Source organism: Cupressus sempervirens, chromosome 10, assembly GCF_028749045.1.
Source record: "Cupressus sempervirens isolate cs-2001-9-10 chromosome 10, ASM2874904v1, whole genome shotgun sequence".
In the NCBI taxonomy this organism is placed as follows: Eukaryota; Viridiplantae; Streptophyta; class Pinopsida; order Cupressales; family Cupressaceae; genus Cupressus; species Cupressus sempervirens.
The window spans coordinates 598,723,544-598,867,722 of record NC_143127.1 but is presented as its reverse complement, the minus strand read 5'-3'; the positions used below and the strand labels follow the sequence as shown (position 1 = coordinate 598,867,722).

General features: G+C 33.2%; 1 pseudogene; it reads left to right on the top strand.

The window, feature by feature from the left end:
* Positions 1 to 33,712: 33,712 nt before the first annotated feature.
* LOC149535284 (25S rRNA (cytosine-C(5))-methyltransferase NOP2A-like) lies at positions 33,713 to 106,702 on the top strand (annotated as a pseudogene).
* Positions 106,703 to 144,179: the final 37,477 nt, after the last annotated feature.

Genomic DNA, 144,179 nt, shown 5'->3' with positions numbered 1-144,179 from the left:
TATATGCTTTGTAGGAAATAACCAAGGGGCTTGATTAATCACCCTCCCAATTGTGTAATAATGTAGCAAATACAATGATAAAATCCTTTTAGAAAAAGTAAATTAGAATAAAGTAGAGAAGTATTTATTGAAATTGCTAGACTCCACACCTAGTAGTAGAATCAATATGTAGTTGTTTATCAATTGAATGTTTCTTAGAGATGTTTATAACTCAAAACACAAGGGGAAATTTAGAACCATACCTTCAACATAAGTGATCTAGATAAGTGCAAAGAAGAAATCCATAGACAAAGTCATAGAGCTCGAGTAGGTTTTGTGTCCCCTAGGATAGTAAGAAAGGACCTTTATGAGTGACTTTTTTTAATGATAAATAAGAAGACCCCATGTTAGAAGCTTGTGAGTAATATAAAATTAAAATAAAGCCAAATAATGCAACAATAAATTTATCTTTGGTGGGAACCAATATATCATGTACTCGAAAGAATTAGTTGTTTGTAAAACAATGTTCAAAATGGCAGTTTGAATGCACAAGCCAAGGTACAAATATTTTATTTACAACTATTACTCCATGTCTTTTTGAGATAAATATTGACTAGTTCCAAACTTTTTAAATTGTTGTCTAGCATCCACTATATAATCTACACAAAATTTAATTTATAACATAAAAGACCCTGCTTTTAAAAAATCTTATGAGAAGAACCAAATGTATGAGATATAATGGATATGCACATTTATAGTGAAAAAATTAAACTACATGTACTCATTGGATGTGGCCAACAAGTCTTGAGTTGTATAATGTCAAGATGGAAAAGGATAGAATCAAATTGAAATAATATGAGCAATATTTGACATGTGAAACTTTTTGAATTATTAGAGTTGAATTGTAATTTATCAAGGAATTTGGGTTTCAATCCATAGGTTAACCTACTCTATAATCTTGGGTAAAAGGGTGCATAAGCTAGTGTGCAAATCAAAATAACATACAAACATAAGCATGAATTCGGAAGTTGATTGATAAGAGTTGTATAAAATCAAGCTAGCAAAAAAAAGAATAGTTGATGTTCTTTATAACATCACCAAATTTATAGTCAATTTTTTCTTTAAAAAATGAAGGAAAGTGTTCTATTAAGAGCTAAGGTGCCCATATGAGTCAAGGAAGCATGTATAGACAAATACAAAGAATATATTATGGGGATATATTGATTTATGTATAATATATAAACTTCATGATATTGTTTTGAGGTCATAGATGAATAAAGAACCCCCAATTCAAAATCACAAACCCTATCTAATTGACTCTTGTGACTTTATGTGTTTGGTAGGCTTTTTCTAAGCAATTCTGAAAACTATACAAACCATCCACACCATAAACCCTCTTGATGGTTTGTTTGATCACGATAGGATTTCAATCCATATATGCTTCATTACACCATTATATTTGTTAGGTGTCTATCAAGAGACAAACACAAAAATGTTTAAATCAATTTTAATTATTTTAATTAATTCTAAATTATGATTTGCTAGAACATTGTAATTTTTTCTTGCTTTACCAACTTTAGGAAAACGTTTAGTATTACTTTTATTAAGCCACATCATTAGAATAACTTCTTTAATACTTTTAGGTAATAAAAATCTTAGAAGACGTGTGAACAAAAATCAGCTACCCAGTTGAAAATTGAAAAAAATATCAGCAAAATCTCATGAAATACAAACAGATTTGACAAGTTCAATTTAACAAAACAAATAAAAGATATTTTTCTCAATTAAATTCACCAACTATTAATTACTTTAATTAACCTAGACATCTCATTACTTTAATAAAAAAAATAAAGTTATGTTGGTTGGGAAAGGCAAGAAGAAGGATGCCAGTTAGTGGCCTTTTTTTGGTGCTCTATCAATTGTTTCTTTCTGACCAATTTAGATGGTTTTGGTTTTTTTGTGGAACTTGGGTTTGGGTTGTGGGTGGTACGATGCGCTGACCACCTACATGTCTTTTGTCAATTCGTTAAACTATTTTAGTTTTAAGAGCATGAACTCTAGTACTTTTATTTACTGTTATGATGCTACTTTTGTTTTTGTATGCAAATCGTTAAGAGGTCTGTTTGGTTGTCGTTGGTAGTTTCACCACTGTTGTATAGGACCAACCCCTTGTTTTTGCTACTTTTATATAAAAAAACATCTCATTACATTGATATTTCAAATTCAAAAATAAAAAATAAAATCTTCTAACATAAGTATTTAGGGGAATAAAGTTCCCCTTGATAATACTAGGGATGGATGGATGGATTTGGGAGAGAATATATTTGGCTTTAAATGGGCATAGGGGATAGCTAAGGGATAATTGATGCTCCCTAGTTATTAAATTACAATAGCTTTTCCCCCGTCTCATCCAATAGTAAAAGGTATTCGAAAAGATGCTGAATACATCAACCGCATGAGTAACTCCATTATACCGTGGGGTCATCATTGCGTATATGTCATTTTAATAATGTATATCAAGGTAGTCGCAAATTAATAATGCCCGTGTTTGTAAAATATATCTTTTCGATTACATGTAATAATTCTAGGAAATATGTTGTGTCCTTTATGCCTTATCATAATTATCTCACCTTACTTTCCTCAAAGGTGATTGATAGATCCTCCTTACATGCAAATCTGAAGTGTACACCTCAATGAAGCTTCTATTCACCTTTATGTCTTCCTTTTTTTCTTTTAATGTGCTAGGCTCATCCATACTTCACCTCCAAATATTCTCTCTTGCCTAATAAAAAAGATATAGGGACCAAATATTCCTTTTAAGGGAATAAAACTTCTACATACATAAAGTTGATTTAAATCAATTAAAATAGCAAATAAAGAGCCTTGTAATTAATGTGTGATTGGATTTTAAAATAGAAGAAAATAACAATAAATAATTGTACATTTTGGAAGTAGTTAAATACTAAATTTATTTTAGTGTATTTAACACAAGTTAATTAACGTGATCGAGGGCTAAACTTTTTGAAATTACGTAAACATACAAGTCTATTGTATCTATATAGAATCAACCTTTGTACTTGTGAGTTTGAACCTAACCTATACAAGTGAACTTTTACATGCAAAAATGAACTTGTCATTAGTATAACTTTTATACTTGCAAATAAAGACTCTCACTAAAGATTAGGGGTTACGCTAAATAGCTTTGATAACTTGTCAAATAAGATTCTTCATCTATGACAATCTCATTGACACAATGCAATGGATACTTGAAATAAATGTGACTAGTGCAAATAAATATTGAGAAACTTGTCTTTCAATACTTATCAACAAAGACTTAATGTAGCTACATTATTTAGATATTGTGTAACAATATGGTAGGAGCAAGAGTGAATTTGAGAGCAACTTAATTTGATGATGGTCCTTTGATGAGCTTGGATGATAGATTCTCAAAGGAAATACTCTAAAATGTTATTTTCTTTAATTAGACATATGATTTGAAATTTTAAGCATGTTTAGTCAACACATAATGAATACTTAACAGGAGGCAATGCATACTCACTAAACATTTGAATTTAAAAAATTGAGGATTGAATATAAGGGTATGAAAATGAATTGGAAAAAAAAAACTATATCCATAAAATTGAACTCGATAGAGCAATAAATAATAAATTATCTAGAAATAGTGTAAGTGGGGGCTATCAACAATAATGAATTTTCATGATCCATGACAATTGTAAATGTTTCTTCTAGCTTCAATTGTGTGAGATTTTTCAGCATCAACATTTTGAATCATACTTTGTGATCCATCATCAAGATGAATAAGAGACCATAAGGAAAAGAGTGAAAGATCGCAGATCACAAGTAAAATATAAAGAAGGGAGAAAGTTGCACAAAAAATAACATGAAAAGAACTCTCTCTCTCTCTCTCTCTCCACACACACACACACACACACACACACACACTCATTTTTATATTTAATTATTTATTGAGGGATTTTATTTATTTTTCTTATTATTACTTTATTTTTCTGGTTTAATTATTTTTTAGCTTTAGTTTTTATCCTTTATCTATTTTAAATTTGTTTTTCTTCTTATCACATCACACTTCTTTTGGTGTTATTTTCAATGCAACTTTCTCCCTTCCATATTTCTTTATATATTGTTGCTTGTTTGCAATCTTTCATTCTTTTCCTTATGTTCTCTTATTCATCCTAATGATGGATCTAAGAGTGTGATTCAAAATGTTGATGCTAAAAAATCTCAGACGATTGAAGCTAGAAGTAGCATTTAAAAGTGCAGATTATGTTATGTTTGTGGTGGTCAACATAAATATTATGGTAAGGGGGAACTCAAACCAATCAAAATAATTTGCAAAGATCAAGTATTTAGAAGAGTTCAATAAAGTGGCATAACATAATTGACAAAAGCATAAGTTCTCACTTTTTTTCCTTACGTTTTTTCCACAATGTAGTGTGCATTTAAATCTACATGGGCAAGAATAGAAAAGTACAAAAAGATAAAAAAATAAACACAACTCAAAGAAAGAAATCTAAAGTGAACCTTTCCTCCATTACGCTTAATGGTGGCTAATTTTGACTCCAACTAATATCTAAGGAATTTACGAAATATAATTTAATTAAGACATTATCTTCTTCTTTAATATTTTTTAGCCGATAGGCTATTTGTGGGAACTTTGTTATTAGAAATTAAAGTTTTGACGGAAATTTTGCAAGTTCGCTGGGAAAGTTGTCAATTTGGTCGAAAAATTAAAAATATTTCCCGTTAATTATTTACCAGCCATTTAAAAAAAAATCTCCCTCCACTTTTAACTCTTGTTTTGATATTTATTAGTTGTTATCTCCACTTTTAACTATTGTTTTTTTTTTCTATTTATTAGTTGTGATCTCCACATTAGCTCATATTGTGATCTATTCATTTAACTTTTGGTTTTTAAAATTAATTTAAATTTTATTTTTTTTTAATATTAGTTTAATTTTTTTCTTTAAATATCATTTTTTGTTAGAGATATTATATTTTTGTATTTTTCTTATTCATTTTTCATAATAGATTTTTTGATGGATTTTTTTAAATGATTATTTTTTTCATATTTGATGGATTTAATTTGAATAAATAATATTTACTAATCTATTTAAAATATTTTAGTAAATATATGTTATTTAAATTAAAAATTATTAATAATCTAATTTGTTCACATAAGATTATATTTTAAATATTTACTTTTAACTATTATTTTTCTTTTCTTGTTTATTTAAAAAGTAGTTACTTGTGATCTCCACATTAGATTATGTTGTGATCTATATTTATTAACCTTTTGATTTTTTAAATTGATTTAGACTTTAACTTTTAAATTACTTTAAATTATTATTTTTATATTAGTTTAGTTTTTTCTTTAAATATTATTTTTTATGTTTCTATCATTTATTTTGTCAATATAATATTTGTTAAAGATGTCGCTATTTTTCATATATTTTTTTGTATTTCTTCATAATAATTTTTTTGATGGTTTTATTTTATTTTTTCTTAAGGAATATTCAAATTTCCTAAATATTGTAAATTTTATATCTATGTTTTAATCTTCAACTTTTTTATTTTTGTATTTTCATTTTAAAAAAACTTATATTTACATTATTTAATGTTCATTCTACATTTTTCTCTTAAGTCCTATCTCCTATTGGCGCACTCGTTGCATGTACAAAAGCATGCGACTACTAGTTAATTAACATTTATTGCAAAATCATAGATGAATTGGAGAATGAATACCCCAAATTTTATAACATTTTGTATTGGTATGTGCATTTATATGCTACCCTCTTAACATATCATGAGAAAACTTGTAATAAAAATATAATTATCGCTTAACATTATTTTCTATTATAATATAGTAAAATAGGTTATTCAAATGATTATGAACTTGACTATTCTTTATAGTGAATTAATTAATTTTTATTCAATATTAAATTTTCAACATACAATTGAAGCCATGTCACAAATAATTTTAAGATATAAAAATAATAAACAATGAATATTAACAAACAAACATATTCATTCATTTGGTAAAACAAGTTAGAATAAAATAGTAGTCATGTTAAACTTCCCTTATACTTCACAATTTGTATGTCATAGTATAGATGATATGATTTTCAAGTAAGAGTGGACTATTTGATAATTCTTATCCAATTAATGAAACTAGCTATTCATGAAATCTTATCCTGTTAATGGATTAATCTTTTAGAACTCATAATTTAAAAATTTGTGCCCAAAACATCAAATCACTTTAAAACTTAACATCATAACTTGAATCATCATTTAAAGCATGAAGCCTTTTTGTTGATTAAACATAAAATAATATAATATTATTATTATTATCTAGAATTTTAAATATTCTTTACATTCTTTTTTAAAATGTAAAATCAATTTTATCAAAATCACATATTTATATAAAAATATTTAATTTGTAATTTTTCTTAAAAAATAATAATTTATTTAAAAATCTTGTTTAAATATTATTTGTTATAATGTAATATGTTTATACTATTTGTTGATGAGGGTGACTTTATATTGTTTTTAAATATGATTTTCATTAACTTTGTTTAAAAATTTCAATTGTGGAGCTATGTTCATGGTGATGTGTGTGTGGAGGGATGCAAGAAAATAAAATAGGTGATGTCAGACTCACTAAAATGGATGAACAAATTAGAAAATTCACCCTTATATTCTCTCATATATTGAAAGGAAGAGGACCTACAAGGCTCAAGGAGACTCATGCACTGTGTGGATGTAAGCAACCCTTCACTATAATGGAAGATGACCAAGAGGGTTAGGGGAAAATATGAGGTTATGAGTGAGTTAAATCACCCTAGACAGAACAAAATTTGATCAAAATATTGTTAACCTATAGCTCCCTATCAAAAATTCACATGGCCTCTTCTGTAGTTGTGTCACCTATCACCTACACACATGAAAATGGGAGAAGTGTTGTGAAAATGAGTTTTCCTAAGTCAAAACCTTATATTTTAATTAATCATGAAACTGAATTGAAAATTACTTGAAATTAAAGAGCGTTGATATAAAGAAGAGGCTAGATCTAAGAACAAGATGTAGTACGTGCCCCTAGTTCACATTTCTGTTATCATCGCCGAACTCTTTTAGGCCAGTTTTATGCTTAATTATTAGTAGTATTGTTTTGAGATTATCAGATATTGTTTTACATTTATTTTATTATATGATAAGATTACTTGGTACTCTATATTTCATGTATGCATGATGATTTTTTAATGATTTCAGTTATTGATGATGATTAGTTAGATGGATTATTATGTGTTTTCATATGGATACTTACCCCATAGTCCATGTGTATGGTGTGCGTGTTTTTTTTTTTTTTATGTATGGCATTTCTGATGTGGTTAAGGAAGGTAGTCGTAGTCACCTGCTAGTTAGGATCTACATTATGCACCACTTCCTACCATTGCCTATTTAGCTTAGAATATTGTGTTTGTACATGCATGAATTTTATACAGGTTGCAAGTACTAGGTATCAACTTCCCTGAATTGTCAGGATAAGCATACCCTATCGCATTATCTCAATGGTAAGAGAGGGGAGATAAATTCTTAAGTCCAAATCCTAAACCTTTAAGCCATTTTTCCTAATTGAAAATTAGGACAAGTATCTGAGTTGAGTACCCTACGAATGCGTCGAATAACGTTGATTCGTGATTATAACCCTTTAATTTGATTTTGTATGTGTTTTCCTATGATGGGTTTTTGTATTGTGTTTTATGAGTCTTTGGTGAATTTTCTATTAACTAAGTCTAATTAAAAGATTAAATTAATGATTTAATTTAATAGAAAATAATTGTAATATTTTAATATTTAATTATATTTAGGGTAAAAGCACAAACCTGTGTCACCTTTTATAAAGAAACGTGATATCAGAAGGTGATAGTTCAACATTGGTGACAAAAAAAATGGTATGTGTTTAAAATATGAAGATGATGTAAACTGATGAAATGTGTAGAATTGGATGAATTTTATGCCTATAGTTTTTATAATTTTTTTGAATAAGAATTTATTCATTTTATTTTATTTTGAAGTCCCTTTTTTAATTGTAAAAAAAAAAGGGTGTAGGTCCCGTCAAACAAGTATATGCAAATCATCTTTTTTTGTTCTAATTTGAAAATATCTTATAGATGACATGTATAGCTAGTGCACAAAAAAAGAAATAATTATTTTTGATGTATATTTTCTTTGTTATAAGTACTCAAGTTTGACTTTATCAGAATCCAATAGTTTTTTCCTCCCGTCAAAACTTTCCTATCAAATCTATACCTTCTTGAAAAAAAATTACATATTCCTGAAGAGGATTCTCTTCTCTAGAGACAAATTTAATTTTTTAATTTTTTTGATATGATTTACTATTTTTTTTCCTTTTTTGAGGGAGAATCTTCTGAAATGTTGAAATATCGACTTATAATACTTTGAGATTATAACATATTATAACTAATAAAAACACTCAAAAATTTATATAATGATGATATTGAATCTGAGATCTATAAAAGGGTATTTTTAGTTTTTGAAAAAAAGAGAGTTTTGATAGAGAAATGAGATTTGACCAAAATAGGTTTTGGTATCACAAACGATGACACAGATATGTGCTTTTACCCTTTAGCATTTAATTATATTTAATTAATTGGAAAATTAATTAAATAAAATGAATTAAATTTGAAGATAAAAGTTATAAGAATAAATTAGAACGTGATCATATTTATTTAATTTAATAATAATGTATTTAGAGTTCATTTTTTTTAAAAATTAAAAAATCAAACATCCAAAAAGAAATGAGTACAAAATCAGAGCAGGGGAGGCAAGCCTCAACCACTAAGCTCAACCATCTAGTTCAACTGAGATCCAAAAAATAGCTAACTCGCACAATATGAATCAATTTTTTCGAGAATACATAAGTTTCGAACATAAATTAAAAAATGAAAAGATAATAATTTATGAAAAAGTTATAAGTTCGCATGATGCGTGCATGAGATTAAAATATAAGAGATTAACTAAAAAGATAAAACAAGTGAATTTAAAAAAGATATTTTTAATTGCATAAAGTGTGCATGAGATTAAAAATTAATAAATTAATTAAAAGCGAAGTCAAGTAAAAAGTAAATAAAGTAATTTAACTAATTAATGGATGTGCATAGAAAAGATAAAAGAAAGATAAATAAAAGTTAATAGGAGTTGAAGTCTGGTGAGCAGAGAGTTCTCCCAGGTGAACGCACAATTAGTGCCCCGATTTAAGGAGAGAACTCTTTATCGCATTTGGAGGGTTCATTTTTGGGGGACATGAATTTTGGGAGTGAATTTTGGAGAAGGGAAAAAAAATTAGAAAGAAGGAGGTTTTGAGAGGAGGAGCGTCTAGACAATTTTCTTGGATGTAGCGATTAGCATCAGTGTCCAAGTAGACGCTTGTGATTATTCGCTCAATTTGATACATTTTTTCTTTCCTGTCTTCATCATGTGTATTGAATGATTTCAGTATAATTCTTGTGACGAATGTTGCATATTATGAGTTTTCAGTACATTTGTTAAATCTGTTGTACATGGAAAGGTTTAAATGATCAATATAATACTTCTTTTAATAAATTTAAAAAGTGAAAATTAAAAAGGGAAAGTTGTTATATTGAAATTAAAAATTTAAATTAGAAAATTCAATTGGTTGGCCATATTTTCCCTATTAGAGTAGTGTTGGAATTCTTATTTAAAAAAAAATACATTCAAAAATTTTTATTGGGACACGGGCGGGGGGTGGGGTGGGTTTGTTGTTTTATTTTATAACAAATTAAAATTTAAAAAATATATTTGGGAGGGGTGGGTTTTACCCACCCCCTACCCCCTTCCCTTAATAACCGGCGACCTTAGCCGCTACCGCAACAGTAACTACTATGGCAATAGTCTGCTACGGGAGAGCTACCACATGCTTTACAGGTCGTGGCTTTTCTTATAAAATGGGCGGTGATATTTTTTTTTTAAATTAAAGTTTTTATTATTATTATTTTATTATGTATTAATAATATTTTATTAATAAGTTTTATGATATAAAATTTATTATTATTTAATATTTTTATTAATAAAATTTCAATATTAATTTATTATTATTTAATTATTTTTATTAATAAATTTTAATATTAATTTCATTAGTATTTAATAATTCTATTATTAAGTGCTAATATTAATTTAAGTATTATTTAATAATTTTTATTAAATAAGTTTTAATTATTAAATAGATTGTTATTAAATATTAATACTTAATAATTAATAAGATGTTAGGGAAGAATTAGATTTATTTAATTATTATTAATAAATCTGATTTAAATGAAATTGTTAATTATTTTATTTAAAGTTAATGGGGATTATTTTTAATATTTTAAATAAACAACTATCCTTAGATCAATTAGATCAATGGATTTAAGATCGAAATAGGGTAATTGTACCATTATTTAAATTAAAGAACAAGATAATTTGTAAGGGTAAGTATGGATTTTATCTGTTTAAAACATACATTCAACTGGAAATGGAACCCTCACATTAACTCAACAATATATTATCAATCAAACTAAACTATGAGACTATTATGATTTCTATGTAGTATTGTCTATGTTTTGGGTTACAGGGTTGTCCTAGCATTGACCAATCCTAGGATGTTACCAAAGGCTTGGGAGTTATGTGACTGTGATGCTATGATGTTTTGATCTCGATCTTGTTAACCCAACCATGATAATGTGATGGTATGCTCTATGATATGTTGTATTTACTGTTCGTTATTGCTTTCTAGTGTTTTTGTGTGACACTTAGGTGAATGTATAACTTACTTGACTTAACCATTTTTTATTCATCGATTAGCTATAATTGAATTGCTTTCCAATCACTTTGATAGGACTGAGGTGTTTTTTTTGTTGTTCTTGGAGATGTCATGTTGTGACATGTTTGACTTAACCATTCTGAGTCATTGATTAGTATTATTGGGATACTTTTTGGTTGCTCGTTGAGAACCGATGGATATTGTGATTTGTCTTTGATGCTTTCCAGTTGCTTGTACAAAACTGATGTGATTATTGTGGATTATCTTTTGATACTTTTCAATCACATGTATATGACTGAGGTGATTTTTTATATGATTATTGATTTGTACTTTTATGAGCTTAAGGTCGGTTATCTACTTGTAGTGTCAGGAAGTGGCTTGCAATGGGGGTTGGGGCCCTAAGTGGCTGCTAGGGTAACTCACTGTAAGTTGTTTAATAAGTGAAAACATTACACTAAATGAGAGTAAAATGAACCTAATAAGAGTCTTTGTATATTCTCACCCATGCCTCAAGTGCTAGTACAAACTAGGATGGGAGTAGAGAGAACACTTGGTTGTGACCTTGCATCTGTAGTATGCCTTGTCAATATGAGAGGATACTAGTGGACGCATGGGGATCATTAGGGGGCTAGGGTGCTAAGAGACTACCAAGGTAACTCTAGCGTGATTCGTGTGATGACACTTGCCTACTTACATAGTAAGTTTCCTACATGTCTTGTGTGCCTCTAGGAATTAGATGTCTATCTATCTTAGAACCTTTGAGTTAGATTTCTTTTAGGATTTCCTAGACTTAGAGAGTATTTTGATAGTTGGTTTGACATTTTGTTTGGGACTTGAGACTATCTCTTCAACACGGTGGGAGTGGGCCATTTAGGTTTCACGCGGTTAGGTAGTAGTACTTTTTTTACTCTTACCATTGAGATCCGTCTGTGGTCACCGTGGCTAAAGCTTCCATGTTTGCATTTCCTTTTATTATATCTTTGTATCTTATGATGGATGGTTGAATTTTATGATGGATGGGTATATCATGTACGGTGGATGGTTTCCTTTATTTTATTATTCTCTATATCATGGATCCGAGGAGGATGATGTATTTCTATTTCTACATATGTATATATTCTTTTAGCCTTTCATACCCTATGACATGTATAGTGGATGATTGAGCATTCTGAATTTCATTTGCCAAGTGGCATTCAGAACAAATGTATATTATTTAAATGGACATTGGACTTTATAATTATTCTTTCATCTGGTTGTGGTAGTTGTTAGACTTAGTATTAATTAAATTTAAATGTGATTCAACGTCATGGGATCCTTAAGGAATGTAACCTATTATGTATGCTTTTAGTTGATTATATGTTATTGCTTCCGCTACTATGTGTCTGATGTGTATTTTTTATCTTTCTTGTTCAAAAAAAAAATGTTTGACAAACTTAGTAAAACTTTAAGTTATTTATTTCGGATCCCTTGGCAAGGCATTACATCTGGTATCAAAGCTCGAGTTTCTACATTGAGAGCTTTGCGTATATTGGAATACCACTAGTTGTTAACTAGTTGACCAAAAATAAAAACTTAAAACTGTTATATGTATCTATACCAAACTGAAACTTGAACTAGTTGAACTAAAACATAAATTAAAATTAATAATATCAAGTTTTCACAATCCATTGTTAATGATGATGTTGCTTCTGGATTCGATTGTGTAAGTTTTTTCGTTGATGATTAAAAACTTACACAATCGAATCCAGAAGCAACATCATCATAAATTAAAATTTTCGTTGTATATTTTTCATACTTCAACACTTAGTTTTCAAAACTAAAACTATACATAAACCTAAATATAGGCAAAATTGAAAATTGAAACCTATTCTATTTGCAAAACATGTGTCTTCTATTTATGCTTTATAGTAGGATGTTTTATGGTTATTATAGCACCTTGTTACCACAGATATTTTTGTTGTAGTATTCTCCGTAGAGTCAAAGGGTTCAATGGGGCCCACACAGTGATTTCTTTAGTATTACCATTCTTGCAAGCTTTTAGGAGTAAGCCTAAGTCTTGGGGGGTGGATGTAGTGCCTACCCCTAGTTCGCATTTATGTTATCATTGCCGAACTCTTTTAGGCTAGTTTTATGCTTGATTATTAGTAGTATTGTATTGAGATTATTAGATATTATTTTACATTCAGTTTATTATATGATGAGATTACTTGGTACTCTATATTTCATGTATGCATGATGATTATTCAATGATTTCAGTTATTGATGATGATGAGTTAGATGGATTATTATGTGTTTTCTTATGGATACTTATCCCATACTACATGTGTATGGTCTACGTATTTTTTTTTTCTTTATGTATGGTGTTTCTGATGTGGTTAAGGGAGTCATAGTCATCTGCTAGTCAAGATCTACATGATGCACCATTTCCTGCCATTGCATGTTTAGCTTAGAATATTGTGTTTGTACATGCGTAAATTTTATGCAAGTTGCAGGTACTAGGTATCGACTTTCTTGAATTCTAGGATAATCGTACCCTATTGCATTATCTCAATGGTAAGAGAGGGAAAATAAATTCTTAAGTCCAAATCCTAAACCTTTAAGCCATTTATCCTAATTGAAAATTGGAACAAGTATCCGAGTTGAGTACCCTCCAAATGCATCGAATGACGTTAATTCATGATTATAACACTTTAGTTTGATTTTGTATGTGTTTTCCTATTATGGGTTTTTGTATTGTGTTTTATGAGTCTTTGGTGAATTTTCTATTAATTAAATCTAATTAAAAGATTAAATTAATGATTTAATTTAATAGAAAATAATTATGATATTTTAATATTTAATTATATTTAGTATTTAATTATATTTAATTAATTAGAAAAATTAATTAAATAAAATGAATTAAATTTGAAGATAAAAGTTATAAGAATAAATTAGAATGTGATAATATTAATTTAATTTAATAATAATGTATTTAGAGTTCATTTTTAAATAACTACTAAATAACATTATTATTTAAGTTAATAAATATTTTATCAATTAACTTTTGAAAATAAATTAAAAAATAAAAAGATATTAATTTATGAAAAAGTTTTAAGTTCGCATGATGCATGCATGAGATTAAAATATAAGAGATTAATTAAAAAGATAAAACAATTGAATTTAATAAAGATATTTTTAATTGCATAAAGTGTGCATGAGATTAAAAATTAATAAATTAATTAAAAGTGAAGTCAAGTAACAAGTAAATAAAGTAATTTAATTAATTAATAGATGTGCATGGAAATGATAAATAAAAGTTAATAGGAGTTGAAGTCTGGTGAGCAGAGAGTTCTCTTGGTGAACGCACAATTAGTGCCCCAATTTAAGGAGAGAACTCTTTATCACAATTGGAGGGTTCATTTTTGGGGGACACGAATTTTGGGAGCGAATTTCGGAGAAGGAAGGAATTTTCAGAAAGAAGTAGGTTCTGAGAGGAGGAACTTCTAGACAATTTTCTTGGGTATAGTGAGTAGCATCAATGTCTTGGTAGACGCTTGTGATTATTCATTCAATTTAATACTTTTTTTCTTTCCTGTCTTCATCGTGTCTATTGAATGATTTCAGTATAACTCTTGTGAGGAATTTTGCATATTATGAGTTTCCAGTACGTTTGTTCAATCTGTTGTACATGGAAAGGTTTACATGGTCAATATAATCCTTGTTTCAACAGGTTTAAAAAGTGAAAATTAAATAGGGAAAGGTGTTATATTGAAATTGAAAATTTAAATTAGAAAATTCGATTGGCTGGTTGTATTTTCCTATCAGAGTAGCATTGGAATTTTTATTATAAAAAATACATTCAAAACTTCTTCTTCTTCTTTTTTTGGGGGGGGGGGGGGGTGTTCGTTGTTTTATTTTATAACAAAATAAAATTTAAAAAAAAAAAAAAAAAAAATTTGGGAGGGGTGGGTTTTACCCACACCCTACCCCCTTACCTTCATAATTGGTAGACTTAGCCACTACCGTAGTAGTCTGCTATGGCAGAGCTACCGCAGGCTTTAAAGGTTGTGACCTTTCCTATAAAATGGGCAGCGATATCAATGTTTTTTAATTAAAGTTTGTTTTATTATTATTTTATTATGTATTAATAATATTTTATTAATAAGTTTTATGATATAAAATTTATTATTATTTAATAATTTTATTAATAGATTTTCATATTAATTTATTATTATTTAATATTTTAATGAATAAATTTTAATATTAATTTCATTAGTATTTAATAATTCTATTATTAAGTGTTAATATTAATTTAAGTATTATTTAATAATGCTTATTAAATAGATTGTTATTAAATATTAATACTTAATAATTAATAAGATGTTAGGGAAGAATTAAATTTATTTAATTATTATTAATAAATCTAATTTAAATGAAATTGTTAATTATTTTATTTAAAGTTAATGGGGATTATTTTTAATATTTTAAATAAACAACTATCCTTAGATCAATTAGATCAATGGATTTAAGATCGAAATAGGGTACTTGTACCATTATTTAAATTAAAGAACAAGATAATTTGTAAAGGTAATCATGGATTTTATCTGTTTGAAACATACGTTCAACTGGAAATGGAACCCTCACATTGACTCAACAATATATTATCAATCAAACTTAACTGTGAAACTATTATGATTTCTATGTACTGTCTATGTTTTGGGTTTTGGGGTTGTCCCAATGTTGACCAGTCCTAGGATGTTACCAGAGGCTTGGGAGTTATGTGATTGTGATGCTATGATGTTTTGATCTTGATCTTTTTAACCCAACTATGGTAATGTGATGGTATGCTCTATGATATGTTGTATTTATTGTTTGTTATTTCTTTCTAGTGCTTTTGTGTGACACTGAGGTGAATGTATAACCTACTTGACTTAACCATTTTTGAGTCATCGATCAGTTATAATTGAATTTCTTTCCAGTCGCTTTGATTGGACTGAGATGTTTGTTTTCTTATTCTTGGAGATGTCATATTGTGACATGTTTGACTTAACCATTTTGAGTCATTGATCAATATTATTGGGATACTTTTTGGTTGCTCGTTGAGAACCGATGGATATTGTGGTCTATCTTTGATGCTTTCCTATTGTTCATAGAGAATTGATGTGATTATTGTGGATTATCTTTTGATGCTTTCCAGTCACGTGTATATGACTAAGGTGATTTTTTATATGATTATTGATTTGTACTTTTATGAGCCTAGGGTAGGTTATCTACTTGTAATGTCGAGAAGTGGCTTGCAATGGGGGCCGGGGCCCTAAGTGGTTGCTAGGATAACTCATTGTAAGTTGTTTAATAAGTGAAAACATTACACTAAATGAGAGTAAAATGAACCTAATAAGAGTATTTGTATGTTCTTGCCCATGCCTCGAGTGCTAGTACAGACTAGGATAGGATTAGAGAGAACACTTGGTTGCGACCTTGCATCCGTAGTATGCCTTGTTAGTATGAGAGGTTACTAGTGGCCGCATAGGTATCATCAGGGGGCTGTGGTATTAAGAGACTATTAGGGTAACTCTAACATGATTCATGTGATGACACTTGTCCACTTACATAGTAGGTTTCCTACGTGTCTTGTGTGCCTCTAGGAATTAGATGTCTATCTATCTTAGAACCTTTGAGTTAGATTGCTTTTAGGATTTCCTAGACTTAGAGAGTATTTTGATATTTGGTTTGATATCATATTTGGGACTTGAGGCTATCTCCTCAACGTGGTGGGAGTGGGCCATTTAGGTTCCACGCAGTTAGGTGGTAGTGCATTTTTTACTCTTATCATTGAGATCTATCCATGGTCATCGTGGCTGGAGCTTCCTTGTCTGTATTTCCTTTCATTCTATCTTTGTATCTTATGATGGATGGTTGTATTTTATGATGGATGGGTATATCATGTATGGTGGATGGTTTCCTTTATTTTATTGTTCTCTGTATCATGGATCCGAGGAGGATGATGTATTTCTATTTCTACATATGTATATATTCTTTTAGCTTTTCATACCCTATGACATGTACAATGGATGATTGAGCATTTTGAATTTCATTTGCCAAGTGGCATTCAGAATAAATGCATATTATTTAAATGGACATTGGACTTTATAATTATTCTTTCATATGGTAGTGGTAGTTGTTAGACTTAGTATTAATTAAATTTAAATGTGATTCAACGTCATGGTATCCTTAAGGAATGTAACCTATTATGTATGATTTTAGTTGATTCTATGTATTGCTTCCGCTACCATGTGTCTGATGTGTATGTTTTATCTTTCTTGTTCAAATTTTTTTTTTTTGGCAAACTTAGTAAAACATTAGGTTATTTCTTTTGGATCCCTTGGTGCGGCATTACACAAGATGTCTTGTACCTTGATGATAAAAATGCTTCTTAAAATGATAATACAATTGCTAGTTCAATAGCATGTATACATAAAGACCTAAAAGGAAATCAAAAAATATATGCTTGCATAATGGTTGTTGATGCTTTCCATCATGAAGGGCATGGTAGGACGAGATGCCTTGATTGCTTGATTATTTGAATACTTGTTTGATTAAGATCATGAATTCTTGGAGTTGAATAGGTATGATAAGATGGATCCAAAAATGAGGGAGGTCATCTTGCTTGTGTACCTCACTTAGCCATTTTAGACTCAAATTGAAAGAGGCTAACATGGATTTTGAGGTTCTACTAAAGCCAAAAATACCTTTGTCCAATTCAAATTTATGATCAATTTATGGGGTATGGGGTGATTCCCAAATCAAGAGAAATGGACTCACCCCATTCCTATCCAATCACTCTATAATAGCCAATCTAAGCTCATATTTGATTTGGGAGTTTGATTGGATATGTTGATGTCCAAAATTTTCTCAAAATTGAGGTATAATATCAAGTTAAATGCAAAAGGCCACCCATGGAAAAATAGGATTAATTCTTGCAAGAGGTGAGTAAATAAATGAAATAATTAAAGGGGTGCACTCTAATTAAGAGCCCTTTTAGAAATTAAACTAAAAGAAGACTTACAGCAAAAATCTTATTAATTAAATTTATAGAAGAGTCCTATGATGCATTCAAGAATAAATCTGCACTAGAATGACTAAGTAATTATGGATTTGGACATCTTAATGATGATGCTCAATTTATGATGACTCATATAGCCCCTACTTTAGTAGGATATTTTCATACATGCATACTTATGGTAAAGTAAAAGAAACTTATATAATAGAGAGAGATAGTCATGGGAAATATTTGAAGAGATGATTGTGGGTTTGAGTCCTACTAGGTGCTCAATAAACTACTACCTTTGAGGCTTTCACCCTAGCTAAGCCTAGACTTAGCCAACCCATTTTTCATAGGTAGTGTGTGAAGATTATTAATAAAGTTTCTAGAAAGCTTGGTGGAACAATAATGACGATTTTCATAATTCACTAAGAGTTTTAATTTTATCCTTAGTGCAATAATATTTTAGAGCCAATTTTCCAAAGTGTTGGTAAGTTTCAAAGAAAATCTAGTTTTATTAATTTTTTATATGAATAAATATGTATGTGTTTATTGAATACATGTCTTATTACCCTCCACATCATGATGATTCCACTCATGTATCTTGTTATTTTACATATCAAGATAAAATAAAGTTGTCCATAGCCAAATTAATCCCAAGAGAAAATTACCAACACTCTTATGAAGCAAACCACCCACCATCCTTGCAGCAACCTACTAGAATACAACATATTAAAAAAGAAGCCCTTGATAAATTATTTTTATTCCAAAGAAACATGATAGTTATCAAACTTAACCTCATAATACTAAAATGTGGAGCTTAGAAACATTAAAAACTTGGTCAATGATTCTATGGTAGACTTCACCAAGAAAATCAATGATATCAAGAGGCATCAAGAATTACATTTCCACCAAGAAATTGAATTGGAATATAGGAGGAATGAAGAAAATCTTACAAAAGAGTTGGAAGCACAAAAAAGGCACTATGAAAAAGAGTTGGAGGCACACACAGAGTTAATAAATATTTGTCTTACAACAATTATAAAGCTAGACAAGACACAATCAAGTCATTTCATTTTAGATTATCTTGAAAAATAGAAGAAAATTATCATCCGTCATGAGAAAGAATCCTAAGAACATTCTTCTTCTCTTGAGAAAGTGTTCAAAGATACCAATTTCTACCATTTGAACCATCTTGTCCTAACACAATTTCATTGTTTTAGGAGGACCCATTATTGGAAAAAGAGTTGGTTAAATAATCCAAATATTTTGAAGGAAAATATTGAAAGAAAATATGAATCTTTCTATTTAGACACATACATTCATGATGATCAAGAGGAAAAATCTAGACTTTTACACCATAATGATGAACATAATTAGCACGAGTGTTGAAGTTAGGGTAAGGAAGCAAGTGAAAAATGTGAATTTATCACTACTATGTTTAATGGACTACCTTATTTTATTGATGGTAGTGCTATATTTATTTAATAAGGTTCATTTGCATATCATTGATGATGACTATGACATGCCTATAATAACAAGTTCAAAGAGGCAATGACATATAGAAGGACTTGGTGAGTTCTTCTCTAATGAAGGGGAAACTGTTGTGCTCATGTGAAAGAGGATTTTCTTCAAGTAGATTTTATTCAAACTCCACCAATATTTAAAAGAGCTGCAAAAAAGTTATATTATGAAAAATACTTAGAGTCAGTAATATTATGCAAAAAAGTTAGACTTAGTACTATTATGTGAAAAAGTCAAGAGAACTTGGACGAAGATTATTTTTGGGATTATTTAGAAGAATTTTGTTCAGGATTGAACATCTAACCATCATCTAAAAAAGAGTAAAATTGAGATAAAAATCAAGACGAAGTGCAAGAGATCATATTTTCAAAAGAGACATTAGAGAAATCATATAAAGTAATGAAGAAAATGAATGATGGAGACTAAGGATAAGATAAACATATGTTCCTTGAACTTTATCATCAAAAGGATGTCCTAAAAGGAATCTACCTATAATAGAGATCAGCGAAACATCAACTATTAAGCTTTCACCCAATCATGAATTTTGAACAAGAAGACAATAATCTTGGATTGCATATGTTCTCCCAAATAACAGGTATGAGAAAAATGGTAATGTAGGAAATCTTGTATTTTCTCTTCAATAAACATCGCAATAACAGTTTAGTGAAGCATCAACTATCAATTTTAAACAAGAAAACAATAATATTGGCTTGCATATGTACTCCCAAATAACATGTGTGATACAAATGGTGATGTAGGTGATCTTGTATTTTCTCTTCAATAAACATCAAAATAGTAGTTTTTAAAGTGCTTTTTAATTCTTCATCCATTTTTAAGTTGGGAAGAAAAGAGATTTATTTTTAAAAAACCAAACAATGGTTTTGTTTGAGTCACCATCATGTCAATAAGTTTAGGATTGGGTTTAGTTAATTTTTTTAGTAAAATATGTTGGTCTTTATTGGAAAAATTGCTAGTTGTATTATAACATATGAGAACACTATTGCAATAATTATAGTAATACTTAAGAAGGTGTGAATGTCATAGTGAGGTCCTATGTAATCATTTTATATTGGGAAATCCTTAATAGGATGACCTAATTAGTTATTAAGAGAATGTATGAAGGCAAAAAATTTTTTTTTTGTTCAGTGTAAGTATGATATTATAATTTCATATAGTGGCTATTGTGTGATAGCTGTATATTGAGGATGAGAATTGGATCAGAGAAGAACAATGATAGAGATTGGATGTTGGTTGAAACTATAAAGGAACTATATTGGAAATTGAGTTGCAGTATTGGTCAGTTCAACTATTGGATTTGATATTGAGAAGATTTACTCTTCATTGTTGACTAAAGAAATTTGTACAGTGGCTCAAATTTTCTTTCTATTACCCTTTAATATAAATGTATCATCCCTACTGGCATTTTTCCTCTGATCAAGGGTTTCCCTAGATAAAAAAAATTGTATCACTGTGTATGGCTTACTTCTTGTTATGGTTAATTGTTCTGGTATTGAAGCTAGATTTAATAAGTTGGATATAAGTTTAGTTTTCTCACAATTGATTCATACACACCCTGTCTCAATTGTGTGGGTGGACTTTACTTTCTAATAGGGGTATCACTTTCCCAGGAACCTATGCAAGTTCAAATGTGAAGCAATCATAAAAGGGGTTAACCACTCCACATTTCAATTAACTTTGTACCTCAAAGGGAAGTTAAGGAGATTGATCCTTTCAATTCCAACTCTAAGGTAATAAGATTTAGGAAAATTAGTGAAATCTAAGCAATGAAGGAACACTGATGTAAACATAGATCTAATTGTTATAGAAATAGAGAAAGAATTCAAGACCCTTTAAATCATTATGTAGAAATAAATATGAAGTGCAATTATAATTATGTATATAGAAAGTAAATGTGTCAAAATAAAAGCAGACATTAATGAATTACCTTAAAAATGAAGAGGAATATTCAATCTAATTTTTTGATGTTTACACAACTCCCTTCAGTGATGAAATCTAGTTCCAAACCTAAAACAATGAAATCTCTAAAACCTAAAAACATTTTGGTTATTTGGTAGAGTCAACCTAAGGCAATAGGGTTAACTTAAGGTAGCAAGGTTGACTTGGCAAGTTTTTATTGTGTCCCTTCTCAACTATGTCTGATCATGAAATAGTTTTGATATCTTTGAAGTCATGTGAAAAGGGTATTCAAATCTATGCTCTATTTTTTCTTCTAAGACTTATAATCTGCAAGAAAAATGGTTTTATTTTGTTGATGGTGGGTTTTCCTTGGTCAAATCATAGTTTAAGAATTAACCTTAAAATCAAAATAATTAAAATGTTGGAAATGTAAAGTAAATGCATGAATTCACCTTACAATAATAGGATTCCTCAAATTGAATGCAATTAGATCACTTGATCAATTGAATAGATCAAGTAGAAGAAGGATGAACATAGAACAGATGATTAGGCCCCCAAATGGACTCCTTGAGGATCCTTGAAAGAACTTTGAAAACAAGAGTTCTCCTCTCCAATGGATTGCAAATGGATCTCCTTGCATGTGTTTGAAAATGGCTTGAATGCTTGAAGACTTAAATGATTAAGTGCTTGAATAGATTCTTTCTTGTGTGTGTAAGAGATATATAAAAAATGAGGCAAATGGATGGGACTATATAGGAACTAGAATAAACTTTCTTCCATTGGCCAATTGAGCATCAAAATTAACACCTTTGATCAACTCCAAAATAAAGCCCAAGAAGAGGACCCAAGTAAGGTTACACTCCATCCCTGATTGGTCAAGGAGGGATGCACTACATCCCTACAAACTAGGCCCAAGTCTTTGGGAATCCCTTGAGGTCCCAAAATAGGTCCCAAATTCTAGAAATCAAATGCAAATTCTAAGAAATCCCACCTTTGATGTACAAAAGATATTTCTAGTGATAAGAAAGAGGAAAGGGAAGACCCAAATGTATAGATCCTATGTTGAGTTTTTCATCATGAAATATGAATACCAAGAAAGATCATTAAATCCTACCTTGATTCCATCTAGGAAGAATAGAGAGTGATAAGAAGAAAGAGGGAAGTACAAATTAATGCAAGCCTCTCACTAAATAAGTGCTAGTAAATTATCATTAAATTAAAGTGCTTCTAATTTTATATGATACATTTAGCCCCTACTTTAATGAGAGTATGGACTCAATCCAAACTCTTAGTAAAGTAGAGAACAAGGAATGAGATAATCCTATCATAATCAAGGGAACAAAGAACCCATCAAGCCCCCGAGGGATTTTAATCTTTTCTAACTCCAAGATCATAATAAGAGATAAATCATTGACTGAGATAAGAAAAGAAAAAAGGGTGTGATTAATTTGTCAATGTGAAATGTACATCTCATTGTGAATCACATTAAAAAATAATAATAATATGTGTTACCCATTTATGGGACTTAGAATATGTGTTTGAATAAATTGCCCATGTATGGGATTTAGCATATTTAATGGAATGTGCTAGCCATATATGAGATTTAGATTTTTTTTTATGTATGACCCATATATGAGATTTATCATACATTGAAAGATTAAAATAAAGAGAGAGCCCAATCCTAAGGATGCTCACTTCCTAAATTGAAGGTGTACATGGAGAATTTATTCTTTAGGATTGTGCATAATCCATAAAGGGATTCACAAGATGTATGCAAAAAGTGATGAAGAAATAATGCATATATTTGAGGATAAGCAAGAAAGAATACCAAGCCCACAAGGATAAAGAACTTTAATCCATACTTAGAATTTGTATTTTTTACAGGAAAAAAGTGAGTAGCGTGTAACCCCCCGTGGTAAAGTCATTGCTGACACTTTAACAAGAGAAAAGGTTTTAATAGAGTACATGTACCTCCACTTAGATATGTTACCACTATGAATTTTCCCCAAGAGAAGACAAATAAAGGGAAATGATCTCATAACATATAGAGAGCACAAACAGATCTACTAACTTTGGGGTTAGTATGATCATGAGATAATATATGTGAATTATTGAAAATGAAATTTCTTCACTCCCAAAGGAAGTATAACTATTGTAACAACCCATTTGAAAACGCAAGAGAAATCAACCTAAAATGTTACTATGTTTATTGAACCATTTTTTGATTAAAATTTCATACAACATCAAAGTAACAATGCAAAAGTAATATAAAAAACAAAAATCAAATACACATAAGTGATATAAATACAGTTTACACTTCTCAAATGCTCCTTCACATTGAGTTACATTTAAGAAAGTTTTACTAACAATTTTAAGTCTTAAGTACAATGTACATAGCCATGAAAAAAATAGATACAAAATCTCATAAGAAAATACATAATACAATTGATACAATGAAGCATAGGATGTGTAATAATAAATACAAGTACCTCAAATACAATACCTCATGCCATAACATCTCAAAATACAAGATATATGAAAACATATATACACTAACTGAAAAGGAAATCTCCAAGATAAGAATAAGAATGATAATGGTACAACTATAACAATGAGCATCCAATATATGTAAATTTGAGGGGGACCCAAATGGTAAGAAGTCACTACCCTCGACCTTGTGGTAACCTAACAAAGCCCCCACTCCCACTGTATAGGAGGGTTAATGTACTATAGACACACATACAATCAAATCATAAAATCAATCCTAGAAAAGGAATCCTGATATCTCAATCTACCTCAAGGGTAACACAAGCTACTCATAAAACATAAGATAACCAAAGTCAAAATGACAATCATCCAATGCCAAACCACCACATACCAAAGTCAATAATAGGATACCAAATCCAAAGAATTTTTTCTTTTAAAAAGATAAAACACCAAAAGAAAATTAACTTCCAAAATAATGTCAAGTTTCAAAAGAACAATAACCAATCAATAGGTGATAATCATAAAAAAAATTCAACCACCAATAAATTCAAGCATAAGTATCAACTCGAAATATATACACCATCCAAAAGTAACATCCCATAATAGGTACACCACTAGAGGAAAATATTTTTAAAAAATAAACACAAAGGAGACTCGAGCCACATACTAAGGAGTGTCATCACATGAGCCAACTTTGAGATTACCTTGGCAATTTCTCTAGACCCCATCCACTAGTGACTCTATGAAGCATCAGTAATCCTTCTATACAAACAAGGAAGATAACTATTTAAGATCACAATAAAGCATCTTATCCCACTCCCATCCTAGCCTTATTCGATTATTTACGAAATGTAGGATGCTAAGAGGGGGAGTGAATTGATATCCTTATAAACTTTAGCCTTTAAATGAAATCAAATTTTTTATTGTTCTTCCCATAGCTCCATAAGCATATATTGCCAACCATAATACTTGTAAATGAAAATAACTTCATCTATACTAGCTTGCATGAATCATGAAAACATAAACAATACAATCGTGATACATAACATGGGTATTTGGTCATGTAGAAACCCTTGGTTAAAAGGAAAACTATGGTGGGTATGGTACCCACAAATTGTTCACAAATACAGTAAGAGATTTCCTTATTAGGGCTATAATAAAATGTCACTTCTTGTGACTTACTCTACTAGGAGTAATAAAATTAGATCTATAAGGGTCTACCTTTTGCAAGGATTTTACAACACCATCCTAAATGTGTACTCAATTAAGAAATTTTACAAAAAGACTATTATTTCTAACTTGTGAAAAAATTTAATCTACTACAATGGTTAAATGATAGTAGTAAATGATCTATACAATGCAACTTATTGTGCCAATCAGATCTCTATTCTTTCCCAAAGCATTATGACCTCTTGTGACTAATATCTTTGATTTGGTTTCTTCACTATCAATGACACTACAATAGCTTATTCTCTTCTCCCCTCTAACCTATCCTCTTCAATAGATTTTCACACCAACAACATCAACAATAACTCTTCAAACTATCAACAACTTTGATATGTCCCTTGGTAGGTCTTTTATATTAATATTTTGCCTCTTTGATATTTGACCAAATTAGGGTTTTGGAATTCTATAAAATATGTAATAGATGAAGATCAATGATCTAGAATAATGTTTGTTTCATACGTTCCTTTTTTGTTATTTAGTTAGCCGTTATTTTTCCTTGGAATCAAAGATATTCAATTCACATCTCCCAATAAATATTTACCTTAATATGTTCATCATGTTTCAAACTCGGTGTGGTTGTTACACATCAAATTTTTGTGTTAGTTAAAACTTTTATAAGCTTCCTATATAACTCGATGTATATTGTGTTCCTGCTAGATAATAATGTTGTCACTTGGTATCCTTATGACTCAACTAAGCTTCCAATTCTTGGTGATGTTTGCACTCGGTTAAGCTATGTATAGTTGGTAACAATTGTGCCTACTAAATATAGAATTCATGATGAGTACCGAGCTTAGTTATGACTAGTCAAACTTAGACTTCTTCCTTCCTCTTTTCTTGGGAACTATAGTATGGGTCATTGACTATGTCTACCAACCGATATCTACTTCACTTATCAACTTCCTTTTGACACTAATTGACAACATGAATGTACATAGGAGAAACATTCTCTCCCTTTGGCATTAGTGACAAAACTAACATGCATAGTAGCTCAAAATTTTGTTTCTGTGAAAACTTGTAGAACTCCCTTATATATGTATTGTTTGTGACTAGGTATAACTGTATTTTGCAAAATCTATTTCAAAAATATTTTTGTATGCATAGTTTCAATCCTTTTGAAATCCTTATATCTCTTGAAAAAGGATTGAAATCCTTATATCTCCTGAAATCCTTATAACTCCATAATATATGTTCATAATATATAACTCCTTATAAGAGCTCCACCTATCAATATACTTACCCCACTTTTTTGACACTTGTGCCAAAAAAAATTCAACAAATAGATTTTTGACTCTTCTTATTTTTGTATAACTTTTAAGGTCCTGAATAGAATTAAGTTCAAGAAATGCTTGATGATCATTTTTGTATAAGTTCATTCTAAGATGATCAAGAAATGATTGATGATTCTTCAACATTATGGCCATGGTGTAGTGCCTACCCCTAGTTTACTTTTCATGTTATATTGTCGAATTATTTTAGGTTAGCCTTTATGATTATGTGATATGATTTAGTGGTACTTGGTTACTTGATTTGATTGATGTTATTTCATAATTATTTTATATATTTGATGAGCTACTTGATACTTGGTTATTTCATGTGTTCATGTTTATTCTTTTGATGATGATGCTTTGTATGTTAATATAACAATTTTAATTGTTTCATGATGATAGTTAGATGGATGATATTTATATATATGATTTTAATGGTTACTTACCCCATACTTGAATGTGTATGGTGTATATGTACATTTTACTTTATGTTTGACGTTTCTGATGTGATTGAGGGAGGGAGTCGTAGTCACCTTCTAATCAGGATCTACATAATGTACCACTCCCCACCATTTCCTGTTTAGTTCACACACACACAAATGCACACACTTACGTGCACACACACACACACATGTACATGTTTGACTTTTTTGCAGATTGCAGATACATGGCATCAACTTCTCTAAAATGCTAGGATGTGTGTGCTCTATCATAGTATCTCAAGGGTATACAAGAGGATCCAAATCCTAACCTTGCGTCAACTATCCTAGCATATAGGACAAGTATCTAAGTTAATTACCTTTTGAATTCATCAAGTGACGTTGATTCAAGATTTTGACCCTTGAGTTTGAATTCGTACTTTATCTTTTAGATAAGTTTTCTTATTAAGTTTGTGGGTCAGTTGTGATTTTTTGTTATAATTAAATAAAATAAAGATATTATTAAATGATTTAATTTAACAATATAATTATAAAGAAAAATCAAATTTTAATTATATTTAATTAATTGAGAAATTAACTAAATAGAGGAAATAAATTTAAAGATTAAATTAAAAGTCCAACTTTGGCATAATTATAATTATTTACTTTAATAATAATTAATTTAGAATTTTCATTTTATTAATGAACTCTAAATATTATTATTAGTTAAATTAATAAATATAATTTCTAATGATGTCTTATTATTTAATAAATGCAAGTGAGAATAATTTAAATCAACTTTGAAAGTTGTAGTAATAAGTGATAATATTTCATTAAATGGGTTTAAATAAATTAACAAGAGTTAGTGTTTTACCTTTCCCATGCCTTGAGTGCTAGTATTGGCTAGGATGGGAGTGGAGAAGATTCTTAGTTGCGACCATGCCACATTAGTATGCCTTGTCTGTAAGAAAGGATACGGAGGCCAGGTAGAGTCACTAGGGGGCCAGAGTTCAGAGAGGTTAAAATTTTAACCATATTGTTGGCTCATGTGATGACACTTTCCCACATGCATATTAGGTTTCCTATGTGTCTTTTTTGCCTCTGGGATTAGGTTTTACTTGTGTACTTGGTACCTTTGAGATAGGTTGCTATCAGGATTCCTTGACCTAGATTCTTGTTATGACTTCTAGATTGTTATCCATTTGGGACTTGAGATTATCTCCTTAGCATGGTGGGAGTGGGCCATTTAGGTTCCATGAGGTTGGGTGGTAGCGTTTCTTATACCATTGAGATCCGGCAGTTGGATGTTGTCACTGGATGTACTTGTGAATTTGTTCTATTCTTTTGATCTTGTGATTATGTTCTATGGTCATATTCTGATTTATTGTACTTTGATTATTTGGAATGCTCTAAGATGTTGAATGTTATCATGATGTATAATCTTTTAGCATTTCATACCATGTGACTTGTACAAAGGATGATTATGCATTTTGATAATGCCATGTGACATCTTATGTACTTGTATATTATTTCATTTGATTTTGTACTTATGGTTATCCTATGACATGGAATTTTTTTACTTATTAGATTTAATCTTAATAAAACTTATGTATGTGATTTAATGTCATGGAACCCTTAAGAGATGTAACTATTAATGTATTGCTTTGTATGAATGTGAGTTATTGCTTCCACTATGTTATCTCTTGGTGTTTTAATCTTTCAACAAATTTTTTTTAGAAAACTTAGTGACTTAATAGGTTAATTTCTTTTGGGTTCCCTAGTAGCGCATTACATCTAGTATTAGATCCTGAGTTTCAATATTGAGAACTTTGGGCATATTGTGCACCATCAGTTAACAAATAGTTAAACTTGTAACAAGATTAAACAATAACACTTATCAACCAAAAATATGAAGGAAAAAAGTGGAAACAATAGAACTATGAAAATAAAAGTTGGATTCATAATTATTGGTGTTTCAAACATTATTTTGTGTCTATTTATTTCATCTTTTTTATATTAGTAGCAATAGTAGGCTTAGGAGTAAGCCTAAGTCTAGGGGGGGTGGATGTAGTGCCTACCCCTAGTTTACTTTTCATGTTGTACTGTTGAATTCTTTTAGGCTAGCTTTTATGATTATGTGATATGATTTAGTGGTACTTGGTTACCTAATTTGATTGATGTTATTTCATACTTAGTTTATATATTTGATGAGCTACTTGATATTCGGTTATTCATGTGTTCATGTTTTTTTTTTGGTGATGATGCTTTGTATGTTTATATAGTGATTTCAGTTGTTTCATGATGATAGTTAGATGGATGATGTATATATAATTTTTTTGGTTACCCCATACTTGCATGTTTATGGTGTACATGTACATTTTACTTTATGTTTGATGTTTCTGATGTGGTTAAGGGAGGGAGTCATAGTCACTTGCTAGTTGGGATCTACATGATGTACCACTCCTCGCCATTGCCTATTTTGTTTAGTTATATTTGCATATGTACATGTTTGGATTTTATGTATATTGCAAGTACTAGACATTGAATTCCCTGAATTACCAAGATGAACGTGCCTTACTGCAGTATCTTAATGATAAAAGAGGGGAGATAGTTCCCAAGACCAAATCCTAACCCTAAGCCAATTATCCTAGAATATAAGACAAGTATCTGAGTTAATTACCTTCATAAATTTGTCAAGTGGCGTGAATTTAAGATTTTGACCCTTGAATTTCAATTCATACACTGTCTTTTAGATGAGTTTTCTTATTAAGTTTGTGGGTCTATTGTGATTTTTAGTTATAATTAAATCAAATAAAGACATTATTAAATGATTTAATTTCACGAAGATTTTACAAAGGAAAATAAAATTTTAATTATATTTAATTAATTGAGAAATTAATCAAATTGAGGAAATAAATTTAAAGATTAAATTAAAAGTTTAAATTATTGATTTAATTTAATAATAATTAATTTCAAAGTTAGGCAAGAGCCTACAATGTAATGGTAAGTTGTGAGCCTCTTATTCGGGAGGTCAGGGGGGGTTTGAAAACCCATTGTAGAATTTTATTGAAAGATCTGTCTAATTCATGTCTTCATGGTGCTTGCAAAATGCTTATTAACTTATTATATTAATCTTTGGATAAAGAATCATGTTGTAGAATTTAAAAAGGAAAACTTATTAATCAAGAAAATGTGACTGAGGAAAAATAGTAGAAAATTTTAGAAAATTATTATGACCGTATTGTTTTAAAACCCTTTAAATTTTATTATAGAAAATTGGAAGAAAACAAAAAATTGAACAGTTAGGATTTGAACTTTAAATTTGTCATGTATTTATCATGAGTTTTATAAATAAAGATAAATATTCTTCTTATATCTAAAATAATTTAATTGTAAAATTTATTGGAAAAGCAAAAGATTAATTGAGAGAATATCATGTTGTAGCTAAACTTATACATGCATGTGAAAACAATTTACTAAATATAAAAAACTAAGTATATAATGGTTGCATGATTTGAGAGATCAAAGGCATGCGAAAATACTAATTGAATGTTTATTTTTATTTTTTTAAAATTATAATTTGATTTTTGAATTAATTTATTTAAAAAATAAAATAAAAATACTTTTTTTATGATTAATTATTAATTTAAGAATTTTTTAAAAATAATTATAAATTAAAAATAAATTATTTATTTATTTTGAAAAATATTTATTTTAAAAATTAAATGAATAAATACGACTTATTATCTTATAAGTGAGATTTTTATATTAATTCTTTAAAAAAAACTCTGAGTGAGTTATAACTTGTTATATATTTATTAATGCAAGTGAGATGATAAGTTAATGCATATTTATTTGTGACGTAGCTATATTTTAAGAAGAGTTATAGTTGAGTTAACTTTATAATCATCTAGTTATGAATATTTAAATATTATGAGGGAAATTCTAAATAGTTTAATTATAAATATAATTTTAAGTTTATGTTATCTCAAGTTGCAATATGAATTAAAGGAAAAGTAAATATTAATATAAGGCTTAAATAGAAGTCAAATTAATATTCTAAAAATGAAATTGATATTAAGATTTAATCTAATAATATACATTTATGTTATTATAAATCATTCATGATTTAAGATTATTTAAATTAATAACACGGTAATATTGCATGATTGATAACCTTTATACAACTGTGATACAATTATAAAATGTAAACATGATTTTGATACAAATCATTTTTATGGAATTATATTTAAAATAAAAATAAATAAATAAAACTAAAAAATGACTAAATAACTGAAATTGTTTTAAATGCATGTCAAGATGTAATGTTTTATTTTGTGGTGGGTTTGGGGGAAACATAGTAGTTTGACTAGATAGGCATGTTTACTAGAGGCGTGTGAAGTGGTTGTTTTTGTGACGCTTTTATGTGATGTTATTTTGTCACGATTATTTTATTCCCAACCAATGTGCTATATCCATGTGTTTGTGTGATGAGATCGAGTTCTTTTTTGTAAGCTCATGTATTGTGTTTTTCTCGGTTTAACCTATGAGATTTTTTGTAGTGCCTGCCCTCATTTACATTTTTCTAGATACATTGTTGCTATCATGGTTGAACTCTATTAGACTAGTTTTATGTTGATGGTTAGTAGCATTGTTTTGAGACTATCATATATTGTATTACAGATTCAGTTGATATATGATTATTACATTACTTTCAGTTATTGATGATGATTAGTTAGATGGTTTATTATCACATGTGTTTTCTTATGGATACTTACCCCATACTTGCATGTGTATGGTGTGCATGTTTGTTCTCTTTATGTATGGTGTTTCTAATGTGGTTAAGGAAGGGAGTCATAGTCACCTGCTAGTCGAAATCTACACAATGCACCACTTCCTGCCATTGCCTATTTAGCTTAGCATATATATATATATATATATATATATATATATATATATATATATATATATATATATATATATATATATATATATATATATATATATATATATAGTATGTACATGCATGGATTTTATGCAGGTTGCAGGTATTGAGTATCGACTTCTCTAAATTGCCAGGATGAGCGTACCCTATCACACTATCTCAATGGTAAGAGAGGGGAGATAAATTCTCAAGTCCAAATCCTAAACCCTTAAACCATTTGTCCTAGAAAGGTAGGACAAGTATATGAGATGTTTTACCTTCTAAATGCATCAGATGACGTAATTCATGATTTTAATCCCTTAGATTGATTTTGCATGGATTGTTCTATGATGGGTTTTCAGATTTAATTCAGGAAGTCTATGGTGAATTCTCTATTAATTAAGTCTTAAATTAAAAAGATTTAATTAATAATTTAATTATTTTGGGGAAAATTAATATAATATCATGATCTTTAGATATATATATTTTAATTAATTAAATGAGAAATTAATTGAGTAGAGGATTAAATAAAAGAAATTAAAATTAATAATAATAAAATAAATAATAATAATAATAATGATGATAAAAGAATTGAAATAAAAGTTATAAGTTTACCTAGGAGTTAGCGCACAAATTAAGCACATGGTGTCTACAACCTTGTGACTCATTTAGAAGGTTGGAAAAAAATCGTGCTTAGTTGTCAAAACTTATCTCATCTTCTAGTTGTTTCTAGAGACATTCTAGGTGCTTCCTGAGAGTCCTTTATATTCAGGCACTCCTAGAAGCTCGGAGAGCGTGTTTGGAGGACCAAGAACATTGGAGAAAGAAGGAGCTTGCTCTGCAGATTCTAAGGAGAAGTGATTTAGCATCAGTGTCCAGGTAGACACTCATAATTTTTGCATATGATATTTCACTTCATGCACTTCTTGTCTTCTGAATGCTTTTTGAAGATTTCATGTGTTGAATATCTTGGTTGTATGCATTCTTGTCATGGATATTTAAATTTCTATATGAGGAAATCCCACATGTGTAGATCTGAGGAATATATGGGACTAGGGTTTTCAGATGCTTATGGACAAACCAATTAGAAGGATTAATAGGTAAATTTAGAGAACGATCATTTTAGGAAAAAATTCTTAACTTATAAAATTGGAAAGCCCTTTTTGTTTAAAAATTATGTATAAGCTCATAAGCATTATTGTAAATGTTTTCTTTTAAAAATATACAAATATGTTTACAAACTTGCATATATATATATATATATATATATATATATATATGTGTATGTATATATATATATATATATATATATATATATATATATATATATATATATATATATATATATATATATATACATATATATATATATATATATATATATATACATACACATATATATATATATATATATATATATACATACACATATATATATACATACACATATATATATATATACACATATATATGTATGTACATATATATATATATATATACATATATATATATATGTACATATATATGTACATATATATATATGTACATATATATGTACATATATATATATGTACATATATATGTACATATATATATATGTACATATATATGTACATATATATATATGTACATATATATATATATATATATGTACATATATATACATATATATATATATATGTATATATATATGTATATGTATATCTATATATATGTATATATACATATATATATACATACATATATATACATATATATATGTATGTATATATATATGTATATATACATATATATAGATATACATATACATATATATATACATATATATATATGTATATATATGTATATATATATGTGTATATATATATCTATACGTATATAGATATAGATATACATATACATATATACACATACACATACACATATATATGTTTATTTAAAAATATTGTTTTTGTTTTAAAAACGTCACAAAGAAAATGATTAAAATGAAATCATTTTAAAAAAAGGAAAATTTTGATGCGCATTCCGAAAAAATGTTTTAGAAAACATTATAAATTTTTTTTTATTGAAATGAGAGGGGGACGAATTGTACCCCCCCATACCCCTGGGGGTGGCAGAGACCTGCCGTCACAGGGACTGCGACGACAGGGGTACTCTATACCCATTGTCGGCGCAGTAACTACGACCGCAGGTATTGTGTACCGCGACAGAGGGTTATTATTATGTTTTGTTTTTATTTAAAATTTATGAATTTGTATATTAATGAATTTCAATTTTAATATTACATTGTTATTAAAATTATTAAATGTTAATAACTTTTAAAAATGAATTATTATATATTATTAAATATTAATTATTATATAATATTAATATTAATTAATATATTTATTATAAATAAAATTTTATTAATAGATTATTTCTTTAATCATTTTATAATATTTTAGTTTAATAATATAAATCTAATTTAATCGAATTTAAATGAAGGATAGATAAATGAGGATGTATTGTATTTGTTTGCATTGAATTTTTCTATGTGTCCTATTGGAACATGATGGGGGTCTTTTTCAAATATTGTATATATAATATACTCTTAGAAACATCTTAAAATATTGATTTAATGGGTTATGGGGAAAATATTGTTATCTATCAAACAAATACATGGGTTAGGTAAAATGTACAAATTTCTCCACTCAATATCTAAATTTGAAAAAAATGAAAACTGAAATCCCCACACTTAATTCAACTATGTGATTGTTACGAACCAAAACATGTGCTTGCATTTTGTGCTTTCTCTATGCTTCTTGTTTTGGGTTTGGGTTGACTAGTTGGTTGACCAGTTATAGGACGTCTACCAGGGGCTCGAGGGTTATGATTTGTGATGTCATGATGATGTCTTTTGTTCTCGATCTTTTTAAAACACAACCATGGTTATGAGATGACATGTTGATTGATATTGTTTCTAGTTTTCTTGTGTAAGCTGTGATATATGTAACCATTTATGAGTATCGATTAGTTGTATTTGGATTATTTTCTAGTCACCTTGAAGGGATTGAATTGTTTATTTGATTTTGATGATGTCATGTTGTGACATATTTTGACTCGACCATTTTGGAGTCATGATTATCAATAGATGCTTTTTAGTTGCTCATGGAGATTTGATGCTCTTATTGTGGATTATCTTTTGATATTTTTCCAGTTGCTTGTATAGGACTGTGGTGATTCTATGATTTATGATTCCATGAGCCTAGGGTAGGTTATCTACTTGTAGTGTTGGGAAGTGGCTTGCAATGGGGGTCAGGGCCCTAAGAGGCTGCCAGGGTAACTCATTGTAAGTTGTTTAATAAGTGAAAACATCACACCTAATACTGACTTAAATGAACCTAATAAGATAATTGTTTGTTCTCGCCCATGCCTCGAGTGCTAGTATAGACTAGGATGGGAGTAGAGAGAACGCTTGGTTGTGACCTTGTATTCTGTAGTATGCCTCGTCAATATGAGGGGATACTAGTGGCTGCATAGGGATCACTAGGGGGCCGAGGTCTATTGAGAGACTACCAGGGTAACTCTAGTGTGATCCATGTGATGACACTTTCCCGCTTACATAGTAGGTTTCCTACATGTCTTTGTGTGCCTCTAGAATTAGATGTTGGTTTATGTTGGAACCTTTGAGTTAGTCTACTTTTAGGATTCTTGGACTTAGAGAGTATTTGTGCTATGTGATTGATAGCCTATTTGGGACTTGAGATTATCTCCTCAGCACGGTGGGAGTGGACCATTTAGGTTCCATGTGGTCAGGTGGTAGTGCTTTTCCACTCTTACCATTTGAGATCTGTCTAAAACATCACAGCTGATGCATTCTTTGTTGGCATCTATCTTCATTCTATTCATAGATTATGATGGTGGACACGTATCCTTATATTGATGATTAGCATATGTTAGATGCTGCTATTTACTTGTCTTATGCTTTACTTTTCATGATTAGATTACCTATGCACATGTCGTAGTATGTTAGATTTCTTTCTACGTATAATGTAGTATGTTTTAGGAGTGACATTCCTACTATGATAATACCGATGATCTCTTCCATAACTTGGGATGTTACGCACGGAGGGATGGCTAGGACCCATGATGGTATAATGATGCTATTTATGGTTGGGAGGAACCGTGCACTTAAATAATTATGTGTTATGATTTATGGTTATCTCTTACAATGGATGTTTATATCTTCTATGATGATGTATCATGTATGACATGTGGTTTAATTTACTTTATTGCACTTGCATCATGGATTAAAATAGGATGATGTACTTTATTTAGCGCATGTATATTCTTGTTAGCCTTTCATACCCTATGGCATGTACAATGGATGATTGAGCATTCTGAAATGTAATTTATTAATGGACATTTGGAACCAAAGTATATTGTTTAAGAACATTGGACTTTTCATTATTATTTCATGTGGATGTGGTATTAGATGGAATCAATATTAGTTAATTTAAATGTGCTTCAACGTTAAGGGATCCTTAAGGAATGTAACCTAGTTTTTTATTGCTTCTGTTACTATGTGTATGTTGTGAATGGTTTTACTTTCATATTTCAAAAAAAAAAAAAAAAGCCACCAAACTTAGTGAAACTTTAGGTTAATTCTTTGGATCCCTTGGCAGGGCATTACATTTTTGGCCAGTTATCTATTGGTGTTTTCTAGTTGCTTATATAGGACTAAGGTGACTAGTGTGATTTATCTATTAATGCTTTATAGTTTCTTCTAGAGGACTGAGTTGAATGATATGATTTTTCTATTGGTGCTTTCTAGTTGCTTGTATAGGACTGAGGTGAATATTGTGATTTATCTATTGGTGCTTTCCAGTTGCTTGTATAGGATTGAGGTGAATATTGTGGTTTTACGAGATATACTTTTTATGAGCTTAGGGTAGGTTATCTTTGTGTATGCTGGGAAGTGGTTTGCAATGGAGACTAGAGCCCTAAAGAGGCTGCCTGGGTAACCCATTGTAAGTTGTATTAATAAGTGATAACATTTCATTAAATGGGTTAAAATGAATTTAAAAAAGTAAGTGTTTTACCTCGCCCGTGCCTCAAGTTCTAATACAGGCTATGATGGGAGTAGAGAGGATGCTTGGTTGTGACCTTGCCTAATTAGTATGCCTTGTCTATAAGAAAGGATACTAATCCCACATAGAGTAACTAGGGGGGCAGAGTCTAGAGAGGCTGCTAGGGTAACCTTTGAGTTGGCTCATGTGATGACATTTTCCCACGTGCATATTAGGTTTCTTACATGTCTTTTTTGTCTCTAGGATTAGGTGTTACTTGTGTACTTGGTACCTTTGAGATAGATTGCTATCATGATTCATTGACCTAGATTCTTGTTATGAATTTTGGATTGTTATCCATTTAGGACTTGAGATTATCTCCTCAGCATGGTGGGAGTGGGCCATTTAGGTTCAACAAGGTTGGGTGGTAGTTTTTCTTATACCATTGAGATCCAACAATTGGATGCCATTCTTGGATGTACTTGTGCAATTATTTTATTCTTCTACTCTTGTGATTATGTTCTATGGCCATATTTTGATTTATTGTACTTCAATTATTTGGGATCCTATGAGATGTTGTCTCTTATCATGATGTATATTCTTTTAGCATTTCATACCATGTGACTTGTACAAAGGATGATTATACATTTTGGTTATGCCACATGACGTCTTATATGCTTGTATATTATTTCATTTGATTTTGTACTTATGGTTATCTTATGACATGGACTTTGTTTACTCATTAGATTTAATCTTAATAAAAAGTATGTATGTTATTCAACATCATGGAACCCTTAAGAGATGTAACTGTTAATGTATTGCTTTGTATGTATGTGAGTTATTGCTTCCACTATGTTATCTCTTATTGTTTTAATCTTTAAAAAAAAAGTTTAGCAAACTTAGTGACTCAATAGGTTAATTTCTTTTGGGTTCACTAGCAGGGTGTTACACATGGTGCTATCCCAATTTGACTTCAATATTTTTAAATTTCTATCTCAAACTTTAATTTGGTTGTTAGATCACCCATGTGACCTACATTAGTTAAGCTCGATGTAGCAATAAGATTTTTGACCTCTTTTACATTCCTTTCGATTACCTCAAGATGAGGTATAGCCAATGATTGCATTTCATTTAACTCTTATCTAGTTTTTGCTTCTTCATTTAATAAATCATGTTGAATTCTACTGAGAATTTTTATCTTTGAATAATTTAGTAAGTGCATATGTACTTGTCCTCATGTCTTCACCATCATTATTCAATTTCACCTTAGTGTCACGAGTGATTTGGGGAATATCATTCAACTTTTTAAACAATGAAAGAATATTTTGGACAATAGTGTCCAATTCAATAACCAAAGAGATCATCTCTACTTGTTGTGCAGAAATGGTTTGTGAAATAGTCTCTAACACTTTATCTAGAAATTTATTCTCAAATATCTCGATCAGTTTAGCCTGTGCATCTATATCTAGCTCTTTTGAAACTTTTTAACTATATAAATAATTTGATCTAATATGGGGTCTTCTCATTCAAGGTAACCTCAGGAGCACCATCAAGTAAGATATCTTTAATATCATGCAGAACTTTTTTTTTTTTTAATGTTCCTTCCTCATTCTATCTTGATCTTCTTTTCTGGAGTCTATCTCTCCATAAATTGCAAGTATATTATAGTATAAAGTGTTAAGAATAAATCAGGTATAATGATTACCTGTCAAGAGCAACTAGCTTGTTCTTCACTGAGCTAGCTCCTCCTCCTCCTCCTCCTTCTGCTTCTCCTCCTCCTCATCCTTCTACTTCTTCTTGGGCTCAATAATGGCATTTGTGGCACTAGAGCTTGGGTCTCTTGATCTATCAGTTTAGGTTCATATTCCTTCTTGGTCTCATCTTCCTTATCTCCTTGATCAATTGTAGTAACTACCAAAGTTTGTATTTGTGTCCCTTGAGGCATTTCCTTAGTTTGTTTTATTGTAGCACTATTTAATTCACCTTTCTTCATCTCTTCTTCCTTGTCCTCAAATACTATTGATATACTATAGAGTCACTCCAAATTATTTTAAATCATATTTCTTATTTTCACTATAAGAAATTGGTTTTCCTTTCCCAATATTTCCCTCACTCAAAGGTCCTTGGGATGATGGTTTTTTTCCTAAATGAGAATCTTTTTCTTTATTCTCAATTATTTCTCCTTGAGTTTGAGTGTTTCCAACATCCACACTATCATTCTTTTTCTTGATATCTATATGATCTCCTTGAGTATCTTAATCCCAATGCTTGGTTTGAATTTCATTTGTGTCCCTTTAATCTCCATCTATATCTATAGGAATAATATATGCTAAATAATGTAAAGAACTAGTAAGAATATCATTTACATTTTGTGGTTTTTTATGTACTTTAGAATTTGGATATTCTTTAACTTGTTCAAAAACAAGTGCAAAGCCAAGTATATGAGAATAAACTGACTCAGTTAATACTAGACCTTCTTCATTATGCTTTGGGTCAACCATGACAATTTCATCTTTCCTTATTCCTTCAGCCAAATCTTCACCTATTAAATATTCAATAATTACATTTTCTTCATTCCCAATTATATTCTTGAGCATTTGATGTACAGTGTCAACCACATCTTGTAGTAAAATATTTCCATATTCATCTTCATTCTCAAGTTCTTTGTGCTCGATGTCTGCTCCTTTTTACAATTTTTCCTTTGCATCTTTGATTTGGTAAACTTGTTTCCAAATCATTTGTGCATCTTCATCAACATATTACAATTTTCTTGGTAAAACATATAAAGATCTCCTTTTTTTTATAATTTATTTTATGCTTCTTCACAGCTTCACTTATCTCTTCTATAGTGTTCTTTGGAATTAGTATTTCTAATGACCTTTCTCTCATTTACTTTTTAGTTTTCAAGGCATATTTCCATCCATTATCAATCTTCTATTATAGCTCATCAGGGATTCTATCTCCTTTTTTTATGGGCACAAGTTTGAAATTTGTCATCATCATTCATAGTATCATACTTAAGAAATTTAAAAGTGGAAAAACCTGCACATTTTTCTAGAGAATCTTTCATCTCATCAACTATTATAGGCCTCTTATGTACAACAAATCTACATTGGTTAATATCATCTAATTCTATCATTTCACTATCTTCCTCTTCATTATTGATAATCAATTTTCTTCTCCTTCTCTAGTTTGGTTTGTTGGAAGATTCAAAAAAAATCTCTCTTTTGATATATCTTTGGTTAAGATTATGTAGGTTTAATAATTTTAGCATATCCTCTCTTTGTTGGTGGCTCAATAGTAGTAACACCACATGTCCTTGATCTTGAATTCTTCAAGATGGTAAGTGTAGCCAATGTTTTTCTCTTCTTTGTCTTCTTTTCATGTTCAGTCGTAACAATTTATTTTCTTTTACCTTCATCCTCCTCAACATCTTCACCCTTTCCCTCGATAATCATTAGGGTTGTATCCTTCTTACCTTCACCAAATTCACCTTCAAGATTGCTAATCATCTTCTAAATGTTCTTCTCTATCCTTGGAGATGTGTTGTTTATTTTGATTCTTTCTTTAGCAACTTCATATGTACCAAAAGGTGTAGCAATCTTATCAATGGGCTCTTTCAATAGTTCATCGATAGCCTCAGTTCCATGATCAATGTTAACTTCATATCCCAAGGGTTTCAACCATGTATTTCTAGGCTCATTAGCTTGGATTAATATATCATCAATATCAAAAAGAAAAAAAATGCCATCCTTATATTTGTCTACAAGTGCAAGTGGAATTATATACCTTTGATGCATCCTTGTTTTAAATTCTTTGAAATAAGCATGTATAACACTCTCAAAATTATCACCAAGCCTCTTAATATACTCATTAATCTTGTAGATGAAAAGTGTATATGCTTTCTAATTCACTCAACCAATTATAGAGAAAAAAATTGTATGTAAAAGAACATACATAACAACAATAATCCAAATTTCTAAGTATTTGACTTTTCCACTAAGTTTTCATGTTCTCAACTAGTTGCTATAGTTGTAGCTTAATAAGGTCGAGTTTTAATCCTTTCTTCACAATTTTAGAAGCCAAATCTATTGCTCCACAAGGTACACTATTAGTCTACTTGATTTCTAGATCTTGTAGGCAACTATATAAGTAGAAAATCTAGTTTCAAGGTATTCAATTAATACCCCTTTCAGACCTCTACCATCCCATATGGCTCTCATATTATTTTCAATTTCATTCTTTGATGATTGCTTGATGGATTTGGCTTTATCTATGATTAGGTAACCCATAACCATGTGAATAACACCTTGAGTGATATTTACTAGCTCATCAAGCCACACAATCATATTGTTTTTGAATTATAAAGTAGCCAAAACAAGGGGGTTGGCCCATACAAAAGACAAACTAGACTACAACTAGAAGATTACCAACAAAATAGAATTACCCCCTACTACTACTTCAAAAAAAAAACATAATATGAAGGAGCGTAATAATAGAGCCCACGTGCATCCTACTAAGATTGCTTGGAATAGTAGCATAAGTGACATAATTTTTAAACAAAGGCATAACAACCTTAAAAACTACTAAGTCCAATAACTAGCAAACCATTAAACAAAAAATAGGAAGTAGCAATGTAGTGCCTACCCCTAGTTCGCATTTTTGTTATCATTTCCAAACTCTTTCAGGCCAGATTTATGCTTGATGATTAGTAGCATTGTTTTGAAATTATCATATATTGTTTCATATTCAGTTAATTTATGATGAGATTACTTTGGTACTCTATACCTCAGGTATGTATGATGATTATTACAGTATTTTTAGTTATTGATTATGATTAGTTAGACATATTATCATATGTGTTTTCTTATGGATAGTTACCCCATACTGCATGTATATGGTGTGCATGTAGGTTTTCTTTATGTATGGCATTTCTGATGTGGCTAAGGAAGGGAGTCATAGTCACCTACTAGTTGGGATCTACACGATGCACCATTTCCTACCATTACCTATTTAGCTTAGAATATTGTGTTTTTACATGCGTGGATTTTATGCAGGTTGCAGGTTACCAGATACCAACTTTCCTGAATTGCCAAGATGAGTGTACCCTATCGCATTATCTTAATGGTAAGAGAGGGGAGATAAATTCTTAAGTCCAAGTCCTAAAACTTTAAGCCATTTGACCTAGAAAATTAGGACAAGTATCTAAGTTGATTACCTTCTGAATGCGTCGAATGAAATTAATTTGTGATTATAACCCTTTAGTTTGATCTTGTATGTGTTTTTCTATGATGCATTTTTCATATTTTGTTTTATGAGTCTTTGGTGATGTTTCTATTAACTAAGCCAATTTAAATTATTAAATTAATGATTTAATTTTAATTGAAATTTATTATGGTAATTTAATATTTAATTTATTGAGAAATTAATTAAATAAAAAGAATTAAATTTAAAGATGAAAGTTATAAGTATAATTTTAGAACATGATAATATTTATTTAATTTAATAATAATATATTTAGAGTTCATTTTAAAATAAATATTAAATATTATTATTTAAGTTAATAAATATTTTATCAATTAACATTTTGAAAATAAGTTAAAGCATAAAAAGATATTAATTTATTAAAAGTTTTAAAATTTCATGAAGTATGCATGAGATTAAAATATATCAAATTAATTTAAAAATGAAAAATAATATTAATTTATTAAAAGTTTAAAGATTGCATTAAGTGTGCATGAGTTTAAAATTTAATGAATTAATTAAATAAAGTTATTTTATAATTCATAAATGTGAATGAAAAAGATAAAGAAAGATAATAAAGAGTTAAAGTTTGGTGAGCTCAGAGTCCTCTCGGGTGATTGCACAATTAGTGCCCCGATTTGAGGAGAGAGCTCCTTATCATCAATTGAGGGTTCATTTTCAAAGGACCATGAATTCTGGAAGAAGAAAGAATTTTGGAAGAGAAAAGGTTTGGAGAGGGGGAATTTCTCTCACAATCTTCTTGGGTGTAGTGATTAGCATCAGAGTCCAAGTAGACGCTTGTGATTATTTGCTTAATTTATTATGATCTTTCTCTCCTTTCTTCATCATGTCTGTTGAATGGTTATCTGAAGAATCCATGTGACGAATGTTTTAGTATTGTGAATTTCTAGAATGTTTGTTAAATTCTCTAAACACGAAAAAAATTAAAAGATCAATATAATCTTTCTTCAATAGATTTTAAAAAAATGAGAATCTGAACAGGGAAGGGTATTGTATTAAATTCAAAAATTTCAATTGAAAATTTGACCGGTTGGTAATATTTTCTCTATCAGTTTAAGGTTGGAACTTTTTATTAAAAAAATATTTTAATGCAAAAGGAAAAATTTTTAATTAAATTTTATATTAATAAAATCTTATAAAATAAATTTATTTTAAAAAATGAATTATAAAAAAATTATATATAAATTTTAAAAAATTAATATGGAAAGGGTGGGGAGGAGACCCCACACCCCACCCCCTCCTCTTTATTTTTCTTCCCCGCATGTGTACACAGTGGACTCTGATGTTAATGTAGTAAGTACTACTACTGATGCAATGTACTATGTTGCGGCAGCAACATAGTTGTGTTATAAGCATCATGTGGGTGGGTACTTTTTTAAAAAAATTATTAAAATTTAAATTGCATGTTATAAAATTTGCTTATTAATATATTTATTAATTAATATTAATTTTATTGAATGTTATTTAATATATTAAATTTTATTTAATAGATATTAAATATTAATAAATTTTAATAAATATAAAATGTTAATAAATTATTATTAGTTATTCTTTTTATTAATAAACTAATAATTGTTTAGTTATAATTTAATATAAATTATATTTAAATAAATAATTATTTTAATAACTCAATGAATAAGTGATTTAAATTTTAAAAATATTTGATTATTATTTTTAATTAAGTTATTATCAAAATGATTTAGAATCATGAATTATGAATTTATATGAATATTTTATATAATTATTAATTAATTTAATTAAATATAATTTAATTAGGATTAATTAATAATGGAAGTTGTTCAATTAAGTTATAAATTTATTTAATTAGTACAATGTTGATTTTAATAAAATCGTAGATTATTTTATTGAAAATCTATTATTATTATTTTAATAATTTAAATAAATAAACTACCCTTAGATTATTTTTAGGAAATTGACTTAAAATATAATAGGGGTAATTGGGTGAATTATTGAAAAATAAGAATGGGTTAATTGTAAGGGTGAACTGTAAGACTTATTTACTTAATTGAAATGTACATTGAAATGAAAATTTAAACCTTACATTTAACTCAACCATATGTTTCAAATCAAACCAAACTGTGAGACTATTATGTTTTCTATGTGCTATCTATGCTTTGGGCTTTTGGGGTTGACCTAGCTTTGACCAGTCTTAGGATGTAACTAGAGGCTCAGAAGTTCTATGTTTGTGATGTCATGATGATGTTTTGATCTCAATTCTTTAAAACCAACCATGGTAATGTGTCTAGTATGCTCTATGATATTTATTGATCTATTGATTGTTATTGTTTTCCAGTGTTCTTGTGTGATGCTGAGGTGAATTTATGACATATTTGACTTAACCATTTTGAGTCTTCGATTAATTATTTTTGAGATGCTTTCTAGTTGCTTGTAGAGAACTGATGTGTTATTGTGAATTATCTTTTGATGCTTTCTAGTCACTTGTATAGTGAGGTGATTTTACTATGATTTTTTGATTTGTGATTTTATGAGCTTAGGGTAGGTTATCTATATGTAATGTTGGGAAGTGGCTTGCAATGGGGGTTGGGGCCCTAAGTGGCTACCGGGGTAACCCATTGTAAGTTGTTTAATAAGTGAAAACACTACACTAAATGGGAATAAAATGAACCTAATAAGAGTCTTTGTATGTTCTTGCCCATGCTTGGAGTGCTAGTATTGACTAGGATGGGAGTAGAGAGAACTCTTGGTTGTGACCTTGCATTCGTAGTATTCCTTGTTAGTATGAGAGGATACTAGTGACCTCATAGGAATCACTAGGGGGTCAGGGTCCTAAGAGACTACCATGGTAACTCTAACATGATTTGTGTGATGACACTTGCCCACTTACATAGTAGGTTTCCTATGTGTCTTTGTGTGCCTCTAAGATTAGATGTCAATTTATCTTGGAACCTTTGAGTTAGACTACTTTTAGGACTTCTTGGAATTAGAGAGTACTTTTGATATTTAGTTTGTTATCCTGTTTGGGACTTGAGACTATCTCCTCAACACGGTGGGAGTGGGCTATTTAGGTTCCATGCGGTCAGGTGGTAGTGCTTTTACTCTTACCATTGAGATTTGTCCATTGCTACCATGGCTAGAGTTTCCTTGTTTGCATTTCCTTTCATTCTATCTTTGTATCACTATGTTGGATGGTTATATCTTATGGTAGATGTTTATATCTTTTATGATGGATGGTTTCATTTAGTATATTGTACTCTATATCATGGATCTGAGAAGGATAGTGCAATTCTATTTTTATAAATGTATATTATTTTAGCCTTTCATACCCTGTGACATGTACAGTGGATGATTGAGCATTCTAAATTTTATTACCAAGTGGCATTTGAAAAAAATGTATATTATTTAAATGAACATTGGAATTTTAATTATTCTTTCATATAGATGTGGTATTTGTTAGACTTAGTATTAATTAAATTTAAATGTGATTCAACATCTTGGGATCCTTAAGGAATATAACCTGTTATGTATGCTTATAGTTGATTATATATTTTTTCTTCCACTACTTTATATAACAATATTTTGGAGTCCTCATGGGACAGGTCCTACTCCTAGTTATCCTTTAGCAAGTGCACTCTACTTTAAACAATTTGAGTCCATTCTATCTTAAATACCTTAAAAAATGTAGTGCATGCACGAGTCCCTTAGTCTCTAATGTTTGTGTTCATTCTTTAATAGATCATTCATGTGTAGCATTTTGTAGGTTTCTTTTAGCTCACGATCTTCCACTTTACTAGTCTTACAATGATAAAATGCTCAAATATCACATATCGATAAAACCCTAGGTTAAATTATGGATAGTGCATCAAATTTATCAATCTTTATAGCCACTTCAAGGTGTCATTTCTATTGGAAATCTTAATGGAAAAAAAAAGATACTGAGGGGGTGAGGGGAGAGTTAGGATCTTCACTTCTTGAAACAAATAAAATGTATTCACCTCTAATCCATGTCATATCTAGATCATAAACTATAAACTTTAATACTGAAATAGATCTAAATGTGCATCACATCCATAAATATAACAATAAATGAAAACACATAATACACGAGATTTGGTTACCCAAAAGCCCTATAATAGCCCCTATTTTCACTAAGCTTAAATTTGTAAAGTTTGATGTTTTGAAAATGCTTTAAAAAGAGTGTTGTAATGTTAGGGTTTATATGTTATCAGTTTCCATCTTTAAAAAATGGTCCTAACAAACTATTTTTCCCTAATCTAGTTATTTTTCCTTGCCCTAGTATGAAAAGTGATTCCATAAAGTTTACTTCTCATCTTATCTTACAAGAGATTTAATAAAAGGTAGAGTCTAGCCCTTACCCTAGGTTTTGAGTGGGAACTTATTTTTCTTTTACGTAGTCCCTTATAATGCTATGACATAAGGGTTAGCAAGAGATCATAGCATAATGTTTTTAGTTCTCTGATCTAAAGATATGCAGTACATCGTAGCATCAAAGATAAGAAGGTTAAAATGCCTAATATTATATTTCCTTTGTGTCGTATGATTGTATATCATGTCAAAGAGGTTCCACATCCAGAATGTGATGTTATGACAAGGAGGTGATCTAGACATCAGAGGTCTTTTGAAAAGTTGTAAGATGTTACGATAAAGTCTTGGCTGTAAGATTGAAGAGTGGGATCGAGAATGCTAGGATGCTTTGGGGTACTTATGATCGTAGGATCATAAGGTTCCAAGTGATAGGGCTTAGTGGTAGTACAGTGTTAGGCAAGTGATAGGTGTCCGATCTTGATTTGTTAATTGTAAAACATACACCACATGATGGCTTAGTTGGATCGGTGAGGCCAGAAAATTATTTTATAAATGCAACATAGTGTCATCTCTGATCTTACAATAAATAATGTATCGTAAGATCTCAAGCCAATGGATGAATTGCTATGAAGCTATGAAGAGATATGTGGCATGAGATCATAAAAGTAAAAATATAAAGCCTATGATGCTACAATACAAAGAGGTAACAATGTCTCATAGTATTGTAGGGGTTTGGAGGGAAACATGAGATGTTGCACCGTGTAGTATAAACCACATGTCATGAGATTGTAAAGATTTTTCCAAGCCTTACAATAGTGTGACAAGGTTTTTTGACTTCATGAGATCATAAGATCAAACAAAATCTCTTCCCCACTTGAGATATTATGAGGGTTTTTGACCATGGGGTTGATCGTAGGATCGTAAACCCTAAGTGACATTTTATTTTTCATCTTTTGAGATAGAAATGACAAGGTGTTCTCGACTAATGAGATTTAAGCAATGAATAGAAAGTGAACCATTTGATAATAATGACGATGACCCCTTGAGGTGACAAAATAAGTTGATTTTATGGCTTGAGAATGTTGAAAATCAATGTAAAGGTTAACATTGATAATGTACATCAAGCTATAAAGACGTTCTATTAATCAGTTACAGTTTACCATTTGTTGAGAAAGGATTTTGAGCAAGTGCAGAGTTTTGGGCATACAGATAATTCTTTTCAGTACCAGAGAGAGAAATCCATATAGTGTTTTAAAATATACTTCCAAGATGTCTGATAAGGAGCTAGAAGAAATTCAAGCATTAGACATGGAAGTGGTAGAAACTTCAACTTCTAAGAGAGGGAAAACATAACAAAGAAAACCTAATAGGTTTGGCAAAGAGTGGATTAAGATTTTTCTTGGTTGCTCAAATACTAATGCTATAGATGACCATGTTTTCATTGACCCATATGCTCTATACAGAGATGATACATTCCCAAGGGCCATAGGTTCTAAGCTATTTGAATATTTTTATTATAATAGGGAGAAGAAGATCTTGGTGTGTAATCCATGGAAGAAGAATCTAACGAAGTTAATATTTCTAGAGGTCTTCATGGATGTAGACTTTATAAAGGCCCTAGTTTGATCATACAATCTGACCACCAAATCCTTCCATAGGAGAGATGGAACTATTCTCTGTACACTTGATTGTACTTCATTCATTGATCTTTTGGATTGGATGGAGCCATGGGACAACCTGTAGATTTGGAGGATTTGCAGAAGAAGCTCGAGAGAAATACTAAGTCCTACACTAGGAAGTCTACACTATAGCATATCCCTATGGATTTAAAGAGTGTGGGTGATTACCCTGAAAAGGTGGAAAAAATGATTCCTTTGGACAAGTTTAAGAATTACTTTGTAAAAAGTATATGGTGTTCATAAGGTAGTTGGACAAGATGGAACTAATATGGTGTATAGTGTTGAATCTATCATTGCTAGAGACATGCAAGACTCCTACCATGGGGGGAGTATGATTATGTTGAATAAATTTTAGAGGTAGTGAAGGAAAACATTACCTTGGCTCAGAGTGGAGAGTTAAAATATTTCAAATTCCATAATTATTCACTGCTGATGCACTTAATCCTCTACAAGAATGTGGGTATGTGAGCTCTAATTTCATTGATCATAACCACTGATGCAAATGGAGAGCTGCTAGTTTAGTTGTGGACATGGGTATGGGATAGTAATTATCAATTTTCTAATTTTGTTTCATTCTTTAATAATTTTAGTACTGTAATCATGAGAATGTTAGATCTAGGTTATTTTAGGGGACCTAAGATTTTGAAAAGTTTGTTGAGTCCAACCCTACTTTCTGAGGGCAAAATATTAGACCATAATTTGGGGGACATTTTCATATTACCAACTTCTTCCTTAACGAGACTCTACGATTGTCCCCATCCACCCCACATAATACCAAAGTTTATTCCCCCTCGGTTGGGTAAAATGGAATTCAAATGACAATTGTTTATGGTCAATAGAGAGTATCTAGGCCCTAAAGTACATTAAGGAAATTTCTTGTGTACATGTTTTAGGGTGGGGGGATTTTTAATTAGAAAAGGGGCTCTTGATCAAATCCATTCTTTCCTCCACCACTACAACCTATCAACTGGTCCCTACATGATGTATGATCCGAACAGTTGGATGAAGGGAACCCTTAAGTAAATAAGGAACTATGTATTCCTTGACACCAAGGAGCTACCACATGAGGATATTATTCCAAATATAGTTGTAGAGGGTGAGGCAGCTAATAAGCTGGTAAAGTTTGATGATGTTTTGAGGGTGGAGAAGGAATTGAAGACAGTAGATCTCAATTTCATGGGATTCTATATGGATATCCCCTATCCTCATGAGATTAGGAAGATGGTCACTGACCATGCTAAGATCATGACCAAAATTCTAGAGGGATCTATGGTAGAAGAAGAGAGAGTGTGCACAAACAACCCTAAACCTAATGTGACTCTAGAAATAGAAGAAGATGATGCTCCTATGATGTCATGGGTCACAAAAGGAAATAAAAGATAGAAAGTGGTCCATATCCATGCAAAGGTGAAATAGAGGACCCTACAAATTTTACTTGACAATAGTCAGTATTTTATTGACTTAAGGCAAGGTTATCTTCAAGATAGAATTAATATAGTTGAGAGCACATTCACAATCTTGGAACTAGTAACAACAAGGACAGATGATAGGATCATCCAAGCTTAACAATGTGATGATGAATTCATCAAATTGACTAAGTTCAAGAGATTTTTGTATAAAGTAAAACAAAGTTAGTTGGTGCTAATGATCAAACCAAGAGAATTAGATGAGTAGAAGCTAGAACTAGTTGAGAAGCTACATGTCTAAGATCTTGAGAGTGAAATCATGACTCTAGAGGAGACAAGGGACCTTGTGCAGAGAAGTGGCATGTTATTAGTACCTAGTGTTGAAAATATTCTAGACTATGCTAAGTTACTAAGAGAGGAGAGGTAAATCAATAATTTCTAAAAAAATTACAATTTCAACTCTTAATCCAACAATCCAATTAGCATTTATTCCATCACATATATTATGATCTATTTGCATGCATAAGAAACTAAAAACATGAAAGCATTCATAACACCGTGACACAAAGATTTGGTGACCCAGAAACCTTCCAAATAGAAAGTAAAACTAGGATGGGGATGATACCCACAAGATTTAGTACTACAATATAAATTTGGCCTGTTAAGGCTTACATTGATCGCTTCTGATGATCTTCCCTATTAGGAGAAATGAGGACTACTGGTTCACCTTGTGAAAGGATGTACAAACATACAATAAAGTATGCACTCAGTAAAGAGATTTACAAAAGATTGTTATGTCTACCTTGTTAAAGAATTTGACTAATCCACCTTTTAGGATGAAATGGTACCTAATCTTTGATCTGTAAGTTGGTTTGTTGAATGAGATTCCTTATACTAATCACCTTGCTATGATAGATATGACTTTACTACTCCTTATATTGTTGTAGCCTTTATAATTTTCTCTTTCTGCCCTTCTCTGATTATATTTTATTATATTACATTCATATTCACACTTTTTTCATACTTGGATATGATAAAATACATTATATATATACCAATCCAATTATAAAAATTACAAAGTCGTCCACAATACAAGTTTACACAAATATTACAAAGTCAGTCCAAATTAAGACACCCAGGTTCTGAAGACTAACTCGGTGAAGTTCTAATACTTGGCATCCACTGTCAATGCTTGACATCATCATGCACTCAGTAGATGTAGAAGTTCAGTCCATATCGATCACTTCCAAGTAGTCTTAAACTCGGTCTACACTAGTAACTCGGTAGATACTATGAAACTCATCATATAAATTGAATCACTTCTTTACCTCTTCATAACTCAGTAAACATTATCAACTTGAACTTGGTATAAAATGAGTCACTTGGTTAACACTGAGAATCTCATTTACCACTGGACTCACATCACATAAACTGCAAACTTGGTGAACATTGCACAGCTTAGTTTGTACTAGTAAACTCGGCATACATTGAGATGTAAAATTTACACTGCTGATCTTCATTATAACTACAACAATCAATAATGACTGGGAATTTTCCAAAGGACTCGGTAGCAACTATAAAACTCAACAACAACTAAAATGCTTGGCAAACACTAATAACTATACAATGAGCTCGGTAGCTATTTACAATTTGCATAAGCGTATGTCACTTATAAAAAAATTGACTGATATGTAAATAATCTCCCCCTTTGGCATTAGTGACAAAAACATTTATCAACCAAAATTGAATTCAAAAAGTTTCTTGAATACCTTTTATTCATCTCCTTGTGATACTAGCTCGGTATAGTATACTATTTTTGAGATTTTTCAAAATTGATTTCGTAAGGTATATATATGTACATGGTAAGGTTCTTTCATACAATATACTATACATCTTTCTATATACAACATATCTTTCTTTACATATCTTTCTCCATTTATTTTACAACTTATTACATTTTCTCCCCCATAACTAATGTCTTTCACCCCCTTTTGACATTAATGCCAAACATTTACTCTATTTACATAGTAACACCAAAATTGATGGGGACACAACCCAAGCACAAAATGGACACAACAAGAAAGGGAAAATTTTATTAACTATGAAAATATGCTAGTACACTTAGTGCAAAGAAAATAGACTCCAAAACATGCGCTATGGGCTTACAATAGCATAAATCTGGAGATAATTTCTTCTCCCAGTACCTTCTCTCAAACTCCACTCCGAACTGCCTTTTATAATGCTAGAAATGTCCTTAAATAGACCCCAAAGGGTTAAGGATTAGGAATAGATTCTAGAAAGTGCTAGTTGGCATCCATCACCAAAATGGAAGGCTCTAGAAGTCACTTTAGAAGTCGATACAAAATTAGAAGAATCCAGAAATGGTAGTTGAACTTTCGAGAGGCATAACTTTTGAACCGTAGCTCCAATCAATGAACCATTTACATTTTTAGAAAGCTCTTAGAGTGCTATATAGCCCTATGGAGCAGCTTTTCTCATCCCCCATTTTTTAGCCCTATACAAGGTCATTTAATGCCTCAAACCTAACTTTGAAGCATTCTTAGGAGGTCTCTAGAAATCAAAAAATTGCAATAACTTTCAAACCGTGCAGCCTTTTGACCTGATTCTTTTTGTGGAATGTTCTAAATTATAATTTTAATCCTCCCTCCAATTTAAACCTTTTGATTCACCATAATTATGGCTCAATTACATATTCCTATTTTTTTGACATTTACACATATCCCAAGGTGCTTAAATACTCTAACCTAGAACACTGATAGTGGAACTGTGAGAGTTGGAAACTTTATTTGACCCAAATGGGTATCCAAAAATGAAAACACATGAAACAAAAACTATATCTAGGTACATTTTTTTTGGTGACATAGGATTGCCCTTATACCTTTGGATGCTCCTGCATTAGACACCTAGGGTAGATTGAAAAGTGACCCTATCACTGTATGGATGGTAGAGGAAATCCCAAATGGGGAACCTCAGCTACTGATATCCAAGTTGAGTCCTCGATCGGTCGACCTTTCCACTTAACCAGATACTCTTCATACTGCCTATTTCTGGTACTCCTGCCCACACAATGATCCAAAATCTCTTCTATCTCCTCCTTCTTAGAAGTAGGAATTGAACATGGCTCTAACATTAGCTCCTCATCTGCACCATCATCATGATACTTTGTTAAGTCTGCAATGTTGAAGATAGAATAAATGTGAATTCCATCTAGCAACTCCACCTCATATGCATTTCCTAAGTCATGTTTCTTCAAAATTTTGTAGAGGCCAAATTTCTTCATCTTCATCTTGTTGTAAGTACCTACTAGATATCTTTCCTTTCTTAAGTGTACCATGACTAGATTCCCTACTTGGAACTCCTTATGTCTTCTCCTTTGATTAGCCCTAGCTTTATACTATTGATTCATCTCGATAATGTGTGCTTAAACCTCCTCATATAGGCACTTGATATGTTCAAAAACTCTTTTGCTTCAGCACTTGTCCTCTCCCTTTGCTCCATCTTCCTCAATTCTGGTGCAGTCCTTGGTCTACTTCCATATACAATTTGGAATGGTGATTTACCAATACTCCTATTTATAGATTTATTGTAAGAAAATTCTACTTGTGGTAGAATCAAATCCCATCCCTTGGGCTTATCCCCAACTACACATCTCAACAAATTGCTCAGACTTTTGTTTACCACTTCTATCTGGCCGTCAGTCTGCGGATTATGTGTGGAACTGAATTTCAAGTCCATTCTCAACTTCTTCCACAATTTTCTTTAGAAATACCCCACAAATTTAGTGTCTCTATTAGAAACTATACTCTTTGGGAGGCCATGTAGTCTTACCACCTCTCTGAAAAACAATTTTGCAATATTGACAACATCATGAGTTTTATGGCATGGAATAAAATGTGCCATTTTGAAGAACTTATCAACCACCACAAATACTAACTCATTACCCCTTTGCATCCTCAACAATCCAAGAACAAAATCCATACTTATGTCCTCCCATGGCTTTGATGGAACAGGCAATGGCTGATAAAGTCTAGTATTGTGACTAAATCCCTTGGCTGCTTGACAAACCTGACAACTCTGTACAAACTTCTTCATATCCTATGAAATCTAAGGCCAAAAATGATGTTCTCTAAGAATGGAAATGGTCTTATCTCAACCAAAATGTCCTACCATCACTCCACTATGTTTCTCCTTAATCAGATTTTCCCTCATGGAACTCCTTGGAATGCACAATTGACTGCCCTTGAACAACATACCATCCTAAATCAGATAGTCTAACCACTTAGTTCTATCTACAGCAATAGGTTCTTTACAAGCTTTCCATGCTTCAGCAAAATGAGGATCTTCAGGGTACAAATTCTTGATTTCATCAAACCCAGCTACTTCAACCTGCATTACTGTAAGCAACAACTACCTCCTACTTAATGCATCTGCAACCCTGTTAGATTTTCCACTTCTATGCTTTAACACAAATGTATACCTCTGCAAGAACTCTACCCACTTCATATGCCTCTGGTTCAATTTACCTTGGCTATTCAGATATTGTAATGCCTGGTGATCATTATATAAAACAAATTATTTTGGCAATAAATAATGCCTCCATTTGTTTAAGGCCTAAACTATTGCATAGAACTCTTGATCATAAATAGAATACTTCTTTTTTGCATCATTCAATTTTTCACTAAAATATGCAATAGACTTACCTTCTTGGCTTAATACAGGCCCAATAGTACTGCCACTAGCATCATAATCCACCTGGAACACCTTACTAAAATTAGGAAGTGCCAACACAGGTTGTTCTGTCACCCTCTTCTTCAACAATTCAAAACTTCTCGTAGCTGCCACAGTCTGTTTGAACTCTTTTCTATCCCCTCTTATTGTGTCAGTTAGGGGTGCACATATGCCATTGAAATTCTTATTGGACTTCCTGTAGATACTAACTAGACCATGAAATGATCTCACCTCAATAGAAAAACTTGGAGTAGGCCATTCCAAGATGGATTTTACCTTCTCTGGATCTATTTTGAGACCTTCAAGTGATACAACAAACCCGAGGTAGACTAACTTCTTCAGATTAATTAATAGTTTCTCTTCCCTTAACCTTTCAAGGACACTATGAATATGCAATAAATGTTCTTCCAAAGTTTTTCTAAAAATTAAAATATCATCCAAATAGACAATAACAAATTTTCCCAAGAACTTCTTAAGTACCTCATTCATAAGCTACATGAAGGTGCTTGGGGCATTCATCAATCCAAAGGGCATGACTAGTCACTCATGAAGACCCTCCTTGGTCTTGAAGGTAGTTTTCCACTCATCTCCTTCTCGTATCAATATCTGGTGATAGCCATTCTTGAGATCTATCTTTGTGAAGTACTGAGCTCCACTCAAGCAGTCCATAAGATCATCCATTCTTGGCAAAGAAAATTGATACTTGATGGTTATCCTATTTATAGCTCGAGAGTCCATACACATTCTCCACTCTCCATCCTTCTTTGGTGCCAGTACTATAGATACTGCACATAGACTCAGGCTCTGTTGAATCAAACCCTTCTTCAATAGCTCCTGAACCTGTCTATTTAGCTCCTCAGTTTCAGTAGGATTCATCCTATGAGTAGCCTTGTTAGGAAAACTAGCTCTAGGGATTAAATCTATCTGATGACTGATTTGCCTTACTGGTGGGAATCCTTCTGGAAAATTATCATAAATGATATCTCTAAACTCACTTAATAAATCTAAAACTTCAAGTGGTATTTCACTACTACCTTCCTTATCTTTTCTAGGAATCAAAGCATAGCACATACGCTAATGTTTCATGCCATCTAAAAACTTTCTTCCATCAACAAGACAGATCCTAGCACTGTTGCATACCTTTTCACCTTCCTTTACCATGGGCTTCAGTTTGTGGCGAACTCCATCCTTTGTCAGAGAGTATGTGTTTGCATGACCATTATGTACTGCATGCCTATCAAACTACCACGATCTTCCAAACAATAGATGGCAGACATCTATTGGAATAATATCACAAAGAACTTCATCATGGTAACTCCCAATTTTGAACTTCACTAAACATTATTCACTTACCAGGACCTCATGATCATCATTCACCCAAGCGATCCGATAGGGCTGGGGGTGTTTCTCCCTCTTGAGCTTCGGCTTAGAGACCATCTCTTCTGACACCAAGTTGTCAATGCTACCACCATCAATGATCACATCACAACATTTATTCTCACATTTGCACCTGGTACGAAATAAACTCATCCTGCAATGCTTGAACCTACCTTTGGAGGGCTCTAACCTCCTCAGGATTAATAGCTCTGACCCTTCCACCATGCTCTCTTTGTGGAGGCATCTTCATAACTCAAACCCACAACCACACAGTCCTGGTGGAAACTGCCTCATAGTCGGCTCTCTATCTACACACTCAGGAAAACCCGCTCTGATACCACTTGATAGGGACACAACCCAAGCACAGAATGGACACAACAGGAAAGGAAAATTTTTATTAACTATGAAAATATGCTAGTACACTTAGTGCAGAGAAAACAGACTCCAAAACATGCCCTATGGGCTTACAATAGCATAAATCTGGAGATAATTTCTTCTCCCAGTACCTTCTCTCAAACTCCACTTAGAACCGCCTTTTATAATGCCAAAAATGTCCTTAAATAAACCCCAAGGGATTAAAGATTAGGAATACATTCTTGAAAGTTCTAGTTGGCATCCACCGCCAAAATGGAAGGCTCTAGAAGTCATTTTAGAAGTCGGTACAAAATTAGAAAAATCCAAAAACAGTAGCTGAACTTCTAAGAGGCATAACTTTTGAACCGTAGCTCCGATTGATGAACCGTTTACATTTTCGAGAAGCTCTTAGAGTGCTCTACAACCCTATGGGCCAGCTTTGCTCATCCCCCGTTTTTCAGCCCTGTACAAAGTCATTTAATGCTTCGAACCTGACTTTGAAGCATTCTTAGGAGGTCTTTAAAAATTGAAAAATTGCAATAACTTTCAAATTGTGAAGCCTTTTGACCTGATTCTTTTTCTGGAATGTTCTAAATTACAATTTTAATCCTCCCTCCAATTTACACCTTCTAATTCACTACAATTATGGCTCAATTACATAGTCCTATTTTTTTTTGCATTTACACGTATCCCAAGGTGCTTAAATACTCTAACCCAGAACATTGATAGTGGAACTGTGAGAGTTGGAACCTTTATTTGACCCAAATGGGTATCCAGAAATGAAAACACATGAAATAGAAACTATATCTAGGTACATTTTTTTTGGGTGACACAGGATTGCTCTTATACCTCTAGATGCTCCTGTAGACACCTAAAAATCCTTTAGAAAATAAAATATTTTTATTTTCTGAAAAAAGTCTTTGATGACATCATCATTAATTAATTAACTAATTAATTTTGTATGCCATTAAATCCCTTTATCTTAATTAAAAATATTGAATTAAGGAATCCCTCCCAAAAATGTTTAAATCTTATTTAAACATTATTTCCTTATTTATTAATTATTTAATTAATAAATTGACCAAAAATCCCAAAATAAATAAATAATTTTTTTTTGCCCAAAACTTGGCCAAATTCCTTAAGACCACTAACCTCGTCTAAAATCTTCTAATCCTTCTTTAATTTCGATTAAAGGCTAATCCCATCATTTCCTATCCCTAATCCCAACTCAAAATATTTAATTAAGATTAAATATTAATCCTCATGTTTGTTAAAAATATTTTAATAAATATCTCCTCAACCCAAAACCTTGAAATAAATAAAACTTTATTTATTTTCTAAAAAACCTTTTTATCCTCATCCTAAGAAGTTCTAGACTCTTCTAGAAAGTCTTCATCCTCATCCAAAGTCTAGACTCTTCTAGAAGATGTCAATTTTTATCTTTAATCATAATCCTAATCCCCTCCTAACCTTGTCACATTCCCTAAACATGGGTTAAGACTTGCTAACCCAAGCCAAAGTTAACAAATATCTCCTCCTTCACCCACCCTCATTTATTGCCATCCACTTGCCTATCCCTAAGCTAATCCTAAACCATCCTAATCTATCCTCTAATCATTTGTACAATCCTAAGTAAGATTAAAACCTTCCTAATCCAACCTAGGTTGAAATTCCTCACCCTCCAACATAAATGACCCTCAAATATCTCTTACACTCTCCTTCAATGCTCTTACAAAGCACTTATGAAGGGTCTTTATGAAGATATTATCCCTTGAGCCTCCTTTCTTGACTCATCCTTGCCCTTTCCTCCATCCTCTCACCTTGTGACATGTGTCACTCCCTGATTGGTTGTAAGGAAGCACAATCCATGTGCTCTCCTTTCATTTAATTTGAGCCCTCCATAAGCTTTCTCCTTTCCTTCCATCTTAGCCCTCCATCCCTCAAGCCTCTTGCCTATAAATTGGATCCTTCCCCTTTGCAAAAACAACACAACCACCCATAGTAACAAAGTAATGCCATTTTGATCATGAAGTAAAGCCATAATGCCATTTTTGAGAAGCCATTTTACATCAAATCCATTCACCATTCACTAAAATCCATCAAAAATCCTCCATTGAAGCCCATTTGAGCATTTGAGTATACATACATAATCAAGCCATCTTAGCTATTAGACACACCTCTACATCAAGTGATCATCCTCATTGAGAGAGCCTAACCATGGCTCGTATTCTCATTTGAGGACTTCACTTTGTCTCTCATGAAGTTATGTTAAATTAGTATGCAAATGCTTTTTGATTGTTTTAATTTAGTGTTTCTAACATACTAAAGTAGCATATACATTTTGGCATGTTCGATGGGACCCTGCATGGGTCATCTTCATTAGCTTTTTTAGTCAAATTTTGTATGTCATTTGCTAATTTTGGCTAATTTTTCTTGTTTTTGTGATTGGTAGGATTGTATAAATTGGTTTTGCTGGTCCACATGAGCATGAAGAAGACAAAAGAACTCATAGTCTATCTCATAGTGTTTGCAGATTTTTTAAGCTTATAGGTGGACGGAGCACTTGGAATTCTTCTTCCTCTTCTTGTCTATATTCTTCTTCTACTTGAGGGATCTTGGCCTTTTTTTTTAAGGAAGAAAAATTATACACACTTTTTTTTAAGTTCTTAAAATGAACCCCCAAATCATACTTAAATCCATTAAAAACTAAAAATTTGCAAAAAAAAAAAAATCTTTTAACAAGTGAAACTAAACCTATCCAATCATTTGCATCCTTGCAACATCAAGGTTTTAGATGCATTCATGAAAAGTTAGGAACACTTCATTTTAGGAAATTTAAAAAGAAATTCAAGTTTCCATTTCAAAAGGTTCAAAATCAACACTAAGTGCACATTAAAATCTAAATCCAACTCAAAGCATCAATGAAGGATAAAATGAACCTCATTTGCAAATATTTTAAAGTTATTTTAAAAATCTCATGAAACTAAGAGTCCTAAATGGTTGCCAAATTTGTCCTAAAAGCTTTGTTATTTGTTCCAAACAAGTGTCTTGTTGCAAAATCTTGAATGTTTCCTAGGTTTTTCATGCATCAAAACAATCTAGGAATATCATTTTTTTTTTAGGCTTAAAACATGCAAACTAGAATACAAAATCTTGAATGAAAACCAAAGTCCAAAGAGTCATTTTCACTTTTGAGTCCAAAACAATCTTGAATGATCTAAGGTTAAAACAAAGCACTTCAAAGTTCTTAAAACAACACGCAAAATCTCAATCTTGAATACTCAAAGGAAAAAACTTGAATGTTTAATCACTTGTCTTTGAATGCATGTTGCTAAAATCACTCTTGAGTGTCATGGATTAAAATCAATTTTTTTTTTTTTTTTTTTTTATGAATGCATGATTAAAACAAAAAATCCAATCTTGAATGCCATAGATCAAATAATTATCTTTTGGGGCATAAAAAGAATCCACATTTTAGAAACTTTCTAAGTTATAAAAACAAATAAAGACACTTTGAGTGAATTTGTTGTTGGACTCACTCTCTTTAATCACCCATCATTCTAACCATTGGTTGCAATATCAATGCCATATATGGGGATGGGTCTACCTAAGAAGGTGTTAAGTGCTCCACAGAAATCAAATTCCACTCACTTGAGTTTTTATTGGTTTTTATAAGATAGAAATTTTCTTGAATGCACATTAGTCTCACTAACACTTCATTTGGGCATAAAAATTGAACAAATCTTGATGTGGAGGGCCTCCAGGTGCGCGCTTGAAATCAAGCTTTACACATATTTTTGTTTTGGGCTTAAAACAAACTCACACTCAATCTTGAATGCCTTAAAGAAAATCAATCGATACTTGATCACTTCTCTTTTGTTGGTGCATTTAAAATTGGAATTGAACCTTTGCATCTTAAATTACGTGTGTTTTCAAAAGGTCTAGATCAGAAAAATTAAAGTGTCAGTTGGAAAAGAACTCTACCTTTTAGCCCAAGATCATCCAAGTCTTCTCTCCCCTTGTCATCTTTCGAGGCAATCTTGGGTGCATAAGATTAGGATCCAAAATCTTGTCTTAGCTTTTAGGAGGCCTGCTTGGGGATTTCATCACCCCTTGGGACGACCTCAACTCCAGCATTCTGGCGGAGCATAAAGATCGGGAGGTGAATCCAAAGACACCTCTCTTGGGATCAAAATTCTGTCACTCGAGCTAAGCCTCAAGGAACTTTATACCCTTGAGAAGTGAAAGAAGAGAAGTGTGTTACCACTCCTCTCGGCTGTGTGACATTGTTTTGGTTTCATCTACAGATTTGGGCCTCACGTACCTTGGGTATATCAAGGACTCCCTAGCTAAACCAACTGTCAACCTTGTAGACAACCATCTAGGATGTTAATGTGTTTGAAGTGACTGATCGAAACATTTGGAGAATATACACACTCCACAGCGCAGTTACTGTCTTCTAAGAATCAAAACTTCTATCTGGTTGTTCCTATCTATTGCTTGATCTTTTACTTGTTGAATGAATGTTTGCCAAACTCGATCAATCCTAGCTTAGGGCACACTTAGCGTAGTCACTGCCTATTTCAGAAGTTGAACAAAGTTGAAGCAAAACAACCATGATCTCTCAAAGCCAAATAGATTGAGAAATTTATGTCAGAACAACCCAAACCCAAACAGAAGTTTGACAAAGCCAAACTCAAGCCATCTCAGGTATACCAAGAAATTTCAGCCAAGAGAAAGGAAGTAACACCAAGCCCTCGAATTACCAAACTCCTCAAAGCAGAAGACAAAGCTGTCGACAAAGCCCTTCAAGATGCTTGGTTAGATCGCACTATCAGATTTAGCAAACATCCAGGAGTTAACCCTGCTTATGTCTTACCAACTAGGCATGATTTCTATGATTGGGCCCCATTGTTTGTCCACATCTTCTTGCATAAGTTTCACTTTAGAGTCATCTTTGTAGGAAAGCTAGCCATTCTAGGCTATCCCTTTAAGCATTTTAGCTCATCCATCTCATCTAGTTCCTTGCCTTAGAACCAAACCATCTAGCTAGCAATCAAAAAGTTCACATCCAAGCCTTCAAAATTGTTGTCACATTGCTAGAACTTTCTTTTCCTATCATCTTGCAAATCCACTGGTCTCACCAAGGTTATCCCTCTGATAGAGATTTGTCTAGGGTAATCTAGCCTTGTCACTTGTCATCCCTCATCACCTTGAGCTAAAGGTTGGGATCCACAAGTGGTCAATCTCGTATTTTTCCTAAGGGAATATCAGTCTATCCTTAAGTTGACACAATCACCACCAAGCTCACACATAGGAAAGAAAACCTTTTGTGCTCTGGCAACATATTTTTGAAGTTAGAATCCCCAACCTAGTCTTCCTTAGGTTTGTCATATAGCTTTGCCTCAACCTAGGAAATCAAATGCATAGAAAAGCCTCCCCCCTTTGCATCCATCAACATTGTTGCACCTCATCCCTAGGAACATTTTCATGCCACCCATCACTCACTTAGCCAAGAAGAAGAAGGAAAAAATGGAGCCCTATCATTTAGATCAGACAACATTTCTCCCCTTGAGCACCCAACCATCCTTCAGCCCAGAGAACACTATACCATCACCTATTGACATTGAAGCTTTAATGAACCAACTAGGAAATGCAGTATTGGTGAATGCCATTATAGACAAGAACAAAGAAAAAATCATGGAAAACTTTCAGAGGGACAATGTAGGAGCCTTCAATTTTGGAAGACCTCCTCCCTTATTATATCCTTCTCACCCTCTATTTGGGTATTTGCCTCCACCCATAGGCTCTTACGATCCAAATCATCCTTTGTATATACCAAAAGAAGAGCCTCAACCCACCTCATATGATCCAATAGACCCAAACATACCAGCCTCCACTCAAGTTGAAATCTCCATTCCGCAAGCCAATCTAGCTACCACTACTCCACCATTGGTCCATACCACTCCATCCCAAACCCCCTTCACCCAAAACACCTCATCATTCACTCCCTTCACTATTGCTTCTGCTGCTCTCCAACCCAGCCTTCCAAATCCACCCATCTCCCAAATCAGTGCTAGCATCTTTGGCCAACCTTAGCAATATACAACTGGGATGCCACCCATGGGGCCAAGTAATCAACCTTTCATCACCCCCAGCTTGTTTACCTTAGCTCAGAGCACAATTCCATCATTTCCACTAGGTCCTTGGAGCTCACTGCCATCAGCCACAAATCCACAAGCTACTGCCCTCACTCCACAAAGCTATCAAACCCCACAAGCTACTACCTATATGCACCCAAAAATGGTCGCCTAGACTATGGGCCCCCATTATTCAATTTATCAATTTATCAAATTTTCTGAATCAATGGTTTGTAATATTTTATTAAATCAATTCAAATCAATTTCCTTGATCAAATTCGATTTATTTCATTTCTAAGATTGATCATCTTATTCCAAGTCTTATTTAATTAAAAGAACATCTTCTCTTTTAATTAAATAAAATAAAATCCCCATTTAATTAAAATAAAACCTCTCTTTTAATTAAACAGTTCATCCACATTTAATTAATTAAGAGAAAAACCTCTCTTTTAATTTAATTAAATATCTTCTATTTAATTAAAAAGAACTTGCTTCCTTTTAATTAAATAAAAATCCCACTTAAATATCTCTTTTGATGAAAAAAGGAAATAAAATAAATTCTTTTTATTTAATTTCTCTACACTTAAAAAAAGTGATCTAAGTGGGATTTATCTTTCCACTTTCTCCTCAACCACTCCTCTTTTCTCATTGGTGGAATTTTGTCTCACATGGATCAAGCTCTATTATCCCATATTGGTTGTGAGAAGCCTCTCACCTCCATAATTTCCTTTATAAGGGAGAGCCCTCTCCTCATGTTAGACACCCATGATTATGCTATCGTTATGCTGCAGGTTTGAAGACCAATTTTTGAAGGAGTTTGAATACAAAAGCTTTTTGTGGAGAACTTCTATTTTCTTGTCTCTTTCTCTCTTGCACCCATCATGGGCTTTTAGCTTAGATCTTGCATTTACAGATTAGATTTTGCTTTCATAGATTAGATCTTATTTTCATGCATATTTGAAAATCATGGAGACTAGCATTCTTGCTTTTCCTCTTTGAATCTCTCATCTCATGGTGTACTTGCATGGGCACAAAAATAGGTCAAACTGAGGGCCTCCATTGCAAACCCTTGCACTCTATGAGTAGAGAGCTATGGATCAATTTGTGAGGGCTCATTCTTGAGTTTTCTTACATGTAATGATTCATAGAAGTGTGACAACATTTTAGCACACATTTTTGGCGCCCACCGTGGGGCTTGAATCAAGTTTCTAGCTCCATTTAATTTTATTTTTTATCTCTGATTTTTTACAGCATCATATTGGATCTAATCAAGTGCTCTTGTAAATTTTTCACTTTGGTTTTAAGGCCAACCCATACATAGATTGGTTTGCAGGCAAAAAATCTAGTTGGTTTAAAGATTCAATCATATCTTTTAAACCACTTAGAGTTTAGTTCTGAAATTTTTTTTGTGAGTTACTTATGTGTCCAACATGTCCCAGTTCGATTTTTAGATCATTTTGACATGATTTGAGTGAGTTATGAATTTTTCTCTATTTTTCATAAAAAGTCGTTTCTGATCGCAAATCAGCGTATTTTTTGAAAAAATTTACATTTTCAGAAATATTTTTGAATTCTAATGGGGGTTCTTTCTTTGTGTTTTGAATTTTGAGGCCGTATTAAAGATCAAAAACTCGATTTAATGAATCTGGCCTATTTTGAAAAATTGGGTCCCTAGGGCACAAATGAAGAAATTTTTTTGAATTTCTTATATTTTTGGAAAGCTCTTTAGTTTTTACTAGGGGTCTCTTCTTTTCATTTCTATTTTTGGGTTCAAAATCATAGCAAAAAAAAAGGTCTAATCATGTTGACTAGGTTATTCGTATTTTTTTTTTTTTTTTGCAGGGATTTTCGTGTTTTTCTGATTTTTTTCTGTTAACTGCTCACTGTTTGGGTTTTTCTATGTTTTCTGATTTTTTTGGAACAACATAGCAGCAAGTTATGATTTCATTGGAAAAAAGTGCTAAATTTGTTAAAAATAGGTAAGATCTACTAAGCGCGTTGCGAGGACTTCAAGTATTCTTCTTTGGCTGATAACACTTTGATTTGGAACTTTAAAATGAACCTCTCATGTGTCTAGCTTGTGTGTTTTGCTTATGCTTTTATTTTTCAAACACATGCATAATTGATACTAGGTTGTAATCTCCATTGATTTTTATTTAGCAAGCTTGATTATTAGTGATAGATTTAGATAGCTATATTGGGTTATTGGACTCGCTGAATCCGCCGACCCCTCATTCCACCCCGTGGTTGCAAGATCAGCGCCACATTAAAGGGGATGGGTCTACAGGATAGAAGCGTTAAGTGCTCCACTTGGCAACCCTCTTGTGCTTTCTAGAACTCACTAATCTTTAAGTTGTGGACTCGTTTTGGCTTGTGTGAGGGGTTAAGTGTTCCACATCTTTGGACTCACCTTACATTAGTTAAAGCGTTAAGTGTACCACCTTATGCTTTTTGATTATTCTTGGATAGATTTGCTTTTGGGGAATGAACATCTATACACACATAGTAATTAGGCCCCATGAATACTATTCGTGGATCTTGAGGGAGTGAGTTCCTAGTGAAACTCCTCTCAAAGACGGATTCCTTGTAGGTGGGGAGGATACTTTGAGAATCTCTTAGATAGATGGATCTTCAACTTGGTGATTGAGGCATCCTTTCTCCGGAGAGGTTGATAGATCACTAGGGGTTGATTTCATAGATCTTGAGATAATCTTAGTTAGCGTGTCGGATTAATCTGGTTGCTTTGATTGGGCTAAAAGTGAAAAGGTGTCAAAACCTTGGATCTAAAAGCTAAGTCCCCTTGTGGTCCACTATTGTGAGTCGGTCACCTTTAGAGAGGGTTAACCATAGCAGACAATCCCTATATAGGGTAAACTGCAGACGGAACCTCAAGCGGTAATAGCCACTTCTGCCATGGTTGCAACAATCGCTATATAAATGTCCTCGTGGAAGAAATATCCATGGGGTATGGTTCATTGTGGGTTGTCAGATCTCCCTAGCAGCTCTTCAAGATTAAGTTCTCAGACTGTGTCAAAACCTCAGTGCGCCGAGATTGGAGGTCACCCCTGTGAATCATAAAAGTTGCAGAGTCAAACCATTACTAAAAACCTTAGAGAGGCCAACTTTTATTTTCTAGGGATCTATGCAATGATTGTGAAACTTTTTGAGAACATACACAATTAGCTCTCCTAGGGATTAGCATAAACTAAGTCACTTGATTGCTCATGTGCAAGGTTGCTTTGCCCCTTGTTCATTGTTTGAAGACTGTTTGCTTGAAATCCCTATTTTCTATCTTGCGTGCTTGGTTTATGATAAAGAATCTATTGATACATCTAGTTGGATATTTAAAATGAACAAAATCTGAGTTCTTGAGTTGAGACTTTACGATCGAATAACTTTGTTATCCCATTATTCCTAGTCTTCCTAGGTTGGTCCTATTTGGATTAGGCTACTTTTCTCATTGTTAAAAGCCTTTTTGCACCATGGGTTATTATGCTTTAACCTCTTGAATTAGTAGTCATTGATTTCACAAGAGACCTTGTTTGGAGTTGGTAAGATAGAAATTGTCCTTATTGAGAAAGATATACACTTGGATCCTTTGATATTACACTTGGAGAGTCTTAGTAATCTCTTGTCCATTCACTTTCATCAAACTTCAATTTTAATTATTTATAATTTGGGTCAATTATCCTCCTGGTCCATATGTGCTAGGGTATTCACCCAAAGTTGTGGGCACCTCTGTGGCAGTGTTGGTTTACACCTATTGCAAAATTCTATCTTATCACATCTCTTTTGGACAAGTGAGAGCTTTTACTATCCTAGTTTGGTACCAACGTTTCTTAGGGTTATCCTATCAACTAGTGCCTTTTCTTTCATGTTGATTACAAGTGCTATTACACGTTGCTCAGCATTCAAATGATCTCAAATGGTATCAAATTTCCCAAAATGACTCTTGGTCTTCTTTCTTCTTCATCTTCCATGTCTTTCTAGTCTCTCATTTCCATTATTCCTCTTCTTCATGTCTTCTTGATTATTTTCCTCTATTATCATATAGTCTACCTTCTTCTATTCATTCTTTCTCTTCTTCCATACTTGATTCTTCTTCTTCTAGAACCATGGATCTTGGATATCTTTTTAGGGATCCTCATTTGAGCTTAGATGAAATCCACCTCCTTCTTGAATTTGAAAAGTGTTGTCACTCCAATAGATGCATGGATGCTAAAGTTGCAACAAAAATGACTAAAAAAATGGATAAATCAGACACCTTTGCTAGGATCATGTGCAAGATCAAATCACAATATCCTTCTTCCAAATATTTCCCATCTTCCAAGTCTTATCATGATTCTTCTAAATATCATACAGATTTTCCATCTTCCAAGTCTTATCATGATTCTTCTAAATATCATATAGATTTTCCATCTTCCAAGTCTTATCATGATTCTTCTAAATATCATACATATTCTTCATCCTCCAAGTCTTATCATGATTCTTCTAAATATCGTTCAAATTCCTTATCTTCCAAGTCTTATCATGATTCTTCTAAATATCCTTCATATTCTTCATCTTCTAAGTCTTACGATAATTCTTCTAAATATCATTCACATTCTTCATATTCTAAATCTTACCATGACTCTTCTAGATATCATCCATCTAGATCTTCACCTACCTCTTTTTCACGATATCATTCTTCTTCTACTTCTACCAAGAGTCTTATTCCTCTTATTAAGACATATGATAATGAACAACATGAAAAGTCTTGTGATATGCCTATCTATAATTCTTCTAGTGACAATGATTATGATGGTGATGATTATTACATTCCAACAGTTCCTAAAAGTCCTCCTAGTCCTATGCTTGTGCTTAAAGGGGATGAGTCACGAAAATATATTGATGGTAATTCACATGAATCAAATCTTGAAAACAACATTGATAAATTTTGTGAACAATACCTAAATGATAAATCTGCATTTTTTGATGAAGAGAAAGCATTTTTTTGTGCTGAAATACAACATCAGTGGGATAAGAGTTCCTCTTCTAAGAACCCTCATGCTGAAAATAAAGATTACACTCTTGAGCAAGATCATGTTAATGTTGAACCTTTGTCTTCTGATTCTCCCCTTCCATCTTCTACTTCCTCCACTATCCATACATTCCCTAAAGATTCTAAGACTCTCAAATCTTCTACCAATCATTCATCCAACAAAGATCCTTATGATTTTCATGCAGTTCCCTATAGTTATCCTCAAGGGCTACCTCTTAAAGAAACTCAAGCTAACCTTCACTTGGCTACAAATACCTTTGACAATGCTAAACCTAAGGAGCCTAAGCCTTCATGCACTATAATGCCTACTTTAGCTAGTCTTTCATCATCTATTCCAAAGTCTTCCATACAATTCCAACATGCTTCCTTCTCCTTAGCACTAGCTTCATGTCAAGAGGACTCTAAAAATGATAAAGAAAAGAATATAAAGAAATATCAAGATCAAGAACCTTCCATGTCATCCAATTATTTTCACAATGTCTCTGGTCCATTTCATGGTTCTTTTGATCCCTTACACCCTTCCTCATTCATTCCACCATGTCTTAAGTCTTCTCCTAAGAAAGATCAAGATACTACTTACACTACTGAGCTTATTGACAATCAAAATGACCTTAATATAGTTGCACCTTCCAAAGATTATACTTCCATTAAGGTTATTAAAAATAGTGTTGCTACTTCCATTGTTGAGCCTATTGAAAATCAAGAGAGAAACTCTACACTTATGCTATCCAAAGATTCTTGTCAAGATCAAAGTATTCCATCTTCTTGTTCTACCACTCCATGTTCCCTTCCACTTTCTACTCTTCCTAAGTCTTCTCAAGCTATAAGTTCTCCTATTAAAAAAGTTGCTCCTATTCAAGATGTTCATGATATTATTGAAAATCCTAATGTTCACTCTAAAGATGCTGATGTCCTTGACTGTCATATAGATATTGATGAACTTATTGATTACCCTTTTGCATCTTCCACATCCATCCTTGGACCTCCCCCACCAATACTAAATCCTTCACATTTTCCTTCCATTTTGGGTCCTTATGTCCCTCCCTCTCCTATCTTTCCTCAAGATCAACGTAGATGCATATCCTTGAATCCTTTTCATCCACCCACTCACCTAAACCAGTCATATCATCCTTCTTCTTCCACAAGTCCCAAGTCTTTTGGAAGTAACTTGAATGTTCAATACAAGAAAAAGAAGCAATTCAAGAATCCATATAAAAAAGAAGACCACCATGTCTCTTCTAATCAACATGGGGGCATAAAGTCAAAAGAGATATCTAAGAAAAAAATTATAAGACAAGTATGGGTTCCAAAATCCATCATTGAAGATATTATCTCTAAATCATCAAAAAGAAATGAAAAGAAGCCTAAGGCTATATGGATTCCAAAATCTCTCTTGAGAGAGTCTAATGTTGAACAACAATTAAATGTGACATTCAAGCTTCCAAAGAATTCCGCTTCATCTTCTTCCAAAAGCATTCTTCCATTCCATGTGCCTAAACTGCAACCTTTTCTATCCACTCACCATATTCCTTCACTTATTCCTTCATTCACTTTTTCTCCATCCTCTCGCCATCCTTCAAGGTGTGTGTTGACATTGATCTTGCCTTCATTTCCATCTTCCAATCTCACTCACTTTGCATAAAGCCATATCCTCCATTTTTTTGTCTTCCATCTTCCTTTCCCTATCGACATCTTTGAGCATATCATTTCAACTCCTTTGCATGTCATGGTTTAAAATTTCAAGGAGCATTATCTATAAAGCTTGACTTCTTCCAAAAAAAAATGAAAAAGATTGAAAAAAAAAAAAGAAAGAAAAAAAATGAAAAATTTGAAAATGTGCCTTGGTGAAAACCTGGTAATCAGGCACCTTGGTAGCAAAAGTAAAGAGACATAAATTCATCCTATGGTGAAAACCACTCCCTTGTGGTGTCTTGGATAAGTACCATGATGAAAACCTAACAAATAGGCATTATGCGTAGTTCTTCTACATCTTTCATTCATTTCGTCTTCTCTCTTTGATCTTGACAATGTTGACCTATAGACAAATCATTTGGCTATCTTGTGAGCTATCTTATGATGATCTTGTTTTCATTCCTTTCATGTTTAGCCTTCATATCTATTTTCCTCCATTCATTCTAGTCTTTCGCTATCCTTTTCCCATTTACCCCTTTGGTCTTGATCTAATAAATTAAAAAAAAAGTAAACTATGATGCTATGAAGCCTCTTGACATGTCTACTCTTTTGGATTGCATCTTTCCCACTTTTACATTATGCTTTCATGAATTATCCTATGTTGGCCTTTCATTTCTTGTCCAATTGTGTTCTACATGACAATTTTTTTTCTCTAGCTTGGGTACTCTTGAGGAGTCAGCCTTTGAAGATCACTTTCACTTGCTTCATACACTCCTTGCTTATCCATAATATCCATTAGCTTATTGCTTCATCACGTCCTCCACCTTGTTAGACATTGGGACTGCACGATGTGATCTTGCTTAAGAGTTTAATGCCCATTCTATCTAGGGGTATCTTTGTACATATTTATTGATCCTGAAAAAATCCAAAAAAATTGATATATTTTAAAAAATCCAAAAAAATGATATATTGTCAAAATTCTAAAAATTGAAAAATGTCCTGAAAAAATTATCATCTTAGTGACAACCTAGCAAAAGGCACTTTGATGTATCTTCAAAAAAATATTATATTCCAAAAATACAAAAAAAAATAAAAAATTCAAAAATTCAAAAAAATAGAAAAAGTGCCTTGGTGAAAACCTGGAAACAGGCGCCTTGGTAGCAAAAATACAAAAAAAAAAAAAAAAAATTATAAAAATAAAAAAAATAAAAAAAATCCAAGTGGTGAAAACTTGGAAACGGGCACTACTTGAGGCCTTTGCACCCCTATTTCTTGGCACATGTCCTCGACACTTAGCCTTTCTCCACCATGCCTTGTCCTTGTTACCTTGGTTTGGAATTGGTCTTTGTCTAGGGGGCATAACTATGTTAGCTTTGGTTTCTTAGATGTGTGAGTCTTTAGGACACCTCGCAAATGGTGTTTTTCAACACCCATTGACATCAAGTGTTTTTCAACACTTATTGGTTTGGTCTTACCCAGTATCATCATGTGATCTTAGCTTCCTGCAAGCATTTGATCCTTGTCCTCAGAACTCAGTATCAATTAACACACTTAAATTTTTAAATGCAACACTTAATGCTTGACTTATGTCATGATTTTTTTTCTCTGTGTACTAACATTTTTGTTGAGTGTCTTTGTCTGATAAGTCTCTCCATGATGCATTTCTAGAAGACTTGGCGCATGGGACATGTTTTTATTTGTTGTTTGCTTGTGCGTGTGGTCTTGAAACTCTAGAGTGTCTCTTGTTGTCCCCTTGAAACACTTAGGATATTTGAGGTATCATCCTTGATTGTTTTTGCACAACCATTCTTATGGTCATCTTGGCATCTATGCCTTGATGTGAGCATGGTTTTGCTACATTAAATTGGGTAAGCTAATATCGAAGTCATCTTGATCTTTATGTCTTTGATGCTTATGTTAGAATCTTTCCACATTCCAATCCGATATTAATTACATTCATATCTTCATAGTTGCGCTTGTGACTAGTGACGATTGTGTGATTTTTCGATGTCTGTTAATAATTGCCCAATGATGAAAATAAGTTCTTTTACATTCTCTAATGAATGATGAACACAAAATCCTATGTTACAATTGCTCTTTTGCAAGTACACCATTGCATTTCATGTAGCTTGCATTATTAGACTTCATGTTAGTTTGCATTTTTAGGCTGCATTATGAGTTTGAGAGGGTTCTCCTTTCATGTTTATTGTGGACATTTAATCAATTGTGGTCACATTTTGATCTTCATTTCCTTATTTTCTTTCGTGATCTCAATTGAAATTTCTATCTTAAACAGTTGATTGATTTTTGGAGCATTTTCTTTTCTTATTTCTATTTCTTTCCATATCTTTCAAACTTCTATCTTCCATTTTCTTTTTCCCCACTTCTTTTCTTCTAAATCACCTTTGGGGCATAATATTTCATGCTTGATGATCTACCTTGGTTCTATGATTCTTATATCTTTCATCTTACATCAAGAACCTTATCTTTTGTTCGATTTGATCAAATTTATCAATTTGTTGTTTCTCCTCTATCTCATTTCAATTTCGATCACGAGGGGGCAGTAATTATCAATTTCAATCCTTGATTCAGTTTTATCAATTTTATCCTCGACTTTTTCAAGTTAAAATTTATTTGTATTCTTTGTCCTGATGTGTTCCCGAGTCGACCACACATCTGGGTTGTTTTGTGATCCCAAATTGACCTCACACTTCAATTTCTTTCTTTGACTACATGTGTTCCCGAATCGATCACACATTAGTCAAAGAGGGGCAAATGTATGCACCCAAAAATGGTCACCTAGACTATGGGCCCCCATTATTCAATTTATCAATTTATCAAATTTTCTGAATCAATGGTTTGTAATATTTTATTAAATCAATTCAAATCAATTTCCTTGATCAAATTCGATTTATTTCATTTCTAAGATTGATCATCTTATTCCAAGTCTTATTTAATTAAAAGAACATCTTCTCTTTTAATTAAATAAAATAAAATCCCCATTTAATTAAAATAAAACCTCTCTTTTAATTAAACAGTTCATCCACATTTAATTAATTAAGAGAAAAACCTCTCTTTTAATTTAATTAAATATCTTCTATTTAATTAAAAAGAACTTGCTTCCTTTTAATTAAATAAAAATCCCACTTAAATATCTCTTTTGATGAAAAAAAGAAATAAAATAAATTCTTTTTATTTAATTTCTCTACACTTAAAAAAAGTGATCTAAGTGGGATTTATCTTTCCACTTTCTCCTCAACCACTCCTCTTTTCTCATTGGTGGAATTTTGTCTCACATGGATCAAGCTCTATTATCCCATATTGGTTGTGAGAAGCCTCTCACCTCCATAATTTCCTTTATAAGGGAGAGCCCTCTCCTCATGTTAGACACCCATGATTATGCTATCGTTATGCTGCAGGTTTGAAGACCAATTTTTGAAGGAGTTTGAATACAAAAGCTTTTTGTGGAGAACTTCTATTTTCTTGTCTCTTTCTCTCTTGCACCCATCATGGGCTTTTAGCTTAGATCTTGCATTTACAGATTAGATTTTGCTTTCATAGATTAGATCTTATTTTCATGCATATTTGAAAATCATGGAGACTAGCATTCTTGCTTTTCCTCTTTGAATCTCTCATCTCATGGTGTACTTGCATGGGCACAAAAATAGGTCAAACTGAGGGCCTCCATTGCAAACCCTTGCACTCTATGAGTAGAGAGCTATGGATCGATTTGTGAGGGCTCATTCTTGAGTTTTCTTACATGTAATGATTCATAGAAGTGTGACAACATTTTAGCACACACTACCAATGTTCTATCAAGCTCTCAAGTGACCCAAGCTCCTATCACCACTCGACCAAGCTTTCAAATCTAGCCACCAAGCTATCAAACCCCATTAGTTCCATTTCCAAGCTTTCAATTCCCACCACCTCCACCACCAACTAATCCATTACCTCCTATTACTAACTATTTTTCTATGCCACTTCTAGGAGGAAATCCACCACCACCAACCACAAATTACTTGGCCTCTTTTGCCATGTAGATACTCTCCCAAATAGGGGGACAGCCCACATATATTGGTCAAACTCCTCAAATCCAAAGTCAAGTTCCACAAGCTCACCGATCCTTTCCCCAAGCTTCACAACCATCTTATACCTTACCTCCACAAAGCAATCCATTTATCCCACAACCAGCTTATGTTACTCAATCCAAACCTCAAATCCAATATCAATAGCAAGCCTCACAACACATGTAGCAATATGTGCCACCTCCACCTCAGCAACCCATCATCCACCATTTAGTTGCCCAAGCCATGTACAATCCCTACCAGCCCATACCTCAAAGCCATCCATATTCAATTGCACCATTCAACGCATATCTCCCTCAGAGTGCTCCTACACTGGAGGCACCACAACCATCACCCATTAATTTAGAATGGGAAGCCATGAAGACAGCTTTGAAGAACATCTAGAGTGAAGAACATCTAGAGGGAAATGACCCAAAAACCTTCAAGTTTGAGAATGTGTGTCCTTACCCATTTGACAGAGCCATTACCATGACACCATTTACCAAACACTTTGAGATACCCAAGTTTGACAAATTTAGAGGAAAAGGAGACCCTGTCACACATATCAAAGAATTTTACATGCACTAGCAAGAAGTGGCATACAGTGACACCTTCCTTTTGTGCCTCTTCCCCAAAATTTTGGCCAGACTAGCTCTTGAATGGTTTTATAGAATCCCATATGGCACAATCAAAAACTTTGCTGAATTGTCTAAGGCATTTGTAGCCCAATATGCCCATCTTGTTGAGACAAAATTATCAATGGTTGATCTTTTCCACACCAAGAAAAAAGGTGGAGAAAGTCTTGGTGAATATCTGCAAAGATGGCAAACCCTTACCACCCGCATATCTTGCACCCTGCCAGAGCACCATTTGGTGTAAATGTTTATTCATAATGTTGATCCCAGCTTAGCTCACCACATGACCATGAACTGTTTGCAGACCTACAAAGATATCAAAGAAAAAGGAATGATCCTTAAGCAAGGACTCATTAAAGATGGTGTGGTCAAGATTTACAAGGAAGCCAACCAAAATCAAACACATTCAAATGACAAGTCTAGGTATTGGAACAAAAACAAGCACGTTGCAATAGATAGGGTCACTAACACCAGACATGTGAATATTGTTGGTCCTTCCCAAAATCAGTCCAACCCACCTTATCAACCAAACAATCAACAAGCTATTAACAACCAACAGCAAAATCAACAAATCTTTCAAAGCCACAATCCAAAGCCCAACTTTCAAGGGTCTAACAATCAAGCTAATGCCATCAATATAGCTATAGGACCAAAGCCCAAGTTCCAACCTGCACCTCAAAACTATACACCCCTTGGTGATCCATTGAATGCCATTTTTGAGAAATTAGTCAAGGAAAACCTCATCAAATTTCCTCCTACCTAGAAAATTGACCCAGGCCAATCCAAAGCTGCATGGTATAGAGACAATGAGTATTGCAAGTTTCATAGGGTGAAAGGGCACACCACCCTCAAATGCATGAAGCTGAAAGATTATGTGCAGGACCTCATTGATTGGAAAGAAATCACAGTTGAGCACAAACCTCTCCCAATGTAGAATTGCAGATCTATCAAAATGCTTTTCCTCCTCACAACAACCAAAATCCTAGAAAAGCACCCATCCAAACCAACAACAACAACACCAACAACCGCCAGCCAAACCAATAGCATGGGAAGAACAATGACCACACTTCATCCTACATAGACTATGGTAGCCTCATAGGTTGTATATCTGAGAAAGAGCCTTCTGTCAATGTTATCAATATCCAAGGCCCAAACAATGAGTGTGCAGTCACCACTTGAAGAGCACGATTGAACATCGCAACCCCATCAGTCCCATCAACACTATCAACCCCAACAACATCATCAGCTCCATCAAAAAGCCAGTACAATATGTTGGAACACCTTGGGAACATGCCAGCCCAAATCTCCATTTTAGACCTTCTTCGCACTAGTCCTGTGTACAAAGACATCCTTGATAGTGCTCTCATAGAATCCCATGTCCCTTCGGATATCAATGCGACTAATTTTTGTAATCTTGTTGGACACCTTTCATCCTCATGTGCCTTATCATTCAAGCCCACTGACATACCCGTAGTCGAGCTAGATCACACCCTTCCACTTTGCATAGCCATTATGGTATCCAATTTCACCGTAAAAAGAGTAATGATAGATAATGGATCAGCCTTGAATATTTGCACCCTAAAATTCATAAAACAAGCTAGGTATACTGAGGCAGATATCATCAATGAGGTTATCACCATTAAAGCTTATGATAATCTAGAGAGAACCACAAAGGGAACATTTTTGCTACCCATCAAGGTTGGGCCGGTCATCCAGGAAACAATTTGCAATGTTGTTGATCTAAACCTACCATTTAACATCCTCCTTGGATGCCCATGGATCCATGCCATGAAGGTCGTTCCATCCACATATCATCAGTGCCTCTAATTTCTACATCAGGGCACTAAAGTGACCATCCATGCCAATCTAAAACCCTTTGCTTATTGCAATGCAGTTGAAGCCTCATATACAAACCATTTCCCTGGCATCAAAATTGGCCAATCCATCACCAGTTCATCCAACACCTGTAATGACCCAAAAACCATCCTCGCCTCCACCCTATCTACCCAAAAGATCAACAACAAAGGTTGTGGAGAGTATAGCCTATCTGATGCATTTGCAGTTGGTGCATTGCCACTTGATCCACACACCCATGGATGACCCACATATCATAGAGCCAAGGAGACTCCACCTCCTTGATACACACAACTTGGCCCAACAACCTTTGTATCCTCGAGAATCCCTCTTCATGAGGAGCTCACTTTGGATATCAACAATTGGTTACGTAAGGATGCACCTCCAAGAAATCAAGCACACCTTGATCACTTTGGCCAGAAGTATCCCTAAGCACATAAGCTCATCTCTAAAAAATGGAACTATCAAGGTGGTGGTCTAGGACTAGAGGAAAGAGGCATGCAGTGTCCCGTCGAAGCACACAAATGGGAAAAGAAGTTAGGTCTAGGCTTTGGCATACCCACAACTGGGGGCACTAATACGGATGGTCATGCTTTTTTGAACATCCACCATGACCTTGTAGAAATTGAAGACATTCTAGAGGAATTTGAAAAGAGAGCCTATGATGATATCCCAGACCAAATCTCCCTGGGGGACTCTGTTCTCCAAGAACTATCCATCCATTTCATTGACCTACCACTCGCTCACCCTGAACTCATAGATTGGGACCAACCAAGCATCATACACATTGATGAGTTCACATCAGAGGAAGCCCTTCTAAGATTCATGGGAGCTAAAAATCCTCACAAACAAACAAAGCCAGATTCTGCCTATATCTATAAGCTAGATCTCAAGGGGTATTTTGGAGAAAATCCCCAACCTAGTTCCGATACACCCAAAACTGGAACTAAGGTGAATTTGAGACTAGCTCAGGCACCAAAGAGAGCCCCTTAGCAAGAAAATCTAGAGTCACAAGAAAATCATGAGGATTTACCATTGCCTCCTCAAGATAATTTACCAAAGGTGTCTTCTATTCTAATTGAGGAGACTAGAGAAGTCAACATCGGTTCTTTACAAATCCCCAGAATTGTTCACATTGTTGCATCCCTATCACAAGACCAAGCTGATCTCCTCTTTGAGGTCTTAAGAGAGAACATTGGCTGATTTACATGGTCATAACAGGACATGCCAGGACTTGATCCAAAGCTTGTAGCTCATCATCTTGCAGTCAATCCAAAGATCAAGCTCGTCAAAAAAAAGCTTAGAAAAATGCACCCTAAGGTGGCATTACTAGTCAAAGTTGAATTAGAAAGAATGTTAGCTACTAAGGTTATCTAACCTATCGACTAATCAGAGTGGATCTCCAACATGGTCCTCATCACTAAGCCTTCTGGTGACATCAGAATCTGCACTAATTTCAGAGATCTTAACAAAGCTTGTCCAAAAGATAATGTTCCCTTACCCAACATAGATATGATTGTAGACCTTACAGTTGGACATGAAATTCTGTCCCTCATGGATGGATTTTTTGGGTATAATCAAATCAAGATTTCAGAAGAGGATCAGCATAAGACAACATTCACTACCCCTTGGGGAACCTTTTTCTACAACATGATGCCTTTTGGCCTAAAGAATGCTAGGGCTACCTATCAAAGAGCTATGATAGCCATTTTTCATGATCTTATCCATAGCATTTTGGAGGATTATGTGGATGATATCTTGGTTAAATCTCACACCTTCATGGATCATCTTGCTGACCTGGAGAAAGTCTTTGATAGGTTAGCCAAATATCATCTCATGCTGAATCCCAAGAAATGTGTCTTTGGAGTCACATCTGGCAAGCGTCTAGGCTTTATAGTTTCTAAAAGAGGTATAGAGACCGACCCCAAGAAGGTCAAGGCTATCTTAGACATGCCTCCTCCGCAGACACTGTGACAGCTTTGTATTCTTCAGGGAAAGCTTTAATCTATCTGGCGCTTCATCTCCTAGCTTGCAGATAAGTGTATGCCATTTTCACATCTACTAAAGAAAGATGAGAACTTCAAGTGGGATTCTTTATGTCAACGCAGCTTCGATAAGCTCAAGTAGTATCTCACCAATCCCCCTATCTTGGTTCCACTAGTTCTTGGTCGTCCCTTCATCTTGTACATATTAGCAACACCTATTGCTCTAGGGGCACTTCTAGCACAGCACGATGACTACGGTAGAGAAAGAGCCATCTACTATATCAGTAGAACCCTAGTTGGTTATGAAATCAATTACACTCCTATGTAAAAAGCTTATTTGGTAGTTGTTTTCTCAACTCAAAAGCTTCGCCACTACATGCTAAGTCATATCATCCATCTAGCATCCAAAATTGATCCTCTCAAGTATATGCTCTCTAGAACAGCACTTACAGGCCGTTTGGCCAAATGGGTTATGCTCGTTAGCGAATTTGACATCCAATATGTGGACAAAAAGGAAATCAAAGGGTAAGCTATAGTAGATCACCTAGCTGATGCACCTCTAGTAGATACATATCCTTTGATCACCAAATTTCCAGATGAACATATATGTCTAATTCAAGAACAGCCCCCATGGAAACTTTATTTTGATGGCTCATACACATCTCATGGATCAGGGGTAGGAATATTGTTGGTCATACCTCAAGGAGATTAGATTCCAAAAGCTTTTAAGGTACAATTCCCTAGCACCAACTATATAACTGAATATGAGGCTCTCATAGCAAGATTAAAGATAGCCACAGAATGGAACATCACTAAGTTACAAATCTTTGGCAATTCTTAGCTCATCATCAAGCAAGTCCTAAATGAATACCAAACCAAAGATGAAAAGCTATTAGCCTACAAAGAGCTAGTTGATTAGCTAATCCAAAATTTGACAAAGCTTCTATTTATACAAGTGCCTTGAATGCAGAACAAAGCAATGGACACTATGGCTACTATCGGCTTGATCTTGGAAATTCCCCAAGTGGCTACGCAATATGAGTTTTTAGTCAAGCAACACCTCACACCCGCCTATGCGAATGAGGATTCAAATCATGTTTGCATCTTAGTTGGTCCTCAATCCCCTTGGTACCATGAAATCCACACTTACCTTAAAGATGGCATCATATCCCCTCACCTCACATGAACCCAACGACAAAACCTCATCCAAAAATCATCCCGCTATGTCATCATAGCCAATACCCTATATTGTTGGGGTTATCACAATACTCTCTCTAGGTGTTTAGACCAAAATGAGGCCACGATGGCGTTAAAAGAAGTACACTCTTAACTTTGTGATGCCCACACGAGTGGTATTTTCCTAGCATGACAAATCCTTTGAGCAGGCTACTATTGGCCTACCGCCGAAGAAGACTCCTATGACTTTGTCAGAAAATGTCTCCCATGTCAGTAGCATGCCATTCTTTTGCATGCTCCAGCACAAGATCTACAACCTATTGCACCACCTTGGCCCTTTGCATGTTGGGGCCTTGATCTAATTGGAACTATCACACCTCTCTCATCTGATGGACATAAATGGAGAATTATAGCTACAGACTATTTCACTAAATGGGTGGAAGAAGTCCCCCTAGTCTCAGGTACAGGAGTTTAGGTCTCCAAGTTCATTTTGTACCACATTGTTTGCCACTTCGGCATCCCATCCACCATCTTCACTGACCACGGAGGTAATTTTGAAAATCTCAACATGGAAGAATTATGCACTTCTCATAACGAACTTCAATAAGAAGGTGCTTCCCTGACACTTTCAGTTGGGTGACATGGTCCTCAAAGAAAATATGAAAATCCAAGCCGGCCGAGAAAAGAAATGCAAGTTTGAACCTACATGGCTTGGTCCTTATGTTGTCACTGCCTCCTTTAGCTCTGGAGCCTATCAACTATCTACATCGGAAGGAGAACTCTTGAATGATCCTACTAACATCATTCATCTCAAGAAGTTCTATGCTTGAAGATCCTTGGTATACCCAACTTTTGAAAAATACAAAATAAAATAGTAAAGAGAAATAAGCATCCAATGGTGAAAACTTGGCAATTCAAGAACCTTGGATAGGTACCTTGGTGAAAACCTAGTAATTCAGGTGCCTTGTGTACTAAGACTAATCCATTATCTATCACTATCCTATCCCTCATCCATCCACTCACCATCCCATAAAACACCTGCTTGTTCCCTTGGTGTTCCAACCAAATATCCATCATCTAATGAAGCTTGTAAACACCTCTTGTACAACTTGTAAATCTTGTACCTCAGCTTGTAAATCTTGTACCAAGTCTTGTGTCATACCTTGTAAATCTTGTATCATCCCTTGTATCATAGCTTGTATATCCAAATCTTGTCCAAAACTTGTACCATATTCCAGCTTGTAAATAATCTTGTATCCTAGTTTATATCCTATCACATGCACAAAAAGAATCACATTTTCCTTAAGCTTTTCACAAAACCATCAAATTATCCAACTATCCATCCAACACACTCTAAAACATTTCCATCTCACAAAACCCAAACATGAACAACCTTGTACATTTGTAACATATCTTGGTCTGTCAACTTGTACATCCTCTTTAGCTTAGTACCATTGTATCTATCCAGCTTTTGTGTTAGTTCATCCCTTATTAGCATCTTGCACACATCGCACAACCCTTGGTTAGCTATTCTAATGCATCCTTTAGCTAGATCTCTTGTCACTAAAGTGTTATCCTTCTTAGTTCAGCTTGCCAGACACATCACTCATCTAGATCCATCAACTTAGGTGCTCTCCGATAGATCCTTGTAGGATATAGCTTTCCTCATGTCTAATCTTGGTCCATTAGTACCTCATCCTACCCATCTCATTGGCAAACAGTTCTCTTTTGGATTTTCACTTTCTTTTGATTTGGAATCTTCCCTTTGGGTCTTGAAGTATCTTTTCCAAGCAATCTTTTTGTTCCCTCCTCATAGTTGCCATGATCTTCCATATCATGGTATACTGCGAATGGGGCAATCTAAGTCTAAGGTTTTGATCATGTCTTTTGTTTGTTTTTCTTTTCTGCTTGTGGGTTACCCAGTGCCAGTTCCACGCTGCTTCCTCTGGGATTCATGTGTGCTACTAGGGAAATCCTTGCATGTTTGTTTTGAGTCAAGTTCGTCAGTCCTCTGGACAGTTGGTGAAAAGGCCTTGATGTTCTTGGTAACCTTGGCAATTAACCAACAGTCCTATAGGAAATCTAGTGCTCAACTACATGGTGGTACTTCTCTTTGAAGTATCCCCCCGCTCAAAAAGCTTGAATGGAATCCCTTCATCTCCATTATTCCCCATCCATATCCAGCATATGTCTCTCCTACCCTAGCTTATGTATTAGTATCTCTTTGAATCAATAATCACTCTTAACTTTAGGGATCCACAATCCTAGTCTTAGGATCCACCAATCAAATCAATCCACCAAGCCTCATCTTTCGAGATCCACAATCCTAATCCTAGGGATCTTCGAAACCCATCTCTTGCCAATCTAGCTCTTTGAAATCCCATTGCATTAGCTTTATCATCCCATCATCCATCTCCCTACTCTGGATTCCTTTTTATAGCACTCTGCTCTTTCATCCTCCCCCCAATCCTGAAAGTCTTAAGCTTATTTACTCTTGTGCTGCTGATTTTCCCCTTTATCATTCTCCCATAGTGAGAGTTTGAGCTAACTAAACCTCTTCTCTTAAGCCACTCTTTGTCCTCCCACCCACCAAGATTTTTGTACTTTTTAAGAAGCCGTCAAGCCTCGCTTTCTCTCCCTACCACCTTCTTGAGGGGGCATCTCGCATTCCATTCTCTCCTCTTCTACTCTAGCCTTGGGCATCTTATTATCTTATCTTTGATGCCATGCCATTTGCGGCATCACATCAAAGAAGGGCAAAATTTAGACACCTAAAAATCCTTTAGAAAATAAAATATTTTTATTTTTTGAAAAAAGTCCCTGATGACATCATCATTAATTAATTAATTAATTAATTTTGTATGCCATTAAATCCCTTTATCTTAATTAAAAATATTTAATTAAGGAATCCCTCCCAAAAATGTTTAAATCTTATTTAAACATTATTTCCTTATTTATTAATTATTTAATTAATAAATTGACCAAAAATCCTAAAATAAATAAATAATTTATTTTTTGCCCAAAACTTGGCCAAATTCCTTAAGACCACTAACCTCTTCCAAAATCTTCTAATCCTTCTTTAATTTCGATTAAAGGCAAATCCTATCATTTCCTATCCCTAATCCCAACTCAAAATATTTAATTAAGATTAAATATTAATCCTCATGTTTATTAAAAATGTTTTAATAAATATCTCCTCAACCCAAACCCTTGAAATAAATAAAACTTTATTTATTTTCTAAAAAACCTTTTTTATCCTCATCCTAGGAAGTTCTAGACTCTTCTAGAAAGTCTTCATCTTCATCCAAAGCCTAGACTCTTCTAGAAGATGTCAATCCTTATCTTTAATCCTAATCCTAATCCCCTCCTAACCTTGTCACATTCCCTAAACATGGGTTAAGACTTGCTAACCCAAGCCAAAGTAAACAAATATCTCCTCCTTCACCCACCCTCATTTATTTCCATCCACTTGCCTATCCCTAAGCTAATCCTAAACCATCCTAATCCATCCTCTAATCATTTGCACAATCCTAAGCAAGCTTAAAACCTTCCTAATCCAACCCAAGTTGAAATTGCTCACCCTCCAACATAAATGACCCTCAAATATCTCTTACACTCTCCTTCAATGCTCTTACAAAGCACTTATGAAGGGTCTTTATGAAGATATTATCCCTTGAGCCTCCTTTCTTGAATCATCCTTGCCCTTTCCTCCATCCTCTCACCCTGTGACATGTGTCACTCCCTGATTGGTTGTAAGGAAGCACAATCCATGTGCTCTCCTCTCATTCAATCTGAGCCCTCCAAAAGCTTTCTCCTTTCCTTCCATCTTAGCCCTCCATCCCTCAAGCCTCTTGCCTATAAATTGGATCCTTCCCCTTTGCAAAAACAACACAATCACCCATAGTAACAAAGTAATGCCATTTTGATCATGAAGTAAAGCCATAATGCCATTTTTGAGAATCCATTTTACATCAAATCCATTCACCCAAGCCAAAATCCATCAAGAACACCATTGAAGCCTTTGGATAATCGAGCATACATCCTATCTAATTAGACAAAGCTACTCAACAAGGGAGCTTCTCATTGAGAGAGCCCATTAATGGCTCATATTCTTAATTGAGAGCTCATCTTAGTCTATCTTGAAGTTACGTTTATTTAGTTTTGTGAATACTTTTTGATTTGATATTTAGTGTTCTTTGCATTACTAATCCTCGTATACAACTCCTGCATCAAAAATAAGATTAAAAAAATTGAATGTACCTTGAGAATGATTGCCAAAGTTTTATCCCAATTGTCTTGCAAGACCTTAATGTGTGAAGTGCAATTTGAACTTCTGCTGAAAATTCTATAATATGGTCCACTATGGAGAAGTTATTGTCATGGACAAGAGTTTTTGAATGTGCAATTTGTTTCTACAATGCATCCATGTTAGGAAGAATCATGCTCTGTATATCTACCAATATAGATATGATCCTTGCTTCTTCTCTAAGCAATTCTGCTTGCATATCTGTCAAAAATCTTATCTTCTCAAAGTGTGCAGAGCTTTAATAGGGTCAACTTGCAACTGTTGAGTGCTTGACTGAATATCTTCATCTATTTTGTACCATTTGTCCTTTATTTCCTTGGTAAACTTAGAAAAATTACATAGCTTTCCAAAAAGTGATGATACATTTGTACAAGATGCTTCCAAAGAACCCAAAATTGTAGAAAGTTCTACTTAATAAATAGCTATTTGCTGAGCAATGTGCTCCAACACTTTATTATCAAATTTCTTTTCTACCTTCTACACTAGCTTATCATGTCCATCAGTATCTTCATTAAAATTCTAAACTGCCTTTGCTAGCTGATACAAAATTGGTTTTGAAGAATCAACCTCGGTGCCTATGGCCTCTACCAAAATGTTCTTTGCATCCTCAATAATCTTGAATTCCTTATCTGTTTCCTCTCTTAATCTTTTTTGTTTAGGCTTCTTCTAAAGGAGTTCACAAATGATTGCATTTGGTCTTGAGTGACCTTGGAAATGTCCCAATTTTGGATTACAATTTCCTCACCTAAATCTATTTCTTCCTCCATATTGTTTCCTTTACCCAAAAATTATATGCTCAATTGAACCTTGGGCTCAACTATCCTTACACTTATTGCTTGTGTGCCTAGAATAGAAATTATTGTAGACATACTAGGACTGGCTATAAAAATTGATACTACACTTATTGAAGGAATATTAACATAAATGCCCAAAGAATCCAAAATTGATGTAGTCAAAACTATTGTGCTCAAAACTGAAGTAGCCAACTTGATTGAAGAGGGAAGAGTATGTAACTCAGTAGATGAAGTGGAGGTCACTTCAGTTAATGATATGCTAAGCTAAGTAGGAGCAAGGAGTGATTGGATGTTTGTATTCACATTGGTAGTCACAATTAAACTTGTTGGGGCTATCTTCATGCTTGATGTTGTCACTTGTTTTCTTGGAGAGTGAGGAAGTGAGGTAATGACTACTATAGCTATGTTAATTGGATCAGTTTCCTCATCATCTTGCTTTGCTTCCTTGCTAGCCTCTTTCCTTTATTCCTCTTCATCATCAATGTTGTTAAAATGAGTTGCTTCTTCAATATTTTCCCCTTCAACTTTCTCCTTATCCTCTTCATCTTCATCATCATCTTTTACATCAACTAGAAAATCACTTGGTTTATGTAGAAGATAGATATTTTTCCAAGTGTTTGTTGCATTCCTTACAACATGTTCAATATCTTTCATCAAAATTAGGCAAGTGTTAAACTTCATAGTCAATTTTTCTTTAGTGACTCTTTTATGTATATATCTGATATACTCGATATAAGCTACCTCGAAGTTTGCCCATACTTGGCTTGATTTTCTTCAATAAATCATTAAGAATTTAAGAATCAAGCTAGTCTAGTAAGTATTTCCATTTTCCTGTCTTGTCCATTTCTAGATCTTCAATCTACTTCTGCTCCTCAATTGTCATAATTACATACTTTAATGATTTAAAGTTTGTTATACTGGCTCCTACTTCCAGATCTTTCAATCTATCTTGGAAGGTGGGCGGAGTTTTTCTAAATATAATGTCTCCTCCTTCTTTGTTAGATTTCTTCCAAGAGGATCTTCTTGTGAATGTTGTAGTGGATGGCTTTGCTAGCTTGGTGATAATTACCTTGCCTTTCTTCCTTAATGGTTCTTCTTCATCTAATTTTGCCTCATCATCTACTTCCACATCCTCTGCTTTCTCATCCTCACCTTTTTCCCTTGGTCAACAAAAGGGTTGAACTAGTTTTTAGTTTAGCAACCCTTTTCTTTCCTTTGTTAACCATTGGAGAGAGCTTTATTTCTAGTTAAATCCTAGCTTTTGCTTTATCATAGGTGCCAAAATATGTAGCCTTAGGATCAAGTGGCTCATTAACAAGTGCTTTAATGACATCTTTTGTTTCATCAATATTAATCTCATATCCAAGAGGCTTCACCCATGCAATTCTAGGCTTAACTATCTGAATGTATACTTTGTCACTATCCATCATGAAACATACATCATCCTTATAATATTCAACAAGTTTCTTGGGGATTTAGTATCTATTGTTCATTTTCTCCTTGTATGCATCAAAATAATTATCCATAATACTATTATAGTTTTCACCCATTTCAGCAATATACTCATTTATCTGATATAGCACAGGCACATATTTTCTCCAAACAACAATGCCTTTTGAAGGGAAGAATTTTTGAACATAAAAGAATAGACAAGTTAACAGGGAACCAAACTTACACGGGTTATTCTTTGATGTCCTTATGCTTTCCATATTCTTGTTGAACTGTCTCAACGTTAGCTCGGCAAGGTCAAAAGATAAATTATTCTTTACTACTTTGTATGCCAAGTCCACAACTTCACATGACACACTATTCAACCTACTAGAGTTGTATATCTTGTGTGCAATAATATGAATACTGAATTTCAACTCCATGTTCATGACACTGCTAATCTTCATTCCTCTGTCATCCCATTCTACTAGGGTTTTCTTTTCAAGTTTAGCCAACCTAGGGTTTTGGTCCTCTTAGCTTTGGCTAGCATTGGGAGACTAGTGATTCGATGAATCATCTTCTTTGTGATCAATATTGGTTTTCCAACCACAACTGTACATTATGCACCCGACTAAGGATAAACCTAATCCATTTAACTTGAAATTCACAAGACATGTGAGGAATGTGAGTTCAACCTTTAGTTTCTAGGTGTTGGTGCTTGAGTTTCAAAACTCCATTCACACATAGTTTATCTAGGGCATCATCCATTTCCAAAGTACTAATCTCTTGAATAAACCATTAAAAATGAGTGCAAATATCATTGATCAATGGTACCTTTGGAAGGCTTTGAGTTTATACTCCACTCGGGTCTACGATTTTGGTGACTGTAAGGGTGAGCTTGAAATCCTATGCCTTCCATTCAACTCCATGAACCAACATGTTAGATCCTCACTTTACCTTGCTACTGCTAGATGTCACCTTCACTCGATAGGGTTTTGAGAAAATTTGAAGTCTTTCACTAACAATTCACTCAAATTGCTTAGATGCTCTAAAGATCACACTTTGCAATAGCTCTCAAATTTTCATGGTAAGAATGACTTTGATTCCATGCCTTTTTGTCAAAAAATTTCCATAATTTCTCAATACAAAAGGTAGATCAATTGACATCATGTTTACAGACTGTCATCCACTACTTTGCATTGAACACTCAGTGAAGTCTTTGTGACTCTATAACCATATGCATCTACATTACTTCCAACCTCACTCGGTAGAGTTTGTGACCCAACCTTACTCAGTAAAGAAGTTAACTCAGTAGACACTGATCCCTTTGTATCCTGAATATAGATTTGGATCATTTTTTTCTTTCAATCTAGAACTACCTTAGATGTCTTCTTTGATAGCCTAGTTCCAATTTATCCTTTGAGAACAAAAGTAGAAATGGTAGAGTCACCCAATTCTTGAGTGACTTGATCACCATTGCTTGGAATTTTATCCTCAGTAGACTTTAGAACCCATTGTTGTCTCATCTATTTTTAGATGTTATCAGCGTTTTCCTTCTTCTCATCTTCAATTCTACAAGTATTCATATAGTTCTTGGCAAGATGACCAAGTTTTGTACAAATGAAACATCTTATAGTAGAATCTCTTTTCCTCAAAAGATTCTTTACATCATTCCAATGTGTCCAAATTCTCCACAATAATGACATCTATACCAAGTGTTGTAGTCTCAACCAAATATGGCTTTCACAATTTTCTCTATCGAATTCAATATCTTGGTTTTGCATTCTGATGACTTGTGTCCTTTTTTTTTGCATTTGTGACATTTGCCTTCAAATATTAGTTTCTCTTTGCATTCATTAGCCTTATGACCATGTTGATTGCAATTGTAGCACTTTCCATTGATTTTTTCTTTTCCATTGCTCTAACATTTATTTGAAGTATGACCTATCTTTCCACAGTGATTGTAAGTAGGTCTTTGATTCTTTTGAGCTCCTTTCTTGGATGATTATCCTTCTTCTATATATCCAATTCCTACTTTTTCTTTTTGTCTATAGAGATTTTTCTCATTCAATTAATTAATAACTGCTTGGGATTTCATCATTCTTTCATTGATTTTCCTTTTAGATTTTAGATCATTTCACAATCTTTCATTGATTTTCCTTTCAAAGTTTAGATCATTTTGTAATCTTTCATTTTCAAACCTTAGACTCATGATTTCCTCATTTGTATTGGAGAGTTGATTGATAAGGTTTGTTTGCTGAAGGGATTGGTTTTGGATTTCATTGTTCCTTCCATCTATCTCTTCTTTTATCTTGTTTTTCTACTCCATGACTTAACATAGCCTTACTGACTAAATTTCTTATTCTCTTCTTATTTTTCTTACTTCTTCTTGTAGGGAACCATTCTTTTCTAGGAGTTCTTTGATTGCTTCATTGGCTTCATCTAAATTGCTTCTACGAAGGTCTTCAATTCTTTCTTTAATGTAGAGATGATCACTCATTTCAATTGCAAGTTCTTTTCTTCTTTTCAAGGATTGAGAGAGTTGCTCCTTTGCTTTCTTGAGTTGGGTAATAGCCATTTCCAAATCTAGCTTATTATTGTCAGTAGCTTTGTCAAGTCTGAATATCTCCATGGCCTTGCTCTTTGCTCAAGTTGTTAAACTTTCTCCTAAGAACCACAATGCTCTGATACCAATTATTGGAAATATTCTAGACTATGCTAAGTTACTAAGAGGGGAGGGGTGAATCAATAACTTCTAAAACTTTTACAATTTCAACTCTTAATCCAATAAGCATTTATTCTATCACATATAATTTAATCTAACTGCATGCATAAGAAACTAAAAACATGAAGGCATTCATAACACTATGACACAAAGATTTGGTGACCTAGAAACCTTCCAAATAGAAAGTAAAACTAGGGTGTGGATGATACCCAAAAATTTTAGTACTATAGTATAAAGCTAGCCTGTTAAGGCTTACTTTGATCACTTCTGATGATCTTCCCAATTAGGAGCAATAAGGATTGCTAGGTCCACCTTGTGAAAGGATTTATAAACATACAATGAAGTATGCACACGGTAAAGAGATTTACAAAAGACTATTAGTTCTACCTTGTTAAAGGATTTGACTGATCCACCTATTAGGATGAAATAGTAGTTGATATTTGATCTACAACTCCATTTGCTGAATGAGATTACTTTAAGTACTAATCCCTTGCTATGATAGATATGACTTTTCTACTTCTTATACTACTATAGCCTTTGTAGTTTGCTCTTTATGTTCTTCTCTGACTATATTTTATTACATTGCATTCAAATTCAAACTTTTTTCATACTTGAATATGATGTAATACATTACATATATACCAATCCAATTAATCAAATTACAAAGTCAGCCATAATACAAGTTTACACAAATATTACAAAGTCAGCCCAAATAAAGGTATTGGGGTTTTGAAGACTAACTTGGTGAGGTTTTGATACTCAATATCCACTATCAATGCTCGACATCATCTTGCACTTGATGGACGTAGAAGCTCAATCCATAATGATCATTTTCGAGTGGTCTTGAACTCGGTCTGCACTAGTGACTCAGTAAATACTATGAAACTCATCATATAAACTAAATCACCTATTTACCTCTTCATAGCTTAGTAAACATTATCACCTCAAGCTTGGTATAAACTAAGTCACTTGGTTAACACTAAAAAGCTCAATTAACACTGGAATTGCATCACATAAACTGTGAACTCAATGCTCAATTTGCACTGGTAATCTCAGCATACATTGGGAAGCATGGTTTACACTGTTGATCTTCATTGTAATTAGAACTGCTCGATAACCATTGGGATTTGTCCAAAGGACTTGGTAGCAACTTTAGAACTCAGAAACAACTAAAATTCTTGGCAAACACTGATAACTATACAATGAGCTCGGTAGCTATTTACAATCTAAATAAGTGTATATCACTAATAACAAACATGACTAATATGTCAACACCCAAATGGTATTTGGAGCAAGCATTTATACTTGATCAAATGAGGAGATAGGAGAATGCCATCTCATATAAGGCATTTGGTGTTGATGGAATATAGAGAGGAATTGGATTCAAAATAGATACAAAATCTATGCCAGTTTGGAGCATGGCTCCATCACCAAATAAACCAAAGCTAATGGATGTACAGAGCACAGAATAGGGTAACATGATTGTGCAGACTTTTCAAGGCACTTCTACTACATAAATCTCAAAGGACATGAATCATTTCTCATTCATTAAGGAGGCTAAGGTAGAGGAGATTGAGATTAGTCTTTCCAAGTCCATACATGATTACATTAATGTAAGGAAGCTCTATGAGTACGAGCTTAGAAAAATCCATGTATATAAGGAGAAAATTTTAGAACTTGAGGCTAAGGTCCAAGTACTAGAGGTTGAGGTTGCATCTCTCAGAGAGAAACTTGTAAATGCAAAGTAGGTGGTTGCTAAAGAATAGAGACAAGAGTAAAAAGATTAGAAGCAACTAGCCAAGGAATCAATTGAGGCCCCAACAGAAACAGATGGTTTGGAGGTAGAGGATATAGTAGAACTGAGAAGAATGAGACTAATGCTCCACCTACTCAGCAAGGATATGAGGTAAGGACTAAGGTCTTTAAATTTTTGATGAGCCACAGGGTTGAGACTCTAAAGAATATATCACAACAGGCTCATATTTTTTTATGTTGCTTTACAAATTGCTAAACAATTTTTCAATGAGGCACTTTCATGGTTATCACCCACATTCAATCTATGGGGGCCATATAAACAATTTTTAGAGAGGCTTATTGTATTGATGACTAAAAATCCAAATTTTCCTGATAAGATAATCACAATGAAGGAGGGCTTAGAGGTAGTCAAAGAATTAATTAGTTTCTTCACTGGTAAATTGAAAAATATACACGGTAAACTGAAAGTTTTATCTCAAGAGATAAAACCTTGTATACCATCAATTTTGAGTACCACTAGTACAATGAGAGATTGGCAAGACTGGTCTAATTCCTTTGGTGCCATTTGACTCAAGAGGCCACTATGGCAATTTTTGAAGACAACTTTGACACCCCATATAATAAATTGATTGACTTCCTATTTAGAGAGGAGATGCACTTAAACAAGTTTTTTGTTGAGTCTAAAGTAATTATAGATGCTACGTGGACTAAAGCCAAGAAGGACCTAGAAGAGGTTAGAACCATAGAATGGCCCACCAAGCCAAAAATCTATGTATGGGAAGTGGTGGGAGAAATAAAGGCCTTACTAATAGGAAGTTGCTGAAACATTATTAAGGTTAAGGGAAAATAAGAGATTAAAATATAAGATTAGATACACTGATCACTTTATCAGAAGAATAAAAATATTACAAATAGACCTATCAAATTTTGAAACTTTTTTAGGAAATGGATGGTAGAAGAAGACAAAGTAGAGTAAAGATAAAGTTACTACAGTAAAGTGCCACCTGCTAACTTTTCAACTACCCTCCTAATTTTGGATCAATCATAGGAGAACATCTTTTGATTATCTTTTTATTTATGCCTTGCCTTTCTCTTTGCCATTATATTGTGAGTCTGCATCTAGTGTTTTATGTATTTTCAAAGGAAGTTAATACAAAAGGGAATTTCTACACATCTGTGTATCTGAATTTTTCCTGTTTCCTTACATATCTATGATTTTGAGATTGAAATGAACAATGTTATTTTAGTTTAATATAGATTAGATAGGTTATATATCTCTTGTTGATTGCATTTAGTTCAAGGAATTAAGTAATTTCTTTCAATAAGGGGTGGGGTTTTGGGTATATGAGAGGGATAAGATAAGAATGAAGTTCAGAGTTCGCTATTGACAAATTTCATTGCAAGTCAATTAAATAGGTCCAAGACTGCTGGTACTGATTCTATATAACAATGGATAAGGCATTGATCACTTAATTTTAGTTTCAAGTTGATATTTTATATAATTGCAAGATATATGCATCAATTATAACCAATTTTCCATTTCAAGTAATCAAGAATGAAAGTTGTTGGTCAATACTTATTTGTGATAATTTTCCTATTAATTATAACTAGCTATTGTAGTCAAGGATTTTGTTGCAAACCTAAGAAGAATTTGTGACTAATATCTGCTATAGCGCATAGTATTGAAGAGAAGAATATCAAGTTAATAAGATCAATCCCTAGGGTTTTCCCACCTTGGCCTTGGAGAGGTTGAAGTGAAGTGAGACCTAATGACTCTATTAATGTTGGCCCAAAACTAAGATTTATCCCTATTGAATATAGGATTTAGCTCATCCTTAGGCTTGTACCTATCTTATTCTTTCTAGTATTGGGTTTAAATTAAAAAAATGGAAAAGGGTCTAGATGCTGACCAATAATATGGAGCTCTCCCTTTTGCCAATTAGTCCATCTAATTTTTGGATTGGTTACTTTTCCTTCTTATGGATTGATGCCCTTTGAAAAATGTGTAATTACCCTCTTACTTATCTTTACAATCTATAAATTAAGTGTGGAAGTCATCCAAAATAGTTTACAAAAGTGTTTGTGCCATCGCAAACACATATGTGAAAACTGGTTTACTTGGTACTTGAATACCTTGACACTTGGTCACAACTAATATCCATGTTGTCCCTCAGATTTTGTATGATAGATAGAAACCATCTTGATCAACATAATTTGAATCCACTTTGCTTGGCATCTATTATCTTTTCTTGACATAAACTATCACATGATCCTTATTGGGTGCTTGAAAACCTAAGAATTGTTGGGTGCAAAGTGAATTGAGAACAAGTCTTATATCTCTTAGCCTTCATTCAGTGGCTTGGTCATAGTGATGACTAACCAACTCAGCCTAGAAAAAGACTAAGTGTTTAACACTAATAGGCAACATGTCTTAGAGATCATCAATCTCCCCCTTTGACAATAGTGGAAAAAGCACTTTGTCATGACTTATCATTCTATTCAAAATTACAAAATATAGAACTCCCCCTTAGACCGTAACTTGTTCTCTATAAAAAATATATACATATCTCCAAAAATGAGTAAACATTTCATTTTCATACCTTTGATTAGGTTATGTTTCCTGTTTCCTACATACTTATGTTGGAAATACAATAGGAAAGGTAAACTCTGATGAGGGGGAATCAATGATTCAAACTTTTACCCATAAAACATTCACCATACATCCATCTCATAATTTAACAAGTAAATTGAAATACCACATAAAGTATATGCATCTAAAGTATGTAAACAAGTAAGCATTCACACATGTATGACAAAAGAGATGATTACTCATAAGCCTTGCAATGAGAAGGTAAAACTGGGGTGGAGAGGACACCCACAAATCTTCACTACTAAAGTAATAAAGTGTATCCAATGAAGATTACAATGTTTGATCATGAAACATGATCTACCCTATGAAAGGTCAGCCCTATTAAAAGCTTACAAAGACTGTTAGGTCTTACCCTATTAAATATTTCGATACCCTATTAAAAGTGTGCCTAATTAAAGGACTTCAACTCATAATTAATTAAGCACCTTGTTAGAGGATTTTAATACAGCCTGTTTGGACTACTTTATTAAGAGATTTAACTGATTCACCTATTAGAATGTCTCAATAATGATCCTGTGATTAGCACTCTGTTACTGGATGTTATATTACCTCTATACTGATGTGTACTTGATCCTTTCTGATTAGATATCTCTCTTTTATCCACTATTTCCTTCTTCTATTCTCCTTTAATTGATTCTATAATGTAACTCAAATCATAATACCCTAGTCACCGTGAATGTCCTATTTGTGCATGTAAACTCTCCTCTTCTTTTCTCTCACTCTATCATTCCTTAGAACATTTAGGGTTTGTCTACCTTATGAAGACCTAGGTAACTTAGGATTAGGTATGAATCAATGGTTGTGATTCAACCATATTCCCACTTAAGCCTTCCCTTTGTCTAATCAGATGCATGTAATACATTGGGATTTTCACTAAAGATTCATCCTTATCAATAAAATATTGTAAATCAATCCTTAAGTCAGGTCAAAAATGGTTTACATAGTATTTTGTAGCTAATACAAACAACTATGTCAAAACTGTGTTACTCAACATCTGAAGTCCCTAGTGCTTGACACTAACTATGACTTCAATGTTTTCATTCAACATCTAAGTGACTCAGCATGTACTGCTTTCTTGAAACTTGAATCACTTGACACATACTATTTAATTGACATTTGAATGACTCGACACTCATTGTTTACTCAGCATGATCTTACATGTTGTGCTTGGCATATGTGACTTGTTCAGCACAAACTAAGTAAATGACTTAAGTGTATAGACACTCACTTGTCAAAACCAATATGAGATTAACAATCCCCCTTTTGACATGAGTGTCAAAAACACTTGGTCATGCATTAATGATCTTATCCTTATGAGCATAACATAGATATTTATTCAGCTTCTTTACAAAATTTCAAAATATCAAAATTTTACAACACAGTACTTATACCTCAATATTTCATAACTCCCCCTGAGTTGAATGTTCAATTCAGTTTAGTAGTCCATATCAAAATCTTTATCATGTTAAGTATATTTTCATCAACTAATACTCTTTCTCTATTCCTTTCTAAACTAATGTTTGAATTTTGTTGTTCTCTTACTCCCCCTTGTTCTTACTCCCCCTTTAGTATAGATATCTCTTTGCTCTGCTTGCTCCCCTATTACTCTTACTCCCCCTTTTTGACATTGATGTCAATGGGTTATACATTAATAGTGTATTTGTCCAAAAAAGGTTTATGGACCTCAAGTATAATCTTAAGAGTTGCATCCCAATTATCACAAGCCACCTACAAAGACTTGATTTGGATGGCCAGCTTGGCAACAAGGTGTACTAAGTCGTCGAATGTAGAAATATTAGGGTCTTTCTTCACAAGTTTTTTGCATAGCCTAGTTCCTTGAGTAATATCTCCATATGAGGAGTTAATGTTGACTGGATGCTGATCACTTTAGCCCTTATGTTGGCTTCATCTGCTTGTAATGATGCTAACTAACTTTAGGATTGCAAGAGGTATCTAAAATATTTCTCACTTTGAGTTGGAGACTTGGGAAAAGTAGCACCAAATGACTGCATATGGTTCTCCAAACTTAGGATATGATTCCTTACTTCTTGTGTCAAGAGTGTAGGATTACACAGTTTGGTGTACAAAGAGAAAATATTCTCTAGTACTTTCTTCACACTCTCTATCTTGGTTGCCAGTTCAACCCATGTTAGTGCAATAACACTTGATATCTTCTCATTTACCTTGTTTTGAAACTTCCTTTCAAACCATTCTAGTAATTTTACATTTGTATCCAAGTCTATATCACTAACCCTTTCCACTATATTGGTTAATTATTCAATGATGGGTTTGTTTTCATCTAGAGTTGAGAAACAAAATGCATCTAGGAAAATCTCTTTGATGTCAATCAAATTTTTCTTCTACCTATGCTCCCTTTTGGGAAATTCTTGATGTTTCTTCTTTGTTAGGGCCTCTTGTAATATACCCATCTACTCAATTGTGATTGCTGCATAATCAAATTTAGGCAATACAATCTCTTCATCTAGGCTAACATCTCCATAAATAGTTACCTCTTCTACCTTAGATGAGCTAGGACTTGGCCTTGATAATTTCAAATGTGTAGCATCTGTGCTTGGCCTCTGAAGAGCTTGATTGGAAGGAGTACTAGATTTTGGTAATATCATTGGTGCTTGAATAGCTAGTAGTTCCTTTGGCTTGGGTGTCAAACTTGACTCTTTAGTCTTGTTCTTTTCTTCCTCTGTAGTTCTACTTACACCTTGATCTTGTGTTGAAGGTACAGGTGCATCTACCTAACCTTTTTGGCCTTGAGAGTGCCTTCATTCTTTGGTGTTTATATCTTGTCTTCTTCAACTATCTCATCCTTTTCTTTTTCAGTTTTTGGTACATTCATTGAGATTGAAGTGTCTTGCATAAGTGTACTGATAGTGAAACTTGTTGTCTCCTTCCTTTAATATACCACTATAGGTTATGAAGGTTGTACACTTGTGACTTGAGGAGTTGTTGTAGAGGTTTCTTGTGTTTTCACTTTCTCCCCTGTAGTTATTGTTTCTATCTTCTAGATTTCATCTACACTCACCAATACCGAGTTGTCACATAGTTTGGCCTATAGAGTGGATTGAACAAGTATCCTTTTCAAATCATCCTTTGTAAGGGGATTGATGTTCTGAACAATAATCTCAAAAATATCCTTTACTTTGATAATTTTAGTATTTACACTTGTCTCCTATGGAGGGTTGGCACTTAGCATTTGTGTATCTTGTACACTCTGTTATGTCTATTGTTCTTCCTCAATTGGTGCCTAGTTGTCAATATTCATATATGTGCCTCCCTCAACTATGCCTTTTTTAGTATCATCTTCTTCATCCTCTCCTACCTCAATAGGTGTCCGGTCAACTTCTTTAAATGTTGATAGTCAATATGTTAACTTCCACATTTTTTCAAACTTCTGTACAACATCCTCTATGTTGTTTTGTAATATGCTAAATGCGCTATATTTTGGCACAAATCTTACAACATACTTCTTAATGGCTTTAGAAATTTCAACCTTACTAGGTTTTGGCATAAATTGATCAAGGGCTATCTCCCTAATTTTTTTTTTAGTGTCTAAACAATAATGCCATTTTTTCTCAACTCTATCATATAAACTTTAGGTATGAAGTTGGCAAGTTCTAGAGCAACTTTTTAAAATATAACCATCATGGCATATACTGCCTATTCTAATTGATTCTTCTCAATCTTCCAAGATTTTCAAACTCAATGTGAGAGAATCTTGATAAATCAACATTGATCCTAATGTTCTCACATAAATTGTCTAAATATAAAGAGGGACTATGACTCACCACTTGAAATTGGTTGTTGTCATCTGATGCAGTATTCTCTTCATCAAATTTAGATTGAGCAATATACTTCCTCCTTGGTCTCTTCTATGTTTCATCTTTCTTATCCTTAGGCTTGGCTACTTCTTTAGCCTTTTGTGCGGTGACTCTAGTGCTAGCCCTTTTAGGATGTACTATAGGTTTGGGCTGATTAGGTTTAGCAACCTTTTCTGGTTTGTTCACTACTTGAGTCTTTTCTTTCCTCTTTTTCTTAGTAGTTGTATGTGCTTCATTGGCTTCTTCTTCCTCAGCACCTTTAGTAGTTTCTATTCTTCTTTCTATTCTTCTCCCTGACCTTGTGTTAATGCCAATAGTGCTTGAGCTTATATTTCCTCTTCTTCTTCATCATCTTCCTCTTCTTCTTCCTCAACTCCTTCACCAAATCTTTCTTTCAATTTCTTTACCAATTTGTTCTTCTTCTTGATCACTAAAGCAATCTTCAATTCCATAGTGATCTTTGATTTGTCCAAGTAATAATTACCAAATGCTTTGGCTCCCTTATCCACTTCTTCTGCAAGTAATTTTGTGATTTCCACAAAGGCCTCATCAACATTTGTTTCATATCCTAATGGCCTTAGCCATCTCACCTAGGAATTGTTCCTTGTATGTATCTGAAATCAGTATCAACTAGGAAGAAAATATCATTAAAATGTTTCTCCACTAGTGAGACTAGTAACCTTAATATTTTATTCATTGTTTGTTTGAAATCTTCAAAATAACTTGTCATGATAGATTCAAAGTTATCACCTAGTTGCTCAATAAATTCACTTATCTGAACTACAATAGATCTATTCATCTTCCATGCAACCTTACCAAATGTACGAAATTTATTTTGCACATAAAAGAGAATACATACAAGAATAAATTTGAATTGACACTGTGCACTTTTGGTCTTCCTTATAGCTCCCAAATTCTCAATCAATTATTGCAATTGCAACTCAACAAGATCATAAGTATGATCCTTCTTCACAATTTTGTACCCCATATAAACTACAATGTAGGGTATATTATTTAATCTACTAGATTGATAAAACTTGTGCACTATGACCCTTACTACAAAAGCTATTAGGTGATCTATGATAGTATCAATTGTCATTCCTCTTTTATTCCACACAACCCCTATTTTCTTTTCAATTATTTCCTTTGCTTCACCTTGTTAGTGTAGTTTTTAATTTTTCCTATTTTGCTAGGTTTTTCCTACACTTTTAATAATCTTGCTTAGGTTAATAAAGCATGTCTTATTAGGTGAATGGTTGTGAGGTGTCACCTTCCTACATGTGAGCATCCATTAGCTATCTTGGGAAGATACTTTTCTATCTTTAGTCCGATAGATGGTTGTTCCTCATTGGTTGGTGTTGCCACCTCCTCCCTCTTCCTATCCTATATAAGCATGCTACCTGGCTTGTATCTGCATCTCTTGTTTTTGCATCCTCGTAATGCTATTTTTCTTCCAACATTTGCATTACTCTCTTGGAGACTAACTCTATGATGCTATTTTGATTTTGTATCATTTGCATTCATAGTTTAGATATTTACTCTTTGCACTAGATTTTTGGGTTATTAATCTTTTCATATTCTAACACACCTCTCATGGTCTTTGGCCAATCTAGGGTTGGATACCCTATCACTTTATGAAAAATATTCTTTGTGATTTTTACTGGCCCATTTTCTAACCATACAGAGTTATCATGAATTCTACTCAAAACAATTTTAATCCACTTTGTCTTGAATATGTTGGGGAAACCTAGGGCATGAGTTAACCCTTTCTTCTCAACAATTTTAAACTCTTCCTTGAATGCTCCATTCTCAAATAATTTTTCATATGTTTCCTTGATTTCCATATCACCTATGCTTCCAATTTTGCATGTGTAACAATTTTTGACATCCTAAATCATCAAAACTTGTCATGGTATCATGGATAATGCACCAGAGGGATCCTATTTGTAAGATATATCTGGGATAACCCTAAAAATAGGCTATTTGATTTCATTCAATTGAACATTTAAAACCTCTTTTCCTTCTACACCTTTGGCTATTGAAGAACTAGATGCCATTACATGAAACTAGGGTTTATGAAATTTAAAACTGCATAGCTTGAGACACGATAAATATATTGTGAATCCTATTCAAATAATGCCAAACAACCTTTTAAATCTCTTGTAAACACTCAGACCAAATTCTCTAGACCACCTTTATCTCTTCATGTTCTTCTTCAAATTTGAATGATGTCAAAGAAATAGAAATCAATTAAATAGCCCTTTAAAATATTACATTTAATGCTAATTGCTTACACAACTATAAGCTTGACTTCAATTGAATTTATGGCTCATTGGGCATCCATGTGTTTTTTCAATATGCTCAGCAACCACTATGAGATCAGTCTTAACTATAAAAAAAAATTAGCTCAGCATTCACTAACATTTCACTTGAAACTATATGGAACTTTTCACAATTGACAGTAACATGAAAAAATTACAACACTTTGTATCTTTATTTATGTATATATAATATTTTCAAACTAAATCCTTCGAATTGATGTATGGTATATTTTTTAAATATCAGTCCCACATACCTCTTGATTGTTTAATTTGATGAGGTGTGATCACATGACCCATTGGGTGAAGTGATCTTATCTACATTTGATGTGTTGCAATCTTCCTTTCTCTTCCATGTCTTTTTCATCTCGTCTCAGGCATTTTCAATATCTACCTTTCCTTTTCCTTTGTTGAAATCACAACTTGGTGCCTTTGACCTTGTTGGACAATATCTTCTTATGTGACCAGTCTTCAAATAGCTAAAACATGTAGTTTAACTCAACCACCTTTTGTAATCGCTTCTGAAATGTGCACTAATACAATTCTTGAGAATATGTCCATACTCTTGATAGTAGTAACAACTATACCTTGTATTATAATCCCAATTATAAAATTTACCATTGTTCTTTACCTTTTCTACTTACTTGATGACCACTTGGATTTGGATCTACATTTAAAAGCTCTATGTCCATACTTCTGATAGTTATGATCATATCCTTCAAATATTTGAGTGTGCCTAGTCTTGGTTCTGCATTCATGTGCCTAATGACCTCATTTGTTTCACTTATGGCATTGACCCATCTTCTTTTGCTTAACATTTTGATTTATAGTCTTGCTCCAAACATTAGCAATATGTCCTTTCTTACCACAATTATGACAAGTAGGTTTGGATTTCTTACCTTTGTTACTTCCTTGTTCAACACTTTTGGATGATTCTCCTTCTTCAGTACTAGTGTATCCTAGTCCAGATGTATCATTGGTGATGGCTTCACTAGGTTTATTGAAACTTTCAACAAACTCATTTTCCCTTTTCAGGTCATTTATCAATTGTTCATTCTAAAACTTCTATTGTGGTCTCAATGTCTTTACTATTTATTTCATGATTAACAATCATGACTTGATTCATTGTTTCCAATTGCATGTGAGCAATCCTACTTATTTATGATGATTTCTCTTCTAGTCTATTGGTCAAAACTCTTTTTTCATCTTCAATCATGAATTTATCTTCCATAGCTTTATTTTTCTATTCAGTCACCTCATATAGTAATATGGCTTGTAATTCTTGCTCTATCTTACAATTTCTGATCTCTTCAGCTAGAGTTCTCTTCATTTCCATTTGATCTACAACCGTTGCATCAAATTTATTGGAGTTTCCATTTGCAAATAGTTTAGTAGTTTCCATCTCTTGGTATTGTGCGTCATTCTCCTCAATAGAAATTTCCTTCCTTCTTCTCAATGATTTCTTTAGATCTTCTCTAGCTTCATTCAATTGATGTAGAATGAGTTGTATTTCAATCTCCTAGTTCTCAATAATCTTTCCCAACTTGTAGACTTCCATTTCCAAGATCTTTCCTCAAAGTTGCAAAGCTTTACTTTCAAAGTACAAGGCTTTGATACCGATTGTTGGAAATACAATAGCAAAGGTAAACTCTAGGGTAGGAGAGGTGAATCAGTGCTTCAAAATTTTACCCATAAAACATTTTCCATACATCCGTCTCACAATTGAACAAGTAAACTAAAATACTATATAAAGCATATACATCTAAAGTATGTAAACAAGTAAGCATTCACACATGTATTACACAAGTTATGATTACCCATAAACCCTCCAATGAGAACATAAAATTGGGGTGGGGATGATACCCACAAATCTTCACTACTATAGTAATAAAGTGTATCTAATGTAGATTACAATGTTTGATCATGGAACATGATCTACCCTATGAAAGGGTTGCATTGTTAAAAGCTTACAAAGACTATTAGGCCTTACCCTATTAAAGGATTTTAACACCTATTAGAAGTGTGCATGATTAAAGGACTTCAACTCATAATTAAGTAAGCACCTTGTTAGAGGATTTCAATATAGCTTGTTAGGACTACTCTATTAAGAGACTTAACTTATTCACCTGTTAGAATGTCTCAGCAATGATCCTGCGATTAGCACTTTGTTGCTTGATGTCAAATCACCTCTATACTAATGTGTACTTGATCCTTTCTGATTATATATCTCTCTATTGTCCACTATTTCCTTCCTCTATTATCCTTTAACTAATTCTACAATGTAACTCAAATCATAATACCTTGATCACCATGAATGTGATATTTGCACATGCAAACTCTCCTTCTCTTCTTTTCTCTCACTCTATCCTTCATTATAACATTTAGGTTTTTTCCTCGTTAAGAAGACCTAGGTGACTTAGGATTAGGTATGAATCAATGGTTATGATTCACCTATATTGTTGCTTAAACCTGCCCTATTTCTGATTGAATGCATGTAGGGTTTCACATTAAATATTTTCCCTTATCAACAAAAGATCAAAAATCAATCCTTAAGTCAGTTCAAAAATGGTTTACATAGTAGTTTGTGCCAATACAAATAACTATGTAAAAACTATGTTACTTAGCATCTAAAGTCCTTGGTGCTTGACACTAATTGTGACTTTAATGTTGTCACTTGACATGCACTACTTTCTTGGCACCTGAATCACTCAACACATACTATCTTCTCAGCACTTGAATGACTCAAAACATGAGTGACTCAGCACTTACTATTTACTCAGCATGCTCTAACTTACATGTTGTGCTTGGCATATGTTACATGTTTGACATGAACTAAGTAAATGAATTAAGTGTATAGAAACTCACTTGTCAATACCAATCTAAAATCAACAACTTCTAATTTCCACATTGAAAATATGACATGAATATTATTTTCCCTTTGTATATCTTTTCTCTATTTTCCCCCTTTTGTATTCGACATGAATTCTATTTATTTTCCCCTTGTTTTTGTCACTCATGGATTAGGGTTTTTTGGGGTTAAGTTATACTTATCCAAAAAAAAAATGGAAAATCACATCCAATGCATGATCTGAGTTGGACTTGACAGATTCTAAAACTTGGATCTTTATCTCTAGCTAAGTAACTAGATCCACTAAACTATTTGTTGTAGAGAGATGAAAATGTCTTTGAACTAAATATTTTGTAGCTAAGATTTCTTTCTAAATCACCTCCAAATGAGGTAGAAAAATGGATTAAATAATGATTAATTTGGTTTTGATCTTGCAATCCTTAGCAATCATCTCGACTAGCCTTCCTTGAGAAAAATTTAATCTATTGAAATGAATAAAGTTTGAACTTGCATCCACACTCAAATAATGTCCAAATGACTTCAAAATCTCTTGAAGTTTATCAATATATTGTTGATTTTCCCTAATGAAGAACTCAATATAACATAGCCTCTTATACAAAGAACAAGCATTCTGCAAAACTCCATCTAAATTATTTACTAGAGTTGAAAGTTCAACCTATTTTATTGCAATTTCTAATGAAACTTTCTCCAAAACTTTGTGTTCAAAAATATTTTCTTAGACCATTTCATTAACTTTTTGTTTCATTCAATATCATAATTGTTGACATTCTCAACAATATAGATTAATTGATCTATTACTAGTGTCTTCTTATTTATAGTATGAATGTCAAATGCATCTACAAAAATGTCTCTTATTTAATGTAATACCTATTTCTATTGCTTCTCTCTTATGAGTTCCTCTTGTCTTGTCTTCCTCTAAAAGAGTTCCTGAAAAATTTGCATTTTCTCTAAATTTATTGCATTGGGGTCATACTTTGTAATAAAAATGACCTCATCCAATGTCACTAGCTTCCCAGGTGACTTTGCCTTTTTCTTCATCTTCTTTGAACTTGGAGTACTAACACTCGATAGTGATATTTGTAAAGGTGTTTCTTTAATACTCAACCCCTATAAACTCTCCTTCAGAGTAGATATGACCTATTGCATACGTATAGCAATTTATGTATTGGTAGATACAAGCACAATATTATGCATTTGTATTAATTCTTGTATTACCTCTTTCTCCTTTAGCTTCTAAGACTCCATAGTCTCCTTTTTCTTGACCTCCTTTGTTCCCTCAATGTGAGATCTTTAGGCATCTTGTGTAGATTGATCTGCTTGCACTTCCTTTTCTCCTTCTTCCTTATTAATGACAAGATTTTCTACAAGTGATGGATATTGTATCACAATTATGGCTTTTCCCTATTCCCTAACACTTACATCTTGCTCATCCTTCTTCTCAACTGTGACTGAACTTATTTGAAAACTATCAGTTGTAGTGGTCATAGTTGGTGCACTGTCAATACTTGGATAATCCTAAACTTGTATTAACACTAGATTGGTACATTGTGGAGGAGTGCCTGAGGTTGCATTTATGAATGCTACATTTTTAAGTTCTTCGTCAGTCAAGACATTTAGATTTTTCTGATGTTTCATCATTAGGAATGTCTTCAATTGTGACAACATATTGTTGTTCACTCTCCTCTTCCTTTCTTCTAATCCACTTCTTTATTAGGTTCATCATAATCTTGTTGATTTTCTAACTTAATTTTTGTATCTTCTTCCTCTTTCTCTTTTTTTTCTTTAGGAACTATCAACCTAGACTCCTTTTTCCATATTAAAGTTCTCAACCTCTTCTACTTTATTTCTCAAAATCTTATAGGCCCTTGTCTTGGGCACAAATTTATTTGTGAAATCTCTTAGGAAAATAGATACATGAGTCTTCCCTAAGTCTGGCATGTTTTGAGATAGAGTAGTCTCTCAAATTTTTCTTTCTATTGACAATGCCCATTTCCATTTTGCATCCAATTTATTTTATAAATCTTCTAGAATTCCCTTGCCTAACTCTATAGGCATATACTTGAATTTTTTCATCATATCTATCATTACTCACTCAATATTCTCTTTATTTTCTTTATCTAAAGAATCATAATTAATGTGCTTAAACTCTCAAACTCTTGCTAAGTTTCTAATATTCTCATATACCTGATCAATATAGGAGGTCATCTAGGAAAAATTTGAAGTTTTCTCAAATCGTTAGACTCAGTATTCTCTCCTTTATCCTCTTCATCATCAGGCATGGCAACTAACATTCTCCTTGGCTTCTTTTTTTGACCCTGCTTGATCCCTTTTGTTGCTTGCTTCCTCTTTGGTCTGACTTTTTCCTTAATTTTCTTGGTTATTTTTGTTATGCCTTTCTTTGGTTTAGTGGCTATAAATAATGTTTCTTTGGATCCTTGTTGTGTTACTCTTCTTTGAGGTATAGAGGTAGGAGGTGTAACGCTCTTCTTCAAATCCCTCTTGACCTTAGGATCCACTATTAATATCTTCTTCTAATTTTTTTTCCTTAGGCTCCTTAACCACTAGTTCTTTACCCTTTGATTCTTATTCTTTGTCTTCCTCTTTGCCTTTAGTAATTTGCAAGGGTCCTTCACCTAGTTTTCCCTCAAGATTGACACTCATTTTCTTTCTCTTTTGACCCATTTTAGGCACTTTTGTTTGCATCATCATTTTTATTTTTGTTGTCTCATATGTTCCAAATGGCTTGACATTCTTTTCAATATCTTCAGTCAAAAAAGCTATCACAACTTTAGTAATCTCATCTACATTTATCTCATATTGCATAGGCTTCAACCATGCAACTGTTAGGATTTAATAACAGATAGAAAAAAAAATTACATGCAAATATAAAAAATATTAAAAAATAATAGATCACATAGAAAAGAACACAAGACACCAAGATTTAACATGGCTCACCCAATTGGCTATGTTGGGACTCAAAATTGAAGCTCTAATTTTGAGTACCATTGAGAAAATTAAGCCCTATAAATGTTTTTAAATGCATATGTACCCAACTATACTTGGGAGGCCTAAGAGATGTTTAATGTTTCTAACACCTTCTCTCAATGTGCCTACTTGTTCCATGAAGTTAAATTTCCATTCTAAACCATTTCATGAAGTCCCATTTTGAGCAATTGTCAATTCTGCATTTTCACGTGTCAAACAGCGATAGAAGGGCATGTTTGCAATTCAATATCTCACACCCAGTAATGTTTCATGACTCACTGCTTCGGGAGTGTTTAGTGTCCATATCAAAGAGCCTATTTTTTATACTTTGAGCTGTTTTGAATCCGTTTGACTAGGTTTTGAATCCCTCAATGTTGGTCATTTATTGATGTCATGTTAACGAACTTTGTTCTGAATTATAGAAGGCCCTGTTTGACCTATTATAATTTTGACCCAGTTGACCAAAATGATGAAATTTCTTTTGCATTTCATTTTAGGGTTCATAAACTTACTATGTTTCAATTTTGGGCTTATGATGAATCCGTTTGATTAGTTTTCAAATGCAATTTTTGACTTTTTACTAGTGTCAAGAAGTGAAAATTTGTCAGAACCCCTGTTCATGATGTCATATCTCAAAAGTTGTAATAGGTGAGATCAAATGAATTGTACGACTATGTTCTACTTTGAAAATACTTTAAATATGCCAATTTTCAAGTCTTGACAAATCTGTCTGCACACTTTCCCAGGTCAATTCCATTTGCAAAAGATGTTTTTATGCCATTGTTTCAATCTACAAAATTTGAGTAGCCCACTTTTACCGCTTGCCATTTGTGTCCTTTTATTCATCGTGATCCCAAATCATAGATTTATTCTCTCCTAGTGATAGTGAACCAACACCCCAGTTTTTGTTCTCCCAACTGTCAGTTTTCCTTTGTTTCAAAGTCAAATCCGAATGCAATTTTATTGTTTTCTGACATGTTTTCTTGCAGGCAATTTAGAGAGGGCAAATTTGGAAGTTAATATCTTTTGACTAAGAATTCTTCATGAGATGAGATTCCACAGGATAGGAGTATGCAAATCAAAGAATCAATTGTTTGATTTTAGAGCTTGGAAAAAGGACCCTATGGCATTAAATTGACAGTTTGCAGATTAATGGTACAATGATTTTTAATTTATGGTTCAGTGATCAAACTTGATTCTAATCAGTATGAGAGGGTGAATGGATCACTTTGACACTTTAGGTGTTTGGAAACAAAAAAATTTTAGCCAAACCCGCCCGATTGGATCCACCAAGACTGATAAAACTTGAGGGATTTTAAAATTGTTTTGGAGGAGGGAATATATGGTGTTAATCACTATAATGCATACTATATACTTCATATTTTATTTCAAATGGATGAAGAGGATAACATGGATGGACATGTATCATCATTTGATACCATTTGAGCATATGGTGCTACATACATGATGAACAATATGTCATGAATCCAGCTTTAGCATTCCACCAACAACAAAAGCTAGGGTATTTTTAATAATGATGATGAAGAAAACATGGGTATATGTATTGGACAGTTAAAAATGATTTCTACTCATTTGCATTCATTCAATATACAAGGGGATGGGAGCAAACATGTTTAGGGGACTTATAGTCGACCAACTAAGCTTGTGGAAAATTCTTCCAAAGAAAATAACAATGCTAGTTCATTTGATCAAGAATCTCTTGTAAGCAAGAGTCTAATGATTTCACACTGCCCATTGTTGAAGAGCTTCAAGAAGAGGGAAAGCACCCGCTTGACCTCCCAAAGTTCAAGAGGAGAATAAAAGAAGTTGTGAGAGTCCTTTCCTATTCTAAAGCTTTAAGGAAAAAGGAGTCTACATGGAAGGAGTATACTGAGTGGCTTGTTGCAGATTTGTCTCTATATTATGGCTACAATGATTACTTGATCCAAACCTTCCTTGAAATGTTTCTTGTTGCTAAAGTAGTCGAGCTTATTGAAGAAAATGAATTGCCTCTACCTACATGCCTCCGGACCAACACTTTAAAGACTCATCAGAGGGATCTAGGCAGAGTTCTAGTTAATTGAGGTGTAAACCTTGATATTTTGGGTAAATGGTCCAAGGTTGGATTGATTCTATATGATTCACAAGTGCCTGTAGGTGCTACCCCAGATTATATGGCTAGTCATTACATGCTTCAAAGTGCCAGCTCATTTTTGCCAGTAATTTCATTAGCTCCCCAAGAAAAAGAACAAGTGATGGATATTGTAGCTGCACCTAGAGGCAAAACAACATACAATGTTGCTCTAATGAAAAATACAAGAAAGATATATGCCAATGAAATAAAGAAGGAGAGACTCAAATCTCTAACAGGAAATATTCATTGGATGGGCGTGACAAATACAATTGTCTAAGATTATGATGGCAATGAGTTGCCAAAGGTTTTGAGCCTGAATTCAATGAACAGGGTGCATTTGGATGCACCCTATAGTGGCATTGGTGTCATACGAAAAGATGAGAGAGTTAAGACTAACAAGACTATTGAGGACACTTCCAAATGTTCATTTTTGCAAAAGAAATTAATATTGGCAGTGATTGACATGGTGGATGCAAATTCAAAATCAGGGGGTTATGTGGTATATTCAACATGCTAAATAATGGTTCTAGAGAATGAGGTCATGAGAAAATAAAGAAGGCATGTTGAAGGGAGTCAATCTTAAAAAGGGGATCTGCCTTGGGATCCATCTCTAAGGGAAGTGAATAAATTTTTAAAAAATTGGAGAATCAGGTAGAACAGCTACCATGGCTGGATAATTTGTGCCAAATGAGTCAACAACTCTGTGTTTGAAAAGGCAACTCACATAGGAGGAAGAAGCGGCAAGGGATGACAATGAAAGAAGCCACAGTCCAAGATAGGCATGGTTACTGGGCACCTTGCAAATAGGAAGGAGATTCTCTAGGTTGTACCATTTCATCTATTTTCCCTAACTGTGTTCGGAGTAGAGATGGAGCAGGCTAAGATTTTCATGCATTCTGTTGTGAAGGTGCATGAGACAAACTCATAGAGCCTATGCCAAATGTGGAAGGACAATTTAAGTGATGCTCAATAGGCTATTGTTATGGGAGTAGGTATCTTGACATTTTTGAATGCAGTCACATACCAACCAAGCACTGCTCTCTGTGCAGTGGTCGTTGACTTCATGGTGAACGATTAGCTAAGGGTTGGAGAAAACCTCATGCAGATTGTGGCAGAGTGCATCTGAGAAGCTGCACCTTGCAAATAGGTAGAGGAATCCATGCAAGAAAAGGGGAGGCAATTTGAAAAGGAGTTGCACTTCAAAGGGGGAAGAATAGAAAATTTTGAAAATGTTCTTCAGATGCAAAAAATGTAAGAAGAAACAATGTAGAGCAATGATCCCACATTGCCTAGATCATGGGATTTTATAATCCTTAAATATCAAAGTACTCACTTCACATGTTGTCAACAAGACAAGAGGCTTTTGCAAGCCATGGCCTATGTGCTAGGCTCAACCTAGTCATTGACAGCTAGAGGCGACATGTAAGAAATTTTGAACAAACACATAGTTCGAGGAAGATGATGCCAATGATGACAGTGGCAACTAGCAGGTGATTTTTACCAAGTGCTCAGATCTTGCCACATGGCCCAGATCAATGGTGGGAACATGTCCACAAATTGGAGTTGCTCAAAAGATAAGGAATGTGGGTAAACACCAAGCTGCCACGTGGCAGCGGGCCCAACAGGTAGTGATTTGGCTAGTGCATCCATGGAGGTGATGTGGCAATCTGAAGTAGTCTAAGAGCGAATGAGAGATTTCCATGTGGTGATGTATAACAAATGAATTGTGGAGTGACATGTGGACATCAATGGGAGGCCAAATTGGAGGCATCAAATTTTGCCACGTGGCGAGATCTGACGGCTGGCACTTGCTCGCTTCATGGAGTTGTGAGGAGGTTAAGTAAAGCGAGCAAGCGCCAAGCTACCACATGGTAGCGGACCGACCCAGAGATGATGTGGTACCAGGTATAGATGTTAGCCAATCAGATGTTGCCATGTGGCAGCCTAGTCAAACCAAATTTGACCCAAATTTGAAGGGTAGGGAAAAAATTGAAAGTAATAAAAAATAACTTTTAATTATTTTTTCAAAAGGATGGTACGTCCAAAGTTTTAAAGTGATCAGCTTATTTTCTAAAGTATAAACTTTAGAAATTTTTAATTTTTGAAAATTCAAAAGTTGCAGACCAGATCCTTTAGTAGGGGGTATTTTTTCAAACTGAGATTCAGGGGGTTTTAGGTAGGCAAATATAGGCATATTATATATCGTCGGAATCGAGAGAAGATGAACTTTCCAATTATGGAATTTGTTTTCACATAAGAATTCATTGGTTTGAGTTTTAGCCAAAAATGTAAAATTTGGGCCTTCTCAATGAAATGGGCTAAAATTGAAAACACAATTATAGGCTTGGTAAAACATGGTAAGAATGCAGTTGGGGTTGATTTTGATCACCTTTATTCATTTTAAACCCAAATTTTTACCAGCATTTCATGAGGTTTTCAGATTTCTGGCAAACATAATGGTTTTCATCATGGATTAGGAGATATTTCAAGTTTGATACAAGAAAGTGATGAAAACTAAATCAAATCAAATGGGTAAAAAGAGAAAAGAGGTTTTGTAATGGCAAAGGATGGAATTCTAAGTGGACACATGTCATCTTCAGATCAAATTCGAGAATTCACTCCTTGTCTATATCTTTCTTTCTTTCATCCATTGTGAGGGTTCCTGTTTTTTCACTGTGAGAAAATTGTTGATTGAAAATTTTTAGTTTTTTTGTGAGACCACTTTGTTGGATTCAAAACTATGATTCCACCTTAATTATTTAGTATATTTTCTCTTCTATGACAGCAATAGGAAAGATAATTCAGCTAGTTCATATCTATTAGGTGTTTTTATGTTTTGATTTCATGCATTTGAATGTATTGTTTTAAAGAAATGAATACGAACGAGCTAGAATTTCTTTAGTTTCATTTTGATTCTCATCTCCTATCTCAGTAGTCTACAATCTTATGTGGTCTAGGAACAAATAACTAAGACCCATTTGCATCCCCTTAAGGTTGTATGTTTGATGTATTTTGCTATTGGAACAAAGGACCAAGTAAATGCTTGATGTGTTTGACAAGATTGTTGGTTATTTTGAGAAGGATATTTCATGAGAATGAGGTCTTAATGAACATCGATGTCTGACTCACAAAGTGATATGATAGATTTGATGTCTTGGTGTATGAAACATGTCCTTGATATCACAAATGTATGTATTTGATTCATAGAATTTCCCAATAGATAAGGCATTGATCATTTATAGGATCACTTGTTCATGTTGTTGCATATTTGGGGTTGTGTTGATATTCAACGTCATTAATCAATCATATTCCCTTTCATGTTGAAGAGCTGAAAAGGATGCCCTCACTTAGCTTGTGAATTTCCTAGATTTGTAATTTGCTACTACATATCTATGTCATTGCATTAGTTAATATGAGAATTAAGGCTTAAATTTTCTTATTAGATTCAGGAATATGTTTTGCACTGGTACCATATAATTGAATCTGAAGTCCACCCACCTAGGTTTTGTAGAGCCTGAAGTAGAAGAAGGGTCTAGCTTTATAGTTGGCCTGGTGTTTGAAATGATATGTTGAAAATGGGAGTTAGTTGCCCCTAGATATGTCTTGTTCTCATTGGGGTAATTTGAAACCCATAACGTTTCAAAACACTAACATGCTACATCCACCAAATAACAAGTGCAATATTATTATGATCTAGTAATTGCAACCCAATTACAATTTGTAATCCCTTATAGCTCAATACCACTGTAAGAGATAATTTTTCCATCACACCTGATGAAACAATCCCTAACCCTAAGCCCTTTTATACAAGTATTTTTTCTGCTTTAGGGTTGAAACATGTTGGCCACAAATTGGCAAATAGTAGCCCAAAATTTTGTACCATTGGTGAATAGCGAATAGTAGCCCAAACTTTTGTGCAATTGGCTAATAGTAGCCCCAAAATTTTGTGCAATTGGTGAATAGTAGCCCAAAAAAAAAATTAAGGCGATACCCCAAACCTTAAAGAATTTATGAAGTATGTACAGTACTTCCTTGATTAATCACCACAAACTAACAACAACTATTGGTAGTACAACCTATAGTCAGTGTACACCATGAAAAAAATGTCATCATAATTGTGGTCTAAAAATGACTGGGGAATCCTCAATATGTTCTTCATTTTTCCTTTAAACTCCTCAAAATATCTATCCATGATGCTCTTGTTGAACTGTTATTTTGCAGGATGCTGAATGATAGGAATCCTTTCGAATCCCTCTCTTGAAATGTTGATCAAGGACCAAATCCAAGGTTCCAAGTTGTATTTCAACCTATTACGTTCACTCAATTGAAGATAAATGTGTATGTTCATGACGAAGCCTTTGTTGGTGCTTGGCCAAATAATGGTATCAAAAACCTATAGCAATGGACTACCTATTCAATATTGTACACCCTAATTGGTTTCTAAATTAATTATTTAGTCTCATTTAATTATCGACCAAGGACATAAACTTGGAATGGCATCCACAAAAGTATATGTTTTATACTTTCTCAATCTTAAGACTAACCTATGAAATTCAAATGCTTGAGCTTTAGGAAAACTATGCTAAATCCAATTAACAAATTTACTCTAGCGAAACATATAACCATGGGTAGGAGTTACTCTAACTACCTATGCTACAGAAACAATCTACCAATTCTATTATCAGTGGTTGTGGGAGCAACAAAGCTCTACCTGACTTTGAAATGAATAGGAAAATGAATTCTACTCTAATAGAACAATTCACTAACCAAGTGGGGCCCCTTGGATGAGTGAATAGAAAATACAATCAAGATAATAGATATAAACTTGAACTGTGCATTCTATTCATTCATGGAGAAAGATTACACTTGATTGAAAAATAATATCACAATAGTTTTTTTATGAAAATCAACTTACTTGACTCTTTGAAATTCACTATTAAAAAGTTACAATAAAAATTTATTTAAAGGAAAACTTACAACTACCTCATAAATCTCAGATCATTCCATAAATGAGGATCAATTATAGACTCATTAAGTTTTAGAATAGAAACAATATTAAAAATGAATAAATGATCTAGGAATATAGCATGTCAAGGAACTACATCTGCATGCTGCATGCAATAGAAATTGATTTTCCTTGCTTGCAAAGGTCTTGCAATCCATGGTTGGCTTTGACTATTCTAGTGTCGTAATGTTGATCCTTGAATGCTCGCAATAAACTCCTGCACAATAATCAATGTAGACACAACCTTCTATATATATATATATATATATTCTCATCATAAATATTAGGAAAAAGGTCTAAATTTCCAATTAACACTCTTGCAAGTCCTATGGCTACAAGAGGAAAACTACCCAAGAAATAGCATAGATAGGGAAACATTTATTAGCACGTATAGCTACTGCATTATAGCATTCTTATTCATGAATTTAAGAAAATATCATGTCTTTAAACTATCCATATTTTTACTTCATGTCTTCACACACACACACACACACACACACACACACACACACACAAAACATATACATAAAAACCATAAGTTTTTATGCTTGAAAACCATAAATTCATGTCTTCTTGCAAAATAACTATTTGAAAAGTGGATAAAAAGAACTAAGAAAGATGGCCTTTTAGAGGCCCATCATCTAGTTTGAACCAATGTCAAACAAATATGTTACTATTTGAAATGTAACCACAAAAGAGATATTTTTTTTTGTATTTTCTATTTTATGATGAATTTAATTTATTGATGAAAGTATATGAATTCTTATTTTAACAAAGTGTTTGAAAAGAAAATAACAAAAGATAGAGTAACAAGAGATTAAAGAAAATAACCAAAAGGGAAGTTCCTAACGGACATCAACCAAGGTAACAACACATCTACGAATTAAATTATCAAGAGGATTGAGTAGGAAACCAATGAAATTAGGAGAAATGCTTCCTCAACTCCACTAATGCAATCATCAATGGGAACTTCAATAATAACCAAAAGATGTTTCACATTTTATCAAATCGCAAGGCCACAGAAAGTGTACTCCCATGAGACAAGACACTATGCAAGAACAAAAGATGATCCTTTTTACAATTTATTGTGTAAGTATAATTTTTTAACATGAGGCAAACACTAGAACCAAAAGATCACACTATCATAACAAGAAAATAAAACCATTGGCTCTATTATTATTCATAAACGTGCATTCACAAAAATAACACACTCTGACAAGAATAACTACACTCAAGATGAGAGCACCAATAGCATATATTATTGCATCAAAATAAAAGCCAAGGGTGCATATTACATCCATGTATTTATAAGAAATCATCTCTCCCATTTGTGTTGAGAGTGAGAGCTCTTTAAATTCAAACTTATGCTTAAAAACTAATAAAACAAAGCTATTTATAGACAAACTAACTCTCTAAATGGTGCTATGTAGGTCTCCACCCTTTTTTATATTCACTAACGGGTTCATGAGCCTTTACATGACTTAAAAGAATGAAAGAATAAGAATATAAGAAGAAGGAAGTTGTGAGATGACCTAGAAATCTCTACAAGCTCTAAAAATGGGATCTCGACCTTCTCTAGGCATTTCTTGGAGTTGAACTGCCATTAAAATGCATTTCTCATGCATGGAATGCTCTAAAATAGAAACTGGTAGTTAACTGTTAGTGCACTACTTCTTATTCAAAAATTTTGGTGCACCTCTATGAAAAACAGACATGCACACCTATGCACCTTGGTGACAGGTTCCAAAAATCCAAAAAATCTTCTAAGTGTCAAAAAATTTAATATACACTATCTGGGTTTTTTCCCTCTTTATACCAAAATAATGTATGGATGTTTATTCTTAAACTTCTCTACTATCTCTACTACTAGACTTTCTTTCGGTAAATCTAGATCTTCACACTTATCCTTTACTAGCTATTGGTAATTACTGACTTCTATCTAAGTACTCACAAAATCTTCAAGCTTGGTGCCCAACTCCAAAAATACCTCTTTAATTTTGAATGCTTTTCTTATGCCATCATCTAATGAAGCATCTTCAAATGTTCTTCTAAATTTTTGGACAATTTATTACACTAAAAAAATCTTGGTCTTAGACTCATCTTCAAAAATCTCAAGGCCAGCAGTGTTGTAATACATCTTCGCATCATAGAATTTCTCTTGAGTTTTTCCTTAATCTATTGGATCTCTTCGTATAATCCTTCTCCTACTTTATTTCCCACCAATATTTTCTCTATCCAAATTTTGAGCTTATATATCTCCTCTATAGTATATAACTCCATAAGTGTTCGATAGCTTTCACCTTTTATTGATTTTAATGCCTATAGGTCCTTGGCCTAGGTATGTACTTCATCCATCATCCCAAAATCTTGGTTTACTAAAGAAACCAACTTGTCGACACTTGATTGGATCTAGTGCAATAGGTTCAAGTTTCCATGTATTATCTACACCCCTTTCTCTTTAAAACTTTCATGCCATTGTTGACATGCTTCCAAAAATGGATCTAGGTGTGTTCCTACTCCTTTTCTTCTTAGTGCAACTTTAAGAGTGACCTCTAGATTCTCCAGGTCAATAGGGCCTACTACTTCATTCAAGTAGCCTTTGAGTAGCTCATTCTCCTTGTGCAGTCTTATCTATTCTAATTCATCCTGATCCATGTGCCTGAACACCTCTTTCATGCCTATGGTGATCATCACTTTAGCCATGTCCACTATGGGCCTTCCCAATATTACCTCCTTGATTTGGTAGTCTTTCAAAGTTATTTGTTCGATGTTGGTGTGAGGAGGAGGAATAATAATATATACAAGAAGGTCCTAATCCTTATTCCTCATTATGAAGGCCAATGTTCTTATATCACCCTTAGGTGGCTTAGGTATTTTCACTACTTTAATCAGTTCCTTCATTCCTTCCTCTACTATCAGGTCTAGCTTCCTTTTCTAATGAGACATAACCTCCCTCTTTAGCCATACTGGTGTGGTGCCCATGGGTTACATGTACTTGGCTAAAGAAGTTGGTTATCCAATAGGCTTCTTTCCATTATCATTTTTCTCTAGAGTCTTCTCATGTCAAAGATCTTATATAGGAGTCTCTGTAATTTGTTGGGTTAAGGATCTAGCCTCTTTATCCCAAGGAGTTTTTTGAGTTTTTTTAGGTATTTATCCCTCCTCAAATACTTCATTGGCATGAAGCTAATGGAACTCCCATTCCTTAGGTTTTTTTTGTTTGCCTCTACTTGAGTGACCAGAGGAAGTGGATTTATTGACCCTTTATCTAGAATGACCAAATTCTAAGATGGTGGTGCTGAAATGCCTAGAGGTCCTTGAGGTAGAGGAAGAAATTGACTCCAATCTCCTCCTAAGGGTTTACTCATGGGAGTATCTATGATCTTTTATCCCACCATATTAGTACCCACTGGCATAAAATAAAAGTCTAAGAGGTTGAAGACATTAGTTCCTTCACTCTCCATCTATATTATCCACTTCTGTTGTTCATCTTCTAAAGTTGATAGTTGGATAAGCTCTCTTGGAGAAGATGGAGGTGTCTATGTAGAGCTTCTTCTCCTCTCTTCCTCTATGGCTTTAGCTAAGTGGCTTCTTTGGCTCAAGGGAAAGAAATATATTTGTTCTCCTTCTTCATTCTCAACTTTTGGGATGGTATCAAGAATCTCTAGGGATACAATATTTTTCTTCTTCTTGAATCTTCTCCTCTATGTACCCACTATAGGTGTTTCAATCCTTTCCATGTTTGGAGCCAAGAGGGAGGCTTCTTCCTCTATAGTCACTACTAATGGTACCCTTTTCTCCTTTGCTTGTTCCTCTTGAGGGTGTTCCTATTGTGCCTACTCTAGAGGTTCTTGTGCTAGCTCTATCTGAGGCTTAGCTTGTACCTATTCACATTGTACCAAAGGTGCTTGAGCATGAGCTACTTGTTTCTTCACCCTAGGAGGTACCCTCTTTCTCTTGACTCCCTTCTTAGCCTCAATTTACTCAGCCTCAGCCTCCCACTCATGTTGATGAATGATTTATGGGCTTATAGGGGATTAAGTGGGGTAGGTTGGTATGGTGACCTTTTCACCTTTACCTTTAATAGGTCTCATTGTGGCTTGTAGGGTTATGGCCTAAGGAACTGGATCCATCTAAAATGGCTTCAAGATCCATTCCCTTTTTAATTCAACTACATTTCTATGCTAATGATCTATGTCATCATTTTCATCTCTCCCTATCTAAGCATTCATGATAGGCCTATCATATATTTTTGTCTTTGCTGTACAAAGGATCCATGACATCTTTGGTATCCTTTTCTATGTCCTTCAAAGGAACCTTCATCTTCAACACATTCTCTACTAAGTATAGACTCATCCTACAATAATCCCTTATAGTAATATCATAGTCATCTATTACATTCATATAGTGATCCTCTCAGGCATCAACATGTACAAACTATTTCCCTGCCAAATGTTGCATCATCCCCATGTTGTCAAAGAAAGGGTAAGGGGAATTGTATTATTCCAAGGGATACTAATCCCATTCAGAGTTGAAGATGTAAATTTCCTACTTCTACTTCACCTTGAATGTGCCAATTTTAATGGACCAGACTAATGTATTCTTATGTTGTTTCCACACTCTGTCATACACAAAAGTGAGTTGGTGGGAAATCTCCAGGAGTATCAACCTATTAGAGGAGTATCTTGGGAGCTTCTTTGGGCACAATAATGTACCAGCTAGCCAAGGATATGTGAAGGTCTTAAATTGAATGTAGTAGGTAGCTATTTCTATGATTCTGGTGGCTACCTCTACTAACATTCTCTTTGCATAATCACATTCAATCAACTTGATAATTGCAAAGATGAAACCATTATTCACCACTCTGTATTCCACACTTTTTAGTGGGAGCTTCTTATTATGAATTATGGTTGTACCACATAGGGCCAAACATTTTCATCTTGCATGCTTCCCCTTCTTTATAGGCCTAGATAATCAGTGGTTCTATCTAGAAGCAAGTACACCATGTATGATGTCATTTAAAAGTGAGGGTCTTCTTTGAAAACAACTAGTTTCTCATCTGGGTTATCACTTAGGATGGTGACCCAATCAATGGGCATCTTTGCAGTCCTAATGGTTTCAATAAAATCAACCATCCTTGTCTGAAGGTGAGTAGCTACTAGAAGTCCCATGACTCTGCTCAGGAAGACAATCGCATATCCAATGGACCATAGGCTGAAGATTGATACAACTAATGGTATGGCCATGGGAGCATATAGTCATAATACAACCTATTACTTGATGTAAGACATGATAGCTTGGGGATCCATATGTATGTTGATATAGGCCACCCATCTAGTACATATCCATTGAGTCGATAGGATTTTGGGGACACTTTTTGGATATGAGATCATCATGTTTGACTGGACACCATACAAAGACTATGAACGTTGGGGGCCTATACTTCCTACAGGTAGAGAGAATGATTCAGAGGATTAGATCTACCTATAGTATGTTTAATCAGACTATTGGTTGATCAGTTGGACGGTGTACATTGTGATATGGTACATGCCATCTAGGGTATGAAGACAATTCAAAAAAATCTAGGATGTTGTACTAGATCAATTCATGTATCCAGTGGTTTCCCAGGAGGTGGGAAGATTGTGGGGATTGGGAATCACCATAAGATTGGCAAGAGCTTCATGGCAAGGCATGTTGCCAATACCATGGGTCCATGGGAAGGATCAGGGAGATGTAGGGATGACTCTTGTATCACTAGTACATTTCCCCTTTTTTTTGACCAAATTTTTTGACCAAAGGCCATATTGGCCAATGATTTTTTTGTTTTGATGCCTGATTTGGTCAAAATTTTGACCAAATTAGGTTTTACCAATTTGGTCAAAGTTTTGGCCAAATCAGGTTCATAATCAAAAAAAGAAAAAAAGAGACATCAAATTTTTTTTTCTTGGCAATGAAGCTAGTTGGATGCAGTATGCATGCATGAGAGCCATTTGAGGTAAGAGCTAGCATTTTGCATCAATTGATCCTCTCTCATACCAAAAAATGACATTTGGTGCAATAATTTTAGCTTGCAATATCGTTGGAAAAATCTATCTAAGGAAGAGGCAAGTAATTTTTAAGAAGAAATATTGTTTCTAGCCTTTGCTATGTTAATCCAAAAGCCTATCCAGGGAATTTAAAGCACTTTCTTACAAGAGTAAGCATTTCGCAGCTTGATCTTGTGTCAAAAATCCAAAGTCCCTTCATTGTTGTTGCAATGCATTTATGTACATGCAAGACCGATTTTAAATCTCATCTAAGGCATTTCAAGCTATTTTAAAACAAAAGAGACCAATACATACTTGCATCATCAGTCTTAAAGCCAAATATTATGGGTTTTTTCCTCAAGTTTGAAATACTTCTTCATCCTTGCATTGTTTATTCTTAAAGAGGTATGTCTTCATTTATGAAATCTTTTCTTCTTCATTGTGTAAATGCTTAGGGCTTGTTTAGATTGTTTTTGTTTTATTTTTTATGTATGTATTTATGTTAGTCACTACACATCATTTTTAGATTTGTAGACTTTTGTTTGGCTGTATTATTTTAAAAAATAATACAAGTTCTTCAACTAATTGAAATGCAAGATCTTCCCTTAAAGAAAGAACTTAAGCATTCATATTTTCTCCACTTGGAAATGTAAACAAAACCTTATTTGTATTTTTATTTCCAAGTGCAAATGAGGTTTCTTTCCAACATGAAATTGGGATTTAACTTGGTTACCAGGGGGAATCCTACTATCCTAGACATATTATTGCTAGAATTATTTTTTGGAAAATCTTGACTTAAAAAAGATGGGGCTATGGCTCATTAATAATCTCATTTTTATTAATAGCTAGAGTCATCATCAACTATAGTTGCTATGATCTCTTATTACACAAAATTTCTTGAAAACATCCTCCTCCAACTATCCACTTAAATTAGAGATTTACAAGGAAAGATCCTAGACTCATAGTCAAACAATTACCTTAATAAATTGCTATAAAGATTTATGATGGTCCATCTCTATCAAGTTTGAGGCACATTGGGTGTTATAATAATCCTATTTGGGGTGCCTTGCACCTTGATTTCAACATTCAAAGAAACTTAGTTGGTCAGTTTGGCCCTCCTTCCCTTCACTTCTTGAGGCATCCATGCTCTTTGAATAGCTAAGCTCTACTAGTTATGTGCTAGGTTTACTCTCTGAAGTGTCATTTTTGGAAGTCTGCAATGGATGGAGTACTGGTCAAAAATTTTAATATTCTCATCCTAATTGAACTGTTATGGAGAAAGTACCTCATATTTGTAAAGAACATGGGAAAATGTTTGGTCCTTAATATGGTTATGCACAACCTCTACTTTATAGGGTGCTATGGTGAACATATGGTTGTGCCTAGGCCCATATATTGTTGATAGTTTGATCCTAGCCCTAAGATTTCCCTTTCTATCATAGAAATTGTAATGTGATAAAAAAAATGTTGGAGAAAGCATTGGTTTGTAGAGAATAGGGGGTAGGCTTGAATCCTTCACATGGCTTCTTTTGACCCTCTAGTCTCGGTACAGCCCTTTGGTGATGTACTGAGATCAGTTCAGGTCCATGAGTTTTAAAAATTTAATAGCATGAAAGTCAACAATGAACAATGGATCTGACCTTAATCATCATAATTTTAAGATGATAAGAAAATCAATATAAGATGAACTCAAATGACTACTTCCATGTATAAGAATGTATCTTTGAATGTGAAGAATCCTTGGTCATTGTATAAGTTTTTAAGATTTGAACTATCATGACATTTAAATTTTTGAGATATAAGTTTTGGACTCAAAATATAACTACTTATTGACATTTTGAACCTAAAAATGAGCCTCAAAAGTCTTCTAAAATTGATAATGTGAAAATAAGTGTAAGCCTTACTTGAACCAAATTTTAAAAAGCAAAAATTATAAGTGCAATTAGGAAAGTTACTCAACACCTAACAAAGATTTACAAAAATAAGTCTCAAAAGTCATCTATAATTGTTAATGTGAAAATTAGTGTAAGTCTTGCTTAAACCAAATTAAAAATTATACATCTTCCATTAGGTTCTAACTCAACCATTATCTCTATTTTACAACCTTCCCAACCCTGTAGACATGTTTCATGATATTATGATCAAAACTCTGAGGTGGACGGTAATAAAAAAATGTTGATCTATAGATTGCATTGGAAACACTTAGGACTATCAAATCACTCAACTTACAAATAAACACAATTCCTAGTGCTTCCACTGATTAAAAAATTAAGTTGGAACCCTCAATACAGAGTGAGATTTATATTTGATTACTAAGTATTTACATTTTTCATGTGTACACCATACACTGCAATGAACTCATTTCCATAACCATGGTAGCACTTGAAAGGTTTAGAAGGCTTCTTACAAGAATTATTCATAAAATATTTGTGCTTCATAAATCTTGATTGTAATAAAATAACCTGCATTATTTTTTTCAATGTTCAATTGCCCTGCTCTTAAACATTTCCATTCGAGCTTCTAAACTAGACAAAGATTCTTTGTCCATCAAAGGAGCACTCCTAGACTAAGGAAGCATTTCTTGAAAATGCAATTACATTTGATGAGATACAATAGTTTGAGAATATGGGGGAGTGCTCCATATGATTAGCTAAAATTCCCCCAATACGTTGATTCCATGGCAGTGAAAGTCTTGTCGTTGATCGGATTCAATCCTTTTTTAGTAATACATTAAATACTATACAATCTCAATACCATTGAATCCTTGTTTAATTTTCTATAGAAAGTGTAGAATCATGAATTTGGATTTGGATGGTAATACATGTTTAAAGATCAATATTTAGTTTTACTTTTTTATACGTCATACACAAAGAATCAAAATATTTGTATTGAAATTTCTCAAAATTAATTGCCATGGAGATAATCACTATGCATGATGTTGTCTATTATTGTTTGGTATGTTTCCTTGCAATGTCAAGGTTGGGGAAAAAGGCATTATTTCCAATGGACATTTTTGGGAGTTTGTGGTAAGTAGCAAAAAGAACAAAATGAATAGTTTTGTATATGGAAGAGTGCATTAAAGTTGTAAAAATAGTTGAAGCAAACATTAATGATCAAATTTTGTACTTTTTTAACCACCCAAAATAGGCTATTATTAGAGAATCTAGAGAGTTAAGGATCAATTTTATATTTTTGACCATCCAAAATAGTATTTTTTTTTAAGAATTGAGAGAAGGATTGGTTGAATTAAAAATGATCACCATTGGTCAAGAATACACATTTTTTCATTTTATAGGTATTATTTTGTAGTGATCAACTACCTTTGCATGGCTTGTCTTAGATCTGAGAGAGAATGGATGCATTTGGTTAGTTGTATTATGTGCTTGTTGTACATGTATGTGGAAGATGGTGATTCCCCACATAAAAGATAAGAGTAGTCTGAATAGTTTTATATAATGTGATTATTATGATTTTACTAAGTGAGAATTATATTTTATTGATACCTAAATACTAGTAAATCATAATGATTGTGTGAGTGTTATGGAGTCCAACAATAAAATGAGATAAATTTTAGTACCACATTGTACTAATTGCTAATGCTATATTATGAATTTGGTATTAAATTGAACTTAAAAGAATATGGTACTAATGGACCTCCTTTTATTATCATCAATGAAGTATATCATGGAATAAGGACTTGGCATAGTGTAGAATATTATGGAATGTGAAGGAAATAGGTGTGAATTGTGATACATTTGAAATATCTGTATATTCCTACAAATCCTTTGCTTGGATCATGTAAAAATCATAAAATCATGATGCATTTATGTGCAACACCAAGATTGTCCCTTCCTTATTTGGAATTGCGCTTATCCATATTGTGATAGAGAACCTTTAACGTTGAGCATGTTATAATTCCTATGTTTGAATGGTGATAGCTTTCTATTTCTCCAACTACTTTGTGTGGATCAAAAGCATGCTTCATTTTGAATTGGTCTTTCATGATGAACCAATCCTCCTCTTATACATTGTATAGGCCTCTGAATAATCTTTGTTACTTTCCTTTCTCCCTTATAAATAATGAAGCTAGATGAATCACTATTCAGTTGAAGACTGCATGTTTCTCTGAAATGTCCCCTTTTCTGATTTGATATGGTATTTCACACCTCTAATCAGATTTTCAAAATCAAACAACTGATATCACAAAGATCCTCCAAATTTCTCAAGAAACCCCAAATCGGGTATGCCAGAAATTGTGCCAAAAGCTTCACAGCTTCACCAATTATTAATAAATCTGAAAGTGGACATTTTTAGAGAAATTTCAGCAGCATAACAGCCTACAAAATGACATTTCCAGATCCATATAACCTTTACACAACAGTTTTCAAATGTAGGACAAAAACTATGCTCATCGGGCTCCCGAAATTAACACAAAAATGCCCGGAAACACCACACAACACTAATAAACTATCTCAGAAGTTTAATCACATCCCAATACATATATTCAGCTCTATTTTAACAGCTTAAAGTCTGAAATACAGAAGAAACCAAAACTGATATGAAATGCTCAACTGAAAACACCAAACTCATGCAAAAAACACACCCAAAAACCCACAAATCTACACTGTTCAGCACAAAGGCAAACTCTGTATGAGCATGCACATGGAATGGCTTCAAAATCTCATCCTTAGCCTTCCTGGAAACTTGCAAACTCCCATTCTTGGGTCTCCCTGGAAACCTGCAAACTCCCGTTCTTGGGTCTCATTCTCCACAGGTTTGGCAGCCTCTGAAGAATAACAAAGAATGAGCAAAAATCAAGTTCTCCCCCTCCCAAACATTGCTTGTCCTCAAGAAATGGTTGAAAAATAAACCAATCAATCCACCTGGATCCCAAATGTATTCATGAACTATACTACTACCAATTAACACAGGCTCCTGCAATATCCTCTGCAATATGACCAAGAGGAATCCATAATCAAACTGACAATTATAGCTCAACCAAACTCCGAAATCACCACTACCACAATCAAAAACCCATGAGGCACAAACTCTTAGAACATTAGAACCCAAGAAAAGTGGACAAATCAAACTACCAACATAGTAAATACCATCAACGCATCCCACTGGCCTATACAGAATGCACAATCCAACTTTGCAACAATGGTGAATGCTCTCGAATGAAACTGTACCAAGTATGGAGAATCCACACACTGTACAACTCCTGCAGTCAACACAACTTTGCAAATCACTGGCCACTATCTCATAACCATAACTACCATGCACTCCTGATGTTGAAAAGCCATCACAAGATAAATAGCAAGAATTGGAACCCAAACCAAATCTTCCTGCCATCAACTCCTCAACACAAGGATCAAATGCTAACTGATGTACATACCTTGCAATATAATGTTGATAAAAAAAACCAACCTTAGTCAAAAACTCACCATGAAAAAGTGATACAACCCACTGTGACTGATCACCAGCTAAGTCAGGAGATGTCATAGCCAAAGGAGTAGAATCAATAACAACACCCGCTGAAGCATCACTCTAAAACTCCTGCTCTAAGTCATGTATTATCAAGCTGTCAACTGTAGAACCTATCGCCATGTCATGCCCATCACAACTCTCATCTTGAGGCATCAAATTGTCCCATAACTAGTGATAAGCACTAGGAACCAAAGTACATCTCTGTATCATTATCTCATCAACATGGTCATCAAAGGTAAATTGATGAGCATACCTCACAATGTAATGCCGATAGAATGCACCAATCTCAATCAGTGGCTCAGACTGTAATCCAAATGAAACTAACTGCAATTGATCATTAACCATGTTGGAACTAACTACTACCTCCGAAGATATCACCAAGGGAGTAGTGTTACTAGTAGGAACCATGCCAACTGCCAACTCACCAACATCACACATGATCTTTGATAAATCTCTAGTCTCTGTGCCATCAATACTAGAGGCCACCACCATGTCAGGCATACAACAATCTGCTACAACACCCAACTCAACTGAACCTAACTCACCTAACTCTAGTGGGAATGAACCTGATATTCCAATGTTAGTATCAAGAATGGATGCATCCCCATCTCCACTGTCTCTGACAATCTCGGCCATGGACATCCTCAGATCACCAAACACCACTGCTTGTGACTGTATAGAATCAGGTGAAGACTGTAGTCACTCTAACTCCATGGTCACCTTAGCCAAATGAAATTGTGACTCCTTGAAAGCCAACTGTGTACTCTCAAGAATCTCAGAAGTCACCACAAGCTGCTCAGTAAGCTCACTCACCTCATCTTCCTTGGCCAACAATGCATCATATGCTGTACTGCCCCACTTCATAAGATAATCTCTGTCGGCTACCAACTGCATATAATCCTATCTCAGAATCTGGATAGCCTCCCATAAAGAGTGGAACTCTGTCAAGGAAAGATAACTACCTCCCTGCTCATCACTAGTAGGAGAACCCCATCCATAAACTGCTAACAACTGACGAGCAGCATCAAAATGCTGGCAAGTGATAGCAATGTCTTGGTCACTAACTCTCAACTGATTAGACACATGATGGCACTGGCTTGACTGTCTCCTACAAACCTCCTCTGATGCACTGTCTAAAGGAGTATCCTCAAAGTTACTAGTCTCTAGAGTATTACCATCCATATCCTGCGAATCAAATCTAAAACTCATATCAACATACGGAGTATCAAAAACATTAGCATTGCTGTCCAACTCCTCTATACCCAAGGAAACTAAGTCTTCAAAATTGCCCATTGCATCCTCCTGGATGTCATCAATGCCAATATGATCCTGGGACTCATCTATACACACTGCCAAATATGAAATATCATCAACACATTCTAGCAAAATCCTCACTTAAGTAATATGACCAATACCAACTAACTCCACATACCTATCATGATGAGATAATGAAGTCAAAATACTATCTTCACTCACCTTCAGCTGGCGGGATAAATCATGTGAAGTACTACCTGCCTCAACCTCATGTGATGAAGCATCTAACTGTGCCTGGTACTCTTTCTTAGCAAAGTCATGAATGCTCAATGTTTTCTCATCTCTACCAGGTATCTCACCATCCTGCACAACAACATCCTCATAATCATCATCTGAACCCACTACACTGTAGTCACTTCCTGTTGTAACTATACTATCCTGAATACCTGTGGCATCACCCTTTGACAACCTGTAAACAATTGTCTCAATTTGAGTATCAAGTTGACCATTACTATCAATCTGTGTAATATCCTTTCCCACCACCTCCTGTGGCAGAGTAGAATCTGAGACCTCTACCTGGCTATCAGCTAGTTTCTCAAACTCCTCATGCAAGTTCTTGGAAATTGTGTCATCTGTCCTGTGAGAAAATCTGCCAAATAGAAATCCAGTCAACTTATCCACCTTAGCTGCGTCAGATAACATGTCATTCATTATACGGTGGTGCTCAACCAACTGTTTAGACATGTCATGGCTTATTTTCATAAGTTTATCTCGAATGTCTAAATAACCATCCTTTCTACTATTTTGACTCTGGCTATCAATTGTCCAAGATTGTTCCCTCTGAGACTATGTACTATACCTGTCCATTCTGGATAAAGTAGAGTGTAACCCCAATAGGATATAACTTCTTCAAACACCAAGAACTAACATGCAAATGATTAGAAGTAGCATGCAACCATAGATTTGGACATGCAACTGATTAGAAGCAACATGCAACCACCAAATTATGACATGCAAGATCTAGGTAGTTGTCAAAACTGACATGCAAGATCTGGGTAGTTGTCAAAAATGACATGCAAACTTCTACAACCACCAAATTCACCAAGAACTAACATGAAAATGATTAGAAGTAGCATGAAACCATAGATTTGGACATGCAACTGATTAGAAGCAACATGCAACCACCAAATTATGACATGCAAGATCTGGGTAGTTGTCAAAACTAACATGCAAGATCTGGGTACTTGTTAAAACTGAAATGCAAACTTCTACAACCACCAAATTCACCAAGAACTAACATGAAAATGATTAGAAGTAGCATGCAACCATAAATTTTGACATGCAGCAGATTAGAAGCAACATGCAATCATAAATTATGACATACAAGATTTGGGTAGTTCTCAAAACTGAAATGCAAGATCTGGGTAGTTGTCAAAAATGACCTGCAAACTTCTACAAACCCTCAGGCTGGCAAGATCATGGCTCTGATACCACTGAAATGTCCCCTCCACCCAAAATGCCTCCAAACCCCTTAAAAGAGGGCATAACTGTAACTCATGTCCAAGAGAGGTTAATGAAACATATTTTAATAATAATTTTCATTTATTAGTCCAACGGTTTCCAAAGATTAACCCCCTTTTTCCGAAACTTCACTTTCTTGGGCCTGCCTGCCTTAGCAAAGATTATTATTTTTTAATTATTTGAAAAGGGGACATGACATTCTCCTCTTTATTGAAACCCGCAAGCATCAATGTATTGGAGGGATTCTACCCTTGTCTAAACATAAATATAATTTCATATTTTTAAAAAATTAGTTCTAGAATTAATAACATAATTTAGCTGCAAATTTTATGTGCATTTGGGTATTCTTTACAATCTCCACCTAGGGAAAAATACATGTTTTGTCATTTGTGTTTCCTGCTGCAAGTCATTGGTTGCACCTAATGTGACCTTAGGTTCACCAAATATGGCTTCTTTTGTAGCTTTGCCACCAAGAGCCCCCACAATCCAAACAAAGACTTGCTACTTGGTAATAAGATTCAAGTCATCTCCAAGTAAAAATCATGTAAGACCACGTGCTTTTCCTTGAGGTACAAGAGTAACTTTTTGAACTAGATCATGTCTAGGGGTCATCGTGATGACCTTGTAATAGCTACCAAAAGAAGATTTTGTTTCCTCTGAAACTCACATTGATATCATATATTACTGTAAATTAGACTTCTTCTAGTGTCTACCCTTGGTTCGCATTTTGTTATCATTGTTGAACTCTTTTAGAGCTAGTTTCATGTTGATGGTTAGTAACATTATTATGAGATTATCAGATATTGTGCTATGGATTCAATTGATATGTGATTAGATTACTTAGACTCTACATTTCATGTATGTATGATGATTATTTTCATTGTTTGCAGTTATTAATGATGATTAGTAAGATGATTTATTATCATATGTGTTTTCTTATGGATACTTACCCCATACTTGCATGTGTATGGTGTGCATGTTTGCTTTGTGTGTTTGCTTTTGTATGGTGTGTCTGATGTGGTTAAAGAAGAGAGTCATAGTCACCTGCTAGTCGGGATCTACACGATGCACCACTTCCTGCCATTGCCTGTTTAGTTTAGTATATATTGTGCTTGTACATGCATAATTTTTATGCAGGTTGCAGGTATCGGGTATCGACTTTCCTGAATTGCCAGGATGAGCGTACCCTATCACATTATCTCAATGATAAGAGAAGGGAGATAATTCACAAGTCCAAATCCCAAACCTAAAAACCATTTGTCCTAGTGAGATAGGACAAGTATCAAAGTTGAATACCCACCGAATGTGTCGGATGACATATTTCATGATTTTTAACCCTTTAGATTTATTTTGTATGATTTGTTCTATGATGGGTTTTCATATTTTATCTTGGAGGTCTATAGTGAATTTTCCATTAATTAAGTCTTAATAAATAGATTTAATTAATAAATTATTTATTTAAGAAACTTAATAAAATATCATGATGTTTGATATTTTGATTGTAATTAATTAAATGTGAATTATTGGGGAAAAGGAATTAAATAAAAGAAAACTAAAAATTAAAATTAATAATAATTATAAAATAAAATAATAATAAAGTAATAAATAAAATAATAATAATAAAAGTTATAAAAATTAAAATGAGAGTTATTAAATTTAAATAAAAATTATTTAAAAAGTAAATTGGAGATATAAGCTTGCATGGGAATTAACATGTGTCAACAACACGGGGGTTAGTGCATCAATTAAGCACAAGGTGTCTACAACTCTATGACTCATCAAAAAGGTTGGAAAAGACCCATGCTTAGTTGGTGACACTTTCCAGCTATTTCAAGAAGCATTCTAAAGGTTTCTTGAGAGCTCTTTATATTCAGGCATTCATAGAAGCTTAAATATAGCGTGGAGAGCAATTGGAGCATTGGAGGACTCAAGAACTCTGAAGAAGGGAGCTTGCTCTGCGGGTTTTCTAAAGAAGAGCGAATTAGCATCAGAATCCGAGTAGATTCTTGTGATTTTACTTATGCTATTTCCACATCATGCATTCCTGTCTTCTTCGTGTCTTCCATATGTCTTCTAAGGAATTTTATATTTTATTGTATGCATTTTCAATTTGGGCAATTAAATTTATTTGAAAATTTTATATGCATGGATTTAAAAAAAAGGGAAAACAGGGCTAGGGTTGAGATTCATAGCCAAACCCATTAGATTAATTATTGGAAATTTTGGAGATCAAAGATCTATGGAGAAATTCTGAAAATTTGAAATTGTAATCATAAAATTGTCTTGTCACTGCCCCTTGGATAGACCCGAACTCAATCATTCATAACTTTTTATCATGATCGAATTTATTCGATCGCTCCAGTCAAAATTGGTGCAACTTGACCCTTTCCAACATATTTAAATTTTAGCCCGATCCAAGGGTTTATTAGGGAGATATGACCATTGTACTGGGACTATTTTATTCAAGGACAAATATTTCTCCATTTCTCATAACCAAGAGTTCTTTATGCTTAAACTTCACAAAAATAATATATCAAAGCAATATAATTAGAATTTAATAATTATTTAATTAGTCTAAAGACTAATAAGAATGTTCTAAATGAATTAATGGAAATTTTTAATGGAAAGTTTTTAGATAGAGCTGATGGATAGAGATATTGAATTCAATAGAGAATGGATGACTTTTAATATTAATTATTTAATGTATATTAAATACTATTTAATATGTAGTTAAGAGGTGGTAATTTATAAAAGTGTTTAATGATGATTATTAAGAGACTCAAATTTTAATGATATTGGATTTAGATTTAAATAAGAATTAATATATTGACAAGAAGTCATAGTTACATTATAACATTGTTATAACATAGCTACAATTTGAATTATTATATTGGTTATAAATTATTGATATGCCTTAAAGAGTTAGTCAAATAATAACTAATAGGATTTATGAAAATAATAGTTTGATGAGTTTATTATTTATTAATGTTTGTTGGGTCTAACAAACTATTAATAAATAATGGTTTAAATAATTATCAATAAATTCGATTAGAGTTAATCTAGAGGAGATTATTTGATGATTAAAGTTTGGTAAAAGATATTGATTTTTGGATTTGGATTATAATTGATTTTTAATCAATTGATATTCATTGAGTTGATAATATAACTATGATATTAATAATTAAGTGGTGCGATAGAGTCTTATTCAAAAAGATTAATGATAATACGAATTTTTTGAGAGAATGTTGGTATTCTTTGAAAGATGACGAATATGGTCATTTAAGATTTTCAATAATTATTATTGAATTATTAATATGATCATTTGAATATTGAATTATAGTTGACTTTTAACTTATAGAATTCTAGTTATTTAGTTAATCAACTGATATTAATTGGAACGTTGCTATGGTTATCCAATTATTAATTTAATCAATTAATGAGAGTTAATTAGATTTAATTAATAATTAAGTTATGTAATAGAGATTTAATTGATCTAATTCTTTTAACAAGATTGTAAAAAAAATATTGATATCAAATTTGATAAGTCTTATTCTAATAACTTGAATAATGACTTAGATATTTTAACGATTATTAGTGACAATTTAATAATGATTATAATTAAGAGGCTTAAGTGTTAGAGATACTTAATTGAGTTTTAACCATTAAAATTTCAATGGATCATGGAATTGTGCACCTAAATTAATTAGTGATTAGATTGATCATTTTAATTAAGTTATAATCTTCTTATTCGAAGATTGATAATTGGTTCTTTTATGAACGAATAATGATCTTTGATTATCTCGAAAAGTTGAAGTAACCTTAAAGAAGAGCTAATCAATTAGAATATAGATCATAGTTAAATCAAGAGAACAATTAAAGGTCAATGATAATCAGTTTAGTGAATATTTATCTTTAAATTATTCTTAAAGTATTATTTTTAATTAATGGAAGAATAATGCTATCGAAGAACAAATGGGTTGACTTGTAGGTCAAATGATGAAACTTAAGACACTTGAAAGTATACTTGCAAATAGAAAATTGGAAACCCCTATACATTATTCAACTATGTGAATTTAGTAAACCAAAACATGTGTTTGCATCGTGTATTCTCTATGCTTCTTGTTTTGGATTTTGGGTTAACTAGTGTTGACCAGTCTTAGGTTGTTACCAGAGGCTCAGGGGTTATGAGATGTGATGGCATGTTGATTTTATTTGGTCTCGATCTTTATAAGCTCAACCATGATAATGTGATCGTATGCTCTATGAAATGTTTGTATTTACTGATTGTTATTGTTCATCAGTCTTCATGTGTGAAGCTGAGATGTATGTGTATGAGACACTTGAGCTAATCATTTTTGAGTCATCGATCAGTTATCCTTGGATTATTTTCTAGTCGCCATGATGGGACTGGAATGTGGATTTATTTCTTGATGATGTCATGTTGTGACATGTTTGACTCAACCATTTTGGAGTCTTCGATCAGTATGATTTTGAGATATTCTTGGTTGCTTGTTGAGAACCAATAGATATTGTGATTTATTTTGAGATATATTTCGGTTATTGAGAACCAATGGAAACTTATGATTATCAGTGATGCCTTCAGTTGTCAATAGAGAACTGTTGTGGTCATGATTTTCTATGGATGCTTTTCGGATGCTCATGGAGATTTGATGATTCTTATCTTGGAGGTTTGATGATTTTTATTATGGATATTTGATGCTTTTATGCATATTTGATAATTTTATTATGGATTATCTTTTGTGATTTTAAAATTTATGATTCCATGAGCTTAGAGTAGGTTTCCTACATGTCATTGTGTGCCTCTAGGAATTAGATGTCAATTTTGTGTGATGGAACTTTTGAGTTAGTATACTTTTAGGATTCCTAGACTATAGATATTTTTGTTTTATAAATTGATATCCTGTTTGGGACTTGAGATTATCTCCTCGGCATGGTGGGAGTGGACCACTTAGGTTCCACGTGATCGGGTGGTAGTGTTTTTTTCACTCTTATCATTTGAGATCCGTCTGAGACATCGTGGCTGGAGCATTCTTGGTTGGTATTTATCTTCATTATGATCTTGGATCATTATGATGGATGATATACCTTATGATGGATGTATTTACTAGTATGTTTCTTATATTGATGATTTGCATATGTTAGATGATGCTTTACTTCGCATGTTAGTAGGATGTTTTAGGAGTGACATTCCTACTATGATAATGCCAATGATCTCTTCGATGCTTTGGAATGTTACGCACGGAGGGATGGCTAGGATCCACGATGGTCTAATGATTCTATTAACGGTTGGGAGGAACCGTGCACTTAGTTTATTATGTTTGTGATATATGGTTATCCTTTATGATGGATGTTTATTTCTTTTGTGATTATCTCTACTTTGATGTATCATGGATTGGAATATGATGATGTACCTTATTTCACATATGTATATTCTTTTAAGCCTTCAAACCCTGTGACATGTACAGTGGATGATTGAGCATTTGGAAATGTAATATATGAACATTGGACTTATCATTATTATTCATGTGGATGTTGTACTAGATGGATTCATGTATGTTAGTTAGTTTAGATGTAACTCAATGTTAAGGGATTCTTAAATAATGAAATCGGTTATGTATGTTATGTTTACTTTTAGATGGACATTGCTATTGCTTCTATTATTATGTACAAGTTATATGTGGTATTTACTTTCATGTTATAAAAAAAAAAAAAAAAATGTTACCAAACTTAGTGAAATTCTAGGTTAATTCTTTGGATCCCTTGGCGGGGCATTACACTTCTAACTTGTGGTCCATACATATGTGAAGGGTCTACATAAAAGCATACAATAAAGTACCAATAGATGTTTAGTTTTGTGTACTTATGTACAAATTGCATGTCCAACTTCACGGTAATCCACCAAAACCTTACTCTTTCCATCAGTCACTGATGTGCCCTCCATACTAGCCATTATCTTGTCTATTGTATTATCTATTTCCTTACTTGATATGTATTGTTTGCCTCATCTTCTAGCAATAATTATTGCTTCATTTGAGAGGTTTGCAAGATGAAAATTTAGTAATATCAAGTTTCCACAATCCATTGTTAATGATGATGTTGCTTCTGGATTCAATTGTGTAAGTTTTTTTATCATCAACGTTTCGGATCACACTCTGTGATCCATCATCAGGATGAGAGAAGGAAGTAAAAGGTATGCAGACCAGCCAAGCCAAGCAGAATAAAAAGGAGAGAGGGGGAGGAGGAGCACACAACACGAGGCAGAGGAAGAAGGAAATGAAAAGAAAGAAAAAGAAAAATTAAAAAAGGGACAAGAGAAGAAAACTAGATAGAAGAAAAAAAAGAAAGAGGGAAGAGTATAGAAATAACTAAGAAAAAGAGAGAGTATATATATATATATATATATATATAAGACATTTTTAATATAAGATAACGAATGTATATAATATATAACTATATAAATGAATTAAGAAATTGTATATATATATAAGATGACTTGTGCATATATATCCTAATATAATAGTATATGTATGTATAAAATATATATGCACAATGAATATATATAAATTATATATATATATGAAATAATAAAAATAAAAGAAAAATAGAGAATGAAAATAAAAATATATATAAACAAGAACAAATGCAAAAGGTCTCCCAAAAACAAGACCAACTCGACACAAGAGAAAATTAAAAATTAAAATTAAAAAATTAAAAATAAATAAATTAAATCAATCTAAAAATAAAAATAAAAGAACCAAATGTGTATATATATATATAAAGGAGAGATAGCAAAAGAATACAAGACCAACTCGAAACACGAGACAAAATAGAATGAAAGAAAAAAATAAGAAAATAAAAACAATAAAAATACTAATTATTAAAAAATAATTAATGAATAAATTAATAAAATTAAAAAACTTAGAAAAAATAATAATAAAATTAGAAGACCAAAAACATAAAGAAAAGCAAGCCACACGAGAAAAGAAGCAACCAAGAGACAGAAAAGCAGAGGACAGAAAGGAAGAAGAAAAAACAAAGAAAAAACAAGACAAAGAAGAGCCAATGAACAAGGACACCAAACCACAGACAGGGGAGGGGGCTATCCACACTGTTGCCGGCAATCGAGTGAGTGAAGCAAAGGTTGCCACGAGGGGTTCAAGGACCACCCATCATCTCGATTAAGGTTGAGGGGATGGTGGCTAATTTCAATGGCTTCTTTGAGCTTTCTCTTGAAATAATTGTTCTCTTTGCAAAGGATTTGCGATTGCTCCAAACAAATGTGATGTTTGGTGGTGACAGAGTGCTCTGCTAAGGTAGATTTTTGGACCTTATCATGCATGATGTCTGCCCCATGCTCACGTATCCTGGTATTAAAAGAACGACCAATTTCTCCAATGTAGGGGGTGCCACATGAGCACACAATCTTGTAGACTCCTGAGTCAAGAAATGAGTCTTTGGAGTCCTTGAGCTGCGGGACAAGATTACTTAACTTTGAAAGGGGTTTAAATGCAACTCGGAGGCCCCTTTTTTTGTTAAGATTTTGGAAATCTTTTGGGAGATGCCATCCACAAAAGGAATGGAAACATGCAAAGCGGGGAGGTTCAAGGACGGGGTAGGCCTAGAGCTAGAAAGAAAGAAGGATTTGGCCTGGTGGAGAGCCCTAGAAATTTTCTTGCACGGATATCCATTCAAGGAGAAGACCTGAAAAAGATGAGATAACTCACTATCTAAGTGTTCTTCATCACAGATTCTGAAGGCTCTCAGGGCAAGGGTTCTAAGGATGTTGGCTTTATGGCTGGGGTGGTGGTGGGAAGAAGAGTGGAGATATAAGTCAGTGTGGGTGGATTTACAATAAACCTGCCTACCAAAGGTGCCATCCCGCTTCCTGATGAGAAGAACATCAAGAAAGGATAAGTGGTTGTCTGACTCTAGCTCCATGGTAAACGATATGCTAGGGACCAAGTTGTTGATGTGCTTGTGAAACTCCTCAAGTTTTTCAAGCCCATGTGGCCAACACACATTGGTGTCATCTACATATCATTTCCACCATCTAGGTTTCAAGGGAAAGGAGTGGATGGTTGCCTCCTCAAAATGTTCCATAAAGAGGTTCGCAATGATCGGAGAGAGAGGGGAACCCATGGCAACCCCTTCCACTTGCTCATAGATAACATTTTGGAAGGAGAAGAACGTGGATCTTAAACAAAATTCAACCAAGTCTGCCATCTCATCACCAATATTTCTCTTTACAATAAGAACAGACTCCTGAATAGGGACTTTGGTGAAGAGGGAGACCACATCAAAACTTACCATGATGTCATCCTGTTTGGCCTTGCAGCCCTTAACAAACTGGACAAAATACGAAGAATCCTTGATGAAAGAGTTGGAATTTCCAATCAAGGGGGAAATTAACTTGGCAAGGTGGGAGGCTAGGAGATAAGTAGGTGACCCAATAGTGTCCACAATGGGTCTCAAAGGTATGCCTCCTTTGTGAATTTTAGGGACCCCATAAATATGGGGGGTCACTTCTTTGGATGGAACCAATTTTTTCTTTGTGGTCTCATCAAAGGAGGAATTGAGAACCAAGGCTTTGACTCTCTTCAAGATCTTGGGGCACGGATTGCGCGAGATGAACATTGATGCAGAGTGCTCTCAACCAAAGCTTGGTAGAACCCCAACTCCAAAACTTAACGTAACTTAGCTTTACCAATCTTCTAAAGCCCTTCAAGACTCCTCCCAACTTATTTCAGCACAATGCCAAATTACTACACAAGTCTTCAGTTTCAACACATCTTTCCCTATTAGTGACTCTGGAGATCAACAATGGTAAAATGGCTCAAACTGAGAAATGGACTCCAACCTATTTTTTGGGTCAAGCTAACATGTAGGACCTTTAAAGAAACATTCAAGGGTTGGACTTCTGCAATTATTTGACTCCCCCAACTTCTACTTTGCAAATTTTCTCTTAAGAGGCCAAATTCCCCTTGTAACCCTTTTTAAGGTTTTAGGACAGTAACTTGGTTTTTCTCCACTAGAATTGGAAAAAACTTGGGTTTTAGATACTTTTTTAGAAATTACACAAATCCCCAAAGCACCAACTCTCCTACCTACTCCAGCACCCCTGAACCTACGCAAGCCTCACAAACCTAATTGGCTAAATCAAGCTTGGATCACTTGGAAATGAGAAAGGATGAGTACTTTCTACTATTTTTTTTGTTAAAGGAGATCTTATCTAACCTTTTTCACCAATAAATGGCCACCCACCAAGTTCTAGGGCTCCATTCCAAGTTTTGTCCACAAAATTAACAGTTTCATGGCTAAATGCATAGTAATTTCTAGTCTAGGGCACATTCATAGAACCCCTAAATCACTTGAGAAAAATCTATAACTTTGAAATATTAAAATACATATCCTAACATTGCAAATACCATAAGGCCATAAAAAACAAATAGTAGAATTATAGGTTAGGACCACATCTTGCTTGAAACCCTCAATTTAAGGTTTTTTGAACCTACTAGCAATCAAAATGATCTAACTTGCTTTAGAATAAACCAATAAAAATTAAATCAAATGAAATTTAATCTAGACTTAGAACACTTTCATATCGTGCAACTAGATTTTTTTCCCAATCTCCATAGTTTTGTACAATAATAAAATGCTAAGAAAATATGTATATTTGGTCCCAAAAACTTGTTGAATGTACAACTACTTACACCACTAACTTCATAGAGGGTATTAATCCAAATACATCATCCCCAACTAATACCGAATTGGTTTGAGTAGTTACAAAACTAGTTATAATGATTTTTCAAAAAATGTCAAAATTGACAATAAGTTTTTAGCAACTTTTCTTGCAAAATGCAAATTTTCCACTATTGCTTCCTATAACTTAATCACCTAGACATTTGCACTAATTAGGACTTAATAAGGTGTAATGACTCAAAAAATACACTTAAAGTCAATTTTTTTTACTAAAACAACCAAAAACAAGATCCTTAGGACTAAGGTAACTTAGGTTTATTTGGTACCTTAAGTTCCTTGACCTCACAAACATGGGGTGGGTCTATGCATTTTCTTTCATGTTGCCTATAAATTACATATGAAAATAGACTCACAAGTGTTTCATAAACATTATTTCTAAATTTGGATCATAAAAATTATGTTTTAAAATTACCAATAATTGGTTAGCTTTCATCACTATGTCATCCTAAAAGTAAATAACTAAAAAATACTACAGAGCCAACTTTCTCATAAAATCTAGGGGCACTCTAGTGTTAGTTATATCTTTAAACTGTATAATTAATTCAACTAAATTTCTTAATTATTTCAAGGTATAGGGTTGAATTTATTACTACATTTTTTTCTTCTTAATTTTTCACCTAAAAGGAAAGCTTAGAGTGATATGAATGTAGGATTTGGTGACAAGCAACATTGGAAAATCTTTGAAATTTGTTTTCAACGTGGAGAGGTATAGTTTCAATAACTATCTATGAGAATTTATCATACATGTGAAAGAGAGTAAGAAACAAAAATTTTAGATTGTGCAATAGTAATTGAGGAGCTAAGAGATAAAATACTTTGGTTATAATGTTGGGCTAACATGTTCTTCTCGTGGATAGAATGACTCATAGAAGACCACTATGTTGTAACATGATCTCCTATGTACCATGCCAACTAGAAACTTACTATAGGAAAATAGTTAAATACCAAGATGATGAGCTTGGTGATTAAATATTGTATAATGAGCAAATGTTGTATATTGTACAATTAACAAAGAGCATTGTAAGTGAACAACTTTTCATTGATTATAATATGGTTGAATTTGAGCGAGGTGATCAAATTTTTCTTTCAAAACCATATGTGCAGATATAAACATTAAGTATTATATGTCCAATATTTTTGTAGATATACACATTAATTAGACCAAATTTTTCTTTCAAAACCATATGTGCAGATATAAACATTAAGTAAAACATGTCCAATATTTTTGTAGATATACACATTAATTACACCAATTTTTTTCTTTCAAAGTCATATGTACAGATATAAACATTAAGTAAAACATGTCCAATATTTTTGTAGATAGACACATTAATTACACCAAATTTTTCTTTCAAACCATATGTGCAAATATAAGCATTAAGTACAACATGTCCAATATTTTTGTAGATAAACACATTAATTAGACCAAATTTTTCTTTCAAAATTATGTGTAGATATAAACATTAAGTAAAATATGTCCATTATTTTTGTAGATATACACATTAATTATACAAAAAATAAAATTCAAAACCATATGTGCAAATATAAACATTAAGTACAACATGTCCAATAATTTTGCAGATATATTTTCCTATGAAGAAAGACCATGCCTAGCAATATGAACCCAAAACAAAATTATGAGATAGTTGCTAGATTGTGGTCTCAGTTCCAAAGAAAAGTTGATAAATTTAATTGTCCTTGAAAAAAGTGTAAGGGCTTAAAGAATCAAAAAATTCTAATCACAACAACTTAGATTCATTGTAGGCAACATGGTCACATTGAAGAGGGCCACAATTTTTGTCAATTGGTGAATGTGGATTTCCAACTAGAGGAACATGGAGATGTGAATATCCAAGATGAGGATAATACTATCATGGAAGATGATAATGTTCCAAAGGACATCATTGAAGAAGATGGTCTTAATATACCAATACTTGAGAAGGCATATGAGCCCCTATGCCAAGGCTTCCAGATAATTCTTCTCTCTATTATAGTGTTGTTGGTGAACTTGAAGTTTATGAATAGTTTATCTAATCTAACAATGTCACATATGCTAAGGTATACCATTTTTGTCATCTTTAATGTTAGCATACTATTACTATTCATTATATTAACAACTCATATTTGTTATTGTAGGTTGATAGGTGAGTTTTTGTTACCACCATCAAATATTCTGCCTTGTTTGTACTAATAATTATCTACCATTATGAATCAAATTGGAATGAAGTATCAGGTAATATCTCAATGATCCCATTCTATATCATAAACAACATGAATTTTCAATAGGATTTCTTGATTATCATATTAGTAGATATTAGTCAGATCAAATAACAAAAAAGGTGCCTCACAAAGTTCTTTGGTATATTCCAATTATTCCACATCTTGAATGTTTATTCAGGTGCACTAGCTTGGTATAATTTGTAGATTTTGTCGTGCATGCAATAGAAGTCAAGATGACATTGTGTGAATGCCTGTAGATGGTTCTACATTTAAAGAGATAGAAAAAAATCGCCAAACTTTAAAGAAGAACCTCGTAATCTCAAGCTTTCATTAGTAGAAGACGATGTCAATCCATTTGGAGATATGAGATTTGTTTACTCAGTGTGGCCTATTTTTGTTATTAACAATAACATTCCTCCTTGGATGTCCATAAAGAGGGAGCACATTATGTTTTCAATGATTGTACTAGGTATTTTTTCATTTAATAGTTATCAACAGTGCATCAAAATGGTCATAATAATTATTAATGTTTATGTTCATTCAATTACTAGGTAAGTACCAAGTTAAAGATATGAACGTGTATAATGAGCCCCTTATTAATGAGTTGTTGAAGTTATTGGATGGGATCACAATGTATGACATCTCTAGACCAATAGGAAAAAGAGAATTTCAATTTCATGCAATGCTTGTATGGACAATACATGATGCCCCTAGGCTAACTCATTTTTGTAGTATGTTATATTGTTAAGGTCACAAATTTTTAGTCTGTTATAGTGCTTACACATTGTTGTTATATGTTTAAGTTGCACATGATAATTGTACATGACCTTTTAGGTCTTTAGACAAAGGAAAAATTTGCATGTCCAGTTTGTGGTTCAAAGATGAAATCTCGTCATTCAAGAAGTTTAGGAAAGCAAGTATTCAATGAGTTTAGGCACTTTCTCCACAATAATCATAATTATTGAATTACTAAAAAATATCCTTTTAATGGGAAAGAGGAGACAACATCAAGGCCATGAAGAATGACACCTCGTCTATAGAAGTTGGAATACAATCGACTAAATCACCAAGGTAATGTCTAGTTTGTGGTCTAAAGTTTGAAATTTATATTTTGATATTATTTTTTATTCAATAATGATATAATTGATGCTCATGAAGGTCATCAAGGCATCAATAACCAACTTCTTAGAGGAATACAAAGTTGTCCTACTCAATTTAGTAGGTTACCATACTACAAGTATCTTTCAATTATGCATTTTTTTGATGTTATGCATATTAGAAGGAATGTAATAGAGACACTGAAAAATATTGGATGGAAGACCTGATAGAGAAAAAATTGCCAAAATTTGTAATGACATTCATGAATGTAATCATGCACTAAAAATTTTGCATTGAATCAAATAGCAATGGAGACCGCATAAATACGAGTGCCCTTGGTTATTAATAGAGCAGCAAAGCGATGCATTAAAAGAAGTCAAAAAAAATTCACAAGATTTGCTGCAAATATAAGCAGTCTTATATCAAAGAAAGGTGATTGTGGGTCAGGGTTGAAAACACATGATTGGCATACCTTTTTAAAGGTAAGTCATGTTCTCTATTTACAATATATTTGTAAAATATGTACTACCTATTGTATTATTTCATAATATTTTTTAAAATATCATTTTTTAATGATTGCAATACGTCCTACCTCTATCTCTCCCACACCAGTTTGAGAATAGTATTAAACTAGTTATATATGGTCTTAGAAAACACATGAGGTTAGAAGTGATATTTCTTAGATTTTTTGTACATATATTATATTTATGACTTACTTTGTTTTTATGTAATTTATTATATATTTTTATCTAAAATCTCATTTATATGTACTTGTGTGTTGGATCTCTTTTAGTTGGTTATCTTCTAAATAAATTGAAATAAAAGATATAAAATATTGGAAGAGAAAATTTCTACAGCTTATGTGTGAAATGCAAAATTGTCTACCTTCAAATTTTTTCAATGCTCAAGAAAACTACCTCATACATCAAGTTGAGGAGATTGAATTGTGTGGACCTATACAAACTAGGTCAATGTGGATGATTGAGAGGCACTTGAAATTTATGAAGGGATTGGTTTGACAAAGAGCACATCTTGAGGGTTCTATGGTAGACATTGGTGAATATTAGACCATGGTGTATATTAGTGAATATAGTATACTAGACCATGGTGTACATTAGTGAATATCTTCTCAAGTTTGCATCAAAGTTCTATGTAGATTGCATTTGGGATCCCAGTTCCACTAACAGATTCAAAGGGGAGTACTTGATGGGGAAAGGTGGATTGAGAAAAGTGAGAGATAATTATAAGATGTTATTATAGTTAATTAATTCTTATCCATCATAAATATAAGTTTTTTCTAACTATTCTAGTTGTTTTTTTTATACTTGGTCATAAGTGGGATGCACTACATTTGTATATTGCAAACAATCTTGATTAAATGATGGTATGCATTCAATAGTCTCAAGAAATTAGTCATTCATTAACATGTGATTGTTGGAATGTCTTAATGAGGGGGGGGGGGGGGGGGGTGGGTGAATCAGAAGCACTAGCTTTTGACCTCTTTTTCTCAAACCCTTAATAACATATTATTGAAATGAACATGCATGCATATCAACATTAAGCAATCATGAGAAATACATATGCATCACCACATAACACTTAAGATTTTGGTAACCCAGAAACCCTTCAGAAATAAGAAGGTAAAACTGGGGTTGGGAATGATACCCACAAAATCATTGCAGCAATAATGTTTGACCACTTCTGATAGTCTGCCCTATTAAAGGTCTTCCCTATTAAAGGCTTTACACTGCATCAATAGTGACCTGGTTAAAGGATTTACAAACACTTTGCATGAAGTTTTAAACTGTTAAAGGATTTAATCACCTATTTAAAGGATCAACAAAATAGTTGTTAAGCTAACCTATCTCCATAGGGTTTCCTTTCTAATAAAATTGCTCGAGAGTATTAGGTATAATAAACCTGATGGCTTACAATCCTTGATTGCTAAATTCAGGCACTTGATCTACTTTCTCTGATCTTGATTCTCTAAAATATGATGTGTGTTCGTATATCTTGCTTAGTTCTAATCAACTGAATATTTTAACTACTTCTCTCTTCCTCTAAGTATTTTACTCCTCACTTTGAACTCCACTAGAGTTTTTTTCATTCACTCCTTCATCCATCTACTTGATTCAATGAGATTTTTTCTTCCTTATAAAGACATTCAAACACTTAGGGTTAGACATGGATCTACGATCCATATTGAATCTCTATTTCTTGCTCATTCCTTGCACATTTATTATTAGTTTCATGCCTTCTCCATTTTTCTTATTGGCTGCATGTAGATTGCATAGAAGATTCAATCTTATCACTTAAATCCTTTGAGATTCATCATATTTCGGCCATGAAAATGGTTTATATCTGAATTAGTGAAGTTACAAACTCATATGTGCATTTTGTGTTACTCGGCACTTACTAATTTTTGATGCTCAGCATCATCTATGACTCAGCACCTAAGTGTTACTCAGCACTTGTATCATGCTCGGCACCTGAAGTCACTCGGCACTTGATCTTCACTCTGTACCAGCTATGGCTCGGCATACATAGTGTACTCGGCTTCAATGTAGAAAGTGGTTAAGTTGTGTTGGCACTCAAATGTCAAAACCATTCTGAGACTAATAGTGATGGTGTTGAATTATTGGTTAAAGAAGATCATTGTAATGGAGATCCCAATTTTATGCAATGGTACTTGATCTAGCATATGGACTAAAAAATAGAAAGGTACGTAGAAGATTACTAATCATGACCCATAACTTTAATATCAACTCATAGATAGATACAAATATTTTTGACATGTCTGAATAATTGGAGATCAAATGCCACAAAGCTATGTACTACCATGGTCGTAAATTCCACATAAAAAATGTAGACAAAATGAAAAAAACTTGTGATTTTGAGATAAGTGCAGTCTTTGAGGTCACCAATATTTCATCTAGAAATGGCATACATCCTTAAAAATGTGAAAATAGATACTATGAAATTTTGGATGATATACTTGAGTATGACTTTAATTTATTCAAATTAGTTCTATTTGTTGTCAAATGGTACAGGCTACGGCTGAATCAAATGATCTTGATAGGACTATTATTGAACATGATAGTAGATTTACAATTATTAATGCAAGGTCATTTGAGCCAGTTAAAGATGAGCCCTATGTTCTTCCAAGACAATGTGAGCAAGTGTTTTACTTTCGCATTCCACATAAAATGGGTTGGTCATTTTTTATTGGAAATGATCCAAGAGGAAGGTCGATAAAGTATAATGTGATGTAAGAAGAAGATACTGAAGAATTAGAAGATGAAGTAAATGATGATCACGAATGACTGTTACACAATGATGAAGAAGAAGATGATGGTGATTCTAGTGATGTTGACGGTGATGGTGATGATCATGCTAATGAAGACAATTATGATCAAGGTGATGATGGTCATGATAATGGTGATGAAGTTGATGATGATGGTGATGAAGATCATGGTAGTGACAACGATGATAAAAATGACAAGTACAATGATGGTGATGATGATGATGATGCCATAGATGAAGATGATGATCAATGACATGATCACTAAAATGTCTGTCAACGTATGATCAATGTCAAGTATGATGGGGTCATTATTAAATTATAGAAATGCTTTTGACTTGTATGTTTTTATAATTAAGTTATTATGTGTTGAAATTTACTGTCATGGAGTATATACAATGATATTGTAGAGCTACCAAACATAAAATAGAGGTAAGAAATTATAAAATATATAATGATTTTGATGAATGCATCATATAATTTTTGTCTTCTAAGTAATTTGTAGCAAATATATCATGTAATTTTTGGCTAACTTAAGATAAATGATTAACATATGTGGGCCATTTAATGCCTTTGACCAGGATCTTGCATAGTCACATAGATCAGCAAGTATAAGTCAATAGACCCTATAGATACAAATTTTTATTTGCACATCTTCTCTTTACCATCAAAATCAAATTTATTCCTAGTATGTCTCTCATTTTATGGATTGTAGGTATCACCAAATAGGTATTTTTCTAATTTGTCTTCCTCGAGTGAAGAAAATGCGGGAATAGAAGACAAAAGTGATATATCTAGTAGGTCTAAAATAGGGAGATCAACTAGAGGTCAAAAGATTAGAAGAAAATTCAATAAATGAATGCAATTTTTTCTTGTTGAGACAGGGGGATATGTTCTTATAATAATGAAAGTGAAGGCAATAGGAAGGTTTCCTTAAGGTACACACATATTCAAAAAGAATGGGTACCCAAGGAACTATTTCTAGTTAACATTGAATTTTTTGTTAACAAAAGGATATATCTTATAGCTCCATCTTCATTACTTGATTTGGGCCTATTTTCCATGGATGACATAAATGTTAGTTACAATAAAGTTGTTGAATTGATGGAGTATGTAGGACCTTGTTACAATTACAACAATTGAATGCAGATTGTGCAATAAAAAAAAGCATGCATATGTATGCATTGTCACCAAATTGTATGCAATGTAAATAAAATTATCAAAGTAAAAGGCTTGCCATGTATATTGATGGAAGGCCAAAAGAAACAAGGAATATTGCAAGATTTATAAATAGTTCTTGACCTATGTGGTCGAATTGTATATTCGAGGCATGCGAGGGAAATCATGATTTTGTACGTGACAAAATCAATAAGTGCAGGGGAAGAGCTTCTAATAGATTACAATTTGAATCGTGTAGATATAAAAAACTTCCCTATAATGGGATTGGTAAGTATAACATTTAAATCAATTACCTCCAATTAATATTGACTCCAATATACAATCTACTATTTTATTAATAAATTTTTTTGGTATGTCTATTACTTTTATTTCATTTCTAATTGCTAAGAATTACTAATCTTTTTTCACAGAGTGACATAGATACACCACAAGGATCAAGCAGGGATGTACCAGCTCACACACCTTTAATGAAGGTAAACCTTAATTAGTGTAATTGTACAAATTATATAGAAACAAATGCCATATTCTTATGTTCTTTTCTTTATGTCTTTGGAGTTATTTTGATAGAATTTTACTGATATTGATGTCACAACTTGATAATTATTAATAAGGAAAAGAAAAAATGACAGTAGATCAAATGTGATCTGAAACATAAGCATCATTTGTAGATGACATCTCCCATAGGACTAACACTGTATTCATGGCCCATTAATTCATAAGAAAATATAGTGATGAAATTGTTGACCTTGTTGTACTGCCTCTCTCATTTGATTTTTGTGAATCATCTTGATGGATGCAACCTTGTTGATCTTTCATTGTGATGAGATTTTGATTGGGACCATGACTATTCTACTCCCTTGAGGTGATTGGTTTTATGTTACTATATCAGTTTCTTTGATTATCCTTATGGCTTATTTATGAGATTATGATGTGTTAGATGGTTCACCAAGGTTTGTGCTAGTGGTTACCTGGATCAATGAGGTATCATGATATTGTTCTGTGATTATCCTGAGATGTGTATAGGGATTACACTATGTACTATTACCCTGGTACACTGGACTAGGTTCCTGTAGCAATGGTTAGTCATGTTTATGACTATGTTTGCTTATGTGTTTTAAGTTCATTTTCTTGTTGTTTAAAGAACCATTATTAAAAGCTT